The sequence below is a fragment of the Saccostrea cucullata genome, unplaced genomic scaffold (genome assembly GCF_032062105.1).
Source record: "Saccostrea cucullata isolate Sc308-1 unplaced genomic scaffold, CSIRO_AGI_Scuc_v1 ctg45, whole genome shotgun sequence".
Classification (NCBI taxonomy): Eukaryota; Metazoa; Mollusca; class Bivalvia; order Ostreida; family Ostreidae; genus Saccostrea; species Saccostrea cuccullata.
This window is the reverse complement of record NW_026939164.1, coordinates 650,727-794,905: the sequence shown is the minus strand read 5'-3', so window position 1 is coordinate 794,905 and position 144,179 is coordinate 650,727. Positions and strand designations below refer to the sequence as shown.

At 32.0% G+C, this 144,179-nt stretch overlaps 5 protein-coding genes and 1 long non-coding RNA gene across 12 annotated transcripts in view; 3 read left to right on the top strand and 3 right to left on the bottom strand.

Moving 5' to 3' along the window:
- The window catches only part of LOC134252435 (cytochrome P450 3A9-like), a 16,915-nt gene extending 200 nt beyond the window's left edge, over positions 1-16,715 (top strand). Inside the window, exons 2-11 of the mRNA XM_062734919.1 lie at positions 309-388; positions 1,998-2,141; positions 2,961-3,067; positions 3,225-3,331; positions 3,992-4,107; positions 7,076-7,197; positions 8,072-8,190; positions 8,612-8,787; positions 13,718-13,831; positions 16,123-16,715. Of these exons, the coding sequence (XP_062590903.1) occupies positions 309-388; positions 1,998-2,141; positions 2,961-3,067; positions 3,225-3,331; positions 3,992-4,107; positions 7,076-7,197; positions 8,072-8,190; positions 8,612-8,787; positions 13,718-13,831; positions 16,123-16,390 (1,353 nt within the window). The 3' untranslated portion in view covers positions 16,391-16,715. The remainder of the gene's footprint in view (positions 1-308; positions 389-1,997; positions 2,142-2,960; positions 3,068-3,224; positions 3,332-3,991; positions 4,108-7,075; positions 7,198-8,071; positions 8,191-8,611; positions 8,788-13,717; positions 13,832-16,122) is intronic.
- A 22,796-nt stretch (positions 16,716-39,511) lies between these two features.
- On the top strand, positions 39,512-70,596 carry LOC134252414 (uncharacterized). The gene is given in 33 exon segments (XM_062734886.1): positions 39,512-39,539; positions 39,835-40,184; positions 40,334-40,885; positions 40,971-41,531; positions 42,290-42,859; positions 45,279-45,845; positions 46,123-46,686; positions 46,820-47,383; positions 47,472-48,038; positions 49,480-52,016; positions 52,227-52,472; positions 52,556-52,734; positions 53,137-53,310; positions 53,488-53,667; positions 54,028-54,155; positions 54,447-54,617; positions 55,406-55,504; positions 55,903-56,055; positions 56,317-56,425; positions 59,896-60,188; positions 62,086-62,316; positions 62,423-62,864; positions 63,638-63,834; positions 64,670-64,891; positions 65,043-65,213; positions 65,607-65,767; positions 65,900-66,626; positions 66,901-67,033; positions 67,322-67,569; positions 67,925-68,099; positions 68,194-69,471; positions 69,566-69,666; positions 69,836-70,596. Coding segments are annotated over 33 exon segments (12,849 nt in total). The 3' UTR covers positions 70,007-70,596.
- Positions 70,597-71,105: 509 nt separating this feature from the next.
- On the bottom strand, positions 71,106-111,660 carry LOC134252437 (ras-related protein Rab-37-like). 7 transcript variants are annotated; one of them, XM_062734928.1, is made up of 8 exons: positions 111,637-111,660; positions 92,751-92,861; positions 79,851-79,892; positions 79,180-79,246; positions 73,533-73,585; positions 73,248-73,370; positions 73,037-73,113; positions 71,106-72,687 (listed from the first exon to the last, which is right to left on the bottom strand). In XM_062734928.1, exons 1-8 carry the CDS (start codon positions 111,643-111,645, stop codon positions 72,585-72,587), a joined length of 585 nt encoding a protein of 194 aa, XP_062590912.1. In that variant the 5' UTR covers positions 111,646-111,660; the 3' UTR covers positions 71,106-72,584. The 7 variants fall into 7 exon arrangements, with proteins under 7 accessions (XP_062590912.1, XP_062590911.1, XP_062590907.1 ...); XM_062734927.1 differs by lacking the exon at positions 111,637-111,660 and adding an exon at positions 103,759-103,898; XM_062734923.1 differs by lacking the exons at positions 79,180-79,246; positions 111,637-111,660 and adding exons at positions 78,759-78,825; positions 96,609-96,926.
- LOC134252397 (uncharacterized) lies at positions 75,392-76,375 on the top strand. The gene is made up of 3 exons (XR_009988964.1): positions 75,392-75,604; positions 75,987-76,090; positions 76,259-76,375. It is a non-coding gene; the product is annotated as an uncharacterized LOC134252397 (long non-coding RNA).
- Positions 111,661-113,775: 2,115 nt separating the features above from the next.
- LOC134252395 (mucin-2-like) lies at positions 113,776-119,235 on the bottom strand. Its single transcript, XM_062734867.1, has 7 exons — positions 119,117-119,235; positions 118,030-118,116; positions 115,305-117,884; positions 115,072-115,198; positions 114,588-114,708; positions 114,382-114,485; positions 113,776-114,141 (listed from the first exon to the last, which is right to left on the bottom strand). The coding sequence occupies exons 2-7, from the start codon at positions 118,040-118,042 to the stop codon at positions 114,033-114,035; spliced, it is 3,054 nt and encodes a 1,017-aa protein (XP_062590851.1). The 5' UTR covers positions 118,043-118,116; positions 119,117-119,235; the 3' UTR covers positions 113,776-114,032.
- Positions 119,236-119,975: 740 nt separating this feature from the next.
- Positions 119,976-121,925, bottom strand: LOC134252413 (protein jagged-2-like). Its single transcript, XM_062734885.1, has 5 exons — positions 121,788-121,925; positions 121,340-121,509; positions 120,835-120,952; positions 120,600-120,751; positions 119,976-120,117 (listed from the first exon to the last, which is right to left on the bottom strand). Exons 1-5 carry the CDS (start codon positions 121,836-121,838, stop codon positions 119,976-119,978), a joined length of 633 nt encoding a protein of 210 aa, XP_062590869.1. The 5' UTR covers positions 121,839-121,925.
- Between the last annotated feature and the right edge of the window lie 22,254 nt (positions 121,926-144,179).

Genomic DNA, 144,179 nt, shown 5'->3' with positions numbered 1-144,179 from the left:
ATGAAGAGATGCAAAGATGAAAATTTACATAGCTTAAGCATATTTTTTTTACTTTTTTTCCAAATATCAAAACCCTTCATTATAAAATAATGTACCATATATAGAAAATATGTAATTTGCAATTCTGCATGAATAATTTTTTTTATTAAATTCATATTTCACATTGTTAATCCAGATTTAATGTGGCAATAAATAATGTTATTAGCAGAGAAAGTAATTTTTATTCTGTTTACTAGTTTTGAAGCAGTTGTGTGCAAAATAGCAGAATAATTCAGTTTTTCATTAAGTGCAATATTTTCTTTTTATAGATACCAGGATGCCCATACATTCCGCTGGTAGGGAACATGCTAGAGGCTCGTAAAGCTGAACCAATGACCAATACAATCAGGCGAGTGAAGCAGCACAATTATAAATTAACATAATACTTGTGTTTTACTCATAATTAAAGGCACTTACTATGTGGACCCTATCCTTTTGCCTCTATGACTAGGAAAGATTATTCTAAGGGAATAACAATGTACATGCATGTAAGATCATGAGAGCAATTAACTGAGAGAATAACGAAGAATGTGTGCAATAATTTAGTGATGAGGGAGAGACAAATTTTGCAAGGGACAGTGTTAATCTGACACACACACCCACCACCACCCCCAACTTTACTTTCTTCCAATAGATACTTATCTTTTGCATTATCAACCTTTTCCCATTTATTTAACTGGCATTATTGTTTTCAAAGTATCCCTCAGTTACTATAATTGTTGTCCTGCTCCTTGACCTTCTTGGCTTCTCTCCTTCACATTGTTTCCTTCACTCCAGTCCTTTGTAATAACCCCACCCTCACCCCCACCCCCACCCCCAAGTGCTCTTGTTGTTGCTCTTAAAGTGTTATTGATGCATTTAAATCTGTGTTCCTTGTTTTGTTGCCCTTGCATTCTGGTGCTCATGGATCATCTATCCCTTATTCTGATGAAAGGCAGCAAATAGTCCAAACATTTACTCATATTTCTGTATAATTTTGATTACCTGAAAACAGTGCATGTAAAATATATAGTTTTACGTATGTACAAATAAAAGCTATTGATTTTAGGAAAGACTGCTACATGTAATACACTTGTAATGAATTCAGTAGTATTTTTTAGCTCACCTGAGTCGAAAGCTCAAGTGAGCTTTTCTGATCAAAATTTGTCTGTTGTCTGTCGTTGTCATCGTTGTCGTTAACTTTTCACATTTTCATCTTCTTCTCAAGAACCACTGGGCCAATTTCAACCAAACTTGCTACAAAGTATCCTTGGGTGAAGGGGATTCAAGTTTGTTCAAAGAAGGGCCACACCCTTTTCCTAGGGGAGATAATTATGAATTAGAGAAAAATTAATGGCAACATTTAAAATTCTTCTTCTCAAGAACCACTGGGCCAGGAAAAATGAAACTCATGTGGAATCATCCTCAGGTAGTGTAGATTCAAGTTTGTTCAAATCATGACCCCCGGGACTAGGATGGGGCCAAAATGACCGACCAAAGTTTTACATAGGAATATATAGGAAAAATCTTTAAAAATCTTCTTCTCAAGATGCACTGGGCCAGGAAAGATGAAACTCATGTGGAATCATCCTCAGGTAGTGTAGATTCAAGTTTGTTCAAATCATGACCTCCGGGACTAGGGTGGGGCCAAAATGACCGACCAAAGTTTTACATAGCGATATATAGGTAAACCTTTTAAAATCTTCTTTTCAAGTACTTCAAAGCCATGATTAGTGATATTTATATGGAATCATCCTCAGGTAGTGTAGATTCTAGTTTGTTCAAATCATGACCCACTGGGGGTTTAAAATTCAAGCCCCCCTCCCCCTTTAGTAAACTTTCAGTTCTGATCTGATATGTGCTTTTTCCTAGCCGATGTGCTCAGGTGAGTGCTGTGGCCCCTGGGCCTCTTGTTTAAGTGTGTGGGACTTGTTTTATTCCATACAGCATGAGATAAAAAAAAGCATTTCCTTTTTCAGATGGATGAAAAAATACAAGTCAAAAATCATTCGATTTTACTACTTTGGAGGACAAGAAAGACTACTAGTTGCAGATCCAGAAATTTGCCGCCAAATTTTAGTCACAAACAGTCGCAACTACAAACGATTTGGGATACAGTCATCGTAAGCAGAGAAATACTCTGGTTAAAGAATTGAATCTAAATCAATATATGAATACTTATTAATATGTAAAATTTTCCAAGGTTCACAGGAAATGCCCCTTTGTTTGCTTTTTTAAGAAATATTTCTTTATGGTTTCCAGCATCATTGGAAACCCACGGGTGATCTCGTCTTTACTTATCACTCGTGGGCAAACTCGCCGAAAAATCGTCATATGTAATTAAATATGCATGGATCATTTGATTGGCCGCATCACAGATTCGCGATGCGAAACAACGAAACACAGTTCACGTTACATATGCAAGTTCGGCATTGCCAAAAACATTAAAAACTCTTCCGTAGTTAACACAGCTGATAAATCCACTCACCGGTGCATTTTGCAGTTAAAAAGAGGTACTCCTTCATAATATTTGACGGATATTAATGTCAGTGACCTGTACGAATTGACTTTCATCGTTTTCAATCAAACTTCGCACGTTTTAATGAGCGTCAAAATATTTACCATAAATAGCAAAGTAATAAACGTATTTTTAAAATTGAAGAGTTCCAACTTTCTGATTGGTTGACTAAAAACAACAAATTAGCATATTTTACGGCGATATTTCAGCGAGTTTGCCCACGGGTGATAAGTAAAGACGAGATCACCCGTGGGTTTCCGACGATGGGTTTCCAGAGGGTGATGGGATCTGTCCTTTTATTTACTTGCTTGTTTATCGTTTTCAGACTTAATTTGACTGTAATAGTCCCTTTATTTCGTGTTCTTTTTAAAGGTTTCAGAGGTTGACAGGAACTGCCTCTATAGTTACTTGTTCTTTATTATAGATTTCAGAGGTTGACAGGAACTGCCCCACTATTTGTCCTGTCAGGGGAGCCTCATCACGTGATCAGGAAGATCTCGAATCCAGCCTTCTCCCCAGCTGTTTTGTTTGGTAAGAATAACAACATCCCATTTAACAATCTCTTTGGAAGTTATTCTAAATGTATCATACTCTCCAATCTTATCTTCTCTTTGGTCATCTCATTACTATGATCAGTGAGAAAATAACTTCTGTATTATTACAATGTGTTATTCATATTTTTTGACAGACATGATTCATGTATTTCAAGAGAAAGCACTCAATCTGTGCAAGAAATGGGAATGTTTACAGAATGATTATGCAGATGTTCAGCTACAGTCAAATCTCCAGACAATGGTGAGGGCCGCATATGTTCAGAATGCTAAATCAGATGTACAGGTTGAGGTGTCTTTTTCAGGTCATGTTAGTCACTAAGCTTACTGTTTCTTTTCAAATGTCATCATCCTTCATACATTGCCCATAAGTCCATGACTAGTTATAGATTCTTCTTATATGCTTAATTCCTTGCAGACTGTTGGCTTATTATACTATTGGAGAGTTTCCTGTGATCATGCAATTTGATTTTAAAATAGCCAATTAAATGAATCTTGATTTTGTTACTATCAACCTCAAAGTTTGAGAGAGGTTAATAATCTATAATTTTGCTGTAGTTTGCCTGTCCAGGTCTTTCCTTTTTTCCTTCAATTTAGTGTTTCTTAAAAGCATTGAATATATCTTAAAAGAGATTTATTTCAAAGGTTAGGTTACTTAGTGAATCACACTCTGAGAGTCTTGTTAGTTTACTGCAGATCACTACTTTTTGTGACACCTTATTTTAGTGAGATTTGTATTGAATAAGAGGCAAACAATTTTCACTTTATGCTGTATGCGGTATCTGTTGCTAAGAGTAGAAAAGGAAGAAAATTTTTGTGAGCCAATAGATTGTTTTTCAGATTGAAAAGTTATTTGCAGAAAGACTAAAAAATATTTTTGTTTAGAATTCCTATTATTTAACAGACTTTAGATGTAATTTGTAAGTGTGGTTTTGGCTATGACACTGACTTCCTTAAATCTCCCAGTTCCTCTGAGGATGAAGATGGAATTCGTTCTGTAGTCAGTGGAGTCAGAGATGGGTAAGTGAAATGATCTTAATACATTTAAAAATAATTACCTGATTATTTATCAGAATGTAAATTATTAGTTTCACTGAAAAGAAAAAGAAGTGTGTACACTCAGAGTTGCATCAATATCCTTTTTTTATTAGCTCACCTGCACTGAGAGCTCAGGTGAGCTTTCCTGATCACATTTTGTCCATCATCTGCCTGTCTCTTGTTTGTCATAGCTGTGTGACTTTCCATATGTCTGTAAACTTTTAACATTATTATTTATTATTCTCTTAACCACTTTGCCTATTTCAAACAAACTTGCCACAAAGCATTCTTGGGTAAAGGGGATTGAAATTTGTACAAATGAAGGGCCACACCCTTTTGAAGTGGAAACTATTCAGAAATAGTAATCTTTTAAAAATCTTCTTCTCAAGAAGCACTGAGCCAACTTAATTGAAACTATTTTGCTTAGTGTACAAATCATGATCCAGGGGTTGGATGGGGCCAAAATGGGGGATCAAAGAATATAGAAATTTCACAAAACTTCTCAACAATTTACAGCATAACCATCTTTAGTCATATTGATATGAAAGCACCCTTTTGTAGTGTAAATTCGATTTTCTTCAAATCATGTCCTTGGGTATAGGCTAAGACCATGATTAGGGATCAAAGCTTTTTGGGACAATATCCTAAATGATTTAGCTGATAAACTCGAAAAAAATTAACATTGAGGCCACTCGAATAGTCACAGGTGCAACTAAACAAGTAAGTTTAAATGATCTTTTTTGAGAAGTTGGATGGGATACATTGCACAATCGAAGACAAAAACATAAAATAATCAAATTTCACACCATGGTCCATAGAAGTGCACCTGATTATTTATCTTCTTTAATCCCTTTAAGAATCAATGAAACACACAATTATCCCACAAGACAATCCTATTGCATTACTCAACGGAAGTTTAATACAAACCACTATGCACAATCTTTTCTATCATCCACTACAAAGCTTTGGTAGGAACTTCCGATAAATGTCCAAGAAAATCCCTCAGTATCTAATTTAAAACACGTGCTTAAAACAAACTGTTATAAAACCCAAAAACATTTTCTATATATATTTGGTAAGCGCACAGAATAAATTTTACATACACGACTTGGATTTCATTGTAGTACATTAATTCTCATTTATTTGCAAAACATATGATAGATAATCCTAATTGTGCTTGTGGAAAGATTGAAACAACAACACACTTTTTATTTGAATGTCCTCTATACACTGACTCAAGGAAAAAATTCATTGACCCATGAGGGCCAGTCACTTTAAACATCTCTTATTTGGAGATTCAATCAAGAATTCTACCTTCAATACCAACATTTTAAAACAGGTACATAAATTTATTTCTGCCTCTAAAAGATTTTTTGATGGCATGGATGAATTTGTGACTTTGTAAGTATCATTATAGAAGAATATCTTAAAGCTAACATATGAGCCTTTTAACAGAAGGTAAAATTAGCCTCTGGGTGGAACCAAGTTGATCAAATATACTAAAAATGCGAAATTTATATGTTTGGAAATCTTGATTTCTGAAGGAGAAAAACTTCTTGCGACATTAAAATGACCAGAATCCACTTTTTTATTGTAAATTTCTTATCACATGGGTCCTGATTTGATTGCAGTACGTCCCGGGTGCACTTGAGTGGGTTTGACATAGCAAGACAACAATCAGAGCATATGGTTCTGGTTTTTTTTTTTGATAATTGACAAAATGGTATACTAGTATGTATCTATGTGAGTCTTTTACATACTTAGAAAATCCAAAAAGCTTTCATGAAATGGCTCTTAAAAATAGGGATGATCATTCATATTATGCATGCAGAGATACCTAGGAATTGTGTACTTATATATCTTTAAAATATATAATTTATACCACTATGGGTGTGTTAAATTATTTCCAGACAACTTATTGATTTGCTCTTTAAAAGTGAATGTCAGTTGATAAACTGCCTATGAAAGTTTTAATTTCTGCAGAATACAATCTAAAGATTAAGCTAAATACTATTAACTTTTCTACCAAATTTATTTAATAATTAAAATGTTTTGAAAAAAAATCAATGACAGCAGTAGACTGCTAAAGACTAATAGGAAATGAAAGATTTATTTAATTTATGTGTTAGTCTTTAAACAGAGTTTTTCAGTTGAGGAATTATGTCCTGCTATAATAAGGAAATGACTACATGTATAATATATGCATTATCAAAAGAATGTGTCTTTAAACTGAAGTCCCAAGTCTCATTAATTATTTAACCTCTCATTAAAGTACCCCAAAAGCAATTTATTTTCAGTGATAAATTCAAATAATATTTTCAAGTATTTATATACAGATATAATTCAGAACCACAAGTAACTTGGTTAATGAGTTCCATTGTAACTCTCTAAATGGATGAACTATTATTTTCAGTCTAAGGGTCTAATCCATGATGACTATTTGGGTTGTTTTTAATTTTTTAAAATTAAGATCAATATTTCTGGGAATGAATTGGTTTAGCGAATATAATAGCTTTAATGTTATACTTATGGAATTGAGATTTATAGTATGTGAAAAAATTTTGAAGATTGTAAGTTTTACATGTTTCAGGACAATGCTTTTATCGTGATTTAAAAGTTAAATTTAATTGCATCAGTAAATGTACATGTGAAGATGTGAAGTATTTCTAAAACCACAGAGAATAAATTTTTGAGTACCAGCTCCTTTAGCCCTAATCACAGGTGGGCAAATTTGAAAAGGGGTAAATTCAAAGAAAACAGTATGATTTCTTAAACAGAATTGTGACTATAGTCGAATTTAAAACTGGGCAAAATTGTTCACAAGTGCAAAAGAACGAAAATTACAAGGGCTGAAAAAAATCCTGTATGTACAGTAATTATTTTCTTAGGGAATTGGGATATATTAATTTCATAATTTGTACATGTAATAAGATATGGATTCTTTTTGAAGGTTTTTTGACTTCCTTCCATTTTCTGATTATTTCCCTACAAAAGCCAAGATGAAACTAAAGAAAGATGTCAGATTTACCAAAGCATTGACAGAAAAGATTATTGAAAGCCAGAAGAATGAAAGTATGTTTCACTAGATGACAATATGGTGTATAGACAAAAATAAACGATTATTGCTCATACAAATTTGCAATAATTTGTAAATATTAGTATATACATGTACATGTGTCCATGCATGTATTGTTCATAATAATACATACCCCATTATATAAAAATAATAATTTATTTCTGTGCAGTGATATTGAAAGTTACCATCTATCATCATTTTGGTTTTAAATAAAATTATGGATAAAATTGTAGAAACTTTTCAGAAAATAAGTATTTGTCTTTGAATTTTTGTAAACAGATCAAAAACTTAGAAGTCTCACTTTGATTAAGAGTTGTTAAGAATTAAGCAATACAAAGTTGAGCTTCAGTTGAAGAATGTTTACAGTAAATGAAAAAGAATAATATATTTTTCAAAAAAATTGATTCATTTGGTTGAAGTTTATAATTTTTAAAGATGAACCTTTCTACTTTGCTCAGTGAAATATATGGAGATAACAAACAGTATCCAAGCTCAAAAGTTCATTAAATATCACAAATCAGAAGAGCAGACACAAATCTCAAAATCAGAGGTGGGATCAGGTGCCATAGAGGATTATGCTTCCCCCGCAGAGCAGCCACACACCCTGTGTGCTCAATGTTATCCACTCTGGTCACTTATATATGAATTGTTGTTTTATTAATGCTTATGTTTTTCCAAAGAAAATTATTACAATGTATATGAGAATTCAAGATTCTGAGGTTAAAATATTTGATACTGAGTTTCATCAACTGTATTTATTGCCAGATTATTATACATTTATTGTTTATATCTTAAATTGAAATGACAATTTTTGTGGATTTTGTTTAAGAGTCTGCTAGATATTCTGACGTTTGATGATTTTCTTTAAAGAGTCCACTAGAAGAGATATTTTGACAATGTTGACAACAGCCTGTGACACAGAAGGATCACACCTGTCAAAAAAAGAACTGATTGATCAGGTGTTTGGCTTTCTGCTGGCTGGATTTGATGTAATTTGTAATGTTTTACTATTTGTTTCCTTGATTTGATTTAATTTAAAATGAACTGTATTTTGCATTCATAATTTATACAATAATAATAATTTATAATGAAATAACTTGCACCTATTTTCACTTTAAGTTTTCCGAATATTTTTGCTATAAAACAGAAATTTCAGCTATACATATAAAACGAAATTTTCGTTTATGCAACTCAATCATATTAGAAAATGTAGAGTAGACAATTATTGTTTTTGAATGAAATAATCTGTACTCGTCTAATGGGTTAAAATTCTCAGATGATGAGGATGATTTATATGTAGTTTTAACTCCCCATCCCCATCCCTTCTTAATTTTTTTTGAGTTTTGTAACTCGATCATTTTGAAAGCTTACTTTTTTCAGAAAGCTACATGCTTCATTCTGTACTTTTAGACCACCAGCATTGCCCTCACCTGGACCCTTCTGCAGCTCTCAGAGAGACCTGACCTTCAACAAAAGGTCAGAGGTGAAATGTCATTAGTGTTGGGTGATGATATAAACAGAACAATTACACATGAGGAATTGGATGCACTCAAACTCACCACTGCTGTAATTAAAGAAACACAAAGGTATTAATGCATTACTGGGTCTTAAAACTGACTCATATACATATGAGTATAATGTTTAAAATGTGAGTTAAGTGGATGTTATAAGTTTCTTCTCCTGATTGATTCAGAAAAAAATTGTCTGAAAAAAGAAAGAAACTTGTATTTTCTAAAGATTGCAATGGCAACTACACCAGTCTTATAGCTGTGGTAATCAATTTTTAGAAAGATCATCTGAAATTAAGTTATTACCAAACAATTCGTAAAGAAGATGGGGGAACAAGGCGGGCAGAATGCTTATAGTGTCAGATATCAAGAAATCATATTCAATATGTGAATTGAGTATTGGAGCGAAGACCCACTTATATTGAAAAAATTTGTTAAAGTTTCAGAAAATGATCGTTTTGTTCTTTTTAGTGTGTGTATATGCTTTTTCATAGACAAATATTTCAGTCTTTGTGAGAATTTTGTAAATTTTAGAGATTTTACATTAAGTATACTTTAACATTAGATGAAATATCAAGTAAAATTTGGATATGACTGGGATTAAATTTTTCACTTCATATCTGTTGCACTATAGGCTCTTCATCTGCCTTATCCCCCCATCTTCTTTCATTTTTCAGCCTAATAATCACACATGGGTACAAAACTGTATTTAGTGTTCTTTCCATGCTATCATTAAAAGGGAAATTAGATTTCAATATTGTCAATGCGGATTTTCATTTTTATTGTCATACACCCGCTTCAGTATATAATTGGTAAAGTCTGTTTAGAAAATATTCATGATTATAGAGTTGCATGTTAACATGAGTGATGAATATTGAATGTATTAAATTTGTTCTCAGTAATATAAACTACATGTATATAATTTTATACAAATTATGGAAGACAATTTGCCATTTATTGATGATGGGAATTTTGTTTTGAATGTAAATTAAATGTTTCATCAATTGATAGTAATACTATATATACTTGTCAATAGGAGAACTGGAGTTGGTACTTGGTCTTTATATGCTTTAAAAATATGGCATGTGCTCATAAATATTCAGTATCAATTTGAAACATTTATAACTCTTAGATAGGACTGCAATGTTTGATGAAATACTTAAAGTTTTAGGTTTCTATATGATGTCTTCTTTTAAAAAAAAAATGAATAGCACAAGTCATGAATAAGTAAAAGTTTTGCAGCTGTTGTTCAAACTCATTTCTCAGGGGATTGTATTATTATGGGATTTTCCTAAAATTAACAGATGTGCATGATTAAATTAAGTAAATTGATAAATTAAATATGCACTAAGTACTGCAACAGCCAACAGAGACATTTTTTTAAACATTGGCATCAAGATATAGTGCCATAGAAAGGTCAAAAGGTCATAGGCACAGTGTTTCCCCTGTCATGATGCTCAAATAGAAAAATCTTAAAGGCAATGCAATGTGAAAATAATGATCTAACAATTTGTAAGGATAAAGATCAGACAGCATTCGACCAAACAGTGGATGAATTTGCTGACAAGGACATTGCATCAAATACTGTAGATTCCTAAATATATGCGTGGAATTGATTATCGCGTAATTTCGCGAGAAGCACCAAAGGCGAAATTAAATTACTCGCCTTAAATTTTATGGTGCTAAAATGTATGTTAAAACTCTTGACCAACCGTTCAAACGCAAATTCTTATTCTTGCAATTTGCTGTTGAAGAGGCCATTCACGATAAAAAGTACTCACAAAAAATAAGGAATCTACAGTATAGAATTTGCGAAATGGTGACTTTAATGTACACTGGTCTTTTCCTTGTGTTATTAACTTACATGTATTTATCAAATATTGAGTCAACTTGGAAACATCCATTACATGTGCAGGTGACAATGTTTTTAGAAATGGAGAAGTTGAGGATAGGAAAATTGAAGTCATTCCCTTTATCATAATGTTTTGTTTTTGGCTTGCCATTGATGTCTTTTTCTAGTATAATGAAATATTAAAGTATGAAACAGAAATGTTAGACATTTTGATGTATTTTATTTTGTTTTTAATATACATATTGAATCAAAGAAAGGATGAAAATGAATTGAAGTTATTGATACAGTCCATGTATTACATCATATATATCTCTTTAAGGTTGAATTGAAGTCCATAACAAAAGATCTCTGCTTATCATGTAGAAGATAAAAAAAAATGTTTGCTTCATATGAAAACAAAAATAGGTCTGCTAAAAACGGTTTACAATCAGTACCCATGGGAATTCCAGTACAATAGGAAGATTAACTATATATTATGTCAAAAATCGTGGACTTAAATTTTTTGAGAGAAGTAGTTGTATAAAAGGTTGTATTAACTGCTAACTATGTTACAATGCACTTTGAAAAATAACACACTTAGAAAAAATCGAAGTGTGTTTAATGTGGGACCAAGTAAATACACTTTGAAAAAAATAATGTTAATTTCAGAGTGCATTTAAACAGACCATATTAACGCACTTTGAAAAAAAAGTGCAGAACTTAGTCAATATTCTGCAAAGAACTATATGCGGTATATTGCATATATTTGCCCCCACAAAAGTCAAATTTTGAAAACTTTCTGAAATGTGCTGAATTCAATAAATTGTATGAGAAATATAAATTAACAGAAAATTTTATAGTGTCAATGCAGTGTATTCACAATTTTTGTTTTTATGACGTCACAAACTAGTCCCATTTTATATCCTTTTTCAAAAAGAGGACAAAAATGGACAAAATTTCAACAATTTTAGCTTTAAAATTTATAGAGCGCAAGTTTGTTCAGGATCAATATTGACATATTTCATTGATATTATCATTCTACACATTATATCAAAATATTGATCCTGAACACACATGCGCTCGGTGACTTTTACTCAAATTATCGACGAAATATGTACATTTTTCTGTAAAATTCATAAAAAACTGAAATTTACGTCATGTTTGTGACGTCATTACGTACATATGGTGTCATTACTTATGAAAATATTCAGTGCTTTGAAGTCAGCATATACTCCCCTGTTTAAAACTTAATTAAATATATCTCCATCAAAGTTTGATTTAAGGGGCAAATATTGGTTATTACCGAATAAAGTTTTTTAGATATGATAAAGACATTTGAACTTGGTTGGATAACATTTTGTGATGAATTCACTTCATTATTTGAAATATTAACGTTTTCATATGAGACAGGAGTACGAGAAATGCGACAGAATGGAGTCAAATTACTCATTAAAAATCATTTTCCAACATAAAAAGATGGATGTAAAAAATATTAAAATTATGTTTTTATTTTTGATTTTTATTTGTTTTTGTAAATTCATTTTGTCCAAAATATAGTTAATTGAATTCAGAGTTGAATGTTGGACATAATTCATGACTTTTGATAAACTAGGTTCTCATTTCACACAAAGATTGTGTGTCAAGGTCATTACAAGGTCACTGTATTTACATGCTTAAAAAACCCAGTTGGGGGTATCTTTGGATCGATTTTTTCCAACATATGTAAAAATATTAAAATTATGTTTTTATTTTTGATTTGTATTTGTTTTTGTAAATTTATTTTGTCCAAAATACAGTTAATTGAATTCAAAATGTTTAGTAAGGTTATTACACAGTCCGGACAAAGAGCACAGGATGGGTGTAGCAAGGGATGCTTATTCCTCAGTGGCACCTGATCTCTATTCTTATGGGAGGTTCCTGTATGTTTGACTGGACCTTTAAACTTGGATACTGTTCGTTATCTCCATATTTCATTTAAATCTATTAACTTTCTTTCTACAATTATACTGCTTGCAAAACAATTCAGATATATTACCTATACTTCGATTTGATAAATAATTTATTTTTTCTGGTTCATATTGCTTTGCTATGTTGCACATACTGAAATGAAATTTGGTATACAGATATATCACATAAATATCTAGGTCAAGTTTTGTTTCGGGTATGATCGCGCCATTTTTGACAAAGTTATGCCCCTTGGACTTAGAAAAATTTCAATTATTTGCAGTTTCCGTTCATTTTCTTTGCAACCGTTGCACATACTGGAGATGAAATTTAGTATACAGATTTATCAGATGAATATCTAAGTCAAGTTCTGTTTTGGGTACGATCACACCATTTTTCACAGAGTTATGCTTTTCCGTTCATTTTCTTTGCAAGAATTTCACATACTGATATGAAATTTAATATACATATTAATCATATTAATATCTAGGTCAAGTTCTGTTTTAGCAACACAATTTTTGACAGAGTTATGCAGAATTCCAATTATTACCATTCATTTTCTTCACAACCGTTGCACATTTGAAATTTACAGATTTATCAGATATATCTAGGTCAAATTCTGTTTTGGGTACAATTTTTTGACAGTTTTGCCCCTTGGACTTGGAAAAATTCCAATTTGGGGGGAGGGGGCATAAGTGTTTTACAAACATGTCTTGTTTTCAATAAAGTCAGGAAGAAGGAAATTGATTAAGATTTCTTTTAAATTACTTTATTTAACTTGAAAACCGAAAAATGTCTTGGAATGAAATTAAAGTTGAAAAACATAAAGTAGGCACATTTTAGTTTTTCTTGAGTATTTTTTTGGCAAATTATGGGGGGAAGTTTTGGCGGATATTGCCCAAAGGATTGTTCTATCTATAAAAACCGTTTTCTTTAAATACCCTTAGGTTTTTAGCCAAAATACATACTGTCGCAAGTTTCACTTTACACTTAAGACAAGTATCTAGTTGTCTTAAGAATATGACAGATTTTAATATATATATGACAGTTTTGTGAAACGGCTTTGCAATCTTGATAATTTTCGGTGGAATCAAACAAACGTTTATAAGTTTTCGGATATGAGAGAAAAGTACAGATGTTCAAAATACAAAATATTTTAGTTGCAGTTTTCCTCTTGTAAATTACGGAATCAAGCAGTTTAGCAATAATTTTCTCATTAATTTCGAATTTCAGGTTGTTTCCAGTGCTACCTGTAATATTTCGAACTGCTTTAGCTGACGATAATTTTAAAGGTTACCACATTCCAAAAGGAACAATAGTTGGATTGCACGTTGGTGCTCTCCACAGGTAAGCATTCAATTGTACACACGTGGTATAATTTAGAATTATATTGTTCATATAAAAAAATAGATTCTCTTGTGAAATAAGAGGATTCGTGCTGGTTTGTTAATTAAACTTTCTAAAACATATTTTTTAACTGTCATAAATGACAAAAATGACTTTGTATCTGTCCTTTATATCTTGGCGTGGGTAGTGTCATGGGATTATCAGATAATCAGCTAGTTTTTAAAACTCAATGGGGGAATGGAAATTTGAGTAACTGTGATACATTGATTTTAAGTTTAGTACAGCAACTAATGGATGATATCTGAAAAAGATGTTGTGACATCAGCACAAAATTATTAATTGGTATTATTAATAATCATGATTTTTTTCTTTACTGGCCAGAGACCAGAAAAATATATGCACCAGTAAGGTGTCCATAGTCCATCCATCTGTCTATAAGCTAGTCTGTCTGTAAACTTGAATTTGTCCAGACCCGTTCTCGCAGACTTCTGCATAATTTTGGACACTCATTATTCCGCATATAAGAATGTCACTTTGTATTTCATTATGATTAAATAATTTTTATATATTAATTTTTTTTAATTCCGATTGATATTTTTCATTTGGGTTCATGTAAATTTGAAATATTGAGTCTAAAACTGCCAGCTAGACCATGTGTGCCAAAATGGGAATTGTAATTTAATCCCAGTAATTGAAGCTAAAAAAAATAAATTATATAAATAAAATATATATTGCTGGGGTTATACATTAATTCTGTGTTCAGAAGGTCGTGAGTTCGAATCTCGACTGCAACTGACTTATGTCGATAACAAATGGGTAGTAGCTGTTTCTTCGCCAAGATTACAATTGTCAAAAGGTGTTGGCACGAAAAGGGAATTCAATGACCCTGAGAGCTAAGTCACGGCAGTAAGGATCAAATTTGAAGCCCTTCGTCGGATATGACGTCACTACATGAGTGAAAAATTGTCGAATGGGACTTAAAACAACATACATGTACAATCAATCGAATAAATATTTTTTGAAATTCTTTGAAAACACGATTCCTGCAGTTTTTGTTTGATTTCATTATATAAATTATGTTTATATAACATGAAATATATATTACCGGAAATATATTCAACCGACGTGTCAGCGGAGGTTGACAATGGTTTTCCGAGGGGTGTCAATTTCAACTGTTACCCTGAACAGGCACCATTTATTTTATTATACTGAATGTCTTCTTAAATTAGTCAGCAAAAAAAATCGTCGATCATCTTTACGTTCACGTTTAGAAAGCTTTCAAACTCACTCGGTACATAAAAAGATCTGACCTTTTTATTGTTTGTTTGATACTCTAAGAGTCTTTTATCATATAAAGTTTCGTTATTTCTGCAATGACTCCTGTAAGCATGTAACTGTCGTTTGTTGTTTTCAAGTAAGCTACATCGGACGCAAGCTTTTATTGACGTCAAGTTTATTCCAGTTCTTTCAAACGCGCAATTGACGTTTTGATGACGGTGAACCGTACGCGCATAACAACACACATGTGGCATTACCGTTGTGTTACCCGTTGTCACGTTGCTAAGGCTCAGGGTAATAGAACGGATTGTTAACTGCGCCTAAACCAATCAGATTTTAGTATTTAACATAAAAGTATAATAATACAAATTGGCACACACTAGTGTACAATATAGTCTACAATAAGGTGCATAATTCCATGTTTTTTTTTTGGGGGGGGGGGTTGATTTCCAAGAACGATGTTGCGATGGTTACTAAAAATTGAATTTTCAAAACGCGATACTCCCCCAACAATTTTGATCTGATTTCAATACATTTTACTCTACATTAACAAACATAATTCTTTTAATCGGATTTTGATTTTGATAAATGGTGTTTCCATGGTTACTAAAAATAGAAATTTCTGTAAAATTCTTGGAAGGCTACGCTTTCTATACTTGATTCTGACTGCAGTTAATTGCTCCACAAACAGACTTAAACAAGGATCACTGTTTTATTTTTTGTCTATTTTTGTTTTATTTACAAATCAGTAGATCTACAGTCTCATTAGACACGTCTACATGTAGTTTTGTTGTATATCAGAATATTTTATCATGGCTTCAAAAAGTCAAACTCAAAATTAAAAAAAAATAAATTGACAAATTAAAGAGTTGCTTCTTATTCATAAAATGCATCATATTCATGGACAATGATTATCACAATAAAGAAAAATTCAGTGCTATTAGCATACTTACATTGAGTCATGCAATAGGGCAAAAAAAAAAATCAGACTTCTGATATGATTGATTTTGTAGATTAAATTGGGACAGTCCAGAGGAATTTGACCCAAATCGCTTTATGCAGCAGGAAAATGTTGCTTCTATGACATTTCTTCCCTTTTCATATGGTCCTTACATGTGTATTGGACACAAGTTCTCCATGATGGAAATGAAAACAGTGCTATCGGTTTTGCTTAGACAATACTATTTTGAACCAGTCCCAGGATTTAAATACCGTAAATTACAGTCTGCTGTGTTGAGACCGAACCCTCCTGCGGTTATTCGAGTGAAACCTTGTAATTAAAACTAGCAAATTATGTACAGTAATGCATAACAAGACGCTTTAATTTCCAGATGAATCATTTCGTGAAGTGAAATGTTTGTTTTGTCAATTTGTGAATTTTGTTATATTTACTTTATAGAATGTGTTTTGAAATGAGGATCATATTGCTAGATATTAAATTGCTTGGTTTACAGCCCTGTCTTCAAAATTAAATGATTTGTTTCCTTCAAAATACATGAAAACAGAGTATACATCGCACACTGGTAAATTATGTACAAATCAATAATTATGCTTTTTTAAGACTGTTATTTTTGAAATGTTAATTTTGTAATAAATGGTGAATACAGAGTGCTGAGTACAGTATATATTACACACTGGTAAATTATACATGTACAATAATGCAAAACAATATGCTCGAAGTTGTATATATTTCTTTATTTTTTTTTCAATGTATATAGTTTTTTGTTGAAGACTGATTTTTTTCTTCAATTTTCATTTTTTGTAAATTTGATGATTTTGTAATATTAGCTTTATATTTACTTTGAAAATAGGGGCATATTGCTAAATTTTCAAGTTGATTGATTGACAGCCCTGCCTTTAAATTTAAAATATGTGTTATTAAAAATAAATGGTGAATACTGAGTATATAAACCATTCTCTACAGAATAGATTCAAGTCAAAATCATAATTTTATCAATGTAGAGACTGACAAATCCCACCACTCACCTGAGTCAACTTTGTCTTCATAGGGAAAAGAAAGTCCCTATAAATATATAATTTCCTATAACATTGTATCCAGATTGTTGCCCCATCCTTGCCTCAAGGACAAGGACTTTATTATTGTGGAATCCCAATTTCAATTTCAAAATGAATTATGTCTGTTCTTGTTATTCTAGAGAATGTATTGTACATATATATATATGATTTTAAAATGAGAAATTTGCATCCTCCACAACACTCCAGTTTTGAATAAAAATATTTTTCATACAACCATCCAGTTTTGAATGAAAAAAATATTTTTCAATTGATGTAATATGCAAGAGGATGTTTATGGTCCAAGCACTGTTAAGTTGGTATAATATACCAAGGCATCAACGATGGTTGGAAACGTGGGATAATTTACATAACAGGCCAAGGCCGTAAAATAAAATTGTAAAGTAAATTGTTAAATAAATGTAGATTTTTTAAAAAAAGATTAATAGATTTAAATTACACGAGGCCACCCATGTCAATTTCAATAATCCTCGCCCACTTACATTAAACAAAAGGACAACCGCACGAAATTTACATGCATATTAGGCTTACTAAGCGTCAGACAAAAAGACAGACGCTCGAGATTTACATGCATATTAGGCCTCCTTAGCTCCCGACTTATTGCTTGGCGAAATTTATATTCCGGTAGAATGATCAAGAAAACAACTCACCTAACTTTCAAAGAGATATCACAGAGAAAACAAATAGAAATGGAAATATTCTACGTTCAAACAATGTTAAAAACGAGGAAGGTTATTAACAAACTAGTGAATGAAACAAGTCTATCAACAGTCTCTTTTGAAGTCATCAATTTGCAAGTTCTTTGTTCGATACAATGACCTTGACAGCAAAGACAATTTAAAATCTATCATAAAGTCGTATGCCGACTGAAGATTTTCATACTAACTGTAAGGTCATTATTTATATACTGAATTGTCAACAAGGAGCATACGGCAGATGTGACCGATCGACAGTGAATCGTTACTCATTTATGGCATCCGATCCCATTTCTGATAGTTTTAGAGGTACGTGTTTGTTCTGCTTCCGATTTGTATCCTTTCATGGACTAAAAAAAGCTTGAATACTATTTGATATCTCGATGTTTACTGGAAGAGGCAGTTGTTTATTTGATGAAATGAAAATGTTTGTTATCCAATATTTCTCTTACGAAAGCTGAAATTTGGCCAAGCGTTCCCTTGATGAATATTTTAAAAATGTTTAAAAAGTTAGCGGTTGACGTAATTAATTAATTAATAATTAACAAATGTAGATTATCGTCGTAAACAGCAATCGATAAAGGTGGAAGGTAATTACTATTGATATCGCCCTGATTAACCCCATAACCATGATACCACTATTTTTGTATGAAAGTCGTTATTATTTGCAATGAATAATTTCATGCAATAACTGATTAAAGTTGTGTGAAAAAAAATCAATGATCTTATCGGAATTGAGTAAGAAGTGAAGTGAGTTCGTTTAAGCATAATATTTTTGCAGAATCTTTGAGAAAAAAATACCGTAAATATTAAATATTAAAATTGCGTAGGAAAGATTCATATTTTTTTTCCGATTTATTGGGGAATTGATGATCATAATACACAATGTAACATGAAGTGAAGATTTTGCCAGCTGAACCAAAGACACGATCGAGGTTATTTTTTTAAATTCTAGTGGAGAAAGCAAGGGTTACAAAATCAGTGATCGATCACTAAATTCTCAAAAAACTGTACAAGGCTCGGAATATGGCATAAAGCACTGCACTCTAGAACACTAGAAGGAGTAAACAGCCCATGATGACTGTTCATACTCCCTGTACATGTAAGCCCTTTGTATTTATCACGGAGACCTACTCATCTGTAATTAAATATAATATAAAACTATACATTAACAATAGGTACGAAGGATGTCAATCAGAATAATAGGTTGATGAAATATATGGAGATAACGAAAAATTACTGTATTCAAGCTCAAAAATCCATGAAAACAATAAGATATCAGGATTACAGCAAACAAGGACCTATGAAACCACCGTGTGCTCCTCGTCTTGATCGAGAAATAACGAGAAAATATGTGTGCAGTTCTGTGTGCAAATAATGGACTGACAATAATATGGAAAAAGTCAGACAACATTTTAAACAATACCCTGATAAAGATGGTAGAATTTTCAAATGCAGAATATTGTGATGTTAACGTCCCGTATTGAACGGTCATATTCGCTGTATATATGCTCCTCGTCATGATCGAGAAATAACGAAAACAATTCGGTGTACAATTCTTTGTGCAAAGAATGGATTGACAATAAATATGGAAAACGTCAGGCATAAAAATACCCTTATAAAGACTGTAGAATTTTCAAATGCAGTGAATATTGTAAGAGATTCATGTTAACTGGTATTCAAATAAACCACAATTTTAATAAAACGGATGTAATATGAGCTTAGAACCATTTGAAAATCTTTGTCGGGAACCAGTGAGAAAGAAAATGTGGAATTCATCAACTTTTAGTGAAAAAAACTTCTGTTGAAATAAAGTTGATGACTTCCTTATTTTCTGGCTCATTGGTTCTTAACGATAATTTTCAAAAAGCCAACACCTCATACTACTATATTTAAAGATTTATTTGATATTTCATTAAAAAAAAAAAACATGAATTGGCATGTGCATGTTCTTCAAATTGAATTTCTAATCTGAAACATAAATAGGATTGCAAAATAGTTATCATTATTGCATAAATAATAAAAAAAAAAATCAATTAAGTAAAAAAAAAAAAACAAAAACAAAAAACGATTAAAGTATTTTTTTTTAAGATAACGATGTAGTATGAGATATAAAATAACCAATGTAGGACACAAGGGTCACGGATTGATCAATTTCGATTATTGTTATGAAATAACATGCATACAAATTTAATACAGAAACACAGCTCTTTTATCTACACATGTAGCTATAGATTGAAATTACAATTCATTTTGAAGTGCATGGTCCACATTTTAAAACGATATTTACCTTGTATTCATGGAAGAATGGTTTTTCGTCAATACATGAATAATGTTCTCTGTAATGCGAGATGTTGTATATAGTATTTTTAATGGATTGACTTCTATTATTTGTTTAATCTATTGCTTAAACAAAAAGTAGATGGAAATGTTCAGTATTTCTGCTTTTGTATTATCCGTTTAAAAGGAAAGTAAACAGTCATTAAATCTCGGCATCTGAACATGAGTATCTTAACATTTTTAACTGGTCAATTCACCCTGCTTAGAAAGCATTTTTAGCAAAAACTCCAAGGTCTCATCGAAAGTAGGGTAAAAAGAACATCAGAATGAAAAATAAATGCTGTGACCCTTTTCTGTACTAGTATACAGCGTGCATCAAGTCGTTGGTTAATAGGTTAAGCACTCTTTTACAAGAGAATGTGTTTATAAATGCTGAAAAATGTGTAGAATTCGACTCAAAAAGAAAAAAAAATAGAACCCAAGCCATTGCGTTCTATGATTCCTATTTATACCACCGACTTTCATTTTATATCTACAAAAATATGTGTAATTGTACAATTCAAAATGTGACTAAGATGAAGATGTGCATATGTACCAAAGTCCTCAGTTCTTCAGCATTTCTCCGCGCTGCGGTTATAAAAGTAAATATGTAACAGTAGAATGAAAATTGTTTTTAAAAGAAACAATAAACAAAATAAAACCATTCGTGTAAATTTTAAGTTTTAGAACAAATTGTTCGTATCTATTGTGAAAATGGTTGGTCTTCCTCTGCAATATAACGAACACGATTTTAGTACCAGTCCTTAAAAGTGTCGCGTGATTGAATTCTCGCATAAACAATTGGTTATCTTTTCATTCTTCTCAAAGAAAACTATTACATGGTTCTCTTTATATCCTACACATTATCTAAAAATAATACAATTTAACAATAAATTTTAAAACTTTAAATTGATTTTTTAACGAAAGGTTCACATTAAGTAAACGCATTAAATTTTTCTTTAATGAAAGTTCAATATTTTCGTAAAAAAGGTGGTAATGCAAACGACAAGTGCGAAAAAAGAGATGACGAATGCAAAGATTGTTTAACGAAAAAAGGTGCATGATTTGGAAATAGATAAAAAAAAATCTACGCTGAAACGTATCAATTCATCTCAGGATTGAGGATAATGCCTTAAATATGCATCCATTTTGACTCTTACCTTGACCAAATCGTTTTCGTGCGGTAAAATTTTCGTGGTTTGAGACAAAAAGCCCTATGGGTTCATTTGGATTGGATTTCGTGTTGAAGAAATGTTGAATAGTTATGAAATTTAATATTTGTTGAGAATGAATTCATGTGTCTCTTCATACCTTAAAACAACAAAAATTACCCCCCCCCCCCCCGCGCCGTGAAAATTAGTGATTTCTAAGTACTTCGATTTCAATAAAATTACTTTCAATTCATTAATTTTATACAAGAAAATAGCCCAACTAAGTATACGTTTAACAATGTGCAGATAAACAGAAGAATCTAAAGAAAATACGAAGCGCTGATGCTCTGTATCAACGCACTTTGAAAAAATTAAGCACTTTGAAAAAATTTTTCAAAGTGCGTTAACATTGGGACAAAATCAACGCACTTTGAAAAAAATTTTCAAAGTGCGTTAAGAGTTTAAAGTGCGTTAAGAGTTTACATCAATATATTTTATCATGGAGACACTTAACGCACTTTGAAAAAATATGTAAAAAAAAAAAAAAAAAAAATTCTGGATTCAGATTTTAGTAATGGAAAGATTATGTTTGTTATTTATCTTTCAAAACACTTATGCATTGATTTACTCCCGTCGAGAAGAGGAGAAGACGGATAGAAAATCTATCAGTCAAAATCTTCATCATTCCAATACATAGGCGTCGGTAACAAATAAAACCTGGGAGGGGAGTAATAATCCCTTAAAAGGAAAAGCCGCATTTTCAATGCTTATATGATATATATCTTTCCAAAATAAGTGGGGAGCTAAGCTCCCCTCCTCCTGCCCTTCGCCCGGTTTCGATGCATATGCTATATCCAAAACAGGTACTAGTGTGTATATGCATTTACATAACTGGTATGACGTTGAAAACTTTAAATAAATGAGTCAGCTTAAAACAGAAGAAAACTAAAAGTACAGTAAAACCTATGAGAAAGAGAGAGAACTTTCATAGTTTTGAAAAATCAAATTGACCCCTTTATTCTTAAGATAAATTCTATGCTTTAAGTCGTTCACTTTTATCCCCCCCCCCCTTTTACTTACTAGAATTTTTAAACAGAAACAAAATAATGATATTAAATAATTATCTTTCTATTTTTTCTAAAAGACCAATTTCTTTTTTATAACATTTATCAAAACCTAAGATATTTAAATATTCAATATCTCTGACTCATGTCCTGAAGTGACCTCATGATAAAAAAAAGTTATCCAACCAGGGTAAATTACTTATCATACCGATTATTTGTGAGAACATTGATCAAGCTTTACATTTTTTTCAAAGTGCGTTAATATGGTCGATATTAACGCACTTTGAAAAAAAATTATTTTTTTCAAAGTGCGTTTAGCTTGGTCCCAAATTTAACGCATTTTGAAAAAAATTTTCAAAGTGCGTAATTTTTCAAAGTGCGTTGTAACAACGCTCTCCTGTTTTAAAAGTGTTATGCTTAGAACTAAAAATCTAAGTTTATTTCAACAATTAATAAATTTGATATAATTTTAAACGTTAAAATGATTTTAACAGACATGCAGAAATCTAGTCGTTTTATCTTTTGCACGGAAGACATCATATTCAAACAAACAATAGGTTAATAAAAGGACAATAAAAACCATTTAAAGGTTTAGTGAGTCGATTTCTATGATAAAAAATACCAATTAATTTTCCAGCGGTCAGAAAAAAGAGATGCTGAGTTAACAGTTAATTGCGAATAAGTTCCTCTTCAGGTAAGAATTTGCGTCATCGCTTTTTATGCTTAAAAATTTGAACATAAACCAAAATGATGTGAAATGTTTATCAAGGATGTGGTCTTATTTGACAAGAATAAAAGTTCTTCAAAAAGCTAAGTGAATGTGTTTGAGATTTTGTTTGCTATGCATATTATATTAGGAACAAAGCACTTAGCAATTACGTCATAAATGGATATGGATTGAAACAACTGCATCAAGCAATAAACATTATTTTCCGTCCAGTTTTGAAATGATATTATCCACAATAAACCGATCACAACTGCCTCCCTTACCAAAATTTACTTTATAGTTTACAAAAGTTAAGTATAGTAAAATACTGTAAATAATTTGATACTTTGATTTGTTATGAAACATAACTTTAGAACTTTAAAAAAAGATTTCGAAGCTTAAAATCTCTTGAATTTAATGCCAATTATGTAAAACTTGAAAAATAATATTTTACAAGTTATACCCAAGTTATATTTCTATAAAAATTAAAAAAAAAAATATTTCTATAAAAATTACTTTTTAGTTTGATAAGTAAATAAGTAAACTATATAGTATTCCTTTGTTCGTCTATTGGTAGGGCGATCGGTTTGATTCTCGTTTATCTCACTGCTCAGTGACCCTAAATGCCTAGTATAGGTCTGAATTAAAAGACCTTTTTTTTTGGTTTTTGATGACATCTCTAAATGAGCGAAAAATTTTCAAATGGAACGATATACAAAATATAACCAATCAATCATTAGAGATTTTGAAATTTTTGTGCTAAGATTGATTAAGATATGTAACTTTGAAATAATTTAGTAAAATTATTCTAAATATTTAACGTCGAATGTTTTGATTTCATGAATTAAATGGTCAGTCAACGATGTAATATACATGTGATATAAGAGAAATATACGAGGGTTGTCCCAAAATTTCGTAGACTGAGCTCATATCTTTTAAAGAAATTAATGTATCTTTATAAAATTTTCAGGATGGATAAAGCTAGTTCTTGATAGATAAATTACGAAGTTTTATCATGTTTACTTGAAAACTTTTCTAGTTATAGGATTTAAAGTGATATCGTTCTCTTACACCCGGAGCAATCTGCAACGTCACAAAATACAAATGTCAACGGTTCAAACTTTGGAGAAAATATTTCAATTACCAGAATCAAATTCTTAAATTAAACGAAACTGTTATAATTATAAACGTGAAAAAATCTTAATTACTATGATGTGATCAAACATTTAAAAATGTAAACAAAGTATATGCATGTACAGATATGAAATAATTATTATTTGAAAACGCTATATTTCTACTGCCTTTTCGTCTGTTTTCTCTAATGGCGTTGCACAATGGAACTCTTGCCCATTTCTTAGTCCAGTCTTTTATTTTAGTTACTGTTATTCACAAATACATAGAGAAACCGTTTAAGTCCTTTTAAATACTAAGGACGAGAAATTGTTTCCTAGTCTACCAAATATTTATGACTGGTAGATTTCTGTAAGAGTTAATTTAGGTTCAAAACACTTGAACATACTTCAGTGCGCCGCCTGTGCCAACGCAGCCGCCATTTTTCAAAAAGTCGGATTTCAACCCCATGTTTATAAAACGTTATAAAATTCATATTTATCAAAGCACAAACAGCAAAATTTGAGGAAATATGGTTAATAAAACAGGATTAAGAATTTTCACTTCCATTCAAAAATCACAGGGAGGTAATCACTTCTCCGTACGATTTTAAATATAATATACCAAATTTTAATGGCAACTTTTAGGTATTGCGCCGCCTTCCGACATCAGACAATGAAATTTGTCTTTTAAATTGGAATAATTTGCGTACTTACTCCATATTTGTCCATGAATTTATTAGATAGTGTTGGTTTAATCTATATACGAAGTTTCATTAATGTATGACTTAGGGTTCTTACAAAACAACTCTTGTCTACGGAATTTTGGGACAACCCTCGTATATTTTTAAAAAGGTCGACAGTATGGCTCATTCATTATAACCCCCGCTGTATGGTCATGCAGGAAGTTGTTTGCGCTCTGCTGTAATCGACCTAAGATACGATTTTTAGCATAATTAATTTCCTTTTAGTCGCCATATTGGAATCAGCATAATTATCAACTAACTTAAACGTAGCGTGTCAAAAGGCAACTTATCTAATCAGTACTTAAAATCATTGATCTCTGACTAATGAAATATTTAGTCAATTTAAATCGTGGTTGATAGAGTAGATATACTTTATGCATTTGTCAATTTAATTCTTCTATCATGTTTTATGAAAGTCTAGGAAAAAACTCATCTCCAAATAGTAGAGATGATCTTTGCAGCTGCTTTTAATTATCCACAGATTCCGTATTTTTTATAGTACTGTATAGTTTCGAGGGATTTCATTCTAAATTTAGGCGAAAATTTTACGTCTACTCATGGGTTCGGTCGTAAACATAAAATTAAACAATTTTACTGATTTTAAAGCATACAAAAAATGGATTATTCAATTTTATATATTATAGACATATGGGGGATGAAGAAGGGGGGATTACAGTCATTTTGGGACGTAGTTGACTTGCAGTAATAAAATACTAACTTTGATAAATTACATATGTACTTCTGAAAAGATTGTCCTTCTAGATTTCTTCGGCCACCATTTCTTAAGATTTGACAATCCTGCATTCATACACATTTGATTGTTTTATTATGTGTAAGAGGTATTGTAAATTGACTGTACATATTATATATTTATATATTCTGTCTCAATCACTGGAAAGAAACGGGCCGTGAACTTTTTCTATTTTGAAAAAAAATATCCAAAAAATATGTTTTAAAAAAGAAAAGCTTTTCTCATCAAAAGCACAGTTATCCATTTTTGCTCTGGTAGTTTTCTACATCTGAGAAAAATATTAACTCATCCTAAAACCAAATATATAATGTATAAAGTGTTAAATATATAATGTTTAACGTGTTAACTAAAATGGCACAAAGACGGTTAGGTTCATAAAATAATTACGAAATACTTAATTCTAGGTACAGGTAGTTCTAAAAAAATCTTTTATTACCTGCAAACTTCTTAAATGTTAACGGTACGTTTAACAGGTCGAGACCACTAGATTTTCTGACGTCAGCATTAATTTGCATGTAAATTAGCTATCTGTTTACTTTGCCTACTGCTGAATGAGCCGCAATGCATTGTGGACTACCCAGCTGTGTTGAAAATAATGGGAAGCTTGAATTGTCCCTTGGAAACTTATTTTCAATTCTTTTTTGAGATTTGTGAAAGAAATATTTAAAATGATGTATAATCTTTCATTTCTATGCTCACATTTACAGAATTTGCTTTATGAAGCATTATACCAACTTATAATACATCGGCCTAAACCATTGTTCAAAGAGACGTAGACCTGTGCTATCGTGTCGATAAAATATTGAGTTTTTTCACTTGATATACGTGTACATACTTTTAGCAGATTAGTATATAGGTCCTTGGTTTTAGACAGCAGGAGAAGGTGTGCAATTATTATTTAACCCCTTAATATTATCAGAAAATGTTTATGTACATGTAAACGTCAAAGCGTTTTTACGGTATTCGAAGCAACTATTAATCATCTAAAACAACTCCAATCTTAAATGTGCACGTGGGCATGGTGCAATGTCTTTGGAATATAATCTTTCAATTTCTATCTTATAAAGTGATAAAGAAGCTCTACAGTTTTTCCGGTGACGAGTTAAATAATGTGCAGTAAACCGACGAAAACCACGTGTCGCCATTGAATCGTAAACACGTAGTAGAGTGTCATGCACTTGATTGGAGAACGGGTGTCACGAAGACATCGTCACGTGTTGAAAATTGTCTTCCATATAAGGTAGCGCGCGGTTTAGTTATCTGCAGAACCGTACAAATCCATACATGTTTATTTTTTAATCAATGCAAGTATTCATTAATCTATATTTTGTGTTATTCTGTACTTTGACATACTCAAAAACATGTACACAATGTACAATGTTTAGGTTTTTGTGCATGTGCAATGCAACGTTTTCAAAGACCTCGTCCTGAGACTCTAGGCATATCGTTTACTTGAAAAAGTCTCGAAGGAACAAATTACAAAACAAACAAAACAAATAAAAACTATTCTTATATATATATATATATATATATATATATATATATATATATATATATATATATATATATATATATATATATATATATATATTCAAAATTTGGCCAATATAGTGAGGTAAGTTTTAAATTCAACTTACAGTTTGGATAACACGCCATAACTAAAAGTAGAATAACTTTAAGGAAAGGTTTTTGTCTCACTTGGTTCTTAACCAAAATTATATTTAGCTAAGATAGCTTTTGCAAAATGTCTCACTGGTATGAATCACGTATTTCTCATGTAAGTTGTGTGCAAATATTATTTTTTTTTTACAGATCATTAGTAGCATGTAAATGCACGGCCAATTCACAATCGAATTCAAATATTGAAAAGTGTAGTAGTTACAGATGATAGGATTGCTTTCACTCCTATCATATCCGATACTGCAACGACGGCGTAGTCTGGGTGTATTTATAAATTAAAAATCAATTCTTTTCTAAACAGCATAATTTTTTGATAATAGTGAAATCATCCCGCGTTTAATACAGATGCAAAGCAATTCTAAACCTTGTTATCACTTATAATTTTAATGTGCCAGTAACATCAAATCACTTCATATTAAATGGCCTAACGATTGTAAAGTATTTAAAGAACTTCAATTGTTCCGCATCTTTTGCATTGAAATGGTTGGCCAACACTAATTATATGTAATGTCGTCACTGTCTTTTGTTTACATGAGGCAATTTAAGTTGAAAAGTTTCAGAATCGGTTCGTACTCTGTGAAAGGAAGCCTTTAAATCATGGATTAGAATTTGAATTTTTCTAAATGACAAAATGATTGTCAAAGACTTTTCCGTTGTGTTGGTTTTCATTTTCTGTATTCAACGTTTTTCATTCGGTAAGTATTTTGAATTCATTTTTTTTTTTCAAAACGACAAATTAAAGATGCTTAAGGGTTTTGTACGTAACCTGTTCCTGAGGGACGAAAGACGAATTTTTAAGTTTCATTTCTATATATTTTAGTTGTCAGGAATTTAATTCAGCTTTTCTTTAAATAAACATAAAAGAGTGCCTTAAATATTAAGTGTTAAGATCACATTGAAAAAGACCATTGTAAAGACTACTTTTTTCCCCTATCATACTCTATCGAGTTGACAGTTCTATTAGACACATCTGTCTTAAATTGACATGATTTGATTTAAACTAAATTACTTTGATTACTCAAATGATTTTATATGCTAGTATATTAATAATGTTTGATTAAGTGGAGAGAAGACAGGTTGTATTTTTTGCCACTGTATTTCATCTACTGGTTTTTTCTCTTACTGTTCGATAAAAAGGACGATTTTAGTTTTTTTTAAAAATCAATTTGGATTTGAGGAAATACATATTGACAAATGTTATAGAATTCAAAATTAAGTAAAGGAAAATTGTATGAACTCATTTTTAAACCGCTTTTATTGGTTACGAACTGAGCAAACATTTATTTTGTCTGGATTAAATTAGTTTGCAAAAAAGGATTTTTTGGTTTCTAATGAACTTAAGGGAAAATACCAGGTGTGGTAATACAGTTTTTTTTTTTATTGAAAAGAAAAATTGAATCTAGACCGTTTTGGAATATCATATGTCAAATTAAATTTTAAAGAAATGGACATTTATTATTTAATGATTAGCTTTTAAAATTGTTTATTATTAATATTTACATTTCTCATGTTGAGAGAGTGGTAATCCATTTATCTAATTGGTTATAAGCTAAAAATAATAAATGAACAATGTGTGACAATTAGGGTATTTATGCATTAATTGCAATTGCTCGAACTGATGCTGCCAAAAAGTACTATAATTTCAAAATGAGAAGGTTTAATTTTTGTCTACATTTTTGGGATAATAAGGTCTTATACATGTGTAGCTCCTATCAAATGGGATTTCATTTGTGTAAACTATTTCGACGTTGATCCTGATTATCTTGTTCAAATGAATATATACATGTATATACCTGTACCCTCATATCCTTTACCTAGTAAAATAAATCTTTTTTTTCTTAAATACATTAATAGCTGTAATATACTCAATACATGTACTTTGTTTCCTATTACCGTAAATCTGGAAATTTTTACGTCGATTTTATTTTGCGAATTCGGGTCAAAATGGTGTTGATTAATTTTTACGTTTCAAAATTTTGCGAATTACCACTGCTTTGTTTACATTTTCTTACTGGTATTTTATTTTTAAGAAAAATATTTTTGCGAATGCAATGAACGCGTAAATTTGCTAAAAATTTATCTACAGCAAAAATTTCCAGATTTACGGTATGTTATTATTACCAATTACACGCATAGATGGAATTTGTTTATTAATAATTTAGTTCCTTTCAATATATTATGATTAACTCTGAGATATTTTTCCTTGTTGACTCTCTTGCGAAATGCGGCATGTTGTCATGTTAAAAATATACCTATAATTTCCGGGAACAGTATATCAAAAGTTGTGGAAGTCATAATCGACAATGTTTTAACCATATTATTTGTTATTACAGTGAAGAATTTTGAATGAAAAAAATTTAAGCAGTTTGATAAAATGTACCAATTCAATTTTTAAAAAAATTCAAAAGAATAACTTTTTTTATTTTATATTATCAAAAATTAAAGGGAAAACCGATTTAGAAAATTTATAAAATCAACTCACAACTAAATATATGAATAAGACAATCTGCAACAATTGCCTTTAAGGTATTCGGATCCTCAGGTTTATAAAATTAGCAGTTAAGTAATCAGAAATACTCATAAAAGTATCTCTGAATCCACAAAGTTATGTAAATTTATCCACAGTATTTCTTTTAAGTTGAAGATTAAAGTTAATCATATACTGACACGCAAAAGAAACGCAACACCCTACTTCAGGGAGAAATAATTATGTAAAGTAAAGATTTTTTTTTCTTAAAATTATGAATATCTTCAATTTGGTAAACATTGGTAATTTAACGGTTGAACGATTTCCATACCATAACCGGAAGTCAAGTTTGATTTTGCTTAACATAAATGAAAAAATGCATGTTTAACAAAACATTTGGCAATATTATGGGGGTTTAAGGGTATTTCACTGTTCATCAGAAGTAATGCAGCAATATTTCAAAAAATAAACTCTCCTTTCGTTTCCCATAACGATGCTAAGGCTACTTGAAAATGGCTTTTGTACGCATTTTCATTGCTCTAGCTGAAAATTTTCAATGTAAAGGTGATGGAGAGTTGTTGATGCGAAATTTCACTACATTACGCCTCAACAAGGTCTTACGTATCATATGCATTACGGAGAGTCCTTATACCGGAAGTCCATGGGTGGCTACACTGCTCTAAATTAGAGAAAATTCGACCTAATCATCTGAAAAACGGACATTTAAAAATGCCAAAGAATAATTCCTTCGCTCAGATCTCGATATTAATGAACCTACTGTATCGTAGAAATTAAGCTGCAATTGCTGTTTAGGGCAGTCTTGCACGTTTTACTTGAATGGCTGAGAGGGGGGTGTTTTAACAGTCATATTTTACATTGTAAAGTAAACAGATAAATATTTAACATTTTTATCAAATCTCTGATGTTCTGAAAAGTGAGTATAGCCTTACTTTATTCGCTTTTGAAAATCAGAATATAAAAAAATTAAACATTTGTAGATTACTGCTTGTTGCGTTTCTTTTGCGTGTCAGTATATTATACATGCATAGGGAAAATTGTCAAATCAACAATATTTTTGCAGAAAAGGCGAATTGGAATATCAGCAATGCATTTTCTAATTGCTAATTGATCAACAAATATATTTTAGGTTAATCCAGGCTTTCAGAAAAATTGTCATGATTCTTATACTTATTTGGTAATTTTTGTCTTCTTATTTCGGTCATGTATTGTATGATACATAGTGTAAAAGGCTTTTGCTATCATTATTTCATATCATGCTAATAAGCATTGGTATCTAAGGCTGTATTCAAGAAAATCTTGTTTCTCTAAAACTTTATTAATTTTTTTTCCCTTTTATAGGGTACAAATGTCAGCTTTTATAAGACCTTTTCTAAGACTTTCAAAACCCTTGAATCTTATAAAGATGAATAAAATTAAGATTCCTGCATGACAAAAAAAAATCATTTTCAAGCTTCATTTTGATGCATTTCAAATTAGATATTAATTTTTTGGAGGTATCCTTCCTGGCTGAGGATTGGATATCATTAAATCTAATAATATCACGTTACCAACTGCACCCCAACCCAACCCTTGAAAAAAAAGTTTTATGCAAATTATTAGATTATTGTTTTTTACTTTATTGGACTATTATAGAGTACATTTCATACCTGATACTGTTTAGGGCTAACGGTTTTTACTCAAAAGTATCTCGTTTGAAATTGGCAAACTCTTTCTGTAGAGCACAGTTAATAAACAAAAGAAAATTAAGCAAAATGGCGTTTAATTAGTGAGCAATGGAACAGTTAACTCGGTTCCATAGTCTTTCGTTATAAATATCAAAATATTATTCATACACTCTTTTTATTATCCAATTTATTTAATGCGCAATTACAGGTTAATGAAAAATAATTATTTTTGAAACACACTTTGTTTGAACTTGCATTTCTTATATTCTACGATCATCAAAATGACCTTATTTTGAATAAAACTTTCGCCTATTATTTTGACTGGCATGGTGCATACCTAGTGATAGGATATTGTTTATAATAATAAATTTGACTAAGGAATACTCCGTCTATCTGACTAATGTATAGGGCTCATATAAGGGATGTGAACGGTCGACAACGTACGTGTTTTTTTACTCCTATTACACCCCTGTTCACATCTCTTACGTTCCAAGTGGACAGTGCTTTTGTACTACTCATTATTTTTTTAGTTTATTAATTATCAAATTGATCTTTGTTCATAATCTTCCTAAATAAACAATTCTAAGTAATATAGCGATATTTTATAGCAGTGGAAAAATTCATTGAATGAATTTACTCATGTATAGTCAGTTAAACGTAGATACTTTTTTTTTAATAGGGACTTTCCTGTATTTTTACTTGACTCTATGTAATACACCCGAATGAAATATTCATAAAACAAATATTTCATAAACAAGTCTTTGAGAACAGTTATTAATCTATTTTTATCGATTAAGTCTCATAGTAATTAGTCGTGGTTCAAATCTCATCAAAAGAATTATCGGGCGTTCATTTTTCATTTGATGAAACAAAAATCTTGTTTATGTGTGAATTAATATTTCATAGAAAAAGAAGCAGTGTTTTGTAGACGTAGTATATAATTACTTGGAAAGAGAGGGAACAAATTCAAGAAGCAAATTTTCTTGTTTCAGAACAAACGAAATTATTAGATTGTAGAAACTGGTCCACTTTTTCTGTCATTTTTATTGCATGTAAATAAAGTACTTAAATTTTATAAGATTAAATAATGGTATAACCCATAACAAGGCCGTTTTTGGTATCTGTAAAAAAAATTTCGCTCCTATCCTATTGGAGACGTCTTCAAAAATGTGGCAGATGCACTGTGACTTAGAAAAATGCCAGTTGAATTAAAACTAATGGAAGGCTAGACTTGTAGACTTATAATACGCACAGAGCATCATTATGGTTTTTAATGAGAGTTCGTTCGTGTTTTTTAATAAAGCCAAATCAAACAATATATATTTACTTAATTTCTAAACGGAAGACATACATATACATAGTTTCATGAGTATTTTCTATATGCTAGTATAAAGTAACAAATCGGTGAATTTACTTCTCTTTAAGGTCAGACGATACGTTCCCCAAATATCTGTTTTGTATATCTTCATAATGTATGAAAAATATATAAAATATTCATTACTTTCATTACTTTCTGATTTTTAAACCGGTTTCTAATCGTTTTTAAAAATTTAAAACACTAAAGTGTGATTTTAACAAACAAGGTTTTTTTTCCCTAAAGGATTAAATAAGAAATGCTATCCTCTGGTATCTCGCACAAATGCCTGGTTAGGTACCTCAATTTTTTGTGAGTAAACATAAAGTATTAATTCTTCAATGACAAAATCTTGGAAAAAACATGTGTTTATGAATTGTTACATGGATTGAATTTTTTATTCTCTAAGTTTGTTTGTCTTACTGAATAATTGATTTCATTTTACTACAGTGAGGAAACTTTGCTGTTGTTGAGTTTGGTTATGTTCTTCTCAAGTAAGCTGGGAATACACTTCGGCACGAAAAAATCTGTTAAATTTGAAATATACTAGAAGCAATTGCTTAAATACGAGGGGTGATCAAAAAGTTCGCGAACTATCTTTATATCTACCAAACCACAATTCATATTAGAATGAAATTTGGTACACACATAACCATACACAAGTTCTATAAATAGCACATGCTGAATAAAGTTTTGCTCCTTGTTTGTGACCAAAGAACTACGTACATGTTAGCATCTTACTATGTGTAGATTCGTTTGTTTAAGTCATACCACCCCTTCTTTCAGGGATAGGTCGGGATCATTTATGCATTTGAACTTTTCAGGACTGAACTCATTTTTAGCTCTTCTGGTCGAAGACCAGAATCACCAATACGTTAGTATGGTGTCCGTCTGTCTATAGGCAATTCTTCTAAATGCTACTCCTCTTACAGTTTTGGTCTGATTTCATTATAACTTGGCACACAAGTAGTCTACAGCAAGATAAAAAATTATATATAATTATATATATATATATATATTTATATATCAGTTTTTAATTTCTATTAAAGGTGTTACCATGGATATTAAAAATAGTTTTTTGAAATATTTTCAAAATGCCACTGCTCCTACAGTTTTAGTCTGATTTCAATATAACTTGGTACAAGACTATAATACATTTTGTAAGATACATAATTTTTATTATCGGTTTTTGATATCTTTAGGCAGTTTTGTAATGGTTACTAAAAATAGAAATTTTCAAAATGCTACTGTCTCTTCAGTTTTGTACTAAATTTTAGATAATGTGGCACACAAGTAGACTACATATTATTCTAAATATGAGTTTTTGATTTCGATGAACGGTATTGTCATGGATACTGAAAAAAAAATTTTTGGAAGTTTTTGCAAAATGCTACTCCTACAGTTTTGATTAAAACGTAACAGACTAAATGGATGATCATTTCTTTTATTTATTGCTGTTGCAAGTTTCAAGTTCAAATGCTAGTTTTCTCTTTCTTTGTTATAAATATAAAGCAGAAAAGTTACAGTCACATCCGAGACTTCTGGGTTTTTTTTCCCTTGCAACAGTGCTAAGGTCGAAGTGACAACTGTGCAGCTTGAGTTGCTTTACACTTATATTAATTAGCACTACGCAATACTTGACTACATGTATTGACGTTTAATTGATTGTTTTAATGTATTCAAAGAAAACGTGTAAACTTCATCAGTAGCAGGAAATGTGCATTCATAAATCTGAGCAACGCATAAGTTTTCCTATTGTCCATGCTCGCAAGTTGAAACAAAGTTTTAAAGGTTAGAATTGATTAAATGATATACTTTTTACTTTGTGATTTTATAATAAATCTTTTATGAATACTTTATCTAGTGTTTTTTTAAATACCTATAGATATTATATCTGACTTCCTGTATATCCGAAATCTCGACAAGTTTCACATTATAACGCCTATATGGTTCTTTTGTGTGCACGATTTTTTTTTCAGTTAATGGATTTTCTGTTATTCATTCATAGTTACATTTGGAGAGCTGTTGTCAATGTTTCTGATGGTGATTTTAATTTCATTCAAGGCTACCCATTATCATGTTCTCCTGGAGTCAACATTTCTGATTTATTAAAACAATTATTATGGTGATTTTAAAAATATTTAGTACATGAAGTCGGTTAAAAAGTGATTATTATATTGTTTTATAAAATAGCTAAATTGATCTTACATGTAAGATCTTGGCTACGATCCAATATTATTGGGAAAAACCGACATGACCTTGCAGGTGAAAATAAAAAAAATTCTACTTTGGATTAAAAAAAAGATTTAGATCTTCAAAATTGACATAAATAGTTCTACACAATGTAGAAAGATTTGTTTTGCATCCGACCTGCGTGGCGCAATGGCTGGAACATTTACTCCTGAGTCGCGGGAAATAGTTTCCTCCCTCGGGGAACCATAAATTTGCTATTTCCCTCACGTACCCATTCCATAACTGTTTTATTATACCAAAACAATCATAGGCGATTAATTTATTTTTTACCAGATATTCCGACATTAAAAAAACACTGTAGAGGCATAATTATAAATGCACGCGATTTAAGTAATGCATCGTGTCCTAAAACAATTAAATTATTTTTAAAAAGTATTTTCACTGACATTTCGAAGAATTAACGTTGTCTTCATTTCGTAGAATTCAAGTATGATTTTGACATCGCATGTCGAAATGTTTTGACGTCATAGTTAAATTGCTAATAACATGACGTCACAGACTGTAGATTCCTTGAACACTTTGATTGATTAAAATTACTAAATATTCATGAGGGAGTAGTCCCAAGGAGTAGCTCAGATTTTCCAGGGAGTAGTCTTCAGATGAGGGCAATGGTCTCTTCTCGGGAAAATAGACAGTTTTATGGTATTAATTTTATATAATTTAATTCTGTTTGTATTCTTGTCTCTCATTGGTTGATTTCCAAAAAGGAACGCATAACATTTTGTATAATCTGGTTTGGTATGGGGACACACCCCCTTGACAACCAGCTGAATCATCTGTATCCATCAATCCCCTCATTTCCAGTCCTTCGGATTCATGAAAAATTCCAGATTTAATGAATGTACCTTTAACTTCAAACAGTTGCTCGATCTTACCTCATGTAAACAAGCATCATGGCTGCTAGATCTATGTATCAGTTTTTACCTCCCCTTGCTTCCCATCACTTCCGTTACTACGGTTGTATTATTGCGCGGTAAATTTGAACTAATAAAACAACACAATTTTACATCCCCAGTTGTTTAATTATTTTAAAATTAAATTATAAGGAATGACTCTAATTCTTGGCCAGATTATCGAGTATAATATGGTTTGGGTAATTTTACGCTTTTTTATAATCCGCTTCGCGTATTATAAAGCGTAAACTGACCCAAACCATATTATACTCGATAATCTGGCCAAGAATTAGAGTCATTCCTTAAATAATTTAATTTTGCTTGTATTCTTGCCTCTCATTGGTTGATTTCCAAAAAGGAACGCATAACATTTTGTATAATCTGGTTTGGTATGGGGACACACCCCCTTGACAACCAGCATAATCATCTGTATCCATCAATCCCCTCATTTCCAGTCCTTGGGATTTATGGAAAATTCCAGATTTAATGAATGTACCTTTAACTTCAAACAGTTGCTCGATCTTACCTCATGTAAACAAGCATCGTGGCTGCTAGATCTATATGTATCAGTTTTTACCTCCCCTCGCTTCCCATCACTTCCGTTACTACGGTTGTATTATTGCGCGGTAAATTTGAACTCATAAAAACAACACAATTTTACATCCCCAGTCCAATAATTATTTTAAAATTAAATTATAAGGAATGACTCTAATTCTTGGCCAAATTATCAGTATAATATGTTTGCAGTTTACGCTTTTTTATAATCCGCTGATTATAAAGCGTAAACTGACCCAAACCATATTATACTCGATAATTTGGCCAAGAATTAGAGTCATTCCTTAAATAGAGTAATTACAGTAGAGGTATAATAATGAACTATAGTTAACAATAGATAGTTTTCGATTGACCTAAATTTAGCAAGAGTTACTTCCCATTGGCCGCCATACTGGAGGTCCAAATGCTCATATTCCTTCATTGTTCAACCAATTTTATAAATTTTTATATTTGCGATTTTGAATTAGGAATCATTATTTTTCTGAAGTAAATAGATTTTTGGAAGCCGCCTTTATTTAAAAAAAATTATTTTATAACGATTTTCCACCAAATATTTCTGCTATATTTTCTTAAACTTGGTAAGACAAAGAGGGAAACTCACCAAGTCGACCTCCAATATGGCGGCCAACGGGAGGTAACTTTTGCTAAAATTAGGCCCATCGAAAACTATCTATAGTATTGTAACGGCCCAGTGATTTGACAGATTGGTTTTATACAGAGTTATTGAACCTGATTATTTTTGTCATTGTAGGGGAGTTGAGATGAATTTTGTTTATGGTTATAGTTACTTGAGATTGCAGGAATATGTATTAATATATGCTTTGCATGTAGTTGATAGGTAATTATTGACACGTTTACGTGTTCATGAGTTGAAATAGTTTGTGCACATGTTTTGAGTTACGTAGAAATCAGCTGATCATAGCTATACTAGTCAAGTTGTGGTATTCTTTTAGCTTGCTTCATGTGTCAGGGACTTTGATTGGTCTTCTGTGGCAGATTAACCATAGATTTATGGATGGAATCATGTTTTCTTGTAGTTAAATTTGTTTTCAGATAATTATCGGCGGTTTATTGTCTTGTTGAAAACTGGTGGATTGTTTACAAACTTGGTCGTCGTAAATTGTAGGAGGTCGAACTCCATCATAAAAGTTACGATAGTTTTCGGATTTTAGGTGTTAATTGTGTTATTTGTTGTATTAAATGGAGCATAATTTACTTATTCTAATTCAAGAATGTATTTGGTGATTGCTTTCATTCATGAAAAGTTGTCTTGTATGTAGTTATTACATTTTTCTATAGACTTTGTCGCTTTCGGGAATGTCAGGAGACATTGAACATTTTCCTTCTTTTACGTCATGTTCATGTATAAAAGAGAGAGATTCAAGGAATTTTTGCTCTTCTGCAAGGTTGATTTGTATAGAGAAGAAGTGTTTTAGGGGTAAGGAGTTAGTATGGGTTGGGCGTTTTGAATTTAGATTTTAAAATGACTTTTTAGTTTTATTTTAAGAAGAGCCAGGGTTATTTTAAGAATTTTTAGGAACTTTTGGAATATTTGTGCCTTCTTCAGGTCTAGGTTGTAACGAGCTTGACAAATAGAGAAGAAAAGCTGAGAGATTTCATGTATTAATAAATTTAGTGTAACTTAGAGAGCGCGGGTTAATAAGAAGAGGTATAGGTTTCGGGCAGTGGTGTTTTATCGGAGTTCATTGATTAAAGGGAGATAATTTAGTGTTGTGAAATAAGATTTATGGGTATTGAATTTTAAACCACTGTGCCATACTAGCCCTCCCGAGCTCAGGTTGAGCTGTGTAACGCAAGCCTTGCCACGAAAGATAAGACAACCCCTAGAGAGAGAGGATGGTCCAATAGTGGGAGAGAGTACCGCCGTCCCCGTTACAGTATGTTTTTGTTGGGGAATGGCATAATTGATCATTTTAAAATAGGAAATGTTTATAACAATTATAATGTACAGAGATATAGTTCTCAAAACCAAAAAACATTATCTTTAAATCAAGAACAAAAAAGCTATTATTTCAGTTAGACAGATATAGATACGCTAAATCAATAACAGGAAACAGTTAAACCACATGTCCTTGATTTTGTAAAAATCGTAGCCTAAACTAATAAATCGTGAATGTACAACTATTTGTAAAGAATACTGATCTGAAGAATGTGCTTTAGTTAGTATTGTTAAATTAAATATACATTTAACAAGTTATTTTTTAATTTTAAAAAAAATGGCAAGTTTTTGTAAAGCTTGTTTTTAGTTTCTAATCAAAAAAAAAATTCTGACTAACAAAACATGATTCAATGCAAATACTTCCACAAACAGAAACGTTCAGTTAAGAAGCGGATGGACAGCACTTATTTTGCGTCTAGTGTAGTAAAATTTGCTTAAATATCTTTATTATTAAAAATTTAAAGGATCATACCGATCTTCCCTTCTAACAATTGCACAACTTGACATAGAAGCAGGGATGGTTAATTTTTGGCGGAATAGCGACGAAAGAAATTTTTTTTTTAGCTTCTAAATCTCTAGGATAATTTTCATAACATTTTTAAACGATTGAAATAATTTAAAGAGTTTTCTGATTAAAATTAAATTTATGTTTAGGAAAGTTTGATAACAATTTATTGAATCAACGTTTTTTTTACTAAAAAAAAAAGTACAGTCTCTCAAGTCATCAATCATTAAACAAATTTGAATGGTGAAAAGTCCTTAAAACGGATAATAATTTTATGTGTGTTTTATGTGTATGTCATCTTTAATCTTTATGTTATCCTTTAATATTTGTGAAAGAAGAAAACTTTTCATATCGGAGATTTAGAATAATTATGTTCCTTTAAAATATCAAGAACATTAGGAATTACCGTTTTTAATTTAATTCTCTGGTTATTTTCTCTCACAAAGTACATGATATCATTGTTTTGTGCTAAATAATGAAAAAATTAATATTTTTCAACAGAGGTAAGTATTGCATGATTGGATTAGTATTTTTCTTTCCTTATATATTGTATAGCAAAAAGTAAAAGATCTTGTGCTGACCTTTTCGTAGAATAAGCCTGGCAATTTTAATTAAAATGATACTATTATTTGGTTACATTGTCTCCTTAAATCTGAAAATTTCATTAATTTTTACACCAATAATTTCGAGAAGAATCCATCATTAAAAAACTCTACAGCTGTCTTTTCACGACTTTTGAGATAAATAAAGCCTTGTAAATAAAGATTCTGACAAGTTTTATTCTTTGTATCGTTGCAGGCTATGAGGTCACATCCTTCTCCTTGATCTCCAATGGTTCACCTTACCATCTAAAACCTGGAACCAACCTTCAACTTGAGTTTAATTTCAACACTGCATCGTCAAATACGTCATCAAATTCCACGATGGTCATCTTTAGTGCAAAAATTCTGTCTAACGTCACAATTGATACTTCTACGGCAGTTATTAACAACAACACAAATATCATAACGTTCACATTAACATCAGCAATGTTCAATGGAATGAGTTTTGGAGATTATAATTGCAGATTTTGCCTCTATACATCCTCAGCTGACAAGAAACACATAACTATACCAGTGTCATACGAAGAGCCAATTGCAAATTTTAAGGTTTGTCATAATCTTAAACAAGAACGTTTAGTTGAAAATGACGAATAAGAGAGATGAAAAGCAATTTTAATTGAACAAAGAGAGAAAAATGCAATCTTACTGAAGAATGGCTTGTATGATATTTTATTAAATAAATATATATATTGTAGATTACTTGTAATAATTTCCAAAAGTTTGGGGTAGCAGCAGCTATAACGATTGGATTGAATTCAGGCTCGAACATAAACATGGTATGGTACGCGAATGGTGTCCAAAAAGATACCATTACAGATGATGGAAATGGTACACGTCAAATTCAACATTCTCTTGCATTATCTCAAACCGGACAAGTAAACATCTCGGTCACTGCCTCCAACACTGTGTCAACGGTAGTTGATTCGGCAATAGTGAACAACTATTATGAAATCAATGGATTCTCCGTCACCTCAACACCAGGAACACCAAGCAGTGACGCCATTGTATACGTAAATGTTGATCAAGGAGTCCTTATTCCACAGGGTTCACTTTCACTGAACATTTCGTACGGTGATGGAACGTTTGACATACGTAATGATAATTCATCATCACCTTCCAACTTAGTTCTTTATCATCGATATTCCTCCATTGGATCATATGTTGTGTCCGTGAAAATTGCCTCTCCTGTAGACTCTAAAACCTATACTAAATCTGTTGGAGTTTATAACCCAATATCTTCAATCCAGGTGAGATTTCTATTGTATTATCTTCAGACTGATATCAGAAATTCCATACATTTAACTATTTATTATAAAATGACCATTTTTACAGGTTGATTGTTCGCCGTACCAGAAAATAGGAATGGCTGTAACATTCAACATCACGATACCGTCCGGGTCTAATATAACGCTAAAGTGGTATTTGAACAATGTTTTCAGTTTTCAAACAATCTATGAAAGTCATGGGTCTTACGTTGAAAATCGTATAATAAATAAAGAAGGAACTGTCCATGTGGCCACTGTGGCGTCAAATGCCGTTTCACAGGCAAACCACAGTCTAACGTTTATTAATATTCATGGAATCAATGGAATTACTTTGTCTGGGGATGAAACTGTCCTACAAAAAGATGCATTAGTAACTCTTAAGCTGACAAATGCAGCTTTGCTACCACAGGGTCCAATATCAATTAAATTAAATTTTGGTGATTCATCCCCATTGCAAATAAAGAATTTTTCTTGGGTAAATGAAAGTTCAATATGGTCAGAAGTAAATTTTACCCATCAGTACAGTGCAGAAATGAACTATACAGTTCAAGCACATTTGGCGTCACCCGTTGACACACAGACGTTCAGTTCAATGGTGCAAGTAATGGAACCAATAACAAACATACAGGTAAGTAGATGTTACATACAAATTTGGCCATGTATTTTTCTAAAATATGGAAGTGACCTGAACATATTCAAATTTCATCCTTTCTTAATCAGAGAAATTCCATGCAGTGAGAATACAATTATTCTTTTTTCATTTAACCACTTGAATGCTAATTTTGACTTCATAAATTTGCATTTTCCCGTATTGTCTTAAAAAGTTGCAGAAGGTATCAGTTTTCAATGGAATTTTCCTTCAGATAATAATGAGCGCACACATTGCTCACAATGATTATGAGAAATATGATTTTTAAAGGATATTACACAACAAATCTGAAAAAAATCAAAGTGGGCAATGGTTGCAGACACTGTTTTCTTAAGTGAAAAAACCTCTGGATTAAGTCATTTTGAGGCTTTTCATGTATTCCTTTATGTCATATTCTTTCATGGTTTATCACCTTCATATACTCAACTTAAAAATAAGCTAATTTCATAAATTTATGAACACATTTGAAAATATTAATTTTTAAGGCCACAATAAAGCCCAAACTGTACCCTTTTCTTTACTTAAAATTAAATAACCGGTTAGTTTGATATATTTGTTTTTAAAATATTGTATGTTGTGATCATAATGGAATTATTTACAAATATACATTAACTTTTACTTTTTCTCTTACTTTTGACTGCCTTAATGCTGATACGTTGAAATAATTATCATAAAATGATCTATTTGACGAAAAAAACGGAATACTTGTAAAAACTTTTTTATTAAACTTTATACAGATATCATGCTCCAAATACCAGAAGTACGGAATTCCAATTCCAGTCACTGTCAACCTGACAAATGGCTACAACGTAAAAATTAAATGGGTGGTAAATGATGATACAGAAGCTTTAACCACCACGTTTCATGCTGGAAAAGGAATTAGGACTTTTACAGTAGATCTAAGTCCAACTCGCTCCGGTCATTTAAATCTTACCGCACTTGCCTCAAATGCCGTTTCCGAGTCGTCAAGTTCTGTTCTCTTCTCCCACTTGTTTGCCATCAATGGATTTACTCTTACATGTCACCCATCTACTCTTGACAAAGATGCAAGTATAATAATAAAAAGAGCCAAAACGGCGGGTCTCCCACAAGGAAAAATTTTAATTTCTGTACAATATGGAGATGGGAACTCAACATTTCAAGAATTTTATGCTGGTTTTGATGCTTTCTTGAATCCTGGATATGACTTTTCCCATCGGTATTTAACAGAAGGACAATACAATGTGATAGTTAATATTACATCTTATGTCGACTTCAAGTCTCTGTCCTCCACAGTCGACATTATTGAACCTATCCAGAACATTTCGGTAAGAGTTTGGTAGATATGTTTTATCTAATTAGATGTAATAAAATTATTTAAAACCAAAAGCAAAAAGCTGTTAAAAACAACCCCGTAGATTGATTGATTATCCATTTCAAATATTTAATTACAACGCATGTGTGTCTCTAGCTCATATTGTAGATGGAGTTTTGTCAATTGTCATGAATCTACACAGTATCAAGGTTTTAATTATTCGAGGGTCATTCAATAAATAATGCAATATCGGTATATCATCTAAAAATTAGAAAAGTACATACCCTTAATAGTTTCAATCCCTCAAGGTATGTCTTAGTCTTAGATCTCTGTATCCATGACCAGAAAACCTTAGCATACTCATCTTTAGGGATGCCCAAAGATACTGATGAATATCGTTTCCCATGACATATCTGACATTGTACAATCTTCCTTTGAGTGTTTTTATGTTTTGGGAATAAAAAGATGTCACAATGGTTGAGATCTAGCTAATATGGGTGATATAAAAGTTCTGTTTACTTTCTTTTCTTCAGAATGTAGTTAATTTCTCAATCTTATATACAGCTGTGTTTTAAGGAACAGGGAAAATATCCAGGTCGTCGATATTTAGTCTTCCTTGCAGAAAATCTGTTTAGCTTTCCTAAGTGCAATTTGAACATAATCAATGCTAGTCGTTAATTTGAATGCATGGACATGTTTTAATGACCCTCTTTAAATACGCAAAATCCAATAAAACATGTTTGGAGCCCTTAGTCTCTTTATCATAATTGACACCTTTTTCTTTAATTCTACATTTTTTATTATTAATCGGCTATAAAAATTGCACCCATATTTATTCATTTATCAAACAAGTTTATCGAATCTTCTATTTCAGTATTTGTTAAAAATTAACCAAAGGAACATTTAAAACAAGTTTTTTTTATTTTTAAGAAAATAGAGCACCTATTTTTAAATTTTTCTTTGTCAGAATTCTACAAAATGCTTTGACGATTTAGTGTTAAGAATTTTATTTTTTCCCATGTAAATCTAATATTTTCAGATACATGTATCATGTGGCACATAACATCGGTTTTTGGAGTTCCCATATATTCAATCGACCAGATTGACTGTTATTTTTAAACTCTTCTTTTTCTCATCTGAATTATTGAATCCATCTGAAAGGTATATAGGCATAAAAGTCATTTTTCTATCTATAAAAATCATATCTTAAATAAAAAATCTTCGGTGATTTGTTTTAAAAACACAGTTTTCACATACGCTAATATTTCCATCTTCTTGGCAGAGATCATTTATAAACAGTTTTCAGTTAAGTGTAGTGCCCATGCTTAATTTATATTTCTTTGCGACGATAAAAGGAAAATACATGGGGTTTTCTGTATTTAGGAGCTCTGTAACAGAACTTTTCACTGTGAAAAAAATCAAATCAAATACCTCAACATTTTTTATGAATACTGTATTTGCATTACTTATTGAACGACCCTCGTATTATGATATTAATTATGATAATGAAAGAAAACTTTTAAAGAATATTTATATAAAGTCAATGTCAATAAGACTATTGATATTAAAAAACAGATTTTTTTTTTACATTATTTGTAGTTGAACAATGAAAATATTGTTTTCATTTTTGGATCTTTTAGTAAAAAATAGCTAATGGTTATCTAAACATGATAACGAAAGAAAACTTTTAAAAATATTTATATCAAGTCAATGTCGATTAGACTATAGATAAAAAAAAACACAGATTTTTTTACATTATTTATAGATGAACAATGAAAATATTGTTTTCATTTTTGGATCTTTTAGTAAAAAATATTTAATGGTTATTTAACAATGTTTCGCTAAATTTCGATACTCTCTTTCATGAATGACAAATATTTTTATAATTGCTTTGTTGTTGTTTTATTTTGCTATATTGTTGGACCAAATAAATTAATAGATTAATTGTTTATACAACATTTGTTAATCTTCTGACAAAACTTCATCAAATGCTTAATTTTTCCCAACCATATTTCCCTTTGTTGTGTTACCCGAGTATTGTGGTTTTCTCATGTCCATGTTATCTTGTTATACATCTCAATAAGTGAGATTACGTTGATAATTTTTGTAGTTTTACCATTGTCTTCTTTGTATCTTGTCTTTAAAAAATATGCAAAAAAAAGTTTTTCATAGAGAGATTTTTATACTAAAAAAGGTACAGCTATCAAATTACAAAAAGACAATATTTTCATGATGAAATCCAACAAATGTCAATGGTATATTTAAAAATTCTCTTTGCATATTTTAAAGCCTGTTATCTTCTGATTAATAAGTATTCTTTAAACAATATATTTTTGTAATTTTAGATTTCCATAGAAGTGAATTATTTAGGTGTGGAACCCCTTATATTGATGTTATAAATATGTTAGTTGTATATTGATGCCTCTTTATAGGTGTTGTCTTCTTCTGAATACTACATAGTTGGACAAAGCGTCATGTTTAATTTAACAATAAACTACGGTTTTGATGTTAAGACCAAGTGGTACGTCAATGGAAAATATAAATATTCACGAACTCATGCAGGAAAGGGCCGCCGAGAAATTTTTGAAAGTTATCGACCTAGCGAATCAGGGAAACTCAAAATTTCGATCAATGCTAGTAATCCGGTTTCTTTTTTCGTGACTTCATTAGTAATCTATAATTATTATGAACTCAAAGGTTATAGTATTTCTTGTGCACCTGGAACAATCTACGAAGACGTTAAAATTATTCTGAGTTTAGCTTCTGGAAGTCGATTACCACAAGGCCTGATAACATTCGAAATCCAGTACGGAGATGGTCTTTCAGCTACCGGAACTTTTTCCTCTACAGATCGGGTTTTGAAGAATTCTGGGAAACTGTTTCCTAAAAGATATCTCCGTGAAGCATTTTATATAATATCTGTTACGCTTTCGTCCCCGGTAGATACCATCAATTTGACTTCAGAAGTCAAAATCGTTGAACCAATTCAGAACATTGCAGTAAGTTATAAAATGCTGAATTTGAAATATATGTTTTATTTTGATATCAAATCATTAACTTTTTTATCAATTCAAAGTAAACATCAAATTTGTTAATTAAAATAAAATGTAAAAGCTTTTATTGGAATAAGTTAAACTGCTTCCTCGTTTGCATTGATTTGACTATTATAATATGAAATTAATGATCAATGAACAATAATTAACGAAGAATAACCTTATAAGTTGCGTTAAGTAGTGACAACATTAATTCAAATGTTACTTTAATTTTTTGTTTTAGTTTTGGACCAAACTCTATCATGAGATTGGCGAGGAGCTTGTTATTTACGCAAATTTAACCAAAGGCTACAACACAACAACAACATGGCAGATAGGAACAACTTTATCACACGTAATACTCCATGAGGGAACGGGAGATCGATATTTTAACTTCACAAAAATGGTTTCTGAAAAGGGTGCCATAGACATAACAGTGACGGCAACCAATCTAGTGTCAGAAATGAGCTATACATATAAGACGTACTATTATCATAAAATAAATAACATACATCTGACTTCCACTGTATCTTCTACGGTTAAGGATGCAAAACTGTACTTTGAAACGCTTCCACAAGCTAAGGTACCACAAGGAAATATTGATGTAATGATTGATTTTGGTGATGGAACCACAAACACTACAGATTTTGCTCTGCTTTCAAAAACTTTAAAAAACCTTAATCACCTCATCACTCACCTGTATGAACATGTTGGAAATTACACTGTAACTGCATCCCTGACCTCTCCACTGGGCATTGACAACATTACTGCTGAAGTTGAAGTTATAGAGCCAATTTTTGAAATTGAAGTAAGATCCCTTTCTGTGCAAAATCTAAATGGTGTAGCTAATGCGAGATTATTCTATAATGATTATTTACTGTATATAAATTACTTGACCATAATTTATAAATTGTAATAAGTGCTAACTTTTTTGTTGTCAGTTTGAATGTGAAAGATATTTAGAGATCGGGCAGGAGCTGATCATATCTGCAACATTATTTGGAGGGATGCGAGCAGTCACAGAATGGTCTATTGGAACAGCAACGCCTATCCAGATCTTCCATGATGGAAACGGAACGAGAACTTTTGATGTTCGTTACAATGTCACAGATATTGGTTCTATAACGGTTACTGTTAATGCAGTAAATGATGTGTCACAAGCAACAAACAGTACAACAGTGTTTTATCTTTATCCCTTAAATGGATTTAATGTATCTCATGGAATTCATTCAACTTTGGAAGAAGCCGAAATAAAATTAACTTTGTGGGAGTATGCTGACTTGCCCATGGGATTAATAACTGTAATCACAGACTTTGGTGATGGTCAGAAAAACATCACTGTGATAAATGGAAGTGATTCCTCTTTTAGTGCAACGGGTCTTCTTCTAAGACACAGTTACACAGAAGCTCTAAACTTTTCTGTGGTTGTAACACTTATTTCGGAAATTAATTCCATCAATTTAACGTCAGAAGTAAAGATTCTTGAACCAATCTATGGAATAGAGGTAAGAATTATTCACAATATCGATACAAATTGGAATAACTATTAATTCCCTTATAAATGTACATTAAATTATCCATTATTTTATGTAGTTTATGTGCCCGAAGTATGTCGAAGTGAGCAAAGAGATAGTAATCAAAGCAACCCTTTTTGGAGGACATGAGGTTACAACACAATGGTTCTTTGGAAACAGATCAAAAGTAGAAGAATATCACTTTGGAAACGGAACAAGAGAATTTATTATCACTCATAATGTCTCGGGAAGTGGAGAGGTTAACATCACAGTTCAGGCGCTAAGTCCTGTTTCAGTCAAATATAATTCAACAGTTGTGTTCTACTATTATGGTGTCAACGGATTTCTAATAAGTGATCCAGAAACAGCTTCAAATTACAATAAAACTGATGTTAGTTTATGGCTAGATTCTGACGCTCTGAAACCTATGGGTGATATAAGCATCTCTTTAATGTTTGGAGATGGTAATGTAACAAAAATTGAAATGGATTCAAACAATAGAAGTCTGGAGGAACCTGGGTTGGTATTCTCTCATATGTATCAGATGTTTGGTGATTATATAATAACAGCACAGATCACATCACACATCAACTCTGTAAACTACTCAACAGGCGTGGAACTCTTGGAGCCAGCAGAAGGAATTGAGGTTAGATAAAAAATCAGTTTTAGTATTAAAGTGATACATGTATTATTAAATTATATGAATTGATGAACAGTTATGACTTCTTACAAAAACAAACAGAGCACGGCATTTATTTATGATAATGTTTGGTTTTTCTTTCAAAGTATTTTGCTCCCTTTTTCATAGTAATAGGTTAGGGCTGAAACGATACGCCGCCTCCACGATACGATACGTATTGCAATACTTGTGTCACAATTCAATTTTTTCAATACGATACAATTGAAGAAAGAAACTATTCCTAAGTTTGAAGAAAACGTATTCAGATTTTAAAAAAAAGTAAAAGGTGGTGATACAATAGAGAAATACTACCAGGGGTATGCAATATAAATATTCAAGTACTAGCCCACGGGCTAGTGACAGCAATAAAGTTACTAGCCCTAAGTAAAAAGTTACTTAACCCAAATATGGGACAGAAATTTACAAAAAATAATGTTAAAAAATATTAATCATTGGTTCAAAAATGATGTTACTACGGTTCTTCTTTTTAGAATTAAAGTTTAATTCTCACTATTAAAATTAAATCATATAAAATTAATGTTTATGAAAGAAAATAAAAATGAATTTAAAAAAAATTATCTGATCTTTCCTTTTCTGATCATTTTGCACTAGCTCATTTAGAATGCAATTAAATTTATTTTGTTTTCATATTATTAATATGAAAACAAAATGAATTTAATTGCATTCTAAATGAGCTAATTATTAAAAACACTAGAAATATATTTAATGTGAATCACAAGACACTCACCTTTCAGTTGATTGGGTGATCGTAAATAATTTAAAGAGATATATGCATGTATTTACAATAAACAGAGGAGTGGAGGAAATTCAGATTAGGAAAGAACGGTCGTTTTTAGAAGTAAATAAGTCAGGTAGTACTGCAACATGGAGAAAAATGTTGAGATTTATTGACAGTAGGAGCATGCTGCCTGGCAAATATTCACTGGTTGGGAATTTGATAGCAAAAAAAAAAGTGAAATTGAAAATACTGGTTGTGCCTTTCATTTATCACATGCGTAGTTATCATTTTTACTAGCCCGAATTTACTACTTTGTAAATTGCACATCTCTGACTATTTGTGGTTCCGTTGATTATGAACACTTTATTCGTATCAAATCAATAATAGCAGTGACAGCCTGCTCTGAAACTTTACCGTCCCAAATTTCTCCCTCGTGTGTGTCAAACTATAAAAATAAGGTCGAACCCGATCTACTTTAAAGAGTTAACCAAACCCGATTATAAAAAACGTATCGAACCGAAAATCGAGGTGGTGAATCGAATATTGAACCGAGCAATTATATCGAACAATATCGATATTTCGGTGAATCGTTTCAGCCCTATAATAGGTAAACTTTACTATAAATATAGTGTTAAATTAATTCACTGAAATGTTGTCCTTGAATTACAGATTGAGTGTCAATTATTCAATGTGGTTGGAAATACATTAGCAGTTTCGGTAAAATTAAAAAACGGAACAAAACTCCAGGTTGTGTGGGACTTCGGTGGCAATGTAACTGCAATTCAAAATACAAGCGGCTCAGGAATTAGGTCATATCATTTTGACCAGTCTGTTCAAAGCACTGGAGAAATAAATGTTACAGTAGAAGCCAGCAACACCGTATCCTCTGTTCGAAACTGGACAATAATTTACTATTACTTTGAGGTTAATGGATTTTATTTTGATAAAAATAGTACAGTACAGACAAATGAAATTGCTTCAATTTTTTTCAAAATATCAAAAAATGCCCACCAGCCGCAAGGAATAGTGGATGTATATTTATCTTTTGGAGATGGAAATTCAACATCATTTAATGTTTCTTCTGAAGATTCCCTCTTGGTGTCTGATGGAATGTATTTTGAACATATTTACCCCATTCAAGGCGTATATCAAATTATGGCAAACATTACGTCTCATGTCGGCTGGAATATTGTATCTACCGATATTAAAATTTGGGATAAAATTGATGTGGAGCTTAATTCTACGAAAATCGCTCAAGTTGGAGAGTTCATTCATTTTGATTTTGTAAATGTGCCAAATTCCAACTTTAGATATTTTATCGAGTATGGTGATGGGAATATAAGAAAAAACGTGGACGATGATTTATACCGCAAGTACGACTTTGGAAACTGGACAAAAGCTTACAATTACTCTTCCCTGTTTACTGTAACATTAAAAGCATGGAATCCTTTGTATGAAAAGACTTCGACGTATCAAATATTAGTTGAACATCCCTTGATAACAGATATTATGACATTATCCCCTGAAAATGACACGATACCTATACCAGACGGTTTGATGTCATTCACTTTGAATGTATCGGAACTCTCTTCTGAACCATCTAATGTAATATGTACCTTTGACTATGGCACTGGTGAACAAAAACATAGTAATGTTACTGTACACGTAAGGTATAGCAAACCATTAATAAGAGAGTACGTGTTTCAGAAACATGGATTAAAGAATGTTACATTTTACTGCCATAATTCTGTAAGCTCAATTTTCAGATCGTCCATCGTAAACGTTTTGAAGTACGACTTACAGGATATCAAAATCTTTTATAAAAGTCCAGTTAATATGAACATGACATTAGTACAACGAACTCCATCTCCTGAGAATCGCCATCCATATGAACCTATTTCTATTCCAGTGAATGTATTGTTTTCCTTTTATTTCCTCGGTTGTTCAAGACTTCCATTCAACTTAGAAATGATCTGGGATTTTGATGACAATACTCCTTCTAAAAGTGTAAAATCCACCAAACTTTACTATTCCCATACCTTTGAACATCGGGGCATTTTCAAAATAACTTTAAAAATAATAGATAACAACACAAACACTTTTGATTTAAGAAATCTTGATTTGCAAACAGGAACTTTAGATTTCAGTGTTAGTCCTGATAAAGGGGACTTGCGTTATACTGTTTTCAATTTGACTGCAGCAGGTCTTCTTGGCGAAAATTCTAAGTATACGTTTTATGCTGATACAACTGATGTCAGTCAAGAAAATTTCTTTGTTTTTAACAATGTGACGGATGAAACTGCAGCATGGGCTCATGTAAAGTACTTAACATATGGATATTTCATACCAAGAGTTACAGGCTCCAATGAAAGTCTTGTGGAAACTGTTTACTGGAACGCTCCTATTATTGCAGATTTAAGCATTGAGACCAATTTGACATTACATGTTCCTGATATCGTACCTCTTCCCCCGGGTACTGTAGAATACAGAATAAGTATTCCTGCTGGAACGTACGGGTATAGACCGTACGTGTTTTGCACAATAATAGCCGGGGACGAAGTTGACCGAAGTCAACAAAGTCAAATGTTTAATATAACCTCGTTAGATCCACTTATATTCAGGTATACTTATATTGCTATTGGTTACCCAGAGTTGAACATTAACTGCGAAAACTCCATATCCACCAGGAACTGGAAGAAACGTGTGACAGTAAGTAATCTGTGTTTTGAAGTGAAAGGAATTTTTGACCGACAATATTCGATGATAGAATGGCCGATGCCGGTGTGGACGTCTGCAAACTTGTCCATATCAAATAGAATGGGAATATCAGCGAACCCTGATTGTGTTACAGGACAACCAGTTTTTAAATGGGAAGTGCATAGAGTCAACGAATCTGGAGTCATCGACATAAATTCTTACAGTCTTTATGAAAAATCCAATAATGGCATACTATTTATAGAGGCTGGAAAGTTGGAGCCTGGTTTATACTATTTGAATTTAACTGTTAACATCACAAAAACATTCATATTCGAATATATGTATATTCGTTTTTTGAAACCGGAACCTTTTGCCTATATAATTGGTGGTAGTAAAACAACCATTCGACCTACGAGTTTTGTTCTTTTAGATGCATTAGAAAAATCCCACATTGCAAACAGTGGGTATGGGAACACAAATGGACTGAACTTCAGCTGGAAATGCGAAGAGTGAGTTAATTTTGTTTAAAGAAGAAATGTTTCAAGATTTTTTTTTATTTCAGGTGCACTGACCATAGATAATAAACATGAAAATCAATACACAATGTAAATGAATCAATACTTAACATACAAATCATTTAATTTCGAAATTTTGATTAACTCAGTATCGTTACATGATTAATATCTTATAATGATTAATAATTTTTTTGCCTGTTTTAGAAATAACGCAGTTACAGCTCAAGTTGTGCAAAGCGATGATGTGTATAATGGAACTACAAGTATTGCACCGTACCTTTCAAGTGTCTGTCCGTTAAACGATTACTCACGTGGTATAGCCAAATTATCAATAGACGGATATGTTGACGCAGAATTTGCTGTCACCGTTACGGTGTTTGAGAACTCCAGTCACGATGAATTCACACAGATAATATCAGTCAATAGCACTTCCCCAGAACTGGCGATAAAGTATGTATCGTGCAGTAAAGTAAAAATACAGTTGAATTATCATTGATTTATGACAACTTTATTTTGTGTGGGTTTTTTTACAGCTGTACTTTGAACTGTGGTCAAAAGGTTACTGTAACTACTAAAGTATCATTTTTGGCATGGTGTAAAAGCTGCGAATACGAAAATACAACATTGAGCTATAATTGGACACTTTTGATGAAAACAAAATCAACACATCCTTATGAATTGGTTGAAGGATTTTCGAAAAACACAACTACAGGTGTAAATTTGTTTTCTTAAATTACCAATTGTACAAAATATTTGTTTAATTTTGTGTTTGCATAATTTTGATTTCAATATAACTGGTTTATTATGTTAAACAAGTATCTAGCAAACGTATTATAGTGACGTTTTTATTTATTTCGGGGGGTAAAATGTTACGGATATAACGAGCTTAGATAGAGCAGTTTTACGTATCAAGCGAACTTTGTATATGCCCTTTAATTGTTACAAGTAACGAGAAAGAGTGATAAGAAATGAATAAAGTAGAAAAATGATGAAATTATTAGGCCTATAGAAATATCTAATATCTGAGGACGCTTTATTTGTTTGCAGACTTTTCATATTATACTTTTTTATATCCCTCCAATGTTTTTTTTTTATTTTCTGAATATCTTTGCAGGTATAAATATTCAGGCATTAGCAATTTCCCCAGGATTCTTGGTCCCAGGTATGCTGTATCGGCTGACCTTGAATGCTTGTTATTTGGATGGAGAAGGAGAAGCAGAAGTTTTCGCCGAGTTTGCAACAAACTTTCCACCGTACGGTGGATTCTGCAATTTCAGTACAGAGATACGTTAGTACTTCAAATACTGATAAGTTAATACATGTACTACAATAATTGGCATTTGGATGTTAAAAACGCCCCCTTTAACCTCCATTTCCACTAATCCTATGCTGAAATAAAAATATTTTTTTTTAGGATGAAATGTTTCATGATTGAAAAATCCTTCCATTTTTTCTTATTTTAAAGAGGAAGCAGTCTTTCTGAGTGTTTTCTGCATGGATTGGGCAGATGAGGGATTTGCAAAAGACCAAAATTATAGTCGAGACCTACAGGCAAGGATCCCTCTTATATATCAATATGAAACAAGGACAATGCGTAGTATGTCACAAGGAGTAGAGGATGTCATCAACATAATTTATAGGGGAAGTGAGTATCCATATTAACTGATTCAATAATATCATTTATATTTAAAAAAATTACAGTGATTGGAGGCTCAACATTTTTGTAAGTGCACGAGTTAGATAATTTGATATATGGGGATACTGTGAAAAAATGAATGAAGTATAACTGAGAAAAGGAGAAATAAGATGCATCGACAATATTATTCCTGAAGTAAGTAATGCCTAAGCATCTGCTACCACCATTTTCCTGGGGTTAGAGGGTAGCAAAAGTAGCAGGAACTTATTTCTTGCAACGTATAGATGTGAAAATCCTGCAAAGTTGTATTATTTATCTATATTCACAAAAATTGTATATCGAGGACCTTAAATTACTTTTGTTTTTAAGGCGAAAGTTCAATAAACAAGGAGTATATACAGGCTGGTGATGACAGTTTTAATCATATTGTGCACTTTGTTGTGAAAATCTGTGATTTGTATGGAGACTTCACAGAGGTCCAATCAGACGGATTTGAGGTAATCTTAATCATTTAAATTCTGATTATTAAATGTTTAGTTCCTGTTTGGTTTTGAGATGTGAAAATCCTGCAAAGTTGTTTTATTTATCTATATTCATAAAATGTAGATTTTTAACCAATATGGAAAAATACAAATGATTTGATTGACTTTTATATTGTTTTTAAATTGATTTTTTTGCTGTTAATAATTTTTGTCTTTGACCTAATTAACAAATATTTTGATAGACTGTTGATATTCTTTATGTAAAAATTAGTATTGTAACTTATTTTGGTTTTATTTAACATTTAGGTACCTTCACCGAGTGGAGCACAACCTCGTAAAGAAAATGAACTTTCAATAGTTAGAAACTTGCGTAATGAATCCTTGACGAAGTACAATGAGCGAAAACTGAGTGGAAATGAAATGTCTGCAATACGTCTGCTTGGGTCTACCGCATCAGCCTTTAAAAATTTCTCAAATGTAAATATTGCTTTATTGAAATGTTAATGGAAGGAACCTATTCTTTGATATCTCTGTCGTTGTAATAATAATTGTACGAATATTTTGGAAACAAGAATACTTCCACTTTTTAAGATTTATTCAGATGATCCTTGCTACTGTGAAGTAACTAATTTTAAATTTCATAATTATGTTTTACTACTGAACATTATCTATCCACGAAGTAAAATCCTCACAAACCAATATTTTTTCAAAAAATGACCCCACGAAAATACGTGATTTTACAGTATTTCTTCTTGTACGTTGTCGTGCGGTCTTTGAAAACCTTTGAAGATTTTGATTTCTCAAAAATGAGCCTGGTTGATCCACAGATCAGTTTGGCTGTATAGTATCCATAGTTAACGAGAAATGAAAATGCAAAGATAGAGACTCAGTTCCCCAGATAATTTTAGTGGTTGGGCTAAAACTTCAATTTTTTTTTTCAAAATTAGCCAGAATGGTACGGCAAAGAGGTATGAACTCTCTGAAATCAATTTTGATTTTGAATTTTTGACATCGTTGATTTACAATGTATATATTGAGAATGCATTCAATCTAAGAAAATATTTTATACCCCGGACATTTAAGAAGCAAATTTCAGTATGCTAATGATTCATAGAGTCATTTAGGTCCAGTGTTTTATAGGTGGATTTAGCTTAGTTCTTCCTCGTTAGTTAAAAACTCAGATAACTTAAAGTGCCTGAGAGCTTCTCATCTTTCTTTTAGTTTAGGATATTTTAAAATATAGATCATTTTTTGTACACCTATAGGTGGATAACACAACAACTGAACACCAGATAATGACAGGCGTCGTGCAAAAAGCCCATATTGACAACGTCGAAATAGAAATTGTGAAGTTATACCAAAATGTAATAGAAAGATAAGAATGTACTTTACTATATCATTTAACCAAGATCATAACACTGCTTCCATGTTGTTTTAGAAACAAAACATTTTATTCAATATATCAGAATCTAATGATCAAGATCTTCCAGTTTAAAATTTATCAATTTTACGAATGAGGTACTATATAGAAATGTAGCTTAACTATTTGAATTCTTCATTTTCTGATGACTTCTTTTTCTCTTTGTTGTACTTTAAAATTTCATGCAGGTGATCGATGAAGTCAGCTGATTAAAATCAAATCTTCACAAGCTACTTATTTCGATTGTCACGTGAAATAAAAAAAAGAGCCAGTGAAAGCTTGATTTTAATCAGACTGGGCGATGATGTTACTTATGATTTTTACTTCCGTTATTTTTGATAGTTTATAGCTGAAATGTTGTATTTATTGCGGTTCGACCTTCACGTGCACTGCAGTTCTAATCAACACAGATATAGTTTGGCTGACTTGCAGCAGATATTGTCCACTGTTGACGCCATAACTCGAATTCAGCCATACATTACCTTTGATATTGTGGTATGTTTTGTCTCTCTGATCGTCTTAATTCTCTATTATCTGCCTGTAATTTCACTTAATCATGGATGTAATTACCACTAATCATTACTTTATTGATTATTACTAAATCATATATGATTCACAAAAGACATCGCTACTGCATCAAAAAGCTTGGGAAATGCATTTTGGTAGAGAAGATTCTGTTTCTTGCATATTGAATTTTCATATTTAAAGTCCAAAATCGTTACATTTTTTTCTTGCTATATTATTGAAAATTTTCAGAAAAATACAACTCAGCTTCTTGACAACCTTGTTTTATGCTTTGACAAAGTCAGTGCACTTGACCCATTTCCAGTAGAAAATGTTGGGACGACAAATGAGATCGCTAAAGGTTGGTTTATCTACTTCCAATAAGCTCGAGCAAAAAAGCTTTATAGCTTAATTTTGTCGTTACCCGCTTGTGTTTGTCAGGTCTGTAGAATAAGAGAAATACATGTGAATTTCCTCAAGGATTTAAGCGAACAAAATCCGTCTACATAAGAGTTGTAATAAATTGAGAGTTATTCCAATTTTCGGATTAATGTTTATATTCATTTTATTGCTTTCCATTACTTGTTAAACTGTATAATAGTCTGCACAAAGTAGCATTGATTTAAGGCGAAGCCATTCTTTTGTATATTAAACATGTAAGTGTTTTATTAATTCTTTTGAAAGCAATTATATGGATTGACATAAATGCCCCATTAAAAACATTGATCATATCGACCAGAAATCCAGAAAAATCCTTCAAATAAGAAAAAAAAGCACTTCAAAGATTGTTTCAATTTTAAATCAATGCTCGAGTTCATGAACAAATGAACATCACATTGTGTTTCGAAATGTTATTGACAATTTTTGCAAATAAATAAGTGAATAGTTAGAACTCTAACGCATTTTGATTGCCACATTTTATTATTCATTGGGCTTTTCTCTGTAAATTCGATCGAAGCTTAATTAGAATTTTTATGTAATGTCAAATACATTCCCATTTAAGTATACATGTATCTACTCTATTAAGTTATGCTGAATCTTTTTATTTAAAAAAACATTTTAAAACCATGTCACTTATTTTTAAAATCCATAATAGACACAAAGTCTTACATCTAGAAAATCGAACGTGTAATTTGGTTTCATCAAGCTTCAAAATCACCCATCAATAATTTAAAATTGAATGCTTCCTTTTCCAACTCCTTGCAAATGTATTAGCGCATCCAATTTATTGGCTTTTTGAAGTCTGGTTTACTGATAAAAGAAAGTAATTTTCTCCTTTTTGTCTGTTCTCTCTGAATCTTCTATATATCCACCTACAGTTTTGACTTTTTTATTACTCTGTATTATTTTTATAACAGTATTTATATTCTAAGGCACTGGTTGGCAATTTGACTTAATATGAAACAAAAGTTTATCATAGAGCTTGTATTGTTTTGCTAAATAAAAATGAATTCATTTTACTATATGTTTATTAAAGAAACCTGAGTCACTCAGGTGACCTAATGCACTGTTTTCTACATAGTTTGCTTTTGTGGAAAAATTCGTAAACTTTTGAACATTTTCAGCTTCTTCTCTGCAACCACTGAACCAATTTCAACCAAATTTGGCACAAAGCATCTATGGTGAAGGGGAAAAAAATTATTAATTTCATGATCCCTATATTTAAAGGGGCCTGGTTTGGGCCAAAACCATATATCGAATTTTTGCAATCTTTAAAAATCTTCTATCTTTACTCTTTTCTGGACATCAATTTCAGTCAAACTGTTTAAATGATTGTAATGACATGAAATGATTACATTGAGTCCTTCTACCAAAATTGTGAAATTCATGGCCCTGGGGTCAGGGGCCCTTGTGCAAGGGTGGGGCTAAATAAGTATATAGTGAAAATGCATTGTTTCTTTGAAAATTTTCTTCTCTGCTTCTGGGTATCAAATAAACTAACTAAGTACATAGTTATGATGAGCAAGAGTGCCTCTACCAAAATTGTGAATTTTATGGCCCCAGGGTCAGGGGTTCTGGTGTTAGGGCGGGCTCTATTGATTATATAGTGAAAATACATGAAATCTTTGAAAATCTTCTTATCTGCTCGTAGGTATTAAATAAATTAATTAAGTGCATATTTATAATGAGCAAGAGTGCCTCTACTAAAATTGTGAATTTTATGGCCCCAGGGTCAGGGGTTCTGGTGTTAGGGCGGGGCTCTATTGATTATGTAGTGAAAATGCATTATTTCTTTGAAAATCTTCTTCTCTGCTTCTGGGTATTATATAAACTAACTAAGTACATAGTTATGATGAGCAAGAGTGCCTCTACCAAAATTGTGAATTTTATGGCCCCAGGGTGGGGTTCTGGTGTTAGGGCGGGGCTTTTGATTATATAGTGAAAATGCATATTCTTTGAAAATGTTCTTCTTTTCCTAGGTATTAAATAAACTTACTAAGTACATAGTTATGATGAGCAAGAGTGCCTCTACTAAAATTGTTAATTTTATGGCCCCAGGGTCAGGGGTTCTGGTGTTAGGTTGGGGCTCTATTGATTATATAGTGAAAATACACAAATCCTTTGAAAATCTTCTACTCTGCTCCTAGGTATTAAATAAAGTTACTACGTACATAGATATGATGAGCAAGAGTGCCTGATTAAAATTGTGAATTTTATGGCCCCAGGGTTGGGGATTCTGGTGTTACTGGCCTCAGTGATTATATAGTGAAAATATATGAATTTTTGAAAATGTTCTTCTCTGCTCCAAAGTATTAAATAAACTAAATAAGTACATAGTTATGATGAACAAGAATGCCTCTACCAAAATTGTTAATTTTATGGCCCCAGGAGTGCTTTGTGTTACCTCTATTGATTATATAGTGAAAAAACATTAAATCTTTGAATATTTTCTTCTCTGCTCCTGGGTATTAAGCATATGAACTACCTATATAGTTATGAAAGGGCCCAGGTGAATTGTGAAAAGGCCCCCAGGGTCAGTAGTACCATAAAGGGGTACCTTATTAATTTTGAAAAATAATGAATTGTTTGAAAATTTGCTTTGGTATTAATCAAATACTTCTGAAAAGTTATACAAGGATGCCTATAAAAATTGTGCAATGTGTGGATCTAGGCCTTAGAGTCAAGGGTTCATGTGTGATAGTGGCACTACTGATTATTGCTGAATATTACTGGTTGAAATGCATTTTGTAAGAGATGCCTATGGGTATTAAGTAACCAAACTAAGCAACTGCTAAGTGTATAGTTATGATGATCAAAATTGTAAATGCTATAGCATCTGGCTTAATCCATGGATGAAATTCAATCATTGTAAAGTTCTTGCATAATGCTCAGGTGACCTATAATGCCCATGGGCCTCTTGTTAAATTAATAGTAAGTGCTTCAATGCATGATTCTACGTAGTTTGCTTTTGCGGAAAAATATATGGAAAAAGGAGTCAATTAACCCATAAGAAAAGATAGAAAAGATATTTTTACAAGGAATGGCAGGTAATAGACCCGGGAAATAATAACAACTAAGTAAACTTAAAACTAGAGGTTATATTTAAGGACAAGATTTCCGTATCACATGTACCAAATTTTAGTTTAAATGGAATATGCATGTATATTTAAGCGAATCTTTTCAGTTGATTTATAAATTTCTTTGAACAAACTAATTAAAATGTATTCATTCAACCATGACATGAAATGATTACTAGTATTAAGTATTTCTTGCACCATGACTGTTATGATTTAGAAAAAGGAATGAGCGGTAAATAATTATGGAATCTTATTTATTATGTTTGTTAATGTTTTGCAAAATTTACTTTGATTCATTTATTTTCTTTTAAAGTTATACACAGGATTATAAACCGTCTACTTGACGTCATGCTCCCAGATCATTTACAAGATCACAACACACCCATAGTCAAGGCTGATATCAAAGATATTCTTGTAAGAGATGCTGAGCGCCAGAAACACCAAGAAGCTTTGCTTTGGGCTGTTAACGTTTCCACGCTTATAGACTATATGCATTTTCTATAACAAGGCAAAAATGTTAATGTTTTGTACTCAACACTAATTAAAAACATAAGTCCTATGAAATACGTTTTATTACAATATATATTTAATTCTAGTTTGTCATCTGTTGAATCTGAAGTTTAACGAATAAACTTACATAAAACGAATAAACTTGGACATGTCGCGTCCATGTTCGGTACGTCTGTTAATACATGTACACTCTTGAATAGCTCTCATCAGTATGTTTTAGCAGATGAAGTTTGATAAAAGTGTCATGAAGTGTTTCTTTGAATCTTAGATAATTACAGAGTGTGACGGAAGGATGGAAACTATTAAAGATATTTTTATCATACTCCATATGCATATACTAATGAGTCATGCAACTGCATCTGAATATTTTGACTTCGACCTTTCTTTTGACTCTGACCTCATTTTCTTACATTATTGGTGATTTCACTTATAAAAACCTTAACATATTTTTGTCGAATCTTTTCCTAAACATATTTATCAAATATGTTAAACTGCATCAACTTTTTAGACCCTGACCTATCTTTTGAACTTGACCACACTTGTTTTAAAATAATGCTAGAACTGAGTTTACTTTTAAAGAATGTATTGAAGATATTTCAATCAGTCATGCTTATTAAGATTGCTGAGATCTATTTAACTGCATCAACAATTTTGATCTTAAATTTTTCTTTACCTCAGATTTATATTTTTCTTAATTCTAAACAAAAAAATGTTTTCCCCAACTTCAGAAACCCAGTGTTTTGTAGAAAAATGACGTTAATCGACCCCAAAGATGAAGTTTTAAATTCCAAATCCTTGTTTCACAACTGTAGGACACACCAATTATATTCCAAAGGATAAATTGACTAATTAAAAAACGTTGGAGGAAAATAGGGACACAGGTTTATAAAGCATTTCTCCCAGTTTCCCTCAGTTTTGTTTAATTTAAGAACTAAATTTCCGAAACCTCTAAGAATCATCATTTTCTTAACGATGAGTTGGTTTAACTGCAGAATAACTTAAAAGATTCCAGGAAACCGAAAGATGAGTTGATTATACTTCAAAAAATTAGTAGAACTTCAGGAAATATTTTTTGAGGGTAAAAAGGACGTATTTGAACTTTAATAGCCCCAAGGATGAAAACTAAAATTCCAAAACCTTATACAAATCTGAAGGTCACTCCCAGTCAAACCTCAATAATTAGAAAGTTACTGCAAACAAATGTAAGAGTTGTCCAGGAAAGAGGGTATTTTATAGTATAACGACTTTTTGACATCCATTCGTCTTCAATTATGAAATTGCAATTCTGCTAAATTGTAAATTTAGATTATAAGAAAACATATCTAAGGACATGCAGCATGTTTTTTTTGTAAAATTTGTTAATCTCTGTATAATAAATTCATCAAATGACTGAAAGACCTTATCATGATTATATAATTCCTGCTCAACTGTGCACCTCGAGCTCCTTTAATTTGAATTTATAAGTTGTGTATGTATGTTATTAAACGTCCCTGTGGAGAATGTTTCATTCATATAAAGACGCCACCAGTTGGCGTTGGAGAGCTGCAAATTTTTTCCTATGCTTGGCAATCATGGCCATTGAGCAGGGGTAGGAGGTCTTTTTCGTGCCAGCAGCTACTGCGACACCGGACCTCGGTTTATGCGGTCTCATCCGAAGGACTGGTCTCCACGTCCCACAGTGGGATTCGAATTTCTCAACATGTTTATTTTTTTGTTAATTGTTCTTCGAATAATAGAAGTACATGTTTAATTTTTTGTTAATTGTTAATTTAATTTTGTATTAAAACTTCTGGTAATATATAGCGATTGTTCGTTTAAGAATATCTTATGATACAAAAATTTTAATTTATCAATATAAATGAGAAAATTGCATTGAAGATTTTGTGTACATATGCGTTGGTATGTCTCTTATTTGCTTTTTCGCCCCCTTGTTTATCTAAAGTGATGTGAAAAAATACCAATTAGTGATAAAGTTGATTTTACTTTATTAAAGGCAGGGAATTATTTTCCGATGATGCAACAAATATTGCGACGAATGCAGAATGTTATCCTTAGAACCATTGTTCTTGGTGAGCGGCATATCATGGAAAGAACCGTTGTTTCTGTAATAACGGAAAAGATAACGGTGGACAGCATTGAAAACAGAACTGACGAATACTTTGTAGGAATCCAACCGTCAAACGGAACGTTTGAGCAGCTCACTGACGTTATAGTTGCTATGAAGGTATGTAAGTGTACTTTGAAATGCAAATGTCACATCCGGTAAAAATGACATTGAAATACCTCTGACTTGTTGATTAATCAATATTCTGATGCTTTCTTCTTTTCAGATAAATTATTTCTCTAAGAACCCATTTATCTATGGAAAGAACGCCTCGGCATTAACATCGGGCGTGTCCACTTTTGACATTGGTGATGACATTAAACTTGACGTTAAGCTTGCTAATAACGGCAACTTTAAATACCAGAAGTTTATACCGCTCATAAACCCAGAATATCCGGAGAAGATGATTTTCTTCACTTATGATGTCATAAATGATGATGACGCTGCAATAATTTTCATGAATCCGGACGGCTTTGACATCAATAATCCAGTAAATTTCACTCTGTACACATTTTATGTCAGTAGCGAAACATATCCGACGTCAACGTCGTATGATTTCATCAAAACAGTTGGTATGCGCGACTGGGAAGATATTGGATTCAAAATATTTCTCCAACAAGGTTTATGTGCAAAGGGTACCTGCTATCTTGGAGTAAAACCAGAAACAGGTAAATGTTGCTGCATAAATTATGTACACAAAGTACAGCTCTCAAGATAACAAGTATTGAAGTAAAATATGGTCTGAAACAAAATATTCATTATGATAATAATTACATACATATAATGATGAAAATTCCTCAGATCGTAATAACCACTTGCTTTAATTATGAAAAAAAAACTTTTAAAAAGAATTGAAAAAGATTATTATAAGGACAATACATGTACATATATGGAGTTTGAATTTCTAAAAAAAAAAAACAAACAAACAAACTTACGATCGGTACATAGACTTCTTCAAAACTCCTTTACATAGATGCTACATCTTCACTTTCACCATTTAAAGTAAATAAATAGATTCCTGACCCATCATAGTTTGTTTTCCGAGTAAATGTATCTGTTGCTTCTTTAACAAGGGTGACATTTGAAAATGAAAATCATACTTCAAAACTGTTATCACAATGATTGTTGGAAAGTATTATCACCCATACTGGTTTGTTTGCTAATAATAAATGTAGATCGAAAAAAGAATTGACAAGATACAATTTTTTGAGTTTTTTTTTCATAAAATGTTAATGCAAATTATTTTTAATGCGCGACATGCTAATGAATTTTTTTTAAAAATAATTCTTTTTTCAGATTATGAATAGATAGTTATATGGGTTATGGTAAACTGGTAAAATATTTTGACTTATAGCGTAATAATATTAGAGCTTTATTCAGTTGCCTTTTTAAAATTTCAGTTAAAGAAAACACGACAATTGTATTTATTTTGTTATTTTAGTTCCTGATTACAGTGGGTTTACACCTACCCGGATGAGACGTAAGCGAGAAGCAGAGCTTAATCAAACAACGCCTGCCCCCACTACAGCATCACCGCTGTTTATTCCAGTTCAAGCGAATTTCAGCTTGGTTGTCTTTACCACAGGGTGTAGATCATGGAATGATTCTCAGGGAGCATGGTCCTCCGATGGCTGCACGGTAAGATTTAAAATTAATGGTAAACTTTATATAGCATCCATAGCTGGTAAGCTCATGAGTGCAAATGTGTTATCTGATCATAGTGTTTCTGTCGTATTATACAAACAAACAAACAAACAAAATAAAACGGAAAACTGTCAAACTCTTAGTGTTTTTACATTAAAAATAGTAGATTATTGAACGTGTAACGCCCCTTTTGAGTACATTTAGATCATATAGAGGTGTCACTCTGATTTAGATCTATACTCTGCACTTACAGCCATTGAAAAGTGTTGGTTATTAATCGTAAAAGAAGTTATAGTTTTGTAGTTGAAGAATAGGCAGGATTACTCCTTTAAAGGGATACGAAAACTAAAAACTTTTAACATGTTCACGTATAAAACTAAGTCCTCAAAAAATTAACATTATTTAAAATTTAAAGACACTTTTCATGGAGCATATAGAAGGTCTCAATGGTTAATAGGGAAGCTTTCTTCGCCAAGGCATCTGATCCAACTTCTTTTGCCTTAAATGTTAGTGTTTGGTTCGTTCCAAATTTGTTTTGTTTCAGTTGACATCTGAGCTTCATAACTATTACTTATTACCATGTTTTTGCAGTGAAAATTCTGGGGGGGGGGGGGTTCACCCAGAATGCCAATCATATATTCATGCTCTTTATTTTGAAATTCGAGGATTTTTACATTGTGTATTCTGACACTGTCTATTTAAACACAAAATGTGTCTTCAAGAGCATGATGGCTTAGACAAGTTCAGTGTTTTAGAATTGTTCTGTTGACATGGCAAAATATGATTCTCCAACTTGCGCAGGTTTTTATTTAGACATTTTTTCTTTCAGGTTCTGGAGATGAGTAGTGTTAACGATACAGTCTGCCGCTGTAGTGGAAACACATTTTCGACAACGTTTTATGTTCCACCTAACATGATTGATTTCTTAACCGTGTTCAAAAAATTCGACGCTACAAATGCATACGCGTATGGTCCTGTAATTGGCCTCTTCGTTATCTATGTCATTGCAGCCATTTTCTTGCGCAGGGAAGACGTAAAGGACTTAACGAGAGTTAGTAAATAAAAAAGAATAACATTTTATATTTAAAAGCGATTTGTTCGAATTCTAATTCATTATAATTGCATTAATAGAAATGTAATTACGTGAGTTGTTTTCTCATTAATAAATGACAAAATACACTATTATTCTTTTTTCATGAAAGTGGGCTGCATATTTTTTGGTGGACCACGACGCAGAAGACAAGTATTTCTACCTTCTTACCGTTCAAACAGGAATGCGGAGAGGAGCAGGAACAAAATCCAACGTCAACTTTGTATTGGTGGGAAATGAGGAAGACTCTGATATCAGGGTACTCTCTGATGGAGTGAGAGAGGTAAATTAATATTGTGAATGTCTTTGGATTCTTTTACTCAAAATTTCATGATTTTTTATTTGAAACATGGTAAATTTTTCACAATCTTTAGAATTCCTATTTTAAAAACAGATTAATGGGTTAAGGGAGCTTATTCATTTTAAAAGTGTAGGCCTATTGAGTGAGTGCATTGCACATATTACAACACTGATTTCGTCGGATGTCGTCGATCGTATAATATCAAAGATCTAGATGATGAGGAGGATATTAATATGTCGGCACGGACAGGGTCTGTTTAATTGTAAACTTGGTGAACTTAATAATTATTATCTATTTTAAAATAATATATTATTTGTATAATTTACTTTCTAAAAATTTTTTAATTGATCCTTTTACTTAAATTTTGTTTTACAGGGATTTAGCGTTGCAAGTATCAATAGATATTTTATGGGTACAAAAGAACCTTTAGGGGACTTGAGATATCTTCGAATCTGGCATGATAATTCTGGAGAAGGAACAGATAAAAACTGGTATCTAAATCGAGTAATAGTTGATGATTTACAAGAAAAGGACAGGTAATCCTAACTTGATACGTATTTTCACATGCAAGTAGACTAGTATTGTATTTAGTGATTTGACAAACTGTGATAGGATTATTAAACCTTAATGCATTTATTTATAGTCTTAAGTATATTTTTGTAATTTAGATACGTATTCCTTTGTGAGAAATGGCTGTCTTTGGATGAAGATGACGGAATGATTGAAAGAGTGCTTCCAGTTTCTACGAAAGAGAACTTGAATTCTTTCAAAACATTGATGAATGAGAACTCACAATTAAATGTAACGGATCATCATTTATGGGTGTCCCTTCTCTTGAGACCAAATATAAGTCGCTTTACCAGGGTGCAAAGACTTGCTACTCTAATGACTCTCCTTTTGTTGATTATGATTTCAAATGCAATGTTCTTCAGATCCTCCACTGAAGATGCCTCTTCGCTTCAAGTTGAAATAGGCTTCCTTCGATTTTCACTTTCAACTTTATATGTATCGGTTATTGGTGTAATCATTACAACACCGCCCATCTTGTTTGTAATCATAGCCTTCCGAAAAAGTAAACTTAGGAAAAGGCGAAGAGGGGACTTACCAAAAAATACCGTTTCTGAAAAGCATTCTATATCTGCAAAACACGTGGATTCCAAGAGCAATTATATTCTTCAGGCCCTGAACGAAGACATCATGTTTGCAGACAGTAATTTGTTTTTGCCTTTCTGGACTGTGTATGTTGCTTGGGTTATTCTTGTTTTAGCTGCTGTAGCTAGCTCGTTCTTCTTAATACTGTATTCTATGGAGTGGGGGAAAGAAAAGTCCGAGGAATGGCTAACTTCCTTTCTGCTTTCCTTCCTTGAGTCTTTCTTGTTTATTGACCCTTTAAAGGTATGGAATGATTTTAAAAAGTTGCTTTTAAAGTTGCTTAATATGTCGCTTCATTCAAATAAAACTTATCTGAGGTTTTTTAATTACATTGTATATTTTAAGAATTATGTATCATAGGAATCTTCAAAATCATAATAATTTTCCCATATTTTATATTCTTTTAAACAATTAGGGGTAAATTCTTGACATTTATTAATATATGAAACAATTCTTTAAAAAACAAATCAATTTATCACATGATAAAAAGATGCCTTATGTGGTAATTTTGATTAAGGTTGTCTTTGTGTCCTTGCTGTTTGCTACGATCTTCAAAAGTATGAAGGAAGAAAAACCTCCGTCGATCGACACTGAGGAATTGCGAAAAGCTTCAGTTCATTATAATGGCGATTCAAGACAGAGTTTTCTGGGTATCATTATGCATTTCTTCTTTTTGAACAACTAAACAAAAAAAATCATATTTTAAGTCAATACTTATACTGAATATAATGATACACTTATTGTTATTATAATTTTTCCTGGAAAAGTAGTTTGTTATAATTTTATTCAAGACCGTCAATTAAAATTTGCTGGGGAGCCTGCGTTCTGTTAATTCTAACAATTTAATGCTTTTAAATTTAGAATTATAGAAGTGACTGAAAATTACTTGTTATTCTTTGCTAAACTATATTTCGTTGATTTTTGAATTATATTTACAGCTCTCATAAATGATATTCTGAAGAAAAACGAGCCCCCTTCGGAAGAAGAATTGAAAATATTAAGGCAGAAAAGGCAGGAGGAAAAGAGGGCACGAAGAGCGACATACAATATTCTAATCTATTCCTTGTATATCTTTGTGCTGTACAGCGCCAGTTTCTTGCAGAGAGATCTGCGTTCTTTCAACCTTAAATGGAATCTGGATAATTATTTAATTGCTAACAGTGGCTCCCAACTTGGATTTTCAGCAGTACGTAAAGAGCTTCTAAGATATTGACGGAATCGTATTTTTCTTAGAGGTTTATTAAATTTGCATGAAGACACCAAGGAATTCAATTACAGCACACAAGCTTACAAAATAAGTTGACACAAGCATTTGAAAATATATCCGAACCACGAAATAAAATCCAAAATGCTTATTTTTTCCAAACCCGCTAAAATTTGACTTTCACTTACCGTCACTTAAATTAATGATTTTGGTATATTACCTTTTTTATGTAAGCATGATTTCTTTTAAAAAAATATATGAATAGAAGACAATGAAATTGCATGTGTAACAGTATTTAAAAAATTGAATAAATGGGATCATCATTGTTTGTTTATAGGTAAATGAAACTTTGGATTTTATCGCTTGGATCAACAGAACACTCATACCAACCTTTTATCCGGAAAACGATTATCGAGGACAACCTTTATCAGTTACTGAACAGAAATGGTTCGGGGACAGATCGAGTATTCGGGTTGGTCCTGCTCGTCTGAGACAGCTTCGAGGAAAAAGAGGTAAAACAGAAATAAAGAAGCATTAAAATATTTGCGATTTTGTATTGTCCAATGCGCAAAAAATAATATTCACTTTTATAATTTTTTTTCACAGAGATTTGCAAAGTTTGGAGTATCACTTGGCCAAGGGACTGCGTAGAAAAATACGCAGAGCTGGAGGAAGAAAAGTCGTCATTTTGCATTGGATGGAACACATATAACAAAACAGCATGTAGTGGCAATGTTTACGAGAGCATTCATCTCACTGCAAATGCTTGGAAGTACACAGATGCAAAAGATATTTGGGGGTTTTCCGTTTTAGGAGACTATAACATGTACAGCGGCGGGGGATATATTTTAGAATTTACTAAAAACAGGGAGCAAGCTGTCGCCATGCTGAACGAGCTTCTTAAATATTACTGGATAAACAGGGCTACGAGAGCAATATTTATGGAGTTCACAGTTTACAATCCCAATGCAAATTTATTTGCCTATGCAATGTTTCTTTGTGAGTATCCGGAAACTGGAGGTACATTGATTTGGACAGACACACAATCTTTTAGACCAGTACTTTCATCGGACGAAGTAGGGGCATTTGCTATTTTATGCTACATCGTGATTATTGCATACCTAATCGGTTATCTTATTCATATTATTGTGAAAAGTGCCACAAAGGGTTGCTGTAAATTCTTCAAAGTTCCCTGGAACATAGTGGATTCTCTCATAACCTTGTTAGGATTTGCTTGTATTGCAATTTACATTGTTCGCTATATAGACGCCAAGAAGGCTATGCAAATGTACTCGGATGATATTTTGAGTGGAACAAACCGCTTTATAAACTTTGGACACATTGTATTTTGGGATAACCTATTCAACGCTCTGTTTTCTACAATGGTCTTCATATCCACTATAAAGGTTTTGCGCATACTTGGATACAACCGGAAATTCACAGAAATTATTTCTGTTGTTACAAATGCAGCAGAAGAGATCGCTGGATTTAGTATTGTGTTTATTGTTATGTTTTCCTCTTTCGTATTGTTCGGATATTTCTTGTTTGGTGTTCACCTTCAAGGGTATAAAAGTGTTTTTGCGACGTGTAGTACCCTTGCAAATACTTTTATTGGTAAAAACAAACTCGATACCCTGATGGTTGCCGCTCCTAAGACTGCTCAGTTTTACTACTTTACCTACATGGTGTGTGTTATCATGACATTACTTACTATGTTTGCTGCTATTTTAAACAAAAGCATTGCAGATGTCAAAGCAGAAACTGCCCAATATGTTGACACAATTGGCATTACAGATATTTTTTGGAAATCGGCAAAGAATTTTCTCGGCATGTTTTTCAAGTTTGGCTCTAAGTCCAATATCTCAGAAAGCAAAGAAGGAAAAGGTTAGAGTTAATTAGACATTGTAAATTTTTACATTTTTAGAAATTTTCACTTAATATCCATCTTTTTATGTATCATATTAATGTCTCTCTTTAGAAAACCTTAAGAAGTTGAATGCCATGCGAAACGGAAGCGTGGACGTGTCAAACGTATTGGCTTTAATAAGACATACATTCAACGATTTCAGCGAAATACAGGTAAAAATCGAATTTCAAGTTGTCTTTGATAAAAAAAACTTTTGTGCAATTCTAAACTGGTTGTACGATTTAGAAAAGAAATTATTGTATTGTGAATTTATGCAAGTTTTAATATTGGCTTTGAATTAATGCAAGTTTAAGTATTGGCTTTTTGTTATCTTTGTTTTAGGAAAAAAAGAGTTTTGTCGTAATGGAAAACTCAAAAAAACCTCATCATAGTTCCGACCATATGAAATATGGAGAGATGCATGAGTTGGATCAATCTTGGTGTGAAAGAGATTCCCAAGAAGCTGATATCCAAAGAAACTTTAATGAGAGCAAGATGCAAATGTATCTCTAATTGTTTGAACCTATTTGCGAGAGTAAAGGAAGGCCAAATAGTTCCCAGTTATAGTCCATAAATCCTGAAAAAAAAAGATGTAAATTGTTTAATGAGAAATTGCTGTTGGTTTTAACTGTTCAAGTTTGTGCAAGCACAAAAGTTTTGCGACACAGGATGAATTATCCAACGGTTATGTAATTACGATAAAGTATTTTTAAGTATACTTGTTTGTTAATGTATTCGTAGTTTTCAAGAATTCAGCCCAAGTTGGTTATACAATATAAAGAATTGTTACAAAAATAAGGATTCTACGCAACTGTTTCATGAACCATGATGGTTTAATTAAAAGCTTATATTTATTGTAATTTAATGGGTGTGAAATCGTGTGGCAAGGTTTTAATATTCTCAAAACCTTGTAATATTATATGCTTTGTTAATCAATTTGTTGCAAGAAATATTATATATTTTATAATTGACAGTATTTTATTTTCTTCTTCATTATTCAATATTTCATTCTAGAAGTACATTTGAAGCAACAATGTACATGCAGACCTGGGATATTAAAAATGTTTTATGCATGTTATTATGAAATAAATATTCTCTTCGAACTTACTTTGAAAATTATATGTTCCAACATAGAACTTCCAAACTATCACAGACTCAGCAGCGATATTCCTCCGAATTGGCCATTCAGCTTTTGAATAATTTTTTAAAGAACATTCGATTTATTTTAAGAAATAAAATGAAATTCACTAGCTTTTTAGTTGAGGTTGACATTTCTTTCTTTTCCTCATGCTGATTTTTTAAAGTTAAATAATGTTTTTATTATTATTGGTGAGAAAATCATGTACAACACCGGGTAATACACAATCATATGTTATTCATATTAACACAGCATTAAATTTGTATTATACAGTGTAAATTGTATAAATATGTAGATTAAAATTTGATAGAGTCTGGGATAGTTTGTGAAACTGATCTTTTTCTGTTGTCATTCTTCTTCACACAACAATATCAAAGCATTATTTACTAAATTGATGCATACAATTTTAAGTTATCAATATACATCAATAAGAAAATCATCAAATTGTTATAATCAACTACAAAAAACACGAAACAATTTTTTGTAACAATTTATTAAAACAATAATATCAGATCTTAGCACAACAATTTCACTGTAAACAACGTCATACCATACACACTAATATGAAACCTTGAGGTGTAGACGGTAAAAATCTATTGGACTAATCTTTAATGCAAGCAGTGAAATGAAAATTTGTTCTTATGTGAGTAAAGAATGGAAGAGCACCAAAGTCACTACTGCATGTAAAGTATATTCACCATTTTTAGCATTTATTAACGTAAATGAATTAAACATTGATTAATTTCAGAAATGAATATACTAAGTATTATGGAATGTAATAATCATTCAGTCACGTTCATTTACTTTTTTTTATCATGTTTCATCTGATATTTTAAAATAAAAAAGATATTCCAAGCCCATCTACCTATAAATGTGTATGGAATCATCTACGATATACTAATTTTCCTACATCCACTAAACCTTATTCATAATACATAATACACTCTTAAAACTATAAATAATTCTAACATTACATTCAATGAAAAATAAGACCACTGTAAAACTAATAACAAATAAAATATATATGGATTTCAAAACAGGCCACATTTTTGAGATATCGTGTAAATAATTATTCCTTTGGAAATATCCAACGAACAAATAAACAAAAACAGGTTATAAAAAGATACAGGATATAAAGAATTGAGACAATTCATTTGACTTTAATTTATAGAGTAGACAAGTGGATTTAGAACAGTGTCTAAAGCAGAGAGTTTTAAATATACGTGTGGTTTTTTATTATTCTCTAATAATAGATTCACATGAAAACAAAGTTATTATGAGCACAAAGACTGTCATCACCTTCTAACGGTTGAAATCTGTGAGAGCGCACTTTCTTTATAAATGGACTCTTCCGAGGCATTTTTGAATGTGTGATAATTTTTTATGTAATTAAAATATATAAATTACAAATCTGAACCTAGATATATGAAAAATGTTTCTATATATGCCAGTCCTTGCTGATAGGCATATAGATAATTCTTTCAATTTTTTAATTCATATTTTTAATCACTATCTACTGTGGGTGAATATGCAGATTCATAAATTGCCTGTTGTAAAACAGATATCAATAAGAAGTGACCCATATCTCAGAAGACAACACATACTGAACCACTTCTTACCAATAGTTGTCATGATCAATGTATTCAAAATGAATATGCTTTCAAAATGAATTAGGTCTATTGATTTTTTTAAACAAAAAAAGGTGAAAAAAGCGAACATTGGATTGCTTTTGAAAATAACATTGAAAAACAAAAATACGGAACAAAAATATACTATAGTATTTCCTGATTGAGCAGATTTAAAGAAAATTCTAAGGAATATTTTTTCTCTAAATCTTTGATAAATAACAGAATCTTGGATTTCAACAGAACAACCACAGAAACGACGGCAGCACTTGGATTAAATCATTGATAATTGATTAAAAATGCCTATCCTATTGCACATAAAATATGGTTAGCTACTGCAACAACCTATGCTTTGTTTTTCTTGGTTTACGTAGTCCGTTACACTGAATTTAGGATCAGTAGGTTTTCTTGTTTTCTTCATCTTTAAATCCCTGAAAGAAGGACATTTATATAATAAAAATGTAAAAATCGACAAGGACATCATTAAAGTTGTTTTGCATGATGTCAGATCTGGAAAACATCAAATAATAACAAATAAACAAATAAGAACAAGGACCACATCACAGAAAAAGTTCTCTTTGATTAAAAATAATGATTCTCTTTCATCAGTACTTCTCTAATCAATTTAAAAAAAGTATATTTTCTACAGCATTGTAGTTGCACAGTATAAAAGCTAAACAAAAACTGAACTATTCCATAGAAATTCAGTATCTCTGTTTAAGTTTGTCTTATCTGGTGATTGTTAAATTGTCTTTAAATAACGCTGAGCATTTTACTTACTTTGCAACTGCCATAAATGCTAAATCTACATTCATTCCTGTCTTGGCACTTGTTTCCATAAAGGCAACATTATATTCCTAGGGGAAAAAAATTTTATAAATAACTACAAATAGGTAATTACGCTACCATATGAGGCCTAATTTCTTAATTTGCATATCATTTCTGAAATGTCCTTAATAACTATTAGAACATAACGTGAGATATAACTCACATTAGCTAATCGCTCCCCGTCCTCCGTTCTTATAACCCGTTCAGCTGTCATATCGGCTTTGTTACCCAGCAGCATGATAACGACATCTTCCTGAGCATACTCATTTATTTCACCCAGCCACGCCTACATATTATACAATACATAAACTCTTTTTTCTCAATCAATAAAACAATTGTCATGCAACATCAAAGACAAATATATAATAGATATAGAATGAGTGTAAATTGTAATAAAATTTGAATCATAAGAATATTGATTTTCTTTTGAAATTGGAAGTGTACTTACTCGTATGTTGTCAAAACTTGCTTTATTGGATACATCATAAAGAAGAAGTAATGCTGAAAATAAATCAAAAACCATTTAATGGTGGAAATGCCTCAAATTATTTATTGGTTGTCACTTTAAATTTTGCATTAAATTTACACAAGTTACAAAAATACGTTAAAAGTCCTGAACGATTATTTTTTTATTATAGCTCAAGTACAATGTATTTTCTATCTTAATTTTTAAATCGCCGTGGAATCGCAGGAAAACTGCACAAATTTCTGTAAAATTTTCACAATATGAAGATGACACAGTGTCCCTACGGCGACGGACGCGATTCTACGGCGATCTCACGGCGTTCTCCTGCGTTCCCACTGAGATCTCTCGGCGATTGACTGCGCTTCCGCGGAGTTTTCACGGCGCGTTAGGAGTTTTCACCTCGTGTTCACGGCGTTCTCATTGCGCTGGCTGCGTTCACAATACGTTCACAATGCGTGCTATACTCAATTGACATATATTCAGTAGGAATGTAAAACACTTTTGTTTGAAGATTCAACTACACGATGAAAAGACTTCTAATCATGCCAAGAAATATTTTTATTAGTTAAAAATATTCTATTTCAATAATTTAGTACTAATTAAACTATTGAGTTTTATGATTAAACTCCTTTTTTCAATTTTTTCGGTTCAGATGTGTTGTTAGATTTTCTTTGATTTTATTACGAATGTAAAAAAAAAATAAACACACTGAAAAATTTTCTACAAAATTTAAGTGAAACAACAGAACAAGTTCTGGTGTTATTTTCGCTTTCATTTTTTTTCTCGCTTAAATGCTCCGAGTGCAACAAATACGTTGGAATTATTGCTGACCAAATATGATCCCATAGCTCTTGTTTTGTGAGCTGGCTGTCAACGCTCTAACAACGCCGTGAACGCGCATTGTGATCGCCATGGACGCTGAAGAAACGCCATGGGAGCGCAATGATTGCAGTGACAACTCCGTGCTGTCGCCGTGTAATCACAGTCAAAAAAATCACGAGACGATAAATCTCATTAAAAGCGCCGTAAAAACGCGATAGAAACGCAGTGACATCTCCTCGGACTCCGCGACATCTCCTTGAGGTCTCCGTGGAGGCGCAGTCTACTATCACTGCGTTCGTGTCGCGATCATGTGCGTCTTCACGGCGTTCGTACGGAGCTCCCACTGCGTTGTTGGAGATCTCACTGCGCTGCTACGGTGATCATACTGCGTTTCTACGGCGTTCTTATCAGACCGCGATCACACGACGCGTACTTTGTGCATGCCCAAAGTGATCGCCGTCCCCTGGCATTCTAGGAGACCCTACGCGACCCTACGGCGTTCAGTGGAGATCTCACCGCGTTGTCACGGCGCTATAGGAGACTCCACTGCGATCACCTCGGCGTTTTGCATTTTTCGAGGACGCCGTGCAGTCGCTGTGAGGACGCAGCCCCGGTGTGACAGGGGTTTTAAACATTCATAATATGTACATGTAAAGTTTCTTACGATGAAAAAATGCAAATAAACAATAATGGAAACATAAGCACATTTAGCTAAAATTGTGTCTTTAACAATCATAATGCTTTAAAATGGTTTCCTAAATTTTTTAATATCTGTGTGTTGGGAATTTGCTCCATTTTATATTTTCTTTTAAATCATATCCAAACTATCTCCCACAAAATTGGAATCTTAGTAATGTCTTTGCTTTAAAATATTCTACGTCTTGTTTTCACTGTAAAACTGCACTTACGCCATGTAAAATCACCAGTTATGAAAAGGGGATCAAAAGAATTTCTAAATTGTTGAAAAGTGCGTCGTATTTTATTAAAATGTATCTCAGTCTAAGGCTGTTTAAAATTAAAACTACGTTTAACGTCACCCGCGCGCGTAGGTTTATGAGAAATTCGTCTTTGAAAAAAACAAACAATTCGGAATTCCGTATGTCTGTTCCGGTTTGGTTCTACAATTAGCGACTGAATTCTGCTTCCCGTAGTGACAGAAAATGTGCTTTGATAAAGGCAGTTCGTTTATTATTAAATAAAACTAGTGAATTAAAGAGTTTGGGACCATAAATGTAAGTAAAAAATAGATGATTTTATGATTGAAGTTAATGACAAAGTCTAGTTTGTTGATTTTTTTTTGTCAGTCTTCGAATCACATGTTCAAACTGACAATGACAGACTCTCAGTTCGTGATTTTAATGGCTGAACTTTTCATTGTTTTTTGGAGAGAATCGAAAAACTTTTTTACTGAATGGAAAGTGTGTCAAAAACCAAGATTTATATACAGTGAAAGCATCATTCAAATCTAATCTAACATGTTTCATATTAAAAATATTTCTGTAAAAATCGAAAAGAACAGTAATGAGTAAAGTAAATGATTTCTTCATAATTCATGTATCTACAAATAGCTACAATTTTTGGAAAAAATAATACTTGTCATAACCATTTGAGCAGGGAGAAGCTTACTGAAGATAGGGCCTTTCAAGTGAAGGAGAGTAAGGAAAGAAGTTGGGGTATTCCAAGACGTGAAGAATCCTGTCTTTAGTGTGGAATTCAAGGTATTAAAGATAATCTAACAGCTTTCAGTATGGTCCAGATATAAGTATTCACACTTTCAAAACTTAATGCTAGTAGATCTAGTACTAAGAAAAAATACGACATAGTTCAATTTGAGATATTTCAACAGGAACAGTTTTAAATATTGTCATCAATAATTTTAATTGTAGATATTGATCAACTATTCCCACAAGAAGCATTTACCTCCAGAGTACCATGGACGTGTGGCAATATAAATCCAAAGGACAACTGAGGCCTAGATAAAAGCCACTTTCCTGCACATTCAGTCTTAGACTACATTGTTTGCTAACAATATAGGACTCAAAGTGATTTACATACTAAGGAAAAACTCTGCTAGGGAAATTAATCTTAGGTGTCATATCAATTAAATGCTCTTATTACTTCATTGTAATGTTTTTAATGTAATGAATAGGTTAATTTGAATAAATTCACAATTGTTTGAAAATTTTGTTTGTTTATTTTTTTCCTCCCTCCCTCGTAGGTTTTGAACTTTAGATGTGACGTTAAACGTAGAATTAATTTTAAACAGCCTAATGTATATTCTCATAACAATTGCTACCAAAAATGGTATGTACATTGAAAAATAAATTAAATATTGCAATAAAAATTCGTTTTTATATGCAAGAGTCTATAAAATATACAAAATGTACGTTCAAAATGCAAAAGATTTAAAAAGTAAAAGAGAAAATACATCCTTTACACCTTGTAGAGATGATCATTTTTTTTACTACCAAATAGGTAGAAAATAATAAAAACTCCTAGATTGGAAAAAAAAAACGTTTTACAGCAGCTTACAACACAACAAACAGAATATTTAAGCGTTCTTCATAAAAATATTTAATGCTTTTTTTTAAAAACTTGTGTGTTCTTTAATATGCTTAATGTTAATATAGGTTCATAAATATAGGTAAAAATATAAAGTTTCTTTGGCGCAATTTGTCTCGTAGAACCGATTTGTTAAGTTTCTGATGATTGTGATTCAATATTGTTTACATACAATCCTCTCAAAGAGTATGCTTTTTTGTCAAACTGTCCAAAATTTCAATATATATTATCTATTTTATCATCTCCTCGAAACGGAGTTGAAGGGGATATAACGCGCTAGGGTGTGATTGTGTGTGAATGTTGGTTTTTCCCTCTGCGAAACTTGAAGTAAATTGCATCAAGATCGATGACGAACGCTGTCCTCCTTTGTACATAATTAAAAATCAAATTTTATGCTCTTTTCAAAGGGAAGCCCCGCTTTGCGGTTGCCCTTGTTTGTGAGCACTGAAAGCAAAAACAAATTCATTCTTTCCATAGAAATTCTATTTATACCCTTTTCTTTTATAGCGTTTACTAAATGAGTGAAATGGTTGAAAGTGGTAAGAAGAAGTCCTTGACAGTGTAACTTTTATTCAAAGCTAATTCACTCTGAATTAGCTGCTTTTATCGAAGAAAGTGCATAATTGCTTTACCTAAATCTCATTACTTATTTCTGGTGATTATTGTTCTTGTCAAATATTTAGTTGATTATTCCCCCTTTTAATAAAAACACCTGAGGGCGCTTTGGTTGCAACTTCCTTTTTCAATATTCCAGCATCATCTTGGGTCGGTAAAAATTTTCCAGCTTGTTATTGTGTATTATGAATTTGAAACACCCACCCACCTCACCCATTAAGAACAGATACTGCTTTTTCTGGTTCTTTTTAATGCTTTCAGACAAAGACTTTTGGTGAATATCAAGCTCAACATGACAGGACTTGCGAGATGAAACCAGGACCTTAGGGAACAGCCAAGGGGATTGAACCACAAGTATCTCTATGGACTCAGCATTCTGGACTTTGAAGACATTTAATGTGAAAGTGATGTGAGGAACAACCATTTATTTGGAAGTGATTCATTCCAAGAGCAAGTCATGCACCATTTCCAGAAGCCGATAACTTTCCTCTAACCACAAACATTAAACAATAATGTGGATTAATAGAATCTGGTACGGCTGTCCGTTTCTTTCAAGCTGAAATGTGCGTAAACGAGCGGCACTAAGTAACTATCCTTATATGCAGTCATGTAACTCATGAAAGTTGAAAAGTAAACTTTGGATTTAGATATACATAAATAAGTGCTTGACCTCTGCACCTCCCAGGGTCAAGGCTTTTACCACTTTCTCATATGGTGTTTGTGAACTTTGACCTTTGAACTTTGAACCTGAGTTTGAATATTTAATATGTAATATTTGCTTTGTTGTGTTGCCAGAGACACCAATAGCTTTTCATAATTTGTGTCTCTGGATAAACAGCCGTGCCCAATTATCGCCACAATAAAATTTATTAAATTCATACTTGATGTTTTTATATGCACTTATCTGAGATAATTCTATATGCATGATTTTTGCTTAGTCTCTTCACAGTGGTCACCCGAAACAAAACACCTGCTTGACTGAAAATTTACATGTACGCCGTGAATGATTCTTACAATTCCTGCAGATTTGACTTTATTACGTTATGTATATACATGTAACTAAAATAATAATACGAAGACAACTTTTTTTTTACAGAATTCTTTGAACAACAATATTCGCCACGACATGCAACATCAATAAGAAGTAATCAAAATGGGTGTTACATCATTTGACCACTTCTATGATGCGTTACAACACCTTATAAGTACCATGAGCGTCCCTGTAATACGCATGCGTAACGCTTCGAAACCTTTCTTGACCAGCCGTGTCCCAAATCTGGAATAACATTTTTATTTCATGTAATATCAACGTCCCTCAAATTGTACAAGGTCATTCAAGTATCACTTTGATAACCAAGGGAAATTATTAGGTCTTAATTAATTTTCCATCAATGAATGCCAAATGACACACAGATTCTATATAACTCCTTAAATTTCATTTGAAAAGACCTTAAAAGAAATTACTAAAGGCATCGCGAGGCTGAATCTAGAACATATTACATATGCTCTACTGCAATTTGATTTCCTGGGAAATTATCTTTATGGAAATCTTGATAAAGACCTTTTTTCTGCCTTGGATCAAACTTCATGAATGAACTTGAACTTCTAATGTTGTTCTGACGTAACCTACCATTAGCATCTCTATAATATGCACGCGTTATACTTCGGAACCTCTCTTGGCCAGCAGTGTCCCAAATCTGCAACAAACTCATATTCAACAAACACATTTCTTTTCTTGAAAGAAGAGAAGACACGCTAGTAGTTTAATGCCATGCGTCCACTTAGAACAGAATTAATGACCATTGGTTTAGTTTCTTTTCGAGACAAGTTTTATTCTATGACTTCATGTGTAATTATAGAAGAGAAGCAGTTTAAAAGAATTCCACAGAAATTTCTATTTCTAATAACCATTGAAACACCATTACTTTAATTTAAAAAAAAACAGAATTACGATTCTTGTTATTTTTTGCGTAGAAAGATTCACTGAAATCAAAATAAAACTCTTGTTATTTTTTGCGTAGAAAGATTCACTGAAATCAAAATAAAACTATACAGGAGAGGTAGTACTTTTGAAAGTATTTTACAGAAAATTATACTTTTAGTAGCCAAGGAAACATACCATTCATCCAAATCAATAATGTATCTAATTGTGTATAGTTATATGTATAAAATCAGATCAAAACTGTACGAATACTATTTTGAAAAATCGATTATAGACATGCTGACTTCATACTACTGTTTATTAATAAAAAAAGTTTATTTCGTTACAATTGTAGAGTAGGGAATTCTAAAATAACTGACCTGTAACTTAACCTTTGTCCCATCAACATCGACCACTTTATTCTGTAAAATTAAAAAAAAAAGTTTATCAACAGTAGTTAATTATTATCCCATTTCCTTTTAAACACTACTTCTGATAAATTTTGCTCGCCTGAGCAAAAAGTCAGTTTGTTCAATGAAAGGCAAAGTTCTAATTGATGGGAAGATTATAAAGAAAAAATATCAAACTAATACAATGAGGCCATTTAAAAAATCTTGAAGAAATGCAGTCACTGGGTATGTCCTCTGGGGTCGGGTGGGCCACAAGAAGGAGAATAATTAAAGATAAACAAAGGATTAGGTGGCTAGGGAAAATCTTTTAAAATATTGTTCTTAATAAAAGAAAAATTCGGTCCACTAGTTTTTAATGTGTAAGAAAAGCATTGAAGGTTTATCAATTCATTAGATTTTAGTTTAGGGGGTCTATAAAATTTCGTGAAGGATAAAATGATGAATATGCTACGAAATCGATGAAGGCTTGCAACTACCTGCCATGTTGAATTTTGACTGGGACCTTATAAATATTACTCCCCCTGTTACTAGGCATTAGAACCACAAAAAAAAGATCAATGTTTGAAAGAGGAATATAATGAATTCCTTAGGAAAAACAAAAAATTGAGGTGTTCCTGATGGTCTTAAAAAAAACTGGTCACATTTGACATTCTTGCTTTTGACAAATATCATAATACATGAAACTGGGTGACATTGGCAAACATTCTACATGTACTTGTAGTGTATTGTGAAGAAAACAATATTATAATAAATAAATAAATTTAAATGCAAACTGCTGTTGCTACTTTCAAATATAGAAGTTGTAAATTGTATGCTGCAAAACTATAGCTTGGTGGTTCTGAAAATACGGACAGGCAAACCCAATATTTATCTGTCCAAATTAATTTGCTCACCAGAGAGCTACAGTCCTACAACTATTGGATGGCTTCAAATAATTTAAGTCATAAACTAATGAGATAAATAAGTCTTTTTATAACATCTCTTTCACTCCAAAATATTAGTTAATCCAAGACATTATTTCAATTGTAAAGAAGATTTTAAGCTCAAAATATTTTGCTGTAGCTAATAATCTATGACTCTGCTACATAATCTCTCTCTCTCTACCTTTGCAATTATTTTGCAACCTTATACTGATAACTATGCTATTCATCACCATAAATTCTCTTTTCTTGTTAAAAACTTTTACATGTAAATTTGCATATAATTACAAATATAAATTTTCTTTGTTTGATTTAAAAATCTAAAAAATGTATAAACTAGTGCAAGCTAATACACATAATAATAGGAAAGACAAACTGAAATGACCGAGATTTAAGACAAAATCGCCCTTACAAGTGAAGACAAATACTACAATACAAATGAGTTATACAATATATAAAACAAATCATAAATAATACAAATGTTCAAATCAATTTTTTATAGCTTCTTCAAAACATAAGATCCTGAAATACACAGTGTAAATGTGTATCAATTTTCACTGAAATCAACTTTACTTTTTAAAATATAGAAGTTCAGCTATTTTTTTTATAAATATAGATAGCTCATCTATTCAAGGGTTTGAACTAGCACACAGCCAGTGGATAAGTGTTTTATTATACAGTATATTATATTTGATATATAATACTCATTTCATGTGTATATTATATACACAAATAATGAATATAATTTGGAAAGATTTGAATTGACTCATCAATAAGCACATTTAAAAAACACATTATTATACTTCTGTTAAAATGTTTCCTATATAAAGTTCAAAACATTCCCTCCCCCCCATGGCTATAAGTAACACCTGATTTTTGGAATTTTAATTTCCAGCATCAGCCTGATGATGTCATAATGACTTATGTATTGACAAGGATTTCAGAATTATTATCTAACACCAAAGAAGTCAAACCTGAAATTATATATATACATGGCTGTGATGGTGCACAGTTCACTATCATTGGATAAGTGTATATTATACCCATTTCATGTGTATTTTATATACATGGATGATGAATATAATTTGGAAAGAGTTGAATTCAACTTAACAATAAACATACAGTGTATTTAAAAAACACTTTACCCTCTGAATGATGAAATCATTCCCTCCTAATTAAGTAATGATGGAATTTTGCATCAGTGAACATTGCTTGATGACAAGTGAATTATTTTAAAGAAGTTGACTGTTCATGTATATAGTTCACCATTTTATGTATTTGTGTAAAACATTTAGTATGTACTATTTAAATAATGCATGTAGTTGAAAATTACACTGAAAATTTTCACCCACACCCTTGAAAATCATTCTCAACCACAGCTGTGCCTAAGTTGAAAATGCAAGGCCTTTTCAATGTTACTCTCAACTCAAGTAATATTTACATATAGTGTATACTGAGACATAAATAATGACAGTTGATCAGAATATTACTACGTTGATCAAAAATATCACAAATTCCTCACTTTATTCACCGATAAATCTCAAAGAAAAAATTTTTTTACTCCATATAATACTACAGGATGCACTGTGCTGAAAAATACTGATGCCCGATTTACAGTGAAAGACATTGCTAAGACACTACAAATTGGAAAAGTTGATTGGTTTCTGACATAGAAAATGAATCTGAAGAAAATAATTTTCTACCAGATAGTGCCAAGACCAACTGCTTACGAATGCCAAAAAGAAAACTTGCATTCAAATTTTCATTGAAGATGACTTCATATTTGAATATTTTGACAAACAGAAGTACATTTACACTGTATGAAAACTCTTAATGGGTCACTTTTCAAACACATGTCAAGGTAAATTTTACACTTTGATTAAGTCAATAGTAGAGTTTATACCCAACATGGCAACAGCAAAACCAAATCATTGGCAGAAAGAAAGATACATGTATAGATGGACACTGTTGAACATAAATAATTCACTGGCATTAGTTTATGGAATTAGCTGTGTAATCCAGCCAAAATTAAGCAAAAGAAGAATCAAAATACATAGCATAATGCCCTATATAAATATTACATTTTCAGAGAGCATCATGATTAATTTCTGATTCAAGTTCAACATTTACAATATGTAAAAGTTTTTCCAATGGTGACTTGTGCAATTAAGTATTATCAGATTTTCAAAGTGTAAACTACATTCATCTCAAAAAATTTAACTCGAGAGCATTAGTCTAAAGTCTTTTTTTTCATTGAAATTTTTTTTTATCATAACTATAACAACGCTTTTCTTAAAATTAGTTCTGCATACATGATTTTCTAATTTTTTGAAATATGCCAATTATTTCTCTACTTTGATTTTACTTTCTTGATCTATATTGCTACATATACTTTCAATTAAACATTTATACAAGTCATATTGAATAATGTACATATATTTATAACTATATATAGTTATATATAGTATATATAACTAAATTTACCCAAGTTTAAGTCAATGAAATTAATAAAGATTGACTTGATTTAAAACAGAAAATACTTTACATGTATATATATATAAAATATTAATAAAAATTAAAATTAAAAAGATAAAAATAAAAATTTTATATCATCCATATAAAGTCAATCCACTTAAAACTTTTGTCTCCAACTGTACTTTCTTCAAGTACTAGAAAACATGTACAAGTGTCAACATTGAATATCAAATGACAACATTTACAATGAGGTAACAGCATACAAACTGGCCAATAATACCACATGGTCTCCTCACACATAAATGCAATTTTTATACTACACACTAAAAATTTATCTGATAACATGAGCAATAAAGTTTTATTTGCAGGGCTATAGGTCTTACTTTGTACATTTCATCTGCTCCACTTAATATCAGTTAGGTCTTTGACTCACCCTAAAATCTATACCAACTGTAGAGATAAAACTACCAGATAGAAAGGCCCCATCCTTGAAGCGGACCAATAGGCAGGTCTTCCCCACTCCACTGTCACCAATTAACATCACCTAGACAAACAAATGTATAATGGCCAGGCATTCAGAACTCCTCGATTTCATTTAATTAAATTGTAGTACATTAAACATTTTCAATATAGGGATTTTAAGCATGTTAAGTCAAAAGTTGGAGTTTACAACAGCAAGATAAAATTCCCTTGTAGGAAATAGGAATTAATAACTCCAATATGAAATTTTAGTAAAGGCATTAAAAAATTATTCACACACAGTCATCATATTCAAAACAATTAAAATCCTGCTTGTTTAAGAAATTATAAATATCACTGTTTGTTGTCAAAGACTGACTAGAACACAACAGATCAAATTGAAACTGATATATTAAAGTGTATATGCCTCATTCATAGTTACAAGCTCCTAGTTAGTCTCATGGCTTACTTCTACGAAGGGGAAATTAACTTCTACACTGTACCACATACTTCATGTATAATGCGTTAATTACTAATCACCATGGAAACTGCATGATCACTGGGATCAATTGGATAATGTTCTGAATATGTTTGGTCAGTGTATACAAAGTAAAACATCCATGTAAATATCCACACAATTCTTTTTACTTTCTTATTTTAATTTAGTAATTTCATGATTTTTAATTTTTTTCTTTTTAATTTGTTATTTCTTACTTAAAATAAACTATAAAAAAGCCAATAAGGAAGAGCAAACATCTCTATATTCATAAATATAATTTAATTCATTTTAAAACAGTACAGCAAATTGATTGCTATATCTATAAAAATGTATTGTCTTTTGTTTATATACCTGTTACTACTGTAATGAAATAAAGCACTGTGAACAGAGAGGAGATTTAAAACAGGAGATAAGAAAATTCAGCAGATCAGACCCGGATTCAAACCCAAGCCCCCTGAATCTTCAGTCAGGTGCTGACTGTGCTCTGCCTACTAGGCTATCTGCCCACTGGCTATAAAACCTGCCTGACCACCACATTCCTCCCTCCTTAAAGATCTTTGGCCTTAAAGACCCCAACCCAGGCTCATCCTGGTGGGCCTCTCACCTGTCAATTCCAGGGCATGGCATAGCTCCAAATGTAACAGAAGAGGAGAAAAAAGCAGCCATCTGACCAGGATTTGAACCTGGGCCCCCTATATCTCTGGTCAGGTGCACCAACTGAGCTATATGGACACCGGCATTCGAATCCTGCTGACCGCAACAACACACTGAATTTAAGATTCCTGTAAACCCAACTGACCACAACAAAAGTGAAGATTTATGAAAAAAATATTTTCATGTATACATATAGTAAAATAACACAGTGTAATGTTTAAAAGCATTGAAGTTTGTTATACAATTGTATGTTCTGTAACACTTGATTAACAAAAAAATGAAAATGTAAAAAAAAAACTTTTATCATAAAATGTATCTTGACAAGATATATTTTATTGACCTGTAGTCATACAATGTTGGACACTCAACATTGTAATAAACTTAATTTATTTTCAATTGGTTTTCTTTTTATGTTTGTTGATTTTTAGCTGTTTGATGAAGATAGATCGCTAAAAAGAAAATTAATAGATCTATGTATGGTATTGGACCTCTCACTGTCATATACAGATATACATAGATTTTTTTTAAGAAAAAGTTTTTCATTTTTTATTTAACAATTAGATGAAACCATAATTATTTTTAGCCTATAATTTAATAGATATTGGCTTGCGCAGAAATTCTTTTGCACATGTAAGCTTCTGTTGACATTTTTAATCATTGCAAATTATATGTAGACCTGTAGATCTATATATTGATAGTAAAAATTAATACAAGCTATCTAACCATGCTATCCTAAAACAGCACAAGTCCGTCAGCATGGTCAGACTAATGATATTTCTTACAGTCATGCACATAAAATAGAATGAATCGTTGCTACGTGATAACTGTGTCCTGTGCGTTCTACGTTAACAGCTGCTTACAAACTATGTGACATATAAACAAGACTTACACATACAGTACACGCCAATATGCATACCTTCGATGACATATCGAACAACTCAGTTGACATTTGACGACTTGGCTGTCTTCCGACGCCATTCTGAGTGAACGTCTCAGAGCTATTATTAGTGGACCTGTCTTTTCTCATGCTGAATATTTCTCACATTTAACTTCTTGCAAAAATTTACATACATCACCGCTTACATGTAACGTTAGCCTACACATCATATCATCTCATGGCGATTAAATGGATGACGTCAAAATGCAACAGGTTTGTGTTTGTGTTACAATTTAGAGTTACGCCCCTTCGACGGAACTTCAGGGAGAATGTCAAAATTAAAAAATGCATAATATTATATATTTTAAAGTGTTTAAAAATCTGAATTTGACGCAAGTTATTTATTTTAATGAGATACAAATTTTAACAAAATTTAATTTTCTTATTTAATTGTGAATATACTTGTATTTTTTATTTTTTTCACTTACATTTAATTGATTTTTCTAGTTTGCCTTATTAAATTTTGCTTGTAATGCGGTAATTCGCGCTATTTCCTCACAAGCTAAAATACTCTGGTTTGTAGAAATGAATTAAATCAAATTCTAGACGTTATACATCACTAATGTGTATTTTAATTGAAAATTTAGTGTTTTTATTTTCTATTTCTGCAAAAAACAGCTGTCAGTTGGGTTTTGTATGAAAATGGTAGTCATTACCTATGCATCGGAAAGTGTCCGATACATAGTTAATTTGTGTCCGATGTACGGTGAAATGAGCATACTAGTAAAAACAAGCTCTTATTAGAATTAAACAAACATTAAATTGAAATTTCTTTATAATTTATGCAAAATTACCAATCATTGACAAAATTCACCAAAGTCCGACTCGTTCCGTCGAAGTCGAATTTAAAGAACGATAACTCTAAAAATTGCAAAATCATAAATTTCTGGTTACCCCCCTTTGATGATGTAAAATATGACGTAACTTCAAGGCCATTCTCGGGGTATTTTTATTACAGCATGATAATAACAATCGGCATTATCAAAAACTTTAAATCTTCAGCTTAAAGAGAGAAACAAATAAATACATGGAACTCATAAGTTGAACGAGAGTTTATTGCCTAAAGTTGTCCGAAGCAAGGTATGTGTCCGATGAATGGTTAACTCACCCTATACCAATTAATTAACTATCACCCTCTTTCTATTTTCATATATCAAAATAAAGTAGACACTTGGTGCTTTCATGTTCTATAATGAAATTTCGTTTTGAGAATCTAAATATTTGAAAACAGGCTTTGAGAAATTGCAATGTTCTTAAAATTTGCAAAAAATATGCGTATTTGACTATCTTCAGCAAAGAATTAAAATATGAGCACAGCCCACGATCCAAAAAATAAAACATGTTTTTTTATCTTTAGACATAGGTCTTTCATTATGTATTGCCATATTTTGGATCAGAGGTTGTGCTCTATATGAATTATTGAAAAAAAGCTTCAACTTGAGGTCATTTTCAAAGGAATTTACTGGATTTGGGAAAAATGACGCATTTTATGACGTCATAATGTATTGACTGCGTCACAATTAATAGATACGTGGTCACGACAATCCAAGTGATAAATACTGCATTTGCAACCTAAACTGAGCAGTTTTGAATTTTCAGAAATTCTTAGGGCCAAATAAGGCCCAATATGGCTCTACCTCTTTTAATAACTGATTTTTATTCATTTATTTATTTTGCTTATTTAATTGTGTGTTTTTTGTCAGCATGTTTCAGGGAGAACCTCAATCAATAAGAACAGCACTCACGATGTAAAGAGAAAGAGAGGAAGTTTAAAGCCATGTATGGCGTAACTGATCAATAAAATATATTTTTGAAAAATACAAAATTAACTAGAAATATAGGATACATTTAAATTAAAGCTTTTCACCTGACTGGAGAACACCTCGGGATTTTATCTTCTCTGTAATGTGTTATTTAAATATTTTGTATTTTCTTCCGAGTCCAGAAAATTCCATTAAATTGTGATATCTTATCCTTTTCCCATATATGTTGTACACAAAATTATTGGAAAAATTATAAGAACTTATTATTTGTATCATTACTTTATATAAAATCAACTTTTCCGTAAATTACAAAATCTAAATCAATTGCGTTATAAAGATATCACAATTTAATTTGAAATGGGAAGAAAATACAAAAGATTTAAATAACACATTACAGAGAAGATAAAATCGTATTATTAGATGAAACGGGGGTGGGGAATTGTATGAAAAGCTTTAATTTAAATGTATCAACTATATTTCTTTACTTAATTTTGTATTTTTCAAAAATATATTTTTTTGATCAGTTACGCCACATATGGCTTTAAAGTAATTCGTCGTGAACTGTACTTACAAACACTTGCAATTGTACGTTTGCCGGTATTCAATCGCAACCGATCACGAAAAACCCAGACTAACAATAATTCTTGGCGAAAATATGAAAAATCAGATTAAAAATAAAATCATCCTACATTTATATAGCAACAGAAACCTCATTCTAAGCAAAAACTAAGCAAACCTGTACAACCTCATTATTGTTCTGTGTTCCGGAAGTCAATAATAATATCGGACATACTGAGTATTTATATATAAAAATTGCCAATGTGAAATGGATGGAGCATGTGTTTGGCGTGTAGAATTATTTATTTAATCATATACCGTAATAATAAAACTACACATGTATATGATTTTTTAATAAAAAAAAAATGCCGATGTAACTGCTTCTGTCAATTCAGTGATGGTGTTATTTACTCCATTTATAACCTGTTTTAAGACCTACTTGTTTCTCATGCCATTAGTGATTACAAAATAAAATGTACACAAAATCTAGGAAAATAATTTAAAAACCTTACCTCATAACAAGGACCATCAAAATCCCCAGTGTCATTTTCTGCTTTTCCAAAAGTATCATTCATTGAGCAGTCTTCTTAGATGAGAAATCAAAAGAATTTCCTGGTTTCAGTGCCTGGATATAACAGTCGGAGAACCCGCCGTGCGTCTTCTTATTTCTTAATCCGTTAAAACCGGCAAGCCTGCGTTCGAAGATTATCTCAGAACTATAGATCAAATACACGAGAGACGAATGTCATAATTTCTCATTAACATTTCATTTGGAAACTTTTGATTACAAAAGACACTTCAATCATTTTCGTCTTCCTTATATTTATCCAAGGAGATAAAATATAGAATTGTTTTTTCCTCTCTCTCTCTATCCAACCAATTCGTTTCCTTGTAGACTAAGGAAGAGAGCACAACTCCGGGTGCTTACTCATAGACTGCAAGGATTAATGGCATGGAAAGCAGCTTAATAAATTATTCAAGTCACAAATTGACAAAGTCTATGAAATTCTCAACAAGGTTTGGGAATACATTTTGCTCTGAGAAAGTCATGGACGCGGCGCCCAGAATACTTTTCCACTCTCTCTCCAATATGTGTGAAAAGCATGAAGCATCACGGCTTCAGAATTACACACACATATATACACCATGGTTTCCCTTCTGATGGTCACTTATATCCTATTGTAACAGTTATACATTGTCTAGCAATCTTTTTTGTAGAATATCGAAACATAATATTTTATGTTTGTAAGTTTTTAACTAGTAAATCTGACAAAGAAGACATCTTATTGCAAAAACTGCTGATATTAATAAAATTTAACATACTAGTTATTTGCAAGTAAAACATTTTCAATTTACTGTGAATTTACAACTCTTGAAATGTGTGGGTTTTTTTTAAAAAATTCTTTTGAGAAAATAGAAGAATGATATATGGCTAGTCATTCTTGAAGCACATTAATTCACAGGTATTTTATGTTTTATTATAAAATTTTTTAAAAATTCTAACTTGCAATTGGTATGTAAAAAAAAAGTACACATTTTATAAACCAATATACTGTGATTAATTGCCACAAATTTTATCATTAACATCAAATTATTGACATGTGTCTCTCAATTTTAAAAATTCTTTATTTAATGCCCGAAGAGAAGAATATTTTTCCCGAGACATATGGCTAGTCATTCACACTGAGCTGTTCCCTGCACCGAGGGAAAAATTTTCTGGTCTATTGACTGCTCAGGTATTAAATAATTGTTTTATTACCTAATTTTATTTTCCGTAATTAGTGTTCACAACTGTATATTCAGTAAAGAAGGTTCCCGTACCATATTGTAAATTTATACCTAGATATGGTGTATCTGTAATATTAATTAAAGATTGATTGTATAGACTATTGTTTACATTCCTCTCGAAAAATTTTCACTCTTATGGAGACGCCACCACTTCCCGGTGGAGAGGGACCTTTTTCGTGTCAGCAGAGCACCTACTGCTCTGTTTATAGGTCTCACCCGAAGAACCGGTCTCAACGTCCCACAATGTATTAATTAAAGTAACTCTCATTAAATAAAATACCCGACCATTGAAACCTTACAATTTTTAAAACCAATGTTAAAAGATCAAATAAGATTGTTGTTTACCATGTCTGTGCATTGTTACAAACAACTAAATCCAAAATATGTTACCGGTTGCATATTGACAACGACTGATTGACCGAAGACAATACCGAATACTTTGAAAAGTTTACAGAATAGATGAAAATATTAAATCTTTAATAAAACAACAAAATTCACTTGATTAGGTAATAAAATACTTTGAATTTACGTACGTTTGTTTCATATTTCTCAGATAAAGATATCTTAAGTACACTGAATTTCAATACGCCTTAGACGAATATCCAGACAAAAACTTCCAGTCTGTCATAAATATCACGTCTTAATTAAATCATGTCAATCAGGAGAGACAACCGATCCCAGCCACAGGAAGTGACGGAGAGCTGTATCATAATCAAGAGACAAAACTGGTTTTTATGGAAATCCAATGACAGTTTACAATTAGTTTATTGATGGATATTTTTGAGATCTCATTTATACTGTCTGTGAAATATCCCTCAGTAATTAGAGAACACGCAGAGGATAATAGTGTATTTAATAATTGTAAACATAAAAGACAGAAAATTTCTGACTTTCATTACATATATGATTGTTCTCACGAAAATAATGATAAATATCCTGCCAAAAATGGCTGTATTTAATTTTTTTTGATGTTTTATCGCCTTAACTTCAAAATATTTAACTGAGAAAGAGAGCTGTATTGATTGATTGGTTCTTTGTAGTTCTGCATCCCTCGCGTTATTTTTTTTACACGTCCGAAACGTCACCAAATACCGATGGAAAGCCTCAAAAGTCCTATAATCGGTACTTTGGGTCATCGAGCATGAATGTTACTCCTCGTACCAACGCCAATCGTGACACAGGAACTGCGTTTAATGTTATTTCCAAAAAACTCGCGGCTTTCACTTCTATTGCCTTTAAAAGTATGCGTAATTTATAAAGTACTGAATATCAGAAATCATTCAACTTATGTGGTAGAGGAAGAAAAAACTGCTTTCAGGTTATATACCATAAAGTTGAACTGTTTCAAGGTAGCCAAGGTGCGATGAATTTGATCCAGGCTGCATAAGCCAAATATCAAAATTTCACCAACTGTTCAGATAAACCTTTTTTTTCAGTCCAAGCATTTGAATAGACTTTGAAGAAATATACAGAAATATGAATTGTTTATTGGATTATAATAATTGCGATTTCTATTCTTTAAAAGCGCTAGCCGTCAAATGTTATATAACATTACTTTGAAATAAATGTAAATGAGACTTTGAAAAAATATGACAAGTGGCCTCCGGTATTTTCTGCAAATTATTTTGTGCCAAAAATATCAAACTAAGCCCTTATCAAAGATTCAAATATCAGGAACAAAACTTGCTTTATGTATACATGAAGCCTAAGGAAAATTGTTATTGTAGAATTCCTTATCTCATCAATCAATTTTTACATTTATAGAACTGAATTCCCATTTTTCATGGCATGATTAAAAAAATAATTTCACAGAAGCTGACGCCAAGAAAGACCACAGTAAGCCTTGAAATATTCCTTTAAAGCACCATATCGACAGAGATTAGAACATCTACTGAAAGCAAAAGTAGTAATTACATCAGTGTCATCAATAATCTTTCCTCTGTGTATGAATTTGTATCAGCAGACCAAAAAAAAAAATCGATACATCGATCAACACTTTCTGACAATATGAGCTTGCTTAAAGCTTTTCCGATCAAACTGGCATGAAAAATTAACGACAATTCATCATAAAACTCTTGCTCTGAGTCTGTTTAGCTTGATATCAGAGTTGATCAACAAAGCAAATAAACCCCTGCTTTGGAACGATCTCTACAAGTTATCCTGTTTTAAATGAAGATTTTAATGACATTGGCTCGTTACTCTATTTTCCAAAAAAAAAAAAAAGAAATGGTAATTTTACGGATCGATTTGCTCTTGTTAAAAATTCAAAGGTTTGTTTGGATAGCTTTTTTTTATGATTTGAAGAATTGCAATTGGTGAACATACCTTTGTGCCGCTAGTACTTTGTACTTAGAATATTTGATGCATCAAAGTGACAAAAGAGCTTTTCTCTGACATGTTTAATTGAACAAAATGCAACAATATCCTGTTGCATTAAAAATGTATTACAAATGCTTGTCTCCAATAATTAACATACAGCATTGATGGCAGAATTACACAATATTCCCTTTCAAAACAAAATCTTACGACTTCAAAAAGATTAAGATTAAGTAGTTGCAATAAATAAAAATTTTCAACAAAGACACGTCACCCAGAAACACGTTAGCACACCATTGTGCTAAAGGTTAAAACGTTTTTAAAAATCAAAGCGTTGTACATTACGTACGTGTATATTGCCAATGTCACGATCAGATGGTTTCTGAAATTTTTATCAGCCAGACTCTTTTGCTAAGATATACTCTCGCAAGAAGAGCGCGGTTGAGCAAGATTTATGTACAATTGTTTATTTGAAATAAATTTTCCCACACCTGAACTTACCGTAAATCCTATTCCAACAGTTGCTGAAAATGACCCAGCCTGGAACTTTCCCTGATCAAACTGTACCAGAAGTGATGTTTTTCCCACTCCGCTGTCTCCGACTAAGATTGTCTGAAAGAAAGACATACAATACTTACATTAGGAAATTTCCTTCAGTTGACTTCGATCAACCATTTTTTACATTTATTATGATTTAATGACAGTGATAGACTCTATATTTAATACACACTTTTTTGTTTTATGTACATTTCAATGACTATATAAGTGTATTTTATGTAAGTGAATGTTTATATACATAATAATTTAAAATGTCTTGTTGATTTACATTTAGTGTATTTTTGCTTTATTGAGCATTCAAGCACAAGAAAAGTGTCAAAATACACAGCCCTCCATCAATATAATAACTTTACACGTCTGTCCAGGTCCAGTGCATATTTTAGGGTCATTTGTACTTGCATGAATATGTATCAATGAGTATTTTAAAAACAGTACTTGATCTCAATTCGATTCTCGTTCGCTACGCCGCCTCAAACGTAAGACGTAAACAAAGGTTCATATAGAAACTGGACCAACAATAAAAGTCAAAGTTACAGGTCATTCGGACGATTGTATGTTATTTAAAGGGATATGGACACAGTTTCAACTGATTTTTTAAAATAACTGTTTTAATGTTTACAATTCCTAACGAAGGTAATTCTTATGATCAGCAAAAATTTGAACATCATTTGTTGAGTTTCAAAGAGAATACAGAACTATAAACTCTTTATAATGTAAACAGGGCTCGTACCTTGTTTTTGCTAACCTGTAGAAAATCACATATTAGAAACAAAATGAGAATCAGCAAATCCCTAGAAACTGTCTAATCGTATTAGCATTAATGTCTTAATTGAAAAAATCTACTTTGAATGAACATAAATTAGTATATTTAACCAACGCAAACAAAAACATAGCAAAGGCCTTATATACATGTACATAACAAAGATTTCGAGCTGTAACTCTGTCTTGTAAATCGACAACCGAAATACACAATTTTTTTGAGTCGCTCGCGTGGCACAGTGGTTAGAGCGTCTGCTCTAGAGTCGCGAAGTAAGGAGTTGATCCTCCCTGCTCAATGGCCCTAGGTGCCAAGTACTGGACAAAATTTGCAGCTCTCGATCCACCGTAAAGTGGTTTCCATGTGAGTAAAAAATTCTCGATAAGGACGTTAAACAGTTGATAAACAGTCAATCAATAAAATTTTTGATGATCATTAGAAATATTTTAGTCAGGTATTTGTAAATAAAAGAAAGGAAAAAAATGAACATTTCTAGCTGAAACTTTGTCCGTACCCCTTTAACGCCCCTCTTGATAATTTTCTACTCTAATGGAGACGCCACCACTTATTTGCCAGTGGCGAGCCAAAAATTTTGTCCAATACTCGGCACTAAGGGCCATTGAGCTGTAAGGAATCTTTTTCGTGCCATCACCTATTGCGACCGGGAACCTCGGTTTATATTCGGTTTCATCCAAAGGACTGGTCTCCACGTCCCAAAGTGAGTTTCGAACCCGCGCGACAAACTTCAGTGTTTAAGTAATGACCCTGAGTGCCGAGTGTCAGACTTAGCTAGTTTACATTTGAAGTCCTTAACGGTATATGTTAATGTCTCTATTTGAGTGAAAAATTCTTGAATAGGGAGTTAAAACAAACAATCAATCAATCAATTAAAGAATAACATTATTTATTCCTATTATGTAATGAAGAAGGAGTTGTAATTTAGTGAAAATAATTACATAGTGCATGATTTTCACACTGATATTCAAATTAATTACATGTACTATTCAACATTTCTTTGCATTCCAAAATTTAATGTCCAAGTTGTCGTTTATGGTAAATAGTTGAAATATGAAGGCGAAAAAGTCTTTAAAATATATTTATTTCTTCTTGATCAAAAACAAAATCCATTTAATGTTGAAAAATAACAAGTTTACAACAAACTCACAGGGTCTACCTTAAAAACATATGAATGTAATATTAGCAGTTAAAATTGGATGAAAGTACTAGTAATTGAAATACAATCATTAAGAACAATAACTGAGTTACTAGTACATCTTACAATATTAACCAGGTCGTATTATATTATTGATATTGTTATTTATTATGTAAACCAACAGCGCAATAAGAACTAATTTGTTTTTTATTACATAGATAGATATGATGGGTTATAATACAAAATAATTATATCGACAGTTGATAATTCTGCTCTATACAATTTCTGTTTAGTTTTGTATTAAAGTATAACTACGAGCGTTAAACATTGATATGAAATCCAATGAATCATTAATGAATCATTAATGCCAATGGAATGGTATAGAACTAGATATTATAATGTCTGCATAGAACCGAATATTGCAATAACTGTTTCACGTCAAAATTGCAGAGACAGAGTAATTAATTAGAGGATTTTTTCCTGCTTTGCATCCTTGCTATTCTCCATGCATCAGAATGGCTGTCTAGGTGCACACGAAAGCCACTTATCGTTCTGATTCAATCATTAAAAAGCCGCAAAAATTGCCTTTTGTCGATAAAATCAACGGAAGAAGGCGGAATGGGAAACTGAAGGACTGCTCATGTCCTGCCTTTGCAATTTAGACCTTAATGTGAGTAATCTCATTACGGAGCCTTGCAATTCTCGGTAGTCTCTTTTTATTATTTATAATGCAAGTATATTGTGAAGAAATGTAGATAGAATGTTTCCCCCAGAAAAAAAACATTGAAATATCGACAAGATATATCAAGTAATTGTTTCTAATGGAGACAGTCTGATTCGAGCAGAAATACACCAGAATATGCTTTGGCAGCAATAATGGTATTCCAGATGTAAAGAAGGTAGGCGTTCAGACTGGACTAAACTGTGCAGACTGGACTAAAACAGGAGAAAATCTTGCTTTAGATCATAATAAGATCATATATCCTTATCTGTAACGGGGACCCTTAATCGAAATTTCCATGATAAAACCATTACTAACCATTCTCAACATTTATACGCATGAGAATGAACAATTTATCAAATCATGTTATCCAGGTCCTTCTTGCCCCATGATTCTTTGTAATGCACAACCTTATTGAGTTATGTTTGACATGGTATCATTGTTATTCACCTTTGTTTCGACTTTTAAATAACACGCGGCGGTTGTGATCGGTCAACAGGAGATGCTCACTCTTCAATGGCACCTGATTCCACGTGTTTTTCGAGATCCGCCTTTGCTCTGCTTCAAATTTGTATTATCTTGATGGACTTTTAAGCTTGATTGCTATTCCCTATATCCATATTTCAGAGTAATTTAAATTTGTTGGAGTATTGGGATGAGAGCATAATTCTGCCCTTAAGTCACGTGATGCTGCTATTTTCATTCATCTTTTGTGTAATCGATGATAAGCCGAACAGAGACTTTAAAATGTTTATCAATACAGTTTTACTTAAAGCAACTGTTAATGAGTTTTACATTACACAAGACACTGCTTAGTTAATATATTAAAACCTTCTCTCATCTCGTTTTAAATTCTGTCGAACTTTGATCCATAAACTTCCTTGAAAATTGTAAGATTAAAACAGCATTTTATTTTTGCAGATTAAATGCATTTCAATATTTAAGCATAAAATAAACAGTCATTGTTTATTCTGTATGACATCAATATTGGAATATTTAATGAGTATTTTGATTTAATTAGCAGCTTGAGAAGGGTTACATGATTCCTTTAGTAAAACGCAAGAAGGTTTAGCATACACATCATTTTTGATTAATTAATTAATTTATTAATGCAATTAATGTATTGTTAAACGTGAAATAAAACAAGTTTTTTAACACCCCAAACCTTACCTTATGAATAGACGATTCATCGTATTCCAAAGGAACATTAAAATTATCGTTTGCTTTTTCATCGTTTAAATTTCTTGGAGCATTTTGAATCACCCTCAGACCTGTTTTACTTGCGTCCGAAGCCATTACAAGCTAGTTACCAATATTCATGTATAACACATAATCCTCTTGGGAAGAAATATTCAATACTGCTCGAAAACTGCATGGACAATGCCGTATCTTACTAGCTTCTCAAAGTAACAATCTATATATCTTAAGACAGGAATCTTTACATAGAGTCTGCATTTGAATGGCACGGGGGTAAGAGCAATTCTTCTACATTGGACCGATCATGAACATTTCTTGACGATCGAGTGACGTCATTATGCTACAGATCGATTTCCAGAAATTGTTTTCTTTCAAAATGATGAAAATAGCATGGTATCTAAATTAAATATTTCAATAATATTTTTTAAGTCAATTTTCTAAGATGCATATTAAGATTTTTTGGATGGCCATTTTAAAATTCTTTTTATATTCTATTGATTTAATTTGTGAATAGAATTAGCAAATAATATTCTTTTTTATTTCGACTAAATTAAGAGGCAGAGATTTATCGCAAATGATATATTAGTTCTTGTCAGTTGGGTTGCTAACACCGTTGCAATAATAAGTCAGGTTTTGGACCTAACAGAGACAGAACAACTATGTTTGAAGGTCTTCTAAAGCTTGTGAAATACCAGTAAACCAATCGATTTACTCGCCAAATTCATCAACCAGAAGGGTCGATAGGCGGAAATCTCTGTCAGATATATAGTGGCCTCCTTTGTTCGACATTGAAGTACAATAAATATTCCGAGTTCTCGTGACACTGCCCTATGAGTTACAATAACGCATACCTAATCGTGTTACAGAAAATAGAATCTCAAATCTGATTTATTCCACGAATCAGAATGCAAATGTTCTACTGTATGAAAAGAAAATCGTCGGTTTCACACTCGGTGTAAATGAGATGCGGATACTTAAAAATTCCAAAGAACTTTTTTTTAAAAAATGAAATTACACAAAATTTATTAAAATCAAATAAAATCAATAGCTCAAAAATTCACATTTTAACACTTTGTTCAACTATTCAATACACTAAAGCATTGGCTTTTTGACAGGACTAAAAGTTGCTTTCTTTTTTTTTTTTTTTTAAAATGTAACTTGTTAATTGACTTACTTTGTCAGTGGTTTTTGCAAAGTTAATTTGAACAGAACATTTCTATTTACATGCAAGAAATTTAGTCTGAAGTTTATATTAAAAAGATGTTTAAATGAAATTTCTGATCACCTTATCTATGTCGATTTTGAAAAACAAATCTTCCAACAATCTGTCAGTGGATACCCATTATTATTTATTACGCCCCCCAAAATTTTTTGGGATTCATGTAATAAAGCCGATTTTCTTTAAAATCTTAATATACATGTACTTGTATATGAGAATAAGGAAAAACTTACTATGACATTGAACTCATTTAAAAAGGTCAACGGAGTATAATTAATTCACAATATTCCTTTCCATGGCAACAAGTAAACACTGGCTGTGAGATTCAACTTTACATTTTCATGGTCAAAGAAGTATAATAAATTAACAATATTTATTTCCATTCATATGTCCACCTGACACAATCTTGTATATCCCATGCGCTTGAAACAAAAGATAATACTACATTGTCTAACATATCTGTTTCATATTCAGATATTTCACGGGAGAAATACTTTGGTAGTAACCTACCTACATGGACAAGGCTTTAAGACAAACGTGATGAACTTACCTTTTCGTCAACTTCCCTTATTTACATATTTGTAGCAATATAGCATTATCACCTGCAAATTTTATTAATATTTCTCTGTGGAATATATACTGAAGAGCTCCTTATATTTTTTTTAAAACGAGGCAAGTTACTTACAAATAAGTTTAAGAAATAAGAATATTTTTAACAATTTCATTTGAAGAAATCATTTAGCAAGTTTATGGTCGATACAATTACCTTGTTAGCAAATACAATACATTATTAAATCAAGTACTAACTAAAATTTTTATACTTCTTGTTAGGCCAGTATGTTGCCTATGAACACGCATTGTTAGTGAATTGTCGACAGGGGATTCCCACTTCTTCATCCCACCTCTGAAGCTTTAGAGATTCAGGTTTGATCTGCTTCTCATTTGAATTGTTTGAAATGACATTTAAGCTTGAATACTTTTCGGAAAATAACGTAATTTTCTTGATACTTCATTTATTAAAGGATTTCGAAATATGCTTATGCTTGTATGTTCTTTTATATATTAAAAGTGATAAACATTATTATGAATAATCATATTACATTCAAAATCGCTTTTATCTTGATTAGTTTTATTTAATTAGTTTAAGAGATCATAGATTCTACTGAAACAGTTCAAATACATATTTAAATTCGTTTCTACCTCTTATCCCATGATTTTCTCAGACAATAGAAATAATAAAAAAAATATCATCATATCTTGCAAAGTGCCAATCCTCGCAATAAAATTCTCTTTTCTGATAGGAAGTTGTAAAGAAAAAGCAAACGTATGAAAAAACTTTAAACTAAATCCTATTGAAAATGCATTGGACCAAAATAGAGACTTAAGTCAAAAACCTCTATATAGTGTAGATATAAATTATTAAAATTATCACTCACAGGTCCCCAATATAAGATAATTTTTCCGAAGAAGTTAACGGGAGAAATCTTCAGAAATATTTTACGAACATACTTTAAGAATTGGTACCCTGTTATGATTCTATCCTACTTGGTCAAATGTTGATTTGAACAAATTTTAATCTCCACTGTCTGAGTATACTTATTTATATGACAAATCATGTCTTGCGTAGAACTTTTAAAACATTTCCCCCTTTAAATGCTCATATTCGTGTGCCCTACCGAACTAGTAAAACTAATAAAGTGAACTGTAGCTGTAGCTTACTACAGTTAAATATAGTTAATTATAAAATCAAAGATTTTACTGTTTTCCAATTTAAAGTTTTTACAGTGAATTTCAGTGTATTATATTTTGTATACTTCATATTAAAATCGGTTAAAACAGGTTAACAATACAAATTTTGCAAGTTTAGCATTATAACCAAAAAACAGATAATGTACAGAGTGTGCAGTATGAATAAACCTCAACTTTGCACTACATACTGTCCAGAGGGGTTTACTGGTAAAATGACTTTATCATTCTCGGTGAACATTCTCACAGTAATAATAAAGACTGCAGTTCGTTTAGTACACTGTTTAATTATTATCTTGTATTTCTTTATATAACAGCCATTATCAGTCTCTTGCATGAATGAATAAAGGCAACGTGACACCTGCTTATAAAGGAAAATATAACTGGTAATCAAATAAATTCCGCATTAATTCGGCGAGAAGACTCTTGGATGATATCACAAAGAGAATGCATAATAATAGGCCCATATTGAGAAGGAATTGATAGACACCTACTCCTAATGGCTTTGTTACAGAATAAGTAATCAAATTTTGCAGCAACGGAGTATGATATAAGGCAAGAATATGTGATCATAAACATTCGTGAATCATATGGGGGATTCGAAAACCAGTCAAAATTCACAAGAAAAAACCGTCTTAAAATGTCCCTTGTACCTTTAATCTTTTTGTATTTCGAATTCGTCCACATGTGAGAATTGACTTTATCTGCATGCAATAAGAAAATTTGGATACTGTATTCTTGGGAAAATCTTTTGTTCTAAATAAAATTTTGTTCAATTGACTGTAAAAAATTGTTCAACGTATTAATACATGTAGTTTTTTTTCTTCAAATCTATATTAAGGACATTTTTAGCTGTCAAATGTATAATTTGCCTATTAGCCTTTTGAAGGGAAATACATAGAAAACTGATCCTAGTTAGAAGAAAGATAAAACCCAGTATGCAGGTAGCGATATACGGATCATTTCAGGGTTTAATGACAAACATGAAAAAATGAACATTTCTTTTAAATATAAATTAATTAGAATAGTAGCCAACGAAAACTACATACAGGTTGTTTCCCTTTTCTTCTGTTGGATTAGAAATTATTATTATTGGAGACTTGGAATTGGTAAAATTTAACATAGAGGTCAGTGAAGCAGACAGTGAGTTTATACTGTAAGCCATTTCTTATTGATTGTTTTTGTCTTTCTTAGAAGGCTGAAAAGGAAATGTCTTGTCTAAAGCTTTTTATTTTCGCCTGTGTTGTCGGCATCCTTCAAAGTAATTTTTTTGGATAAACGACAAACAGAAAGACATATCCGGCGGAAAGTAAATGAATCTCCAGGAAAAAAATGACTAATAATCTATAGAATAATTTGCTTTTAGAAGAGATGGAAAGCCAGACAATGACAATTAATTATACGCTGAAAGGAAAGAAACCGATCTCCAAAATATATTTTTTTTCTTATTAATTTCCTGTAAATACTAATACTACTGTACTTTATTTATCTAGGAAAATGCATGTAACTATTTAAATGTGAACTATTGTAAGTCCCTATTCCTTTTCAGTAGGCCATAGCAAAGATTTTAAGTTGTATTAAAAGTCCATTGTCCAAAGAATGTTCTTCCTTAATGTATTAAATTCAAGCTCAAAGACATGTCAAACAACATAACTATATCGTTGAAATCTCATTGCAAATGGCTTCAGACCAAAGTTCAAACAAAATGTCAGAGTATTACCACTTAAATGTTGAAAAATAAATTTCATCGTTCACAAGTCATAGCAGTTTTAAGTAAGAGACGAGGAACTTGTATTGTGATCAATTGATAGTCATTAGAGTTTTAAATATAGTTTTAAAAGCAAACATGAGATTAAACGCATTATGTCTCATGATAAAGTTAACTTTGAGAAACTTTGGTAGGAAGAATTAAAAAGCAAGTGAATGCATAAATAAATTGTAATGCAATTACTCTTAAAATAAAAAAAATTCACATCAGAGATATACAAATAGTGCACCCTTTGACCCATTTTCTTTCTTTCTTTTTATATTTGGTTCTTATAATCATAACCTTAAAAATATTTGAACTATGTCGTTTTAAGTGTCCATGGAAATATATAAATTCAATCTTCTTTACTTCGCAATTTATGTTTAATAAAGAAAAACCTTTTTAAAATTCAAAATGTGTATCAAAATATGAGATTAAGATACTAGTAAAAGATAACAGACTCTGACACATGTGTTCATATTTGGATATTTTACTTGAAAAAGACGTTCATAAAAATCTAACAACCAAACTCTATGATAAACGTGTTGACTTTAACTATTCTATCGTCAACTTCCCTTACTTATAATGTAGCAATATACCTTCATCACCTACAAACGGAGTTTATTTATTTCAATTGATTTGAGCATTCTCTAGGAATAAACAATTTCTATAACGAGATAAATTATTGTCAAACTAGTTGCTGAAACGTTTCAAGTGCCCACTCCTGGAAATATATACTGAAAAAAAAGAATTATTAATATACAACAATGAATTTTTAACAAGTTTTGGCATGATTGCGCATATTTTGTGAAAAAATCAGAGAATCCTATATGTTGGTAAACATTTTGGAATGTTGAATGTCTATGCAAAATTTGTAACAGTCTGATATAAAATGCAGTGTAACTTTTGTTCAATAAATAGTAGAGGGCTGATATTTGGACACACACATAAGGAGTCTCTGTTCTTTGTGTACTATAAAGGTCAAGGTCATATCAAGAGGTTAAAGGTGAAATATTGTGACGTCATCTACTGAATCTTTTATTTTTTTTGCCATTTGAATTCTTTTAATTGCCAAAATATCAGAAACTACCGGTTCAATTTTCTTTATTTTTACACATTTTTTTCTGGGACCCATTTTAATCATTCTGTTAATTTTTTGCAAAAATTGAATCATACATTTTTTCTTTGGAAAACTTTAAGTGTAGAATATTTACATGTGAATTTTCAATTCCGACGCTATGTATGTTCTATTTTTATTTAATATTTCTCTCAAATGGTCCAGTATCAATATGACTTACTAAATGAAGTAACAAAAAGGATATCTTAATCAAAGTTATAACACAAACTTACAATAGATCAATTGATAATTCTAAAATAAGGCTCATTCTCAAGTCCAGTGTCTGATTTCATAATCTTCTTACAGGGGTCTGATAGGCCATATTTCAGACAATGTGGGCAAAGTATGAACAATTTCTTTCATAATATATTGAGATATACATATCAAAGTTGACAAAAATTTTTGAAAAAATTTGGCATCTCATTGTCCTACCTTAAAGTCATCATTCCGTAAGTTCTATGGTCAATACAATGACCTTGTCAGCAAATACAATTTATCATTGAGTCAAATGCATACTGACATTTTTCATACTAATTATTAGTCATTTATTTATACACTGAATTGACAGATTTTCCATCATTTCCAGATCATGACAAGGAGCACACGACTATTGTGACAGACATTCAGGGGATGCTCACTCCTCCATGGCACCTGATTCCACCTCTGATGTTTTGGAGGTCCGTGTTTCCTCTGCTACTATTTTGTATTGTGTTATGGACTTTTGATCTTGGATACTGTTCGTTTTCTCCATATGTTTCATTTCATTTAATGTATACACTTCTTTTAACTAAATCAAAACTATTTCATTTATGTACATGCATATATAATATATTGTCAACACAATAGACGGGGAAAATGGTTAATGTTGAAGAATTCAATAAGTATATTCTCAAACATTGATGTTAAAGCATTTTCATAGAAATTCTCTAAATAAAAAAACTATAAAGGTTTTGATAATGAAAGATAAAAATAAAATAAAATGGAATAAAGTCTTTACGAGCTTTTATACAAAGCAAATGGGAATTCTTGTACCAGGGATCACATCTCTTCAAAGGAGAACACTAATCAGCAAATGTATATGATTTTTCTTTTGCATAAAATTTCATTCAATCAATAAAGAGAAATAATTAAATATACCTAAAGAATCTTTAGAACTGAAATACATTTCAAGAGGCAATACTCTTTTATCAATCACTTGAAATTCGTCGTAAATGAAAATCAAAATACCTGGGAGTTATAATAGTAAAATGATAAGGGCAGGTCATTGTACAGTAAATTACATCAGGATTCCTACCTTCGACATGGCCACAAAACAAAGATTTCTCCTGGAAAATAATCCTGTCAGGAAGTAAAACTCACGGTGTGCTACCGTGCTTAAAACAAGAAAAAGACGTCACAGATTCTCTCTTTAAAAGAAAAACATCTCACGCAAATTGCATGTTTGCCTCCATGTAAAAACTACAGGCTATGGAAATGCACATGGATTGTGTTCTTTTATGTTCTTGCATCCATATAGGATTTGAACGAACGACACATGCTAACAGAAACCATTGTATAAATAATTGATGGAAGACAGAATATGTCGTTCACTTGTTTCTCGTGCTTTTATTGGTTTAAGTCACATCGAAAATACGTGTCTCATTTAGATGCCATGAAGATTGATAATGAATTTAAGCGTTGTGTGTAACGACCAAGTTAATTCAGCTTTGATCATATATCCTTAATTGGTTAATTAAAGATTAATTGTTATTAAAGATGTAATGTTATTATTGTAGTCTTCTTATAATTTTTGCTATGTGAAGTCAGTCGGACAATGTAAACTAAGTAAAATATTCTTCTTAAATATTATTAGTATATTAATCTTGGTTTTTAATGAGAAAAATGGGATAATGTCTTTATTATACAAAACCACTCTCCTGTCTCCAGAAATGAGGGGAAAAGTAGTAAAATGTAAATATCTAAAAAAAAAAAAAAAAAAAAAAAAGTTTAATACATGTAAACTATAGATTAGCTCTATAGTGTGTACTTTGCGTAGCCTACTTAGCAGCACGACACTAAGGGGCCATTTTACCGGTGTCTGTCTGTGTGCCTCTCCGTCTGTCCATCTGTCACACATATTTAAAGAACTGTAAGGTATCAATTTGATATTTTGATAATAAATTGCTTGACTCTATGAAACTTACTAAAAAAATGAGAAGGAATTTAAATCTATATATATTTTTTCATCAATATCACCTTTACGCAAAATTATCTTAATTTAATAAGGTGCCATCATGTATCCAAATCAAATTTGTCAGAAATTGTTTGCCTAGATTACCGTGGCGTTTGTCAACTGTTTGTCATAGTTTGGTTAGCTACCTGATTATTTGCTATAAATTATAAATATTGCAAATATTACAACCAGCATTCAAGCTCAATGTCCATTAAAACAATTGAAAAATTGGAGCAAAGCAAACAGAGAACTCTTAAAATATCAGAAGTGAGATCAGGTGTCATGTAGCAGTAAGCATCCCTATGGACAGGTCTCGTCCTCCGTTTGTTCCTTCTCATAATCTAGTAAACAGACCGATCCGTATAACGGTCGTAATGAAAATAATGACCTGACAATTAGTGTGAACAAATCAGTCAACATTCGACTTAATGATAGTATGTATTTCCCAACAAAGTCATTTTATCGACCATAGAGTCTCGCATTTAAATGAGACTAAGAAGCCTCATTAACATATTTGTCAATAGCTGTTATAGTTAAAGGCATGGATGCTTTTGTATATAGAATCAACTGGGAGACGCAATAAATTAATATGCATATGATAATGAGTTTATTGCTATAAAAATGACGGAAGTTAAAGATTTTCCAGCAAGCTTTATAGTTAGGCTACAAGTAATAATAATAATAATATATGAATTTATAAAGCGCTAAATATTAATAATATAACTCTAAAGCGCTGTACAATAAAACGCAAGTAAACATAATTTAAAAGCTATGAAAACTTATATAAAATATTAACCCATACTCATATATGTGTTCAAAATTATAACATTAAAATACTACAAATTACATACAAAATACAATTACACCATCAATAAAACTCAATAAAAGAACATCATTTGTAATTTATGATTTGCTGCTAAAAATTGAGCACCTAAAACTTAAAAAGCTATCCTATAAAAATGCGTCTTTAATTGTCTTTTGAAAATATCCAGGGACTGGGCCTGCTTTATATCATTAGGAAGGTCGTTCCACAAAAATGCTGCTGCCCAACCAAGTCGACGTTCACCATATGTCTTCGTCCTGATCTTAGGAACAACTAACCGTGATGTTGACTCAGATCGCAGTGATCTGGTAGGCTTGTATTCCATTATAAGATCTTTGATATACGATGGAGCCAACCCGTGTAAGGATTGGTAGACATATGTCAAGATTTTATATTGTGGTCGAAAAGAAACAGGTAGCCAATGAAGATCAGCTAGGATAGGTGTAATATGCTCCCGTTTCGATGATCTTGTAACTAAACGAGCTGCCGTGTTCTGGACTTTTTGAATCCGGTCTAGTAAGGCCTTTGACACTCCATATAGAAGGCAGTTCCCATAGTCCAGCCTGGCAGTGATAACGGCATTCACCATGGTCTTGCAGGCTTCTTTTGTAAGAAAGCGCCGTATTCGTCCAATATTGCTTATTTGAAAATAGCATGACTTGACGACCGAGGATACCTGTTTTTCCATAGTAAGGTGTTGATCGAAAAATGCACCTAGATTTTTTACACATGGCACGCTTTCAATGATATTATCACCAACTTTTAGTTGTAATGTTGGCAGATACTTCTGGTGTTGCTTTGTGGAGAAGATTATTAGCTCGGTCTTTTCTTGGTTTAGTTTGAGTAGGTTTGATGTCATCCATGAACCAATTTCACTAAGACACGCTTCAAGTCGAGAGAAGTAATTGTTCCAATTTTCCAGTGGTCTTATGATCATGTAGATTTGTGTATCATCTGCATAGCAGTGATATATCATTCCATGGCGGTGGCATATGATTCCAATGGGTTTGGAGAAGAGGCAATACAATTTCGGTCCGAGTACAGATCCTTGGGGGACACCAAAAGGCAGCTGTCTAGACTCTGATCGGACGGATCCAATTGTGACACATTGTTTTCTGTTCTTGATAAGACTTGATCCACTCAAGAGGTCCATCACGGAAACCATAAGACACAGTTAGGCGTTGGAACAATATATTATGGTCAATAACATCAAAAGCAGCGGATAAATCCAAAAGGACAAGGACTGCTGAAGATTGTTGGTCTAGGGCTGTCACAATATCGTTGTGGACCTTGATGAGGGCCGTTTCCGTGGAGTGCCTGGGACGATATGCCGACGGAAGTGGATCGCGAAGAGAATTCGCATCCAAATGGGCATCAATCCTACGAGCCACAACTTTCTCCAATATTTTTGAGATAAAACTCAAGTTCGATACGGGCCGATAGTTTTTCAACACTTCCTTATCTAGTCCAGGTTTCTTAAGAAGTGGACGAACTATGGCCTCCTTCCAAGCAGACGGAAAAATTCCCTGATCGAGAGATGCATTAACAATTTCTGTGACAAGCGGTATTACCGGATCCAGGCACTTTTTCAGTAGCTTTGTTGGAATTGGATCCAGTTCGCATGATTTACTGGGTGCCTTCATTATTAGTGAACGTACTTCATCTTCAGTGGTACGTTCAAAAGCAGCTAATAGAGGCCCTTGATAGTATACGTCTGTGCCTAAATAGCTGTCTTCTTTTTCTGTTTTTTGTTTAAGTGTCTCTCTGATGGAGGTTACTTTGTCTATGAAAAACGTTGAAAATTTATTTGCAAGATCTTCATCTGATGGTGATGTTGGTAGGGGACTCTCCTGATTCTTACCCATCAATAAATTCGTCACCCTAAAGAAGTTTTTCAGATCATATCTAAATTCCTGAATTTTAGTAGAATAGAATTCTTCTTTTGCCTTGTGTAGTAATTGGCCTGTTTGCTTACATTCCGCTTTAAAAAGCTGGTGGTGTATTTCCAGTTTAGATCTACGCCAACGTCTTTCCGTTTTCCGCTTCTGTTGTTTCGCTGTCCTGAGCTCGTCTGTGTACCACTCTGTGTTAGCTCTTATAAGAATTGACTTGCTAACAAGAGGCGCATGAGTGTTTAGAATATGCGAGAGGCATTTGTTGTACCCTTGTACTAAATGGTCAACAGACGTGTTCTCATTTCGTGCGGATTCATCTTGTAGTTGATTTTTAATATCTCTACTCATGTCATATATGTTGATATTCTTGAGCCTTCTAAACGTAATCTCTTTACGTTGATGTTGTGGCTTTCTGCAGTTGAACGTTGCATGTATATCATAGTGGTCACAGCACAAGTTTCCTTTCACATCACTCAATGAAGGATTTTTGACTTGAGGACGTGAATATAGTATTTCACTAGATGATCGTGTGATAAGCAAGTCTAGGATATGTCCGTGAACATGGGTTGGCTCGTCCACGTGTTGTATAAGGTTGCGATCATCAAGGGATTGTAACAACCTGCTTGCCTCAGGATCACTACGATTGTCGACGTGAAAATTGAAATCACCAGTGATTACTGGGTCTTGGGGAAATATAGTATTCTGATCAAGATAGGTGTCCCATTCTGAGAAGAACTGACTGGTAGTTAAACCATTCACAGTAGAAGGTGGCGGTCTGTAAATGATACATAGATTCATTCTCATGTCTTCTATTCGGACTGTAACTTCTAGATGTTCGAATTGAGTGAAAATATCCGAGCTTGTGTTCAGAACGGTCACATCAATTCCCTTCTTAAAGACAAGAGCTATTCCACCACCACGGCGTCCACTGTTGCGATCTTGACGAATGATTTCGTAGCATGATGGTTTCAGTTCATTCACAACAGCTTCATCAACAGAGGAACCTAACCAAGTTTCAGTCAATGCGACTAAGTCAAGGTCCTCTGTAAGTATATAGTCACATATTGATAGTGATTTGTTTTTAACTGATCTGCAGTTAAGAGAAGACAATGAAAACAGCTTTGAACTTGGTCTTATGTTTTTCAATTTCACTTTCGTGAGTGTTTGAATTCTGTTTTCCGTACCAACTTTTCTTGGTTTACCATACGTAATGCGAGTGTTTATCTTACACACCGCATCCGTACCGTAGGAAGGGTTTAGGTCAAAGATCTTTGGTCTTGACAAATTTGAATCATTACGACTGTTCGGATAATCATTTCTCTTTACTCGATTTTGAATCAATGTTGGGATTGGGAGAGCTTCGCATGGTTCATCAGAAACTTTCAAGGAAGATGAAGGATTCCTTAGTATATCATCGAAGATATACACCAGGTTATCTCCATTAACCCCCAGTTGATGTCCTTCGTATCTCAACCGCCCACCACAGACAGTGTGGATATGCCTGATGACCCTGCGTGTAACTTTTTTTTTATTTTTGGCAAAATATCCAAATATGACACAGATGTTCCAGATTAAGTGGTATCTGTTAAATTGTGTTCAAATCAACATTGGAATGAAAATGAATAGTGTTAATTGATAAATCGTCATCAGTACATTTAAATGTTGAATTGAATGTCACATTTAACGGCATCTTCTTCATTTAGAAAGTTTTGAATCAAATTTGCTGCATATGAGTACAAATATAGGTCTAGTTACTGCATGATATAACGGGGCCAATTTTTATCCATGCGAATTCCGACATCAATACCCCCCCCCCTTTTTTTTAATCCCTCAAAAAATATAGATATTGTCATTTAAAAATCCAAGCATCTTTTTTCTTTAAAGTACTTGTGTCAAAAATCAGAATGTTTTTAAAGTTATAAATATGCAAAATACCAATCACTAGTAAATTTACGCCTTTCATTTTTATTGAAAAAGTAGCTCTTAGATATAATTGATTTTGGTTAAATCTTGTGATTTTAGATTTTATGAAAGTTCCTTGGAGTTCACAAACCATTTCAAATATATAGATGCACAGCACTAAAAATGTTTTTACTTCACTGCTGTAAATATTTTTTATGAAAAGCAAAGTTACAAGCTTGGTAGAACAACCAATCTGCATTATACATTTAAGTTTAAGTTTTTTGACAGCTACTTTTCAATAAAATTTCCACTCGTAAACTACTTTCCTTGCCATTGAGCAATTGCAATTATTCTGTTAAAATCATTCTGATGGTACACACAAATACTCTGAGGTTGACTTTTAAAAGTTGCTTGAGGTTCTGACTTATGTGGCTTTTGAAAATTGGGTCATCCAACATTCTGTTGGAATTTATAGGTTTGTCAATTGCGTGTCGTTATTAGCATATTATTATTGAATTCATATAAAGCATAATATATTCAAAATATACATGAAAAGAAGAAAACACTGGCTGTACCCTTCAATTCGACATTTAAATATATTGACGGCATATATAGCTTATATCAATTAACAAATAGTCCATTCCTTTCATTTGTTGACGACTTATATCCCAGTGAACGTGAAATTAAGGATAATCTCAGAGTCCGACACTTTTGTTTCATACTAATATTTGGATATTTTACCAGAAAAAGACGATCACAGCAACCTAACAAAACAGGGCTTTATGAAAAACGTGATGAATTAACCTTTTTTTGATCGTCTATTTTCCTAACTTATTCAGCATCATTTACTTTTATCCTGCATTTACTCCTTGCTCTGGCCTAAAGAAGATTACCTTATAAACCAAAGCATTAATCGGTCAAAGTCCTAATATATGTAAAGCCTCATCATGTATTTCGACGTTCTAAAGCATTGGGATGCCATGTGCATTGCAATGTTTGCGCTTAGTATCAACTACAGCCTAAATCGGGTTGAAAATAGCTCGTTATGGGGATATTTCAAAGTACGTTTCAGAATAAACAAAATACATGGTTACCGTCTTGAAAAATAAGTGATACTTGGGCTCGGATAGATATCTCTCGGTTTATTCGATATGCGAGAGCATGCTCTACATTTGAACAACTTCTAAAACGACTTAAGTTACTTACAGTGATGTTGAAAAATATTCATTTAACAGTCTTGTTTGAAGTCATTTCCTAAGTTCTTTGGTCGATACAAGACCTTGTCAGCAAATTAAATCTATCATTTATCAAATGATTTTCTGATCATGAAAATGAACACACGGCAGGTATGACCGTTTGGCTGGGGATCCTTACTCCTCCATGGAACCTGATCCATTTTCTGGTGTTTAAAATGTCTACGTTTGCTTTCACCTTATTTGTATTCAAATTGTCTTCAAATTCAAATTGTCTTATTATAAGACTGAGAAGAGAATACATACAAAAAGAAATTTTGAAAATATATAGAGTTTCTAGCCGTAGAAAAAAAGAGCAACAAAGCAAATCAATACACTTTCAGTACATTTTTAAGTGTTGTGTATACTGCGCTATGTAAAGTATGAATAACCGTTTATCAAAATAAAGCAAAACTTCCATTATTTGAACATTATTTGAACATTTAATAATTTCACATTTTGAAGCTTGGTATGGAGAGAACACATGAAATCAATTATTTTATGAGTCTGGAATGACATTAATTGATTCAGGATTAATCAGACCTTTGAGAGAGCCTATTTACTAATAATAAGCATCAGATCGATACATACATGTACAAAGTTAAAGTGAAGGGACATGAGAGGTGTCATGTAGCATACAAAGATCAAGTCAAAAGATTTAAGATAATTATAAATAATTACCTGCAGAAATAAATAAAATCTATGCATGGAGAAATAAAACGCCTTTCTTTGTTAATAATTTATCGTACCCAAGTTTATTGTTATGCCTCCAATTGATTTTTACCACATTTTAGTTTTAACTTTTCTGCATTTATTATTCACTATTCATGAACTCAATTTTTTTTTTCAATTAACACGGTTTTTAGAAATATCAAGACTGATCGGGATAAACAAAGCGAAAAAACTAATAGCGTTATCGTGTTTATCGATTCCATTACTTTCCAAGTGGCTTCAGATTACCAGACAAATTTGACTCAACGTTCATTACATAAAACAAAAATTACCGTAAGGAAATTTTTGTACATTACATCAACATTTTTGTGAAGTCTTAGTTTCTCTTTATACATCTTACTGAATCACTTTGATATTAAATTATCTCCATACTTACCTTGCACATTTTTTCACTTTAGATTATCTTCTACCATGAAATCTGTCGTACTCGTTTTCCCTTCAGCAAAGAAGATATATATATGTTCCAACGAAAAGAAAAGTTTTATAAAATCACTGATCATGAGAAGAAAGTTTTGTTACATGTATTTTACAGGCTCCATGAACATTCAAAACCTATAAAGTCATAAACTTTTAGCGTTTATTAACATTGTCACCGAATTTTCCACTACATTAGAGTCCAAGACAGAAAAAGGATGAGAACGGTTACGAAACCATTTGGCACCACTTGAAAATCAATCAAATAAGACAGAATGTTACTAGGGGTCGACCAGGAGGCTCCAATACAAACAATTGTCTCCGACAGTCAAACTCCTGGCTTTTCTGCCAATTCCAGTCTTTGTAATTGAATGTTCTATTGGTATAGTGGCCTTGCCTGAGGTATTGTAATGCTAGTCTACGAGTTTCGTCATCTTGTCCCCAAGGATAAGATGGCAATGCTAAATCATTTGTCCAGTGTCGATAGTCTGTTATTTTAGAGGATGTTCCACAAAAACGAAATGTGTGGTGAAAACGTTATTCAGTCTATTGTTAATTTACGACCTGAAACTACTTTGTAAATTTTTAATGCTAATATTTTATTTCATTACCTCGTATAATTTGTTTTACTTGTATTTTTGTGAATAAACTGGATCCCTCTATAGAGAAGCCATATGTTTATCATTTATTTAAAAAAAAAAGCATTTAATATTTTTTTATCAAAGCAAGTAAAAGATAAACTAGATGCTTATTCTTTTTATATATGTTTTTTTTTTACATGATGATATGTAACATGATAACTATTGATTAATTGCAATTTACTAATCATCAATTAAACACCAAACCAGTAGTTATAGTTGCATAGGCTCCACTTTCTATTATCATATTTCAGTAGAATGTCCCGTCAAATCATTCCGCTTTACGCTGATCGATTCACTGCATTTATTGTTACAATATTTAGTTCCTATATTGATTGCTTCAAGTTATTTGATATACCCATACCCAAGATAAATGTCGCGATTTGATTTTTTATCTTTGTTATCATTTGTTGGTTTGTCTATTTGTCATAATGTTTCACAATATTTTTTTATATTTCAGTTCTGGAATTGTACTTAAGTTTGAAAACTGCAGTTCCCTTTAAACGTATTAGTCCTAACTTTGACCTTAAACGCCTTTAAATAAATAATTTTGGCGCTCATATGTTCCACTTCGGCGTTTTTTAAAGCCCATTCGACTCTTTAATTTTGTTATTTCTACAAAATCAGGAATATGAAATTTGTATTTGATAGGAGAGCAAAAGGAGTTTACTCTGTATTTTTCGTAAACGCCATTACGATTAATGAAATTGAAAAACGATTAAATTTTTTATTGAGGAAAAAATGTAATATTTTGTGTTCGAAAGTATTATTAGAAAGATTTTCAAAGTTTATCATTTCAACACAGCATTTTCCGTTATGATCGCTAATTACAAGTTTGTATCGACGAGTTAACTTGTTTACAAATTAAAAAAAATATATGGAAACGTGAAGGACTTTATAAACAATTATTAGCTACAGAACATTAAAGTCCAGGCGTTTTTGAATCATTGACAGCTCCTTTTTTCAATAAAAATGAAACTCGTAAATTTACTTAGATTAAACTTGTCATTGGTCATTTGCATAATTACTTTGTAAAAAAAAACATTCTGATTATACACACAAAGCTTGACAATAAAGATGATATTAAAAAGATACACCTTTGTCTGATAACAATATCTTAGTAATTTTATGCAAGATCATGTCCTATGTATGAAAAATTTCTAAAATAAGTTAAGTTATTGACAAATAAGTTGATAAAGCAAGAATGTCAGCAGCCTTGTTTAAAGTCATGTAATTCATATGAAACAAAACTTGATCAAAATCGTTTACGTTAAATACAGAAACACTGTCTTGCTGTTGGATTGGCATTCATCTCGTCATTTAGATTGACGACATATTGCCAATTAAAAATAGTTATTTCCATTTTCATGATGGCACAAAATTTCCCCATGCTTGAAATTAAAGATGCCGAGAAAAGGTAATAATTTGCATCTCTCAACCGGCAAGTGACGGTGTCTCCATATGAGTAAAAATTCTCAAGAAGGAGGTTTAACAGAAAATAAATAAGCTAAATCTATGACAATTAATTTTTCATCCCTTCTAGAATTTTATACAGTTTGAAAATAATGTAGAGAATATAATTGTTGAGATATTTGAAAGATCTTTAACCTGGTATTGCACATATTTTCTTGTTTAATTTCAGACATTAGTTTCTCTCTGCCGAGATAATTCATTGTCAGATTTTTGGACACTGTAAGATTAAATCTTCAACTTCACATTCTTAACATTCACTCTCAGTTTCAAAATTGGTTTCCATCGTGGCTCTTGTAGAACAAGTCTTCTCAGATAGGTATGTAGTGGATCCAACTTTTAGTCTTTGTTTATATTTCCTGCAATAAAATCTATTTTATTTCTCCTTGAATACTTAAAGTTTAAAAGTTTAAAGTTTTAAATTCCTTGGAACTTTTTCTTTAATTACACTAAATTTTAAAATCTTAGGAAACAACAACTGACAAACTGAAACCGTATTAAAATAAAAAAAAAACGGGAAAGCAACGAAATATGAAATGTTTAAAGGTTTTCGTTGTTTTATGAGTACTGATTCTAAACTGTCTGTTATGGCACATTACCTATGTATAAGGATGAATGCAATGATTAGAAGAGTTGAAAAATACAACAACGCCACAACTATCGCAGCAACAGATCCAGAAGAAGTCTCTTTATGTAATTCCACCTAAAAATACATAAATCATTCCAAAAATATAAGATAAATATTTTTAAAACGTTATTTGTTTAAATTTTACGTTCATTAAAAGAAACCAAATATTGAGCTTACATTCTGTGTTCCACTGTCGCTCCGTTGTAAGGACATGCACGATTTAACCGCTATTTCATTTATTTCAATTATCTTCAGAGGCAAAGTCCTTGAGTCAAATCTCATCCATACTATGTACATGCTAGAATTAAAAAAGGAAATTGTTGTTAACGTAGATTACAACTTTGGTGTTTTACATGTTGAACTACGTGTAACAAACGGTAATAATACTTTCACACTCTAAGAAACAATATAACCCCCTGGGGATGGGGGATTCCTTGACTTTTAAGAAAAGTTGAGACCACGTACCATGAAGGAACAAAGATCTACTGTCGATCAATCACATCTAAAGATACATATAAACTAAAGAAATAAATATAAGATAATCAACTTCGTCTTCTTTGCAATACTAACAGGTAGTGCTTATTATGCAAGAATAAAAAAAAATTATTCATTTTTTAAAAGACAATTCAGCATTTAAAGTAAATATGAAATAACAAATTACTTTTCTTGGAAAGTGAAATTAAATTTCACTTGCACATCAGTCACTCCATATTCCCAAACGATGTCCATTAATTCTTTCTTGACTACGTTAAACTGGTATTTACTTTTCACCTCTATGACAAGTTCCCCTTAATGGCGAATTGATAAAAGAACATTATTTTCATTTAGTGAGTATTTGTCAAAATACTATATTAAGAACTTTATTAAACATAAAATTTATTATGCAATGCATACCTACTGTATCCAGAAAATATCTTGACTGGCAATTATTTGATATCAAAGTTATTGAAGATGAAGGTTGGGATGTTTTTTCAACAGTTGAAGATGAGAAGGCAGATGTTGAAGTTGGTGATGTAGATGACTCAGAACTTATGCGGTCTAGATATGAGGTACTTCCTGATGAAGGTAATGTTGGATGTTCATCTGTTGGTGAGAGAGATTTTGATTCCGTTACATTTTGACTTAAAAAATTGGTCGATGGTTGATGACGTCTTGTTGTTGACAAACCACTTGATTCACTTGGGGATCCCACGTCAATTAAAGGGGTCTGCGGCTTTGAAACGTGAGTGTTGTTTGAATATTCACTCATTTGAGTTTTAGACATGTAATTATCAGATTTTTCTGTAAAAATAACACCTTCTGTGGTCGTGGCTTGTGTCTCTACAGATGGGTATTTTATAGTGTTGGTTGTTAGGTTTATCAACTCTGTTATTGCTTTTGTAGATTGCTCTGATTGTTTTGTCGGTTCCAAAGACAAATCAGAATATTTTTGTAAGGTAAACTGTGTAGAGAGCTTTGGTTCTGTTTCTGACGGTACTGTTTTTGGAACAGTTGATGAGATTATATCTAAAGTCAAGGATTCCCTAGAGATATTTTGAGAGAACTGTTCTTTTCCCTGTGTTGAATGAGTTCCTTTTGACAAAGTTACATTCTCAGTGGCTGATTGTAATGTCGAAAGACTTTCCATCTTGTTTGTGAATGTTTGATCCGAGTGGCTAGTGTATAAAGTTTCTAACATTGTTTCACTTTCTGTTGTCCCTAAAGACTTCTGCGGTGTGCTTAACAAAGAATAGTTTTTGCTTGACACGCTGTTCGAGTTTAAGTTATTTGACTCCGTAGACAGATCATTTGAATTAATTTCCTCCGCGATAGTTGTCAAATCGTCAGATGAAGGTTTGGAACTTGATTCTGAACTAACCTCTAATGTAGATTCAGCACTAGATTTGGTAATGTTTTCTAATATAGAATGAATTGTTTTCAAATCTACAACAGCTGTTACATTTACATCGTTTGTTTGCTGTGTTTTGAATTCTCCAGTTGTAGAAGGTTCTGCAATTGTTGACTGCGTACTTGAACTGAATTCAGATGATAGAGTAACTATTTCTGATACATATTCAGTTTGCATTGTTATCGCATTTGGTCCATCTGAAGAAAGAGTATTGGTTTGTGGAGAAGATGCGAATTCTTCGTGTTTAAATGTCATGTTGTTTAATCCATCGCTTGGAATGGACGATTGAAAATCACCATTTGAAGAAACAGTCTGAACTTCATAGGACGTTTTCTCAATCATATTTTGAGAAAATGTTAACTCAACAGTTGATTTGTTTTCCTGTTGCTCAGTTGTAATCGAGTTTGAAACCGAATATGAATTGTTTGATAAAATAGAATCTGGAGATGATGTAAAGTTGTAATTTACTATGTCATAGGTATTTTCTTCAAATGTTGTTCCAAAGTCAGCGGTGGATGGAAAGGTTATGTCAATTTCCTTCGAATTCTCAGCAGGGTTTGTCATAGTTTGGTCTGGTTGTGTAACAGAAGTGAATTCGTTTGTGATAAAAGTTTCATTTATTGTTAATGCGATTGTTTCAGTTGCAATATTGTTATTATATTCAACAGAAATTGAGTTGTTTTCTACTTTATGAGCATTGGTAGAAGTGTTCATTCTTTGGGAATCCGTGAAAGTGTCTGGTTCGTTAGTTGTGGAAATGTCCAGTTTTCCATCTGTGGTAGTTTCTTTTATCAAGGTTTGGCCAGGTTGTGTGACAAAAGTTGATTCCTTTGTAAGAAACGTTTCTTTTAATGTATATGAATTCGTTTCAGATGTAAAATTCATATTATATTCAAAAGAGATTGAGTTGTTTTCTACTGTCCGAACATTGCTAGTAGTGAATATTCCTAAGGATTCCGTGAAAGTATCTGTTTCGTTCACTGTGAAAATGTCCAATTTTTTATCTGTCGTAGTTTTTTCTGTCATGGTTTGACTTGGTTGTGTGATAAAAGTGGATTGCTTTGTGATAAACGTTTCATTTATTGTTAACGAGTTTGTTTCAGTTGTAATATTGTTATTATATTCAACAGAACTTGTGTCGTTTTCTTCTGTCTGAGCATTGCTAGTAGTGAATATAGTGAAAGCATTAGTTTCGTTAATTGTGGAAATGTCCAATTTTCCATCCGGTGTGGTTTCGTTAAGCAAAGTTGTAATTTCCATCAAATCAGTAGTGGGATTTTCATTTGTAACATCATTTGAACTGAATGGATTTTCGGAGACTGTAGGAGTAAAATATTCCGTCTGTTCTTCAGAAAGTCTTACATTTAAACCTTCAGTAAGTTCATATGGTGTGGTAAATGTAATCTTTGCAGGGTTTGTTGAGCTTAATTCACTATCTGTTTTCACACTTGGCAATTCTTTCATTGATAATGAAGTACTATCATTCGATAATGAAACAGTTATAAGGTCCAGAATTTGCTCCGCTGAAGAATTATTGCCTATTATGGTAGATTCTCTCTCGTTTGCACTTGGTGTCGATGTATTGTCTATGCCATTAAAGATTAATCAACACCGAAATTAAACTTTTAAAAATTGCTTGTGCTTAATTTCTTATGTTTGATCATTATATTCCTCAAAGAATTTAAAACTTGTTTCCTTTTAAATTAATGCGATAATATTTAGAATATCTACCTGTAAATACCATGGTACTATCAGAAGTGAACAGCCGAGTTTCATTCGTTGCTACTTCCTTTGGAATTACAACTTCGCAGCGACTACCTTTAATATATTGAATCGTGTAAAGTTTAGCAAGAAAATGCATTTTCGGAAAATGATTTGCAACTGAGACGATAATTTTCAGTCGTAAAAGCATGATATTGGCTAAATAAACCTTTCTTGTTGCCAATGCTAGATATAAACGGCTAGTATTGTCAAGATTCGATTTGTTGAATGGTTTAAAAAGTTTTTGTTGCCCTTCAAGCCAAATAAAAACTCCTATTGAATAATGACCGGAAATCTTTTTAAATATCAAAATATGTCCTTTTATTGTCATTCTACATAGGAAATTTGACCTCGAGGTCACCTTGAAAATTTGCATACCCTTTATTCGTCTTTACACTCGTGCTCTGCTCGTTTGGCCAAAGAGCAGAGAAGGATCCATTTTTAAAATGTTCTTAATGATATAAATGAAAATAAAATTAGTATTCAAGCTCAAAAGTCCATTCAAACAATACATATCAGGAGCAGAGCAATCAAGGACTTCTGAAACGTCAGAGATGGAGTTAGGTGCCCATGGAGGAGTGAGCATATCCTGCCTACCGGTATTTCATACTTTGTATTTCAGTTACATGAGTTTGTAATTTTCATGAACTAAAGGAATATTCTAATTATCCTTTTCAGCATTGGCAATAACATTAAACTTACTTCTATTTGTAATCTAGAGTTAACAAACAGGATTTGTGTTAATAAGGGGAATTTAATAAATCGGGGTAAAATTAACGAGAAATGTTCGAATACGATTAATCATAATAGAAAATTGTTCTGTGATTGTTCATATCTTTGAGCATTTCTTCATAAATGCAGTTCTTAATATTTTTTACTCAATACAATTTTAAACTTCTTATACTTTTGTTCATGGGAAGAAAAGGAACGGGTAACATCGCATCGTTACGATGATCATGAGTTGTATGGAATACCTGAATTACATGGAATGGATATATATATATAACCTTGAGAACAATGCATGTAATATCTTAATGCATTTGTAACAAACTTTTACCTGTAAAATCTTCTGAACAATGGCATTTATAGGTATTGTGAAGGTCCTCACAGGTTCCCGAATTTAAACAAGCTAGGGAATGGCAGTCGTTAATGCTAGCCGAACAATCACTTCCGGTCCACCCTATGGTGTTTACATTAAATGACATTAACCAAACGCTCAGTAAACATTAATACATTAAAGAATCAAATACTTGCTGTAAAAACAACAAGGTTTTTATCATTAAATTGGTCTCTAAAATTAATTGATTGAAGATATTTTCGAAAAAATATAATAATACAGTGAAAACTATCCAATACGACATACACTAGGAGAAGAACTTTGTGTCGGAATAGACAGGGTGTCGGATTACAGAGTGTAGAGAAACATGAAAAGTAGTAAATGGGAACAAATTTAACGTCAGAATTCACAGTGAATCGTATTGCACAAGTGTCGGATTGGACAGTTTTCACTGTAATTGCAACAGGCAAAACTACATATCTTTAAAAGGATAAATAATACAAACAAACTTTTTTTTTCAGAAATCAGCAATATTTCTCATATATTTACAATTAAATTGGTAATCTGAATAATCTTTACCAAGTATTATGGGAGAATTTTATAAGATTTTGTCATAATATTAAAAATTTTTGCAAATTTTTTAGAATTTTTTGGAATTATAGAAAGCAAAACAAAATCTCATTTCTAAGCACCAAGGAAAACCTACGATTGCTTTATATTTCAGGGACTTATTATTTATGTCATTTCAAATCAAAATCAGTCAAAAAATATATATCAACCCATGCATCAAATTTTTGTTTGTGTTAAGTACACTTAAGAGAGTAGCTCAGGATGTTGGAAAAATGATAGATTTTTTGCATTATTTCCATTTCTTGCCTGATAGACACACTTTGTTTCCAACACTATCGCAGACATAATGTATTCCATCTGGTTGGCAAAATGTCGTACAATCTTGTCCGTAGTAGTTTTCCAGGCAATGAATGTCATACAGCATTTGAATCCTCAATAAATAAGACACAATACTCAGTTTCTATAAGGAATTTGTAAAAATTGTCCAATATTGTTCAAAAACGTTTAAGAAATATAATAACATATCTTGAACTTTATAAAATTTAACCAATTTTCCTTTTGAAAATCCAAGAATTATAATCACCACTCAATAAATTCAATTAAATTCAGAACAATAGATTTTTCCAGGGTGCAGAGAATATGTTTCATGGTAAACTAAGCTAATATCTTCAAATTGAAAACAGTAACACTCTGTCAAAAGACCGTTTTCCTGAAATGATCAAAGAATATTCAATTTTGTTTTTTTTTTAAAAAGAGATTCTATTTCAGTTTGACGTATTGATTGTCTAAACATTTTCAATTTGTAAAACTTTTAGCATATTTAGCCATTATAGATACAATACGGAAGAGTTTAAAATGAATGCTTGGTTTTCTGGCAATCTTAATTTGTAGAATAAGGAAATAAATTATTCACCTGGCATATCCGCTACTGAAATTGTCTGTGAAAGCGGTGTTACTGCCGTTATATCCAGGAGCTTTGTTTGGCGTGAGAGTTATCGTTCCTATGTGGTCGTGACCACCATCTGAATCGTCGTCATACACAGCAATACTGATGGTAAACTGACTCTACGTTATGTATGAAAAAAATTGTAAGTATACATAAGATTGTGGATTTTAAAAGATCATCATGTAGAACTATTGTTATTTACCTTCCAAATTTGAAATGGAATTTGAATAGGATTTTCCAGAGCTCCAAGTTTTGTCCCAAATGAAACTGAACCCGTATCATCATATGGACCAGCTTTGTAGCGAAGAACTGAACACGACCTTGCAATATAATGTGGATTATATATTAATTTTGATTTGACATGTTCTAGTGAAATATGAATAGATATAAGCACATTGTTCACAATATGTGATTGACATTGTTATTACAATGATTTCTTAGAATAAAAAAGTTAATGGCATAATATGACTTTGGTATTTCAAAGCTTGTTGATAACGATTCATCACGTCATAGTTGTCTTTTATTCCTACTTAGATGTCAAAATTTCAAATTATTTTCAAAACATCAGCCGACAATTGGAAAAGTACAAGAGACAGATGTAAAAAGCTTTTTAAAAATAAAGAATAGCAAAACACTTTAGTCTGTCTGCTAAAACTTTAACATTTTCATCACTTATCGTTAATCTATTAAACTTGAGTCTGTCCTACCCTGTCTGAGTCGTGTCATGGATACAGATTGTAAAAGCTGGATCACAGTCCCCAGATGAACATCCAAATATGGAAAATATGTGTTCACAACAGCTGCCGTCTGATGTCTTTCCATCTGGGTTCGAGTAAGAGTCCAATTGCAAAGAGAGAAGCCCAAGTGCAGCCAAAGGCTACAATTAAATCGTAAAAAGAAAAACGAAAAGAAAAAAACTTTTTTTTAAAAATGTGAAATAATGCATTTCATTTCTTAAGTACATTTACATTCTTAAAAAACGGAACAAAATTGTGACAGCTAAAACGAAATTCATATTCAACACAATGTGTCTGAAATACTTTCATATCTTTATCAGGTATTAATTGTATCAAAATACAGTCATGTACATGTTTAGATTACTGCAATTAAGGTAAACATATATGCATCTTTAAATAAACTTATATCATGAAATACCTGAATAGTTTGAGAAATTACAAAAATAATCCAAAGAGATGATTCCTTCATTTTAAATAAGTTTCAGAAAACAAGAGATTCTGTTTCAAGATGCCAAAACAAAGCGTCATAGTCATAAATCATAAATGACCAGAATTATTAAAGTCTAGAGGAATCAACAAAGTTCAGAAAATTAGTATCTTTCTAATCTTTGATTGAGAAGTTTAAATGGTCACGCCTCATAACAAGATTTGATATTATGGATTTATTATGTTTAATGTCCACATTACCATTGTTTTTATCATTCAAACACACTGATTCTCAAATAGAACAGTTCTATGGACTTTTAATTCCACTTTCTTTAAAGATCGTATGTACTGGTCATGAAGAAGTCTGAGCACATGTGCAGGAACATGGAGTTTTCTACAATCAAGAGTTTGATCGATGACTTGTTGATAAAAACATTTTTTTCTTGTTTATAAACCAAAAATAAAATATAATAACTATTTGTACAAACATACATAATATAAAACTAAAATTACAAAAACGTTAAATATTGTCCAATAAATTATAAATATAACTAGGATAATGTATTAAGATAAATTGACGAAAGTTTTCAATTTTGAATCACAAGAAAGAAAAAAAAAATAAGATTGTCAAATTCATTTCCAAAACATTCTTCAAAATTTAATTTTAATTTCACAATTTTTTTGTAAATACAATGTATATCTGTGTACTTTGTGAAAAACGAAAGAGCCAATGATGACAATCGCTATCCGTTTTTTAATGTTTGATTGTATTTTGATACATAAAGAAGTTCACCCTATACCAATGAAAGACCAGTTAGTTTTACATTATTCCGGACGGTTGCTATTAACTTATAGTTTCAAAAGGTGAAAATGTCCTTAAAGCATAGTACAATATCTTCTCCAAATAATGACATGAAAGGTCTAAATCATGCCACAGTTAATCATTTATATGAAATATATAAATTATATCTAAAAGATTAATGTACTGTATTTTATGCAAATTCATGAATATATATCCAAAACGACCAAATCTATCAGAATGTTTAACTAATTACTGACAATAAATGTTATCAAGAAATTTTTAAGAAATTGGTTGTTATGTCTTAAAAACTTTAAATGTTACATAAGTACATGTATTAATAACAAATAATATTTATTCAATCAATTTTCTGAGTACATAAAATCAAAAGGAAAGTAAATGATGTTCTGACCACCTTTTACTTTCAATGATAGAAGAAAATAATTCAAAACACAACCATTATTTATCATTACAACAAAGAAGTGAGTGGCATGACTAAAGTTCGATAACTCAACAAGCATGCATAGTACTCACAAATCATTTCGTTCTGTCAATTAAAGCGTCTTCCACCAGACAAATTAATGTTCTTATTCATTTTGCTCTCTCTCTCTCTCTCTCTCTCTCTCTCTCTCTCTCTCTCTCTCTCTCTCCAACGTATTCAGTTATGATTTATTTTGCAAGAAATACAAGATAAATATATATTAATATATTGGTACATATCTACAACGGAGTCTATCTCCAAAATGAATGTAGATGCGTATAACTAAATAAAACGTGAATTAACTATGAATTTAACCTCAAGAAAACAAAAAGCGTACCAATCTTTGAATAATTAAACTAAATTCAAATGGATTACATTTAGCCATGACTAAAAAACATATTAACATGTTAACTTTCTTTAATTCAATTAAAGAAATTTTGAATTTAATTTTACTTTTCTCTAAATAATTTGAAGATATGTGCAAATGAATTAAATATAGGTACAATTTCAACACAGGATTTGAAGATAAATACAAGTCTATTATACCTTGTCGTTTGAACTGCACATAAATATATCTTTAAATGATATAAACATATCTATCGTCAAATCTACTCATCAACTATTCAAGTATACTAATCTCCAAATGAAAAAAAATGAAATCTTTCAAAAAGATCAAACCTTTCACCAATTTATATGGAGATAGAAATAATTGATTTAAAGTACTGGGTATGGCCTCCATTTTGTTTTTAAGGTTCAAAACAAAAAAAAGTTGTTTGCTCTGTGAAATTACCGTAGCCATACGCATTTAAAAGGAAAACTAGAGTACTGTGAGCAATGAGCTCACTAATGTCCCCCCCCCCCCGCCTCCCATAATGTCCATGTGTTGCTAAATATTGTTTTACGGTAATGTGTAAAGAGGAATAACTCGTCCTTTCAAATGTTATCCAGAAGCTTCTATATGTGACGTCATAGGTAATCATGTAATGGCAATGTCAATGTTTTGCTATGGGAAGCCTAAAATACGAGTCGAATAAAAAAGTAAAATAGGAGGTGCACAATGGCAATATGTAATAATGATTCTGTGAAAGTTTCATTAAATTTCAATCAGTAGTATGAGAGGAGTTGCGGATAAGAGATAAAGCGTAACAGACGGACGGATGGACAGCTAGACGGACGGACGGACGGAAATCCCGATTACTATATACCCTCCTACTTTTCAAGCGGGGGGTATAATAATTCTCTAAGAATCTTTTTTTTTCAACAAACTACCTTTTATATAAAAAATCAATTTTGCAATGGTTATATTAACATTTACAGCTGTAAGAACAGAAAGAAATAGATATTTTTCAAATAAATCTTTAGATAAAACTAGAGGTACTGTGAGCAATGAGCTCACTAAATGATACCCCCCGCCTCCCATAATGTCGATGTGTTGCTTTATATTGTTTTACGGTAATGTGTAAAGAGGAATAACTCGTCCTATCAAATGTTATCCAGAAGCTTCTATTATGTGACGTCATAGGTAAACAAAAAATGGCAATGTCCATGTTTTGCTCTGGGAAACCTAAAGTACGTGTCGAATAAAAAAATAAAATAGGAGGTGCACAATGGCAATATGTAATAAAGATTCTGTGAAAGTTTCATTAAATTTCACTCAGTATTATAAGAGGAGTTGTGGATAAGAGAAAAGGCGTAACAGACGGACGGACGGACGTACAGACGGACGGACGGACAGACGGACGGACGGACGGAATTCCCGATCACTATATACCCTCCCGCTTTTCAAGCGGGGGGTATAACTAGAGGTACTGTGAGCAATGAGCTCACTAAATGATACCCCCCGCCTCCCATATGAATAAAATGGCAGTGTCAATGTTTTGCTCTGGAAAATCCAAAATATATGTCAGATCAAAAAGTAAAATAGGAGGTGCACAAGGGCAATATATAATAAAGATTCTGTGAAAGTTTCATTAAATTTCCTTCAGTGGTATAAGAGGAGTTGCGGATAAGAGAAGGGTACCCCGAAGCGTAACAGACGGACGGACGGACGTACAGACGGACGGACGGACAGACGGACGGACGGAATTAACGATTACTATATACCCTCCCGCTTTTCAAGCGGGGGGGTATAATGATAAAATAGTTTATAAACTAGAGGTACTGTGAGCAATGAGCTCACTAAATGATACCCCCCGCCTCCCATAATGTCGATGTGTTGCTTTATATTGTTTTACGGTAATGTGTAAAGAGGAATAACTCGTCCTATCAAATGTTATCCAGAAGCTTCTATTATGTGACGTCAAAGGTAAACAACAAATGGCAATGTCCATGTTTTGCTCTGGGAAACCTAAAATACGTGTCGAATAAAAAAGTAAAATAGGAGGTGCACAATGGCAATATGTAATAAAGATTCTGTGAAAGTTTCATTAAATTTCACTCAGTAGTATAAGAGGAGTTGTGGATAAGAGAAAAAGCGTAACAGACGGACGGACGGACGTACAGACGGACGGACGGACGGACAGACGGACGGACGGAAATCCCGATCACTATATACCCTCCCGCTTTTCAAGCGGGGGGTATAAAAATGTCATCATTAAAGAGTAAAGATATTATACTATACAGGAATTAAAATGTAAACGAAAGTATGTTGCAAAATTTCACCCACCCACGTGCACCCTTCCCTAAAATATTTGTAAAGGTTTTTGCTGCTTTTTCTTCTGTAATTTCAGTATCAGAAGCATATTCTCAAATGGAAAGTGAGGTGTATGTGGAGCACCCTAGCGGTTGGAATCATAAGCGCAAAGGAAGGGCGTGGTCATTATGCATATGGTGGGACCATTTGTGTTTATTGAGCATTTTCTGTTAAAACAAATGTAAACGATTCAATACTGAGTTTTATTGGACATTTTTAAGGTGTGATACATGTACATAATCAGTACTTCAGTGGCATTGGTGATCATTGAGGATTATGTGCTTACGTACAGTGTTACTGTACAGTGTCACTTTTAATAAGTATGGCAAGCATGTATAGCTTGTAACCATACATTGAGATTTTCTAGGTTTGGGATTATGGTAAAGTTTCTTAAGTCACAATTTGGGTTGGGGGCGGCGGAGTTCGGGGATTACACGAATGAGGAATTATCTCATGTCTGGCTCAAAACTCTTGGTAATCTATCCTCAGTCCTGGGAAGATTTGGGGGTTACCTCAGCGGTACCTGAGTGACCAGCTTGATCCTTGTGGTATCAAAGGCAAGTTTTGGGGCCTACCCCTGGGGGTAATATCCCCATGGTATACCAGGGTGTGAGGCAGATAGAGTTAGGGCCTGAGTCAGAACTTGAATTCATTCATTCCGTGTGGCATTCCCTCTTGTTGGTACCAAGAGGTCTGTTCCCACCACAGTCACTTGTGGGGGCGCTAACACGCCATGTTAGTAGGGAGGTCATCCCGGTAGGCAGGTTGTGATTCTCAGGATTCCGCCGGGGTATTTACATCTATGTAAAAATAGACTGTGACAAATAGTTGCCACAAAATGTGATAATTGTTTTACAATAAATGTGATTAAAATTAGTATCTGTCTTTATTCATTGCATCTGGGATTAACTCATGATAACATATTGTTTAAATTGAATTTAATAGCATCTATTTGTGTATACAAAATAGATGCCTTTATTTTACGAGAAAAGTATATTTGAATGGACCTATAAACTAGTTTATAGGTCCCAAGTATTTGTTATTTGAACGTTGGCTTTTAGGGGTCGGGTTCGGTTGACACATCAAGTGTAGTATATAAAAGGTCGGGTTTGATCTTCACATTCCTTTCTCCTGAACATTTCGAAGGTAAAGACGCATAACAATTGCTTGCAAGAAAATACATGAAATTTTGTTTTGTAACTTTAAAATTTGTATGATTTTTCATTTATACATTGTTCTCAACCATTTTAACGCTGTTATTACTATTGATGTGCATTAATTATGACGGATGAGATTGGATTCAAACACTTTACAAAGCAGACGACGCGCACGCGGTTATACTAAAAAATCGTTTACTTATACCTTTGTATTGTTTTACAATGATGTAATGTTGGTTATCAACATTAATAACTCTCTGGGGAAGGTCACGTGACGGGCTATAGTACAGACGTGCTTTCGATAGCTCCGTCTTTTTGACAATTTTTCTGAGTCTTTACGGCGAAGATTCTTTATTTTTTGTGTTTGGATAGTGTGTATATGTTGTATAGATTCTGGATATACGTTTAGCGAACTTTTTCTCGGTTTTTGGGATTTATTTTCTTTGTGTTGATTTATTCTGTGCGTTTAAACTTATTTACCTGTATTACCTGTGAGTAGGTGTTCACGATCTTTTGAACTACCTGGCCAACCTGGTTTGCCTAGTTAGTGAATAACGGTTTGTGATTAACGGTTTTTTAAACAGAAAACATGGAAGAGATCCAGACCCTTAAACCTGTATATCTAAGAAACAGGGACATTCAAACAAGTAAGGACAATTTTTTTTCCGACTATGATATAGCGGAGGCTGCAGGCACCGTAGTTTCTGATGTGATGTGCGTACAGAGGGATAGAGATTTGTGGCGGATATACATTAAATCCACGGATAGTAGAGCCACACTAATACATGGTGGATTTACACTCGGAAGCAGAACTATCCAGGTGTTTGAGACAAACCCATACTCCGCTGGGACGGAATCTCCGGATGAAAATGTCGTTCGTGTCCTTGTGAAGGGAATTCCCCTCTCTGTAGAAGATAGCTGTATAGTCAACATGCTCGAGAGCCTTGGTGCCAAGTTAACCAGCGATCTTAAATATGAAAAAATTAGAAACCCTAAAACTCACAGAATGACTGAAATTCTAAATGGAAATCGTTTTGCTTATATGTCACCATTGGAAAACGGAAAGTTCCTACCACGCTCTACCACGTGCGCAGGTTTACGTTGTACCATCTCTCATAAGGGTCAGCCTGTCCGCGAAAAAAAGAAACTATGTACCAACTGCTGGGCGGACGACCATTTTAGGGGCAACTGTGAATATGAGCAGTGTTGTAGGATCTGCAAAGTGCCAGGCCATTTTCCGGGATCTGATCATTGCAAATCATATGTCGCAAATCAGGAAGATATTGTATGCTTCTCTGGGGAGGAAAACCCTTTGTCCAACTTCTTTCCTACCGAAATCAAGGTTTTCCAGCAATCGTATCGATCAGCAGAGCATGCCTACCAGCACATAAAGTCTTTACGATCTGGAGATCTTAACCGAGCCGAAGCCGTGTGTAAAGTGGAAACTGCCTTAGAAGCCAAGCGTATTGGAGGCCAAGTTCTAGAATCAGATGCATGGCTTTCATCTAAAGATTCAGTCATGAACGAAATTCTAGAGGCCAAACTTGAACAGTGCTCAAAATTCAGGGATTCTTTAAAAAAAGTGCGAAAAACCGATATCTTGGTGGAATCAACATGGGACGAGTACTGGGGTAGTGGGCTGAACTTTACCGGAACATCGCATACAGTCATGCAGCACTGGCCGGGCCAAAATAGACTCGGGCGCCTGCTCGACGGTATGGCCGCTAAATTAAAACGCCCGAGCTCCAGATCAGGATCCAGTAGCAGCAGCAGACCAGGGAGGAACAACAAAGGAAAAAGTAATAATTAGACATACAGTGATGGTAAACTTTAGACAATAATGAATAAGTTAGATATAATTTCAGTTAACTGCAGGGGTTTAAATACTGCAGAAAAGCGAGTAAAGTTCTATACATGGATAAATGATAGTTTTTTTGACATTATATTTATTCAAGAAACTCATTATATCGAAAAGAATGTTTTCAAATATAATGCTCGCTGGCAAGGTGTATCTGTTCACAACTACTCAGATTCTCAATATAGCAGGGGTGTTTCAATTCTATTTAAAAAAGATTTACCTATTAGAATAATTAGTACGCATAGATCAAACGATGGAAGAAAACTGCTGGTAAATATAGAGTATGATGAGAAAATAATTACGCTTGTCAATATTTATGCACCTAATGATATAAACAATAGAACAGATTTTTTTAAACGTACTAAAGACTGGATAAGTAAATACACAGAAAGTTTTGAAAATATGCTGATATGCGGCGATCTGAACTGTGTGTCGGACAACAATAATGATAAAAGTACTCTTTCTTTAAAACAACTTTTGAATAAGTTAAATTTGCATGATTTATGGAAAACTATGAAAAGTGATAAACAAGGGTATACTTGGTGTAATGGAGAAAATACTCCAACAAGTAGAATTGACTATATTTTACTTTCAAATACTTTTTGTTATCAATGTAAAACTATAAGACTCCAAAACATTCCTGGTTCCCATTCAAATGGAACAAGAATGTCTGATCATAAATGTATAATTTTCTCCATGTTAGTAAATGAAAATCTTAGAGGTCCAGGATACTGGAAATTCAACACATCTTTAATTGAAAATGAAAATTTTATCAGTGATATGAAAACTTTTCTCAAAGATTTTAATTATGATAGAGAAAACCCAATAGAATCATGGGAAGATTTAAAGAGAAATGTAAAAGATTTTTGTATTAACTTCTCCAAGAATCTATCAAAATCTTACAAAAGTAAAATAAATTTTATTCAAGAAGAATTAAAAAACATAGAAGACCTGCCCTATGAAAAAATTGATATGAATAGAAAAAGAAAATTAGAAAACGAACTAACAGAATTGATAAACAAAAAAGCAAAAGGTGCTCAAGTTAGATCAAGGGCAAACTGGATTGAAAATGGAGAGAAAAACACTTCATATTTCTTAACCTTAGAAAAGAAAAGACAGATATCAAACATAATAAAATCTTTAAATACTGAGCACGGTACTGTTTTTGATGAGGATGAAATATTGCAATCAACATGTAATTTTTTTGAAAAATTATACTCTTCAGAAAATGTAACTGATAATAAGATAGAGGAATATCTCAAAGATTTACAGTTAGAATATACTATAAATGATAAGGAAAGAATAGAATTAGATGAATTTCCTTCAATATCTGATTGTAAAGAAGCAGTGTTTAACATGAAGAAAAATAAATCACCAGGACTTGATGGACTACCTTGTGAATTTTACCAAACATTCTGGGAAAATATTAAAGATTATTATTATTCGACTCTTAAGGAGATTTTTGAAAAAAACCAAATGGTATATACACAAAGGTTATCTTTAATAACTCTTCTATTTAAAAAAGGTGACTCTAAGAATATAACAAATTATAGACCTATTAGTCTAACAAATACTGATTATAAAATAATACCATTTATCTTAGCTAATAAACTTCAAAAAATACTAAATAATGCAATACATGTAAATCAATCAGCATACATAAAAGGGCGCAACATAGCCTTAAATGCAAGATTAATTGTTGATATTTTTGAATATTGTGAAGAAAATAACATGGATTCAATATTGTTATTTCTAGACTTCCAAAAGGCTTTTGACTCTGTAGAATGGAATTTTATGTTGAAAGTTCTTAAAAAATATAATTTTGGAGAAAATTTCTTGAAATGGATCACCATTTTATATGATAAGCCTGCATTTAGAATAAAAAATAATGGTTGGATATCTAAAACATGTGATATGCATAGAGGTATAAGACAAGGATGTCCTATTTCTGCTATTTTATTCCTATTCGTAGTAGAAGTATTAGCCATTGCTATTAGATCAAATCCTAACATTAAGGGTTTTCAAAAACCTGGAATGACTGATATTATAAAGATTATACAACATGCAGATGACTGCACACTTCCATTAAAAGATAAGAAGTCCCTCAAACATTCTTTAGAGGTTATAGAAAAATTCAGTAAAGTATCTGATATGAAACTAAACATGTCCAAAACAGAATGTCTTTTAACAGGCCAATGGAAAAATTTGTATCGGCAAATAGAAAATGTTGACGTTAATAATTCTTGTATAAAAGCCTTAGGGATCTTCATAGGACATGATAAGGAACTATGTTACAATAAAAACTGGACAAAAATTGTAGACGACTTAGAAAAACTTTTTGAATCTTGGAAAAAAAGAAAATTAACAATTCTTGGCAAAGTCTGTGTAATTAATAGTCTAGCAATATCAAAAATTATATATGTTGGGTCAGTTTTAAGTTTTCCAAATGAAAATACACTTAAGAAAATACAAAGTCTAATTTTCAATTTTATATGGAATAAAAAAGACAGAATAAAACGAAACACTCAGATTGGAAGAGTTCAAGAAGGAGGAATAGGTATTGTCGATGTACCTTTAAAATTAAAATCCATAAAAGTATCGTGGATTAAAAACATATTAAGTAAAACAAATTCCTTATTCTTATTTGTTGATAGTTTGTGTAGAGAGAGAAATTTTGATTTTGAATATCTTTGTAAAACAAACGTTATTGATACCAAAGATTATCAAATTATGGAAAACTTTCCTTTGTTTTACAAAGAAATGCTTGTATTTTTTAATGAATGTAAAAGAAACAAAAGAGAACTAAATTTAAATGCTTTATTAAAGGAACCACTGTGGTGCAATAATAAAATGAAGTTTAAAAACAAGCCACTATTTTTTGTAAATTGGCTGAAAAGTGGTTTTAAGTATATTGGTGATATTGTAGACAAAAATGGTATGCAACCCATAGAATGGTTTAATGATAAACTTGTATGTAAGAGTAATTGGTTTTGTGAATATATGATAATGAAAAATGTAGTTTTGAAAGCTTTTGTAGATTATGATTTTACAAATATACAGTATGAAAATATCAAATATGAAAATAATGTATATGATTTACTATACCATCATCAAGTAACAGTTTTTGATATTACTTCAAAATTGATTTATAGCATTTTATGTCATGATAAATTTAAACCTCCGTTACATCAATATTATTATGAAAAATTGTTTGAAATTCCAAAAGCTGCTTGGAAATCTATATATGAACAAAAAATATTAGCAATTGTAGATAGAGGAATATCAGACTTTAATTATAGATTATTAAATAACTTATTGTGTAATAGAGTAATGTTGAAGAAATGGAAACACGTTGAAAATGAATTGTGTGTCTTTTGTAGAGATGTAAAAGAAAATAATGAACATCTTATTCTAAAATGTCAAAATGTGTCTCACATATGGGATGTTGTACAGCAAGTTTTGAAATTTGATATATCGTGGAAAAATATTGTTATTGGATTTTATAATGAAAAAAATGAAAAGATATTATTTTTGAATAGTATAATATCCCTGATTGCATGTAAAATTTACAAATACAAAATGTACTGTAGACTAGAAAACAAAGAAGAAAAGCCTAAAGAAATATGTTATTATATGAAGAGTATGTTGAATATTTTTTCAGAAGTATATAAGAAAATTCACTATATGAAATATTGTAATATTATAAAATGTATTAAAGACAAACTATAATTCATCAACCCATTGTAGAATAAGCCTGTTGTTCTACAAATCTTATCTGGGAGACAATAAATAGACTTTTTGAACTGGAGGTGTGGTCTCCCAGATATGTAAGGGTACTTACAATTATACATAAGTTATTCAGCTGTATTTTTAAAGGACTTTTCTTCAATTTGATATTTTGATTATTTATTTCAAATGTATGATTCTCACATGACAAATAGAAAGAATGTAATTGTTCAACTTATCTAATCAATGTATTGTACATGTGTGTGACATGTATATTATGTTTTTGTTATTTGTAATAAATTTAAAAAAAAAAAAAAAACAAAAAACAAAAAAAAAACAAAAAAACAAAACAAAACATTAATAACTCTCTTTTTGTTTCATACTGCATCGAAACCCGGCAAAAGCAAACTAGAATAGGCCCTATGCATGTGAACAACAATAAGGAAACTCGGTCGGAGCTTCTCGTGGACATGGACCCAAATACAAGACTACAAGTCAAAGAAAGGCATTGAAAATTATCTTCAAATCGTTTGGAAAACCAGACATTGAAATAAGTATAATCACAGATTAACAGTCCAGTATATCAGGTACATCAATCACCTTTGTATTGCATTAATTAGTTGAGTGTGTATACATGTATACTTGAATTGTCTTTTCCACTGTAGATTGACACCAAATTATAAGCAATGTCTGCCAGCATAGCTTTTGATGTTGCTTCTATAACTATTTGTTTAAGAAATGTTAACTTTCAAGATTAGAAGAAAAAAAAAAAGACTTTGAAAAAGAATTTTAAAAGAGAAGAGGGGGGCTAACTGGAAAAATCTAAGTACCAGAAATCAAGCGGCAAACAAAATGAAATTAAATATAACAACCAGTAAATCCTACAAATTAGGTTGCTATAAAATAATCTCCCCAAAATAGCTGCAGATCTACATTCAAATCATAAAATTTTACATTGATATCTCTCAAAATAAGGACTTGCAGTTGCCTGAAATTTGTTTAAAACTACGGTCAAAATAACCCAATAGATTGTTTTGATATGCTCTTGTAAACTAATTTTAGGTACAGATAATACAGCAGCTTAATTTTTTCATATGTAACATAAGAAGAATGTTTCAGACCCATTGCACATTTTCATTAAATTTCTATTTGTGAGATTATATTCAATTTTTCTTTTATAGATATTCAGGTATGTAATGTAAACAGTTGCAACGTTTTGTTTGATTGTAGGAATAGAATTTGGTGAGTCTTTTAAATCCAAGGAATATTAGGCATTACATAAAGCATGGCTAAGAACTATTTGGCTTAAGGCATTATCTAAAATATGGCTCAGAACAATTAGGCATTATGATTGATTTCACTAATATGGAGACGTCACCATTGCCGGTGAAGGGCTGCAAATTTAGGCGTATGCTTGGCACTCATGGCCATTGAGCAGGGAGGGATCTTTATCGTGCCACACCTGCTGCAACACGGGGCCTCGGTTTATACGGTCTCATCCGAAGGACCGCCCCATTTAGTCGCCTTTTACTACAAGCAAGGGGGTACTACTGAGGACCTATTCTAACCCGGATCCCCACGGGGCATTATGATAATATGGCTGAAATCTACTAGGCATGACAACATGGCTCAACCTGGCTCAGAACTGTTATTAGGCATTACTTACAACATGGCTCAGAATTATTAGGCATTACTTACAGCATGACTCAGAACTGTTAGTCATTTCAACATGGCTCAAATCTATTAGGCATTAATGCCTACATTTTTCAGGCTGATATAGTATATATCTCAAGTTTGTGATGAATGTAAATAAAAAGGAGAATGAAGTACATATCTTTTTCCAGAGTAGTTTTGTGATAGACATTTAAATGCACCTAATTTTCCTAGAGTTTAGTTCTTTGTATTCATGAAATATTACTATCTAATGTTGTGAAAGCCCCTGATATTTATAAGGCAAGTGATAAGATCAATTGCATATCATAAATTTTATAGATTTACACTGAAATTGGGCATCGTACTCACGATAGTTGACTTCAAGAAGAAAAGAGATCTTAATTTGGGGTCGAGGAGCAATGATCCTCTGGAAAATGCCTTTCTCAAGTCTGTATTTGTTGGAGCTTTCTGGTCATTGATTCTATTTTCTAGTTATTCAACTAGAAACAAAATGATCATTGAAATATTGTAATACAAAGGTGAAAATGAGAAAGGGGGGGGGCATCTTCATTATTAAACAACATAATGTATCAATTCATATTAATTCTTGAATGAAAAGGAAAATACAAATTACTTATATATAACCATAAACCATCCATTGCCTAAGACTGGAATTACTAGGATAGTTTTGTTTTGATCCAATAAAGTGGAAATGAAAGGTTGGAAATTGCAATATGTAATCCAAGAAATGTCAAGAATGTTTTGTAATCATTTATAAATGAATATATTTTGGCTTTTAATAATTAAAGCGAAAAAGGAATAGTCAAATCTCATTTTCTTAAACGTTTGGGATTAGGAAAAGCTTTCAGTAGAGATATTGGATATTTGAGATGTAGGTAGACATGACCTTCCAGATCAGTTCAGGTTACTTAAGATAACAGTGTTAGAAATACCAAGTTAAATTACATTACTTCTAGAATCCAAGTTAACTTATAAGAAATGCAACAGAATGTATGTTGCAAATAAACTTATTTAAACTATTTGGTTATATTTACACACAAGAAGTGACACAATTAAGCAAGTTCCTTAAATCCCTAACAATGTATCAATTAATTTTCAAAAGAGTTCTCACAGAAAGTTTATATGTTTTTGGATTTTTATACAGATTGCTCAACCTTGAATGTGCATTTGACTTCATTTTTAAGATGTTTGGGCTATTAAAGTTCCTCACAGGGTGCTTTTATTTTGTAACTCTGTTCTTATTATGCGGACTTTAAAACTTAGGACTGCGCATTGTCCCTTGGGCTTGCATTTAAAACGAATTTCACTTGGTGTATGTTTTTTAATCAAAATACTATTAAGAAGGATCAAGCACATATTGATAGCTATACATGTAATATGTGTATTCAGGCTCATTGCATATAATAAATAAATAAATAAAATAAAATATTTCCATTTGATGTAATTAATAATCAAACATCTATACCTTTAAGAATTTTAGACTTTGCTTTGCATTTTGGGCTACACAGTGGAAGAATGTGGTCATATAGAGCGGTAGAGCTCACATGCACATACATGTATCACAGGCATTAATAATATTTATTGAAAGAATCTATGTAAGAGGGAAGGGACTTAGTCAATTAGCACATAAATAAGATTAGTCAAGTACACAAGTATTGCAAGCATGGGTAATGAAATTGCAGCCAAAAAATCCTAGTTTGAAAATGGCATCTATAAGGTGCCAAATATCTTCCTGGCAGCTTAACTGGTAAGTATGATATACAAATTGGAATACTAGTAAATTTGTTACATGTTTCAGCTAATGTATCTTTTGTAGGAATATCATTAAACAAGACCAGTATGCTTCCAAAATGATAGTATTGTTTTTTACAGGCATTTGTAACCATCACTAAATAGTGTTGTACCTTCTTGTGTTTGAATATGATAAGAATTTCAAATTGCTCTGCTTCAATTGGCTAATTAGAGAGTGAATGAGTCGTCTTCGGAGATATAAAATTTGGTTTTTTCAAACAGCAGGACATGGCTTTCCTAGCAATTTTTAAACAGGAATTATTATATAGGTAGTTCTCTTGAGTGAAACTCCCCCTATTTGGTTTAAAAAACCCCAGATCTTTAATTTTGATTAACTACAACCATTTACATCTAACTTGCCTTGAATAATGGAGAAACGAAAAATTATGGTGGTAAAGAGCATTGCAAGGTTGCTCAGACATTTAGAAGGAATTAATAGACAGGCAAGTTTCTACAAGACAAAGCTCTATTAGGCATTGAGGAACTAGGTGAGATACATCACATTTGGTAAGATTTGATTGCCTTATGTGTTGTAAAACCTTTTCTAAATTAAGGGAAATTCAAAATACTTTAGTCTAAGTCTGCTGAAGGATATGCACATCTAGGAATCAAGATGTGTGCAAGGATCTAGCTGGGAAGGGGGGTCTTGGCAGTATTGGTCGTGGTCCAGTTGACTTGCTTTGCTTCCCCCCAGTGTGTGGGGTGACTGCAAGCTGTGCCAAGTTGCAGCCATGTGGCGTCTGCGCACACCAAGTCAACTGATAACTGAATGTTTGTGTGAAACTTGTAATAAACTGTCACCTTGTTGAAATGCTAATGCTAGTGTAAACTAAGCTAATAAGCTTACTCTTGGTGACAGTAATATATACTTTAGAACTGTACTACATCGTACAGGTTTGAAATATGAAAAATGTTGATATTTGAAGTTTGAGATGTTTGATCTATGAAGTTTGAGATATTAATGATATATGATATACAAGATTTGATAAAATAAGTTGATATGCTTGATATTTGGAATTTGAGATATGACTTATTGATTGATTGAATGATTGATTGATTGATTGATTGATTTGAACAGTTTGTATGTGTGCTGACCCTCCGCGGTTAACCCGGGACGGTTAGAAAAAAGAAACACACATTGTTGATGTTTGAATTTGGTGGGTTCGCCCAATTGAAATGGCGTCCCACAATTTTGTACTGTGCCACGGCCAATACTCGCCACAATAAATAAATATAAATTCTATATTGAGTTTTGTGTCATTTTTCTCTGTATAAATAATAGCATCTATTTGTGTATACAAAATAGATGCCTTTATTTTACGAGAAAAGTATATTTGAATGGACCTATAAACTAGTTTATAGGTCCCAAGTATTTGTTATTTGAACGTTGGCTTTTAGGGGTCGGGTTCGGTTGACACATCAAGTGTAGTATATAAAAGGTCGGGTTTGATCTTCACATTCCTTTCTCCTGAACATTTCGAAGGTAAAGACGCATAACAATTGCTTGCAAGAAAATACATGAAATTTTGTTTTGTAACTTTAAAAACCCGCCCTCCCACTACCTTATTTTTAGAATGTTCCATATTCTCTAAGTAAAGAAGGATATTCTGCTGCTTGGTTTTTTGCTTTATTTTGCAGTGAAACAGCTTTGATCTGCTTGCGGAGATGAATACCTATACCCATAGAAAAAATATCCTGGTGATGTCTAAGGAGAAGTTAAAGTGAAGAATCTACCACATGATACCCACATCAAGTCCATTGCCAGCCTCAAGGATTGTGCTAAACATGCGCTAAAGTGTCTCTGTGCATTATCCGTACCGAATAGTGTTGCAAAATTGTGAAACTTTCTATCGTTTATAAAATCAAATTGGTAGCATATAGCTGGTCATAGGATTGATATTTTATACTAAAAGAAACTGTCGTGGCACTTTTTCAAGGAGAAGTCAGTAGTGTGAAGCGTCTGCGCACACCAAGTCAACTGATAACTGAATGTTTGTGTGAAACTTGTAATAAACTGTCACCTTGTTGAAATGCTAATGCTAGTGTAAACTAAGCTAATAAGCTTACTCTTGGTGACAGTAATATATACTTTAGAACTGTACTACATCGTACAGGTTTGAAATATGAAAAATGTTGATATTTGAAGTTTGAGATGTTTGATCTATGAAGTTTGAGATATTAATGATATATGATATACAAGATTTGATAAAATAAGTTGATATGCTTGATATTTGGAATTTGAGATATGACTTATTGATTGATTGAATGATTGATTGATTGATTGATTGATTGATATGAACAGTTTGTATGTGTGCTGACCCTCCGCGGTTAACCCGGGACGGTTAGAAAAAAGAAACACACATTGTTGATGTTTGAATTTGGTGGGTTCGCCCAATTGAAATGGCGTCCCACAATTTTGTACTGTGCCACGGCCAATACTCGCCACAATAAATAAATATAAATTCTATATTGAGTTTTGTGTCATTTTTCTCTGTATAAATAATTCATGAAAAGCAACCCGAAGACTAACGCATACACAGACCTACACACTTTATCATGTATTTAATCGACATATTATATCTTAAAAGCATGAGAAATCAAAATGAACGATGCCTACCTCGATGATCATTATCTTTAGGTAGAAAGAAAAGTATCCTTTAAATTAATCTTCTGGAAGTGTGGATATAAAGGTGCCACATCCATAAAGATATATGTATGGTTCTAAGGAATGAATTCTTTAAATTAGATTCACTGTTTCAACCCAAAATAGTAGGCCAAATCATTAAGATGAGTCAGATTCTTCATCAGAATTGTGTTTGGCAATGTAAAAGTAAAATGGAGATAACTTTTTTCAGTCAGTACTTGACCTTATGGTAGATTGAGTTTCCTTATAAAGACCATAGAACTTGCGAAATGATATCAAACTAGAATGTTGATATCCATGCATCTTCAATTGCAAGCTTTAAGATTGATTAAAGTAGGCTCTAGCTCTAATTTTATATTTAAATGACCAATGATCTTGCTTAAAACAACTTTTTAAAAACTTTTTTCATTTAGGAATTAATCTGATTCACAAACATTGATTTTTCGATTATTCTAGGTAGGTAAGTTATTAAAAAAGTCACAGTCGATAAAAAATAGGACAGCTCCAAAATTTAAACCAGGTCAATTATCTCAAAATATGACCTTATATCTATGCAAGTAAGTTTGGTAGTGTGCATTCATAGATAATCAAAGATATATAGGACTCCAGAGGACACATAGTTACTTTGGAATCATCCTGATCCTTAAATGTTAATCGAAACTTTGATTACCGGGACAATTGGAATAAGTTCAACCCTACTGACCCTTGTAAAATACTATTGGTATAAAAATATTATAATAAAAGGTCAACGATACGAGATAGATTCTGATATGTTGGTGGCTTTATTGTAATGGGTTTCGGAAGACATACATGAAATATATGGAGATAACGACCAGTATTCAAGCTCAAAAGTCCATTAAACAATACACACAAGGAGCAGAGCAAACACAAACCTCAAACACATCAGAGGTAGTATCATGTGCCATGGAGGAGAGAGCATCCCCTGCTGACTGATGATCACACCCGCCATGTACCCCTTGTCATGATTGGGAAACAGAAAAATCCGCCGACAATTCAATGTGATAATAAAGGCCTTACAATAAGTATGAAAAACGTCAATCATCATTTGACTTAATGATAAATATGATAAATGATACATATAAAACCTTTGATGATTATGTAGGAAATCAAAAACGAGGTTTGAACTATTCACCTTTTAAAAATCAAGGATGACAAACCACATTGAACAGTACAACACAATTCTACACCTCTTGTTCTTGCAAGTCTTAAAGGACAGAAGATGAATACAATGCTAAGTCTACTTTCACGCATAATCTTTCAGCTATTGAGCATTTTTGGGGAATGAGAGTTGAATGCCTAACCGACTAAATCCACAAGTGACATATTGATTGAACTTGGTTGGGAATGGATTCAGCCTTCTTGAACAATCTAATTATACAAAATTAATGCAACGTCATTGTCAATTATGCAACGATGCTGATTTCGGTAACACCCGGTGAATCCTTTGAAAGAACATAAATTTTGTTCTTACTGCAGATAAAACAGTTTCGTACTTACAGGCGTGATCAGACATGTTTTATACCTCCACTTACAGTTTATTATATAAAATATAGAGATAATGAACAATACCAATAAGGAGAAGATTGAGCAAACGCCAAACTCTAAAACGTCAGAGATGGGATCAAATGCCAAGCAGGAGTGAGCATCCCCTTTATACCGGTCACACCGGCCTTATGTCTCTTGCAATGCTCGCCAAATAACGAAAAAATCGACAATTCAGTTGGTATATAATCGGTAACAATATATATTAAAACCGTCAGTATAAGCATTTGACTCAGTAGACTCTATTTGCTGACAAGGTCATTGTATCGACCATAGAACTTACAGAATGATGACTTTAAATGAAACTGTTGATATTCTTGTTTCTTCAACTTGTTTGTTAGTGATTTACCTCTTTTTAAAAAGTCTTCATACGTAGAGCATCTCTTGCATCTATCGAATCAACTGAAGGATGAAAACCCCGTATGCAGATGATGAAGACATAGTATATATTACTGGATAAGGGAAGTTAATAATTTAAAAAATATCTTTTTAATAATAATCGACATCAGATCCAATTTTTATCATATAGCTTTGTTGTTTGATTGTTGTTAGATTATGTGATATAATTATTTCCAAGCTCATTGAGATATGTCTTTTCGACATGTGAATGGAATTGATTATTTTTCATTTTCAATAATAATACATCGTGGATTTTGCTAAATGTCGAATTAAAGACCAGATCTAGAGCAATTGTTTCCTTCTTTTCATGTATAAGATTTTGGAAAAAAAAATCTGATTCATATGAATAAAAAGAAAATTAATGTGTTCTAATAACAGTCACAATTGGTACACATGGGAATATTCCAACAGATTGTTTGAAGACCTGGTTGCCACATAGATATTGTCAATCAGAAAGTCAAGAACATCTTTTAAATATCAACCACAGAGTATTTGTATGAACAATTAAAATGTTATTTAATAAAATACTTTTGAAAATGACAGGAAGAGCAAATTTTCGAGCTGCATTTTATGAAGTGAAAAAAACTGTCAATATATAAAGAAAATCGAATATTATACTGATTTCTCGTATCCCTTCAAAAAGGTGTGTTGAACTGTGAAATGTGAAAAATTCCAGATTAAACTAGAGGTACTGTGAGCAATGAGCTCAATAAATGATACTCCCTGCCTCCCATATGAATATAATGGCAGTGCCCATGTTTTGCTATGGGAAACCCAAAATATGTGTTGGATCAAATAGTAAAATAGAAGGTCGCAATGGCATTATCTATTAAAGACTTTTTGAAAGTCTCATCAAATTTCATTTAGTGGTGTAAGAGGTGTTGTGGATAAGAGATGCGTACCCCAAAGCGAAACAGACGGACGGACAGACGGACGGACATCCTGATTACTATATACCCTCCTGCTTTTCAAGTGGGGGTACAATCATATGTAGATCAGTGGTAACACAATTCTATCACCATTTCTAAATTTTTCTTTAAAAACTTCTAAGTATATTTTTTCACTTCAACCAAAACAATCTGGGACATTCTCTGTCACTCACATCTACTGGTTCCTTCTATAACCTATCTGTTCTGTCTAAGTAATTGCAATTATTACGGTATAACACAAACAATGCGGAGAGATGGTGTTTCAGCCTTTACTTGATTATCTAGAGATCCTAAACGGATCTCCAAATGACTTCAAGTGTGATTTTGGAGAGTACAACATTAAGCTGTTTGTAAAAATAAAAAAAATCGGCCATTGAAAATTCATTTTTTTTAAATAATAATAACATTTATTCTTAATTTTGTTTTTTTCTATTGCCTATTCCAGGACCTGACAATTGAAACATTTAAGGTCTTATGGTACTAGTAATTAATTAAAGCAGTTGAAGTACCGGTATTGCTTCATTTCAAAGTAGGAAGGGCGTATAAATGGTTTCTTTCTTTGTGTATACTATATTTTCCTTACGGTGAGAATTAAGTGCGCGATTGTTAAAGCCATTTAACTAAAAGTATTCATTTATTTGAGATACATGAATACGTGTAGATTAATAATAACTTTGAAATTGAGCAAACCAGCAAGCATAATAGGAAGAATCATACTGAACATCATCTTTGTCATAACACAGGTGCTACTGTTCACATTTTTGAAAGATATTTGTTTAGTTAAATTAATTCTGAAAAGAAGAGTTTTAACAGGGGTTAAATCTATAGGGAAAAAATGACTGCTTTTTATAAACAGTGTTATATCAAAGAATTAAGTGGCGTGATAAAAGCCCTTGATATTTATAATTTCTTAACTCATTCATTTACTCACAACATCTGCGAAGAATGAACTCAATCAGTTTCGTGTTCTAATTCAATATATGATTTGCGTGAACTAGTGGACGTGTTATTATGTTTCTTTGAATTCTAAATTGGCCCTAGAAAACTTAATGGACCAAGGAGAGTGAAGTTAATATTCCCATTTCTCTGCAATTGTTTGACACCTTGGACTTTTTAATTTAATTTTTCACAATACGAATTGACTGTTTTTGGTTAAGATTAAGTTTCCTGGAAGTGATATTTATTTTCTAAATAAGTAATGCAGAAGAATTTGTTTCAGCAAAATTTAATTAATTACTACTTACATAAATAAAACTTACAAGGAATACAGTCAAGATGTTTCTGTTGTGTCAGACATTGTTTGACCTATATTTCAAAATAAATTATGCAAGGGTTAATGTACGAGTAGCACTTCCATTCCTATAAAGAAATGGAACCGAGGTCCCGAAGGGTCTGAGGACAATTGCTCTTAAGGAATGGAGCGCTACGCGTAAAATAACCCGCGTAAAATCTACCTTTTCAAATTCTTGCAATTATGGTTTGTTAATATATAATAAAGAATATTTATCAGATACTTTGTAAATACATTTAACATTGTTGTATTTAATTTATATATAGAAAAAGTAAGGTACTGAAGTTATCAAAACTCACCGCCATTCAACAGCTTTGATTTAACATTGAGAAGAGTAACCAACTCCTTATCAATTGAGTGTAAAAGAAAATAGACAGGATGTATTCTTTAAACTATCTTTATATAAGAGCTTTCTAGTAAAAGAAACAGAGTGGATGTTATTATTCATTTTATGAATTATTTATTATTAATGGAGTATCTGTACCTCTGTCATGAATGTTTTGTTAAAAATGTAATGCATATAATGATGATTATCAATATAAGATTTTTAAAAAAGATTATTCGACTCCGAAAGGTAAGGTCTTGAGTTCGAAGTCTGACAGTGGCAAATTTATTTTCTTTTTATGAGAATAAACTTGATAATATTTTTTATCTTTCCTCGGTAGAGACACGGAAAGGAGAAGATGAATATAACAACGTTCGTATTTTGTAACTCTCCATTCCTGAAAAATAATGGAAAGCTCAAACAAAACACTGGCGTCACAGATGGCTTTTACAAAATTAATGGTGATTCAGTCTACATGAGTACTTTGGGCTCTCGGGTACATGTATGGAAAATAATCCATAAGGCTTAGTTCTGACACTGGAATAAATTTACATTCTGTAAATCAAATTCCATTTGTTTGGTATCATACTTATCGCTGACAGTGACTTCTAGCATTATCATTTCAGAACGTGTCTTGTTTTCAACACAACAGCTTTTGATTTCAGTCGAAGTTTTTTATTCTGATAAGAATTGATTGAAACCAAATAATTCACTGTCAGCAAAAGCTTACCATAAAGATTACTGTGTTGTGTTTTTTGTGTTTTTTCTTTTTATACCCCCCTCCACTTGAAAAGTGGGAAGGTATATAGTGATCGGCATTTTTGTCATCTTCCTTTTATACCACTGAATATATAAAATTTAATAATAATTATACAGATTCTTTATTACAAAATGCGAATTGTGCACTTCCTACTTTACTTTTTGATCCAACACTTATTTCGGGTCTTCAAGAGCAAACCGTGGACTTTGCCATTAAAATCATATTGGAGACGGGTATCATTCAGTGAGTTTTGTCCTTACATTGGTAAGAATTGACTGAATGTCAAATTAAACGA

Bases quoted from the DNA above. Each gene is read 5' to 3' on its own strand.
- LOC134252437 (XM_062734923.1), bottom strand. From the start codon at position 96,734: ATGGCTTCGGACGCAAGTAAAACAGGTCTGAGGGTGATTCAAAATGCT. The intron at 79,893-92,750 runs GTAAGTTCAGGT...TTAATTTTACAG, and splicing joins CTGTTGGAATAGGATTTACG to AATAAAGTGGTCGATGTTGA. The intron at 73,586-78,758 runs GTACTTATAAGG...ATTTATTTTCAG, and splicing joins GTATTACAGGGACGCTCATG to CATTACTTCTTCTTTATGAT.
- LOC134252395 (XM_062734867.1), bottom strand. The intron at 114,709-115,071 runs GTAATTTGTTAT...TTTTAATTCTAG, and splicing joins AATTTCACTTTCCAAGAAAA to CATGTACATAGTATGGATGA. The intron at 114,142-114,381 runs GTAATGTGCCAT...ATTTTATTGCAG, and splicing joins GCATTCATCCTTATACATAG to GAAATATAAACAAAGACTAA.
- LOC134252413 (XM_062734885.1), bottom strand. From the start codon at position 121,838: ATGAAGGAATCATCTCTTTGGATTATTTTTGTAATTTCTCAAACTATT. The intron at 120,752-120,834 runs GTAAATAACAAT...TACATAACGTAG, and splicing joins TTCCATTTCAAATTTGGAAG to AGTCAGTTTACCATCAGTAT. The intron at 120,118-120,599 runs GTGAATAATTTA...TTATTTATTGAG, and splicing joins TTCAGTAGCGGATATGCCAG to GATTCAAATGCTGTATGACA.